At 64.4% G+C, this 138,257-nt stretch overlaps 3 protein-coding genes across 3 annotated transcripts in view; all 3 read right to left on the bottom strand.

The window, feature by feature from the left end:
* ZFPM1 (zinc finger protein, FOG family member 1) overlaps positions 1 to 50,801 on the bottom strand; it is a 64,859-nt gene extending 14,058 nt beyond the window's left edge. The window contains exons 1-4 of the mRNA XM_053906747.1: positions 50,695 to 50,801; positions 23,727 to 23,843; positions 21,285 to 21,407; positions 469 to 602 (exon numbers count right to left, since the gene is read on the bottom strand). Of these exons, the coding sequence (XP_053762722.1) occupies positions 469 to 602; positions 21,285 to 21,407; positions 23,727 to 23,843; positions 50,695 to 50,734 (414 nt within the window). The 5' untranslated portion in view covers positions 50,735 to 50,801. The remainder of the gene's footprint in view (positions 1 to 468; positions 603 to 21,284; positions 21,408 to 23,726; positions 23,844 to 50,694) is intronic.
* Positions 50,802 to 60,239: 9,438 nt separating this feature from the next.
* On the bottom strand, positions 60,240 to 106,643 carry ZNF469 (zinc finger protein 469). The gene is given in 5 exon segments (XM_053906746.1): positions 60,240 to 61,512; positions 61,514 to 68,130; positions 68,132 to 71,812; positions 74,352 to 74,418; positions 106,335 to 106,643. Coding segments are annotated over 3 exon segments (11,346 nt in total). The 5' UTR covers positions 71,730 to 71,812; positions 74,352 to 74,418; positions 106,335 to 106,643; the 3' UTR covers positions 60,240 to 60,381.
* Positions 83,584 to 109,579, bottom strand: LOC128778213 (collagen alpha-1(I) chain-like). The gene is made up of 12 exons (XM_053906824.1): positions 109,446 to 109,579; positions 105,461 to 106,536; positions 102,046 to 102,226; positions 98,083 to 98,185; positions 97,755 to 97,918; positions 96,103 to 96,333; positions 95,487 to 95,654; positions 87,591 to 87,745; positions 87,382 to 87,462; positions 87,304 to 87,322; positions 84,397 to 84,471; positions 83,584 to 83,827 (listed from the first exon to the last, which is right to left on the bottom strand). Exons 1-12 carry the CDS (start codon positions 109,577 to 109,579, stop codon positions 83,584 to 83,586), a joined length of 2,631 nt encoding a protein of 876 aa, XP_053762799.1.
* Positions 109,580 to 138,257: the final 28,678 nt, after the last annotated feature.

Genomic DNA, 138,257 nt, shown 5'->3' with positions numbered 1-138,257 from the left:
GAAAGCGCAGGGAGGCAAGGACACCGGGGCACCAGAGGCACCCTCGGCTGTCGTGGGGAGGACCCAGGGGAAAACGTGCATCGCGGCCTCTGCCGCAGGGGTCCCCCGGCTGCGGCAGAAGCGGCTCACGTGCCCCGCCCACAAAGGCCAGGCCCGGATCCCCACTCGGTTCCTTGTTGCCTCCCCAAGTTCAAACACCAGCTTCTCCCTCTGTTTTGCCAACCTCTACTCATCCATCAGGGGCCCACGCGAAGAACCCCTCCTCCAGGAAGCCTCCCCTGCGCTCCTTCCCGCCTTCCCGGTCCCAGTGTCTCAGGTCCCCATCTCCGACGCACCGCACACAGAGTGGCAGGTGTTCCGGGCTGGAACGTAGCCTAGACTCAGCTCCCGGGGCAGAAGGGGTCTGTGCCCCGGGCCGGACTCTGCCCTGCAGCTGGTGGCTGGGCTGCTGGGGCCGGGGCTCCTTACCGGTTGCACCTGCCCAGGGGACGAGGCTCTGCTCTGGATGTTCCCGCGGAAGGGGCCCCAGGACAGCCCCTCGGCCAGGCTGCGTCGAGCCCGCACACACCTCTGCCCGTCCTGTAGCACCGGCTCCAGCTCGTCTGTGGGGAGAAACACGGGGGCTGTGAGGCGGGCCCAGCGGAGGGGACCACCCGGCCCCGCCACCCAGCCAGGTGCAGTCCCGCTCTGCAGCCCCCCAGTCCCCACGAGGAGCGGCTATGGCGGCGGGGCGGTGGGTGGGGGGGGGGGGAGGGAGGAGGGGCTGCAGGGCAGAGGAGGGAGGCAGCCCTGGGGCCGGGGGCCTGAGCCCCCCGGGGGGCCGGCCAGCCTCTGCAGCAGGCCCTTGCCTGGGAGACAGCTAGGGGCAGGACGGGGTTCCTGAGCCGCACTGGAGCAGGGGACCAGGGCTGCTCCGTTAGGACACGTGTCTCACGCAGCCCAGGGCACTGCCGGCCAGCTTTCCCGGGCCGGGGACGCGATCCCTGCTGCTTCCGCCGGAGACGGTTCAGAGCAGAGGACGTGACGTCCACGAGGCTTGCCCCCGTCCCTCCGTACGGTCCTCCCAGCCCCGCCCCCATTGGATTGAGCCCCCCCAGATCCACAGAGCAAGCCTGTGCGGGCAGCTGTGGAAATGCGGGGCCTCGATTTCCACACCTCTGAGACGGGGACCCCAATACTTCCTTCTTCCTGGGGCTGCACGAGGCTTGGCCGCGTGAGTCTACCGACACCCTTAGCACAGGGTCCACAGCGGGGAAACCAAGTCAAAGCACCGAGCTCTCCCCCCAAAGGCTCAGCAAAGCCAGAATCTGCACCTGAGTGGCCCTGATGTTGGCTCCGCTCACTCCTGGCAGATCAGCAGGGACAGGGACTGGCGGGGACCCTCAAATGCTGCTGCCCCCGCGCCCCAACTTCAAACACCGGTTTCTTCCTCTGCCAACTTCTACTCATTCATCAAGGGGCCACCTGCTTTCTGGAAAGGTCTGGGCGCTGAGTCTTGCTACCTCTCTGCATGGTCTCCCTGAGCTGAGGGTGTGGACGCTCGGGGGCTGATGCCGCCCATGCCACAGGGCTGGGGGTGCAAACGCTCCGGGCTCCCGCAGCTCCCGTGGCCCCGGCGGTGGCTCCCGCGGCACTTGGTGCACGGCCCCCCGCCGGATTCTGTTACATTTATACAGACAGATGGGCCTCTGTTGTGAGCCCCTGAGACCGTCATTCTCACTCGGGCAGGACTGCGATTTGGCCCGGCCTCGCTGCACGGGCCACATGACTTTCCGTAGGGGCCGAATGTCGGCCCCCAGAAGATACATCCACCAGGAACCTGTGCACGTGCCCTTATTTGGAAAAAGGGTCTGTGCAGATGTGATCAAGTCAGGAGCTCAAGATGAGACCATCCTGGATTATCTGATGGGACCCTAAATCCAATGACAAATGTCCTTATAAATGACACACAAGAGACAGGGAAGAGGGCCCCATGAGGACAGGCAGGGACCAGAGTGATGGGTCGGGAGGAAGCTGCACCTGGGGCCCCGGGAACTGTGAGGGGCAGGAAGGACCCTCCCCTGGAGCCTCCGGAGGGAGCGTGGCCCAGGCACACCTTGGCTGGGGGCTTCTGGCCCCAGTGCTGGGAGAGAGCAGATGTCTGATGTTTTAAGGCCCCAAGGTTGTACACAATTGTCAGGGCCGCCCTGGGAGACCCACGCCTGGCACGTTACCTGCCCGCCCAGGGCCTCGGTGTCCTCCCAGGACAAGGGGCCGGGGGTGGGCGTGCCCTCGGAGTGCCGTCCCTTCCCAGATCCCGCACACTCTGCCCGGGAAGGCCGGGCTGCCTTGTGCCTCGGATGCCGTCCGGGCTGCCTGGGCCCACAGAGGCTTCACGTGGCCTGGCCTGGTCCCCAAGCGAGCGCTGCGGCCGCGGCCCCACTTCCTGGAGCCCCGATCAGGCAGGCTGTGGCCTTAATGGGCCCGATTATCAGATAACTGCCAGCCTAATGGCAGAGATAACGTGTAAATACGCCAGGAGGCCCGGCTAAAACGTTCTAAGTGGGTTCTTGTCTTCCCCGGGGCAGATAACATGGCAGGGGACCAGGATGAGGCCGAGGAGGCCGGCACCCCTTTACCAGCCCCCCAGAGAGGGGGGCAGAGGCTGGCACTGTCACTTTGCAGCTCGCCCATGAGGGGCCGTGTCCCTTGCAGACCCGCCCAGGACACCTGGGTCCCAGCCCAGGGCTCTGCCCACAGCCCACCCCCTCCCTGGCCCCGCGGGGCCCGTCCTCAGGGGCAGGGGTGTGTCTGGCCAGCACAAAGTCACCCACCCCTGCTCAAACGCTCCTACGAAGTCGGTTGTCTCCTAACATCCCCCACACGGACAAGGATGCTGGGGCCCCAAACGGCCACATGGCTGGCAGGAGGATGCCCCTGTATCCTGGGCATACTGGATCTCCGGTCCCCCCTGCTGGCCAGCCCTCAGGGGACGGCATGTGTGAGGGAGGGATGGGGAGCACAAGGCCACCTAAAGGTGAGCTCGCCGGGCACTCACTTTTCCATCCACTATTCCGTCAAGCCGTCCGATGGGTCAGAGCCCACGAGGCATGAGCCTGTGCCCCGCACCCCTGCTCCCCTACTCGTGGCAGCGGGTCAAGGGGGAATCGTCCAGAATCCCGACGCGGCCTGCCCGTATCCAGACGGCCAGAAACCGCTGGTCGGCCTGCGCGTGGGCTCTGAACCTCCATGCCTCTCTGGACCTCCCTTCTGCCGGGACCACAGACAAGACAGGGATGCCCCTGTCAGTGTCTAGAACATCTGAAACATCCTGGCCTTGTGGGGCACCGAGCTCCCCCCTCCCCCCGACGACGCCTTCCACCCGAGGCTGACGGTCCCCCTTCCCGTGGGAGGAAGAACTCGGGAACCAGCACGTGGGTGGCCGGCCTGGGGGTCCCCGAGGGCAGAGGAAGCGTGGGGGCGACCTGGCTTCCCGGGCTGTCCCTGGCTGGGCACACCTGCACAGTCCCGAGGTTTCTCCCTCGGGGCCCCGAGCCCTGGCGGCGATGGAGGAAAGGAGCAGAGCCAGGGTGCCTCCGCACCCCGCCCACCGGGCACCCACAGGCCAACAGCCATGCTCCCTAATCAGAGCCTCAGGGCCGGCAGGCCGAGCCTCCCAGATAACAGCGTGGCTGGCGTTTCCCACGGCAGCCAGTCCATCTTTGGGTATCATGCACCGCCAGAGGGTGGGCTGGCTCCCGATAAAGGGTGCCATTCTGCATGCCTGAGGGCAGAACCCACCACTCAGGGCTTGCTGGGGGCTGGTCAAGGCCTGGGAGAGGTGAGGCGGCCAGGGAATGGGGAAACCTGGGCTGGGGATAGGGCAACGGTCACCATAAAAACCCACCTCCCTGGTTCGGGGAGGCTGGTTCTGAGGGGCTGAGCATTTGCAGGGTGATGAGGAAGTGCACAACCTGTGCAACTGTACACGGTGGCCCTGGTGACGTTCAACATCCATGTGCTCAGATAACTTATTTCCAGCAAACGGTTCCTGTCCAACCCCTTGCGTAGCTGACAGAGGGCCAAGCGGTATCAGAGCCCAGTTAGCATCTGCCAGAGACCCTCTCTGAGCAGAAGTAAACCTGCATCAGAAAACATCGGGGGGAGGGGCGCCTGGGTGGCTCAGTCGGTTGTGTGGCCGACTTCGGCTCGGGTCATGATCTCGCAGTCTGTGAGTTCGAGCCCTGCGTCGGGCTCTGTGCTGACAGCTCAGAGCCTGGAGCCTGTTTCAGATTCTGCGTCTCCCTCTCTCTGACCCTCCCCCATTCATGCTCTGTCCCTCTCTGTCTCAAAAATAAATAAACGTTAAAAAAATTAAAAAAAAAAAAAACGTTTAAAAAAATTAAAAAAAAAAAAAAAACGGGGGGAGGGGTACCTATTCCTGGCCCAGAGTGAATAAAAGTATAAATGAGTGAGGGCAAGGGGCCTCAGGGGTGGGAGGCACTGAGCCGGGGGCGGGGGTGGGGTGGGGTGGGGGGAGGAGCTGGCAGGAAGATGGACAGGCAGGAAAACACGGTTATTTTTAAACAGCCTCTACGACAGCCGGAGGACCCGTGGCAGCCACGGAGGCGGCTCCCAACCACACCCACAGGGACCTGGGGCCATGAGCACCCAAGCCGCACCGCAGGCTCTGGCTGCAGGGGGCACAGAACCCTGGTCTCTGGAATCCTGGCTCAGCGCTCAGTCACGCCCGGAGCAGGCACAGCCTCTGCCCTCTGGGTCTCTCGGGAGACGCGAGCGGTGACAGCCGTGAGGGTGGGCCAGCTGGAGCGGGCTTCCAGGTGGAGGTGTCCTCCTTCCCGGCAGCCTCCTGTGATCCCTGTTTCTCCCGGGCTCCGGAGCAGCGGGGCTGAGCGGGACAGAGACACGAGCTCCAGCTAGGTCCTGGCCATGACCTTCCGGCTCTCTGTGCCTTGGCTTCCATCCCCTCGGCTAGAGACGAGGGTGATCCCAACACGGTTCCCGGCCCCCGCTCGGCGGGCCTTAGCCAAGGGCTTGGGACAGTTGGCAGGCAGTCCTTTCCGCCACACTGGAGTTCCTCCCCCCGTGTACAGAGGGGTAATCGAGGCTCAGAGGGGTTAAGCTACTGGCTCAAGGCACGGGACAGGGAGGGGAGATGTAACCCGGAGCCCCGGCCGTGCTCACGGCCAGGGCCTTGACACCCTGCTCTGGCGGGATGCAGACGGCGGGAGCTCGTGGCGGGCCAGCCCCTCCCTGTCCTGTCCTGTCCTGTGGTCGACTCTTCCCGCTGTGTCCTCAGTTTCCCCTTCTGTAACGGTCTCCCCCCGTGGGGGTCAGGCTGTCACTACAGACACAGCATCAGGACAAAGACTAATTCATCCTGGCAAACAACCCACACACGTTATTTCCAGAACAAACACGCCGCACGGGGATTCAATTTCGCCCCCCAAGCGTCTGTGAGGAACCAGAGGAGAGGATTCAGCCTCTGCATACTTATATAATTTAAGTGTCTGCTTAGGTCTCAAAGCCCTCTGACGGCATCCCCAGGGGACCAAGGAGGCCGGCTCGGGATCCGCTTCTGGGGGCCTGGCGGAGGGGGTGGCCGGGTGACAGAACTGAGGTCTGGGGCCCAGCCCTGCCTCACGCCCCAGAGCCCTCGCGGTCAGCCTCAACAGCGTGCACGGTGCACGAGGAGGCCCCGGTCTCTCCGTCCTGCGGAAGCAGCCCAGAGGGCGCGGGGTCCCACGGGGGCACAGCCACCCTGCCTGGACCCGACGTCCTTTCCGATGGGAGAGCCAGGGCTCCCGCCCAGACCGTGCGGCTTCAGGGCCTACAGGTCTCTGCCCCCCGTCCCCCCGCCCCCACCCCAGAGGCTGGCTCGTGGCTCTGACTAGGGGCAGCCCTGCGGTTCGTGGGAGTATCCGAGCTTGGGGGCTGCCCCTGCACCCCACCGGCTGGCTGTTCCTTCCAGGAGCCAAACTGTGCTCGTGCTGCCGGCTGGTGGCTTCCAGAGCGCAAAGTCCAGCGGCCCCGCGGGCCCCGCCCTGCACGGTGGGCTCTGGGGCCGCACGAGGGCCCGGGGTCACCGCCAGCGCTCACCGATCTAACCCGCCCGTCGCCGGGCCCCGCCCTGTGGCTCCCACGGGCCAGCTGGCCCCAGCTTCATCGGGAGCGGCCCTATCTCAGGGATCGCGCTGTTTGCCTTTGATAAAAGTCAAAAAAAAGGGAGAGAAAAAGAGGGAGAGGGAGCGGAAGAAAGCTCCAGGGGCCGGCTGGCCCCACCCTGTGGGGTTCTAGAAGTCTCCACGGGCGTGGGCCCAGAGCGGGGCAGGCTGGGAGGCCGTGTGTACTTCCAACACGTCCCATACAGACATGGAAACCAGGCCCAGAGAGGGCGAGGGACTCTCTCAAGGTCACACGGCAGGCCGGGGCCGACGGGGGCGAGTGGGGCGGTGCGGGGTGAGGCGAGCCGGCCTCTGTCCCCCCGGGCCTGGGCCTGGCTGGCACGGGCTGTCCCCCAGCGAGGAGCCAGGCAGGCCTCCTGCTCGCACACTCGCACAGACGTGCTCCCTGGACGCCCAGGGCCTGGAGCATCGGGCTAGCGGCCTGGGCCAAGGTCACTGGCTGTGAAGGCCAGTCCCTTCTCTGCCCTCAACTGAACCCTCCTGACTGGGAAGGCCCTGAGCTCAGAGGCTGGTGAGGTGCTAGAAAGACAGAGAGGTCGGGTGGCTCCCCCTCCTGCCTCACGGGGCCACCGCCGTCTAGGCTGTCCCCACGCGGCCACTGTCACCCTCCAGGCTCTGTCCCCACACGGCTACCACCGCCCTCCAGGCTCTGTCCCCACGTGGCCACCACCGCCTTCCAGGCTCTGCCCCACGCGGCCACCACCATCCAGACTGTCCCCACGCGGCCACTGCCCTCCAGGCTCTGTCCCCACACGGCCACCACCGCCCTCCAGGCTCTGCCCCACGCGGCCACCATCATCCAGACTGTCCCCACACGGCTACCGCCACCGTCCAGGCTGTCCCCACACGGCCACCACCATCCAGGCTCTGTCCCAACATGGCCACTGCCATCCAGGCTGTCCCCATGTGGCTACTGCTGTCCAGGCCCTGTCCCCACACGGCCACCACCGCCTTCCAGGCCCTGTCCCCACACGGCCACCACCGCCTTCCAGGCCCTGTCCCCACACGGCCACCACCGCCTTCCAGGCTCTGCCCCACGCGGCCACCATCCAGACTGTCCCCACACGGCCACCGCCGCCATCCAGGCTGTCCCCACACGGCCACCACCGCCCTCCAGGCCCTGTCCCCACATGGCCACCACCATCAAGGCTCTGTCCCAACATGGCCACTGCCATCCAGGCTGTCCCCACGTGGCTACTGCCGTCCAGGCTCTGTCCCCATGCGGCCACCGCCCTCCAGGCCCTGTCCCCACACGGCCACCACCGCCTTCCAGGCTCTGCCCCACGTGGCCACCGCCATCCAGGCTCTGTCCCCACGTGGCCACTGCCACCGTCCAGGCTCTGTCCCCACACGGCCACCGCCCTCCAGGCTCTGTCCCCTCTGCAGCTTTAGCAGCTGACCATGGACCTGCCCTTCTGGAACAGAGCTGCCTTGGGGGGGGGGGGCAGGAGACTGACCCCTATTAACCCGGCTGAGCCCCGGGGGCTTGAGAGCCTGGTTTGTATCCCACCACGGCCCCCTCCCAGCTGGACGGGTCACTTCCCTCTCAGCCCTCAGCTATTCCTTACGCGAAATGGGGGTGGGGGGAAGAGTCCCCGCCTCACAGGTCAGCACAAGGCGAGGTGCATCCAGCCAGGCCGCCAGAGTCCCACATGACGCCGGCCGGGCTCTGCCCCTCCGGGGGTCGCCACTCCTAAGACACATGCTACCAGCACCCGCTCTCAGCGGTGACAGAACCTCCAGCAGCACCACAGGGCCCCCAGTCCCTGCCTCCGAGCCCGCGTGGGACAGTGGGACCCAGCGGCAGCCACCGCCAGTGGCTCGCCGGGACACCCTCGGCCCCCGGCGCGTTGGGAGATCTGGGGCCTGTACCTGCCTGTTGGGAGGGCAGAGCCTGGTGACCCGGGAACACCAAGCAGGGGCCGCGTGGAGGGCCCCCTCCTGGACGGCCCTGCTCATGTGCAATCCTCCTGTGCTCCGGCTGGAGGAGACCAGGTCCCCATCGGCTTCTGGGAACATCTGTACCTGCTGGGGCCCACCCTGTCGGCCCGTTTTTGCTTCCTGTGTACACATGGGGCCACAAGGCCAGAGGAGGGGGACTCGGGACAGGCTGAGCTGGAGGCGAGGAAGGCACGGGGCTGTGTTCCAGCGGGTCGGCGAGGTCAAAGTACACGGTGGGCGGCCAGGGGCTCCACGGGAGGCCTGTCCCGATGCTGCCTCTCCCCAAACCCGGACACCAGCCGGAGGTGCCCACTGTCCCCTGGGACAGTGCTAAGACGCCCCCCAGGCTGCTGTCCTTCACACCATACCACCCCGCAGGCCCCGGGAAGCGTACGCACGCCCACAGAGACTGGGGCCCCAGGGCCAGGAGACCCAGAGCCGTGGGGCCAGCCAGCCAGCATGTGCCCTGGACCAAGCCATACCTGAATGCCACGTCGGGGAAAAAAGGGGAGAGCCTGATTCCAGCCCTCCCCGTCACCAGTGGCCATGGCACCTTTGGCCAGACCCCACCCCATCTGAGGCCCCAGGATCCCATCTGTGAATTATGGGGACACGGTGTTGGGGAACAACGGCGGGGTCCGTCTCCCCTTGCCAGTTGACAAAAGCAAGACTTGGAAAAGCTGAGGGACTGTCCGAGGTCACAGAGCCCAGGTCCCTCGGACCTCAACCTAGGCCGCGTGTCCTCACTCACAGTGGATCTGGAACGTCAGGTGGCCGGGACACCCCTGACGCGGGATGCTGGGATGCCCCGGCAGATCTGGAAGCACGGCCGTGGCCCCATTTCACAGGTGGGAGCAGCGAGGCTGAGCGGGGCAGAAGACGATCCCTGTGTCCAGGCAGCGGCCCCACGGCATTTAGTACGGCCACGGTGGAAGGAATCATCTGACGTGTGCTGCTGTCTGCCAGGCACGACAGGGCGAGGGGGCCACAGACACACACGCGATCACTTGAGGCCTCGACGGATTAGCGGCTCCTGGGGATCCCGGGTGAGGGTTTCCACCCTGCCTCCGGCCCCGGCGACCCCACAGAGCGTCCCCGGAAGGTGCAGACCGCTGTGGGAGGGCCAGGGTCTGGGGAGAGGCAGCCAGGAGGCCCAGGGCCTGTGAACTGAGGACGTGTATAAAAACGGGGACCAACAGCTGTCATCCTTCAGATTTCATCTACGAGCTGGGATTTCTGGCCTCACGGGGGCACCATGGCACAGCCGGACAGCTGGGCTCTGGCTCCCGCAGGGCTATGACCCCTGAGAGGGTGACCGCCTCTCCTCAGGACGACGTCCCACCCCTGCACCCGTTCCCAGGGACCTCCCTGACCCACTGCACACGGGGGCCACTCCCGGCTGCCCCCACCCCAGACCCACCACCGCTCAAGAGGGTCTCCAGCTTCTCTGCCCACGGTGGCCCCACCGGCTTCTGGGCCTGGATGCAGGTGTCCAGCCTGCAGAGGCCCTTCCTTCTCTCCCCAGCCCGAGGTTTTCAAAGGGTCTCAAGCCCAGAACCTCCCTTCCTAAGGTGGTCACAGGGGGCCAGGCTGGAGGGGGTGGGTTCCGGAGCTCGGACCCTGAGGCCTCTCTCTCCCCTTGGCACGGGGCCTACCTGCCAGGAGGCGACGGCGGCCTGCCCAGCCCACACCTGCCCGAGGTGCGTTTGCCACTGGACGTGGGCCTATGCCACTGGGCGTGGTGCCATTTGTCCCAACCCTCCTCCTGCCGCCAAGCACTGCTCAGCGGCTGGGTCACGTGGGGCTGGCCCGAGCCCTGGGGGAGCTGGCGGGCAGGCGGCGTCCCTGGGAGCCACACAGAGGGGGCTGGCGGGCCCACACCACAGCCAGCTCTGCCGCGGCACCGTGGCCGGCACCCACCACGGGGCATGACCCCGGACGCCTGGCCGGGGACCTCCGTGTGCCTGTCCCCCATGCAGGCAGTGGGGGCGATGCCATCGGCTACCGGCCCCTCCCTGCCTCTTGGCCTTGTCACACCCTGGGCTCCCGTCACCCCTAGTGCTAGGGGTGCTGACGGTTGTGTCCTGGAGGCCCTGAGAGTGCCTGCGACCCAGTGGACACCCGTGTCTGGAAGACGGTGGCTGGAAGCAGGGACCACCGTGGGTCTGCACCACCAGCCAGCAGGGGGGCAGTGGCACGGACGGCAGCCCTCAGATGCTGGAGCCCCGCTCTGCCCCCGCCCCACCCACCAGCTGGTGCCTGTGAACCTCCCTCCCTATCGCCGAAACATCGCTGGAAATTATTGATTTTTTGACACAGAACAACAGCCCATCTTTATCGGGCTGAACCCTGGCCCCAGCTAATGGTGGAGCTGGGGCCTCCTGGGAAGGCCAGCAGCCCAGGGTGGGGCCTCCAGGGGCCCTTCACCACTGGGGGGGGCGGGCAGCAGGCTCAGGGAGAGGGGTCCGGGGGGCTGGGAGGGGCAGAGCGTCCGCGGCCATCCAGACCAGTCCCCGCGTGGGTGGTAGGGGCCCCGCGGGCAGCTCAGAGCCAGGTCCGGGGGGGCGGTCACAGTGGGGGCTGCCCTGAGCTCTGATCACCCCACCTGAACCCCCAACCCGGGGCTTCTTGGGGACCTGGTTGTGCCGTCAGACACTTCCCCCTCGGGCACGGCCAAGAGCAGCTCGTCTGGCAGGAGACAGGGCGGGTGGTGGGGCCTGAGACCCCTTAGCAGTGTGCGCACTGGGCCCGACGCACCCCGCCAAGACGACCTCCGATGGACGAGGTCTCCCCTCAGCCCCGTGGGATCTCGAGGGGGTTTCCAGGAGCCTCGAAGTGGGAGAACTCGTGGTGCCTCCAGCCTTCTTGAAAAGCCAACTGGCCTGGGTCTCTGGGCCTCAGTCTTCCCGGTTATGGAGTGGGGAGAGGCAGTCCCACCAGCTCCCGGACCCGGGTACTCTGGCCTTGGGAGACCCTGAGGCCTGAGCGCTGGGGTGGGGGTCCCTGGCTCTCCCCTGCCCCGCCTCATCCTGGCAGCGGGCTGGAAGCAGGATGTGTGATAAGGTAAAGAAAATACCTCCTGTGCAAACAGCTTATCTGGCTCCTATCGGTGTCCTGGCCCCTGCCCCCTGTTTTTCCAGGGGCCGACGCCACCGGGGGCCCTTCCTTCCCGTCCAGCCTCCAGCTCACCACCTCCTGGCCTCTGGCCTGGCCACGCACCCCGTTCCCTGCCTAGGCTGGGGAGCGGCCAGGGGTCCGGGCCCGGCCTCTGCTCTGTGAACTGAAGGGTAGGCGGGTGGGCAAGTGAGGGTCTGGGCAGAGCCTGGGTGGTCGCAGGGGTGAAGGCCGACGGGACGGCCCTCCTACCGCTGCCACTGCTGGCGGCCTGGGTGCTGCCCCCAGCCTGGCAGGTGCCTACCTCCACCCCGGGGGCGTGGCAGCAGCAGGCATGGAGGTCAGAGGTCAGCCGGCACCATGGAGAATAAGACGCTGCCACCACCCGTGGCCCGGAGAGCCCTCAGGGGTTACAGAGATCCTTCCAGAAAAGGCAGCCTCCTGTCCGCCCCGCCCACAAAGGAGGCACTCGCAAGAGGAGGGCCTGGGCCTGCCCTGCGTGGAACCCCTGACACCTGCCTTCACAGCACTGATCGGCTCGCCCTCAACCCCGCCCCCCTGCAGCACAGGCGTGGTTATTCTCCTCCTCACAGACGAGACCAAGGGTCAGAGCGGACCCGGCCACACAGCGAGGCGGGTGACGGAGTTCAAACCCAGAGGTCTGACCCCATCCAGGCCTCCGTCCTTCAGGCCCCTTGAAGGGGAGGCAGGGAAGAAGGGGGCTGGGCTGGGGCAGGGGTCCAGGAAGCGGGGCGGGAGGCTCCGAGTACAGAGGGCACTGCCCCCCGCACGCAGCAGGGGCAGCTCCTTCCTACCTCGCCTCTGCCCCGGAGCCCTCGGGGCGGCCGACCGGGCCCCAGATGGGGGCCCGTGCCCGCAGCTGGGCTCCGTGGGGGTGCTCGTGCCCAGCTCCACACCTGGCATAGGGGTGGCATGTGCCCGCCCTCCAAGACCCAGCAAGGCCCCTGGGCCCTGGGGCGGGGCAGGGCAAGTCCCACAGAACCGCCTCAGGCAGTGGCAAGGGGACGGGTGGCGGTGGGGCCACCCTGACGTTACCCCCGATTGGCTGTTACTGCCGCGGCCTTCGGGGTCCGTTCAGCCCCACGGTGTGCGCAGGGAGACGCGTGCCGACAGAATGGTTAGGAATCCTCGGGGAATGTGCTTTCAGAATCGTTTCTCCCTCTGCCGGTAGAGATTTTGCGGGTCGGCAGGGCCACGACGACAGTCCTCGCCACCCTATGCCTGTCCGCACGGAGGTGACCGTGCGGGATAAATTCCTAGGAGGGGACTGCGGAGTCAGGGCCAGAGCTCGCGGCTGTGGCGTGCGGCACGGCCAGGGGCACCCGGATGTCTGTGAGCTCTCGCCAGGAGGGCAGGGACGGGCCCGGGGCCCCAGGGAGGCCACGACACCCGACGGATGCCCACACATCCGGCCCACCTGCCCGAGGCGGCCTTGCCCTCGGGGGCCGGGCCTGGCCGAGGGAGGGCTGACCCAGAGGCGGCTGCAGAGGGGCAAAGGCGGTCCTGGGCGGGGGAGGGGGCCTCCCCGCGACGACGACGACACACAAAAGCCCCAGCGATAGCATCACGCCGTGTTTCAGGCCCAGCTCGGCCCTTTCGGGCAGGATATGACCAGCCCTCGAACCAATGGCGGGCCCTTTGTCCCATCTCCGGGGACCGATCTTATCGGCCGCATCCACGGCCGCCGTAATGGAAAAACACGGTGAGGAAATCAAAAGTTACGCAGAGAGATAGACGAATAATAAATAAATAAATAAATAAACATAAAGAGCCAGTGCTGGCTGCAGGGGAGGGGTCCCCAGGGGCGGGCGGGGGTGCTGCAGGTGGGGGCCTGGCTCCCATCCCGGGGGGGGGTCTGACAGAGCCGCCGCACCTCGCCAAGCCTCGGTTTCCCTGCCTGTCAGGTGGGGCCGGGGGAGCCGGCTGGAGAAGGAACAGCCTGACGGGAGGCCCCGGCCGTGGCCGCACGGCCACAGGGAGGACCCGCACGGTGCCCAGGGACCGCTGCGCCCTGCCCGGCCCCCGTCATGTCTCCCGACGCCCCGGCCCACAGAAGGGGGCCAGCTGGAGGCCAGGTCCGCCCCGGTGCGAGCGGTGCCCCGCAGGCCCGGGGTAACGGGACGGGGACAGCGAGGCTGACGATACCGGAGTCAGGGACAGTGACCGTGTCGGTGACAGCGACGGTGACAACGTGAGCAACAGCAGGAGTCCCTCTGTCGGCCAAGGGGCTGTGCCAGTGCTGGTCCTGGGAAGAGGGCCCTGCTGGCGGGAACGGCCTGCTGTCACGCGCCAACCCCGTCAGCCCCCGGGTGTCTCCCAGGTGCGTCTGCCGCCACCTCCTCGTGGAGGCCCCAGGCCACGCGGCCAGGCTGTGCGGAGTCTGGGTTTGGGCCCCGGAGGAGGACAGCGAGGGGACCTTCTGGAAGGGGCCCCCCAGGTGCGGGCAGGCGGACCCAGACCTGCAGCCCACTGACATTTGGGAGGCGCTGGCAGAGCAAAGGCGGACGGACGCTCAGACACGGCCTGGGGCCAGGGGGCGGTCTGGCCGGGGCAGGAAGCCGGTGGGAGGGCGGAGGAGGAAGCCAGGCTCGATTAGCGCCCGCGGCCAAGATAGGCCACCCTGGCCACAGATAGCCGCTCCCGGAAGGCCGGTGAGGTCAGCGGGCGGCACGGGGCAGGCGGCCAGGCCCGGGCCCCCACCCGCCGCCGGGACGGCCGAGGACTCAGGCCCCGGCCATGCTCCCTGCCGGGTGCTGTGCCGCCCCCTCGCCCTCCGCCAGGCACAGTCTACACCCCGGGAGGCGTCGGAAAGCCCCTGGGCACCACGTGTGACAAGGCCAAGAGGGGCTGGGTGAGGGGACCTTTCCCTGGGAACCAGGGCCGTGAACTCAGTCCACTCAAGTGCCCGGTGGTGGTGGCCAGAAACGGTCACTGAACCTCTCTGGGCCTCAGTTTCCACATCTGTAAAACGGGGAGCACGGCACCTGCTGCCAAATTTCCGTCAGCTTGTCTCCCGAGTCCACCCCCTGCGGTCCCGCCACAGGGCCTTTGCTCGGCTGCGCTGTAAAGGCCGGCTTACCCAGGGAGTCTGCAGCTTGCTCCCCGGCCCAGGGCGCCGTCTGTGCACATCCCCGCGGGTCAGGGGCATCTCATCGCCCAGCGCCAGCTGCCACGCGCTCCCCTGCGTTTCTCTCGGTTAGTGTCCGAGCCCCTCACGGTGCTGTCACAGGCCCCGGCCCCCGGGTGGGGTGAGGCGGACGACGGAGCCAGCCGCGGCAGCGAGCCATCCGGCCAGGGCCCGTCTGGGTGCCGGGTGGGGAGCCACTAACCGCGGGGAGGGGCTGCCCCGGGGGCGAGGGGTCAGCAGCCCAGCCGTGGGGGACGCCACGCTGCCAGCTCCGTGCCTCAGTTTCCCCACAGAGAAGGGCAGTGAGCTCTGGCTGCGGATGCCCCCTCTCTGCGCACGGCCTTTCGGGGGTGCCGGGTGTGGCCTGGTGCCCCCCGGGGAAGCGCAAGAGGTGGCATCCGTGCGGGACAGGCGGCCACGGAGGCCACGGCCCCTACCTCAGCCGTGTCCTGGGGGTCCTGTCTACAGGGCCTCGCTCAGAGGGGTGGGCGGGCCTGAGCTGTGGCGGTGGATGCCAGCCAGGGGTTCAGGCCCCTTCTCTGGCCCAGGGACCAGCGGTCTGGGGAGCGTGTCCTGGCAAGAGCCCACGGGCGACCCTCAGCCTGTGACAGCTGAACCCCATTTCCTATGGGATGCCGCCCCCTTGATCTGAGCTTGCCTCCTCCCTCCTCACCCCTGCGCCCGCCCCAGTCCCAGCGGGGCGCCCTCTGGCCTTCCCTGTGCCCGGTGCACCGTCCCCAGCGGCTCCCCCCCTTTTCTGGCCCGTGAGCTCGGCCAGGCCTGTTCGGCATCGCTCCCTCTCTTTTTCCAGAGCCTCACCCCTCGGCCGCGTGACGTCGTCGCTTCCGGGTTATTCTGTCTCTGTCTCCCTAACTCGAACCTCAGTGCCCTGGCCACCTGGACGCTGCGGGCCCCGAGCAGGTGTTTGACATACAAGTGTTCGTGGAGTGAATAAACGACCTTCTCCTGCCGGCTCCTGGGCCGCAGAGACCAGGATGTTTTGGCCCGGAGGCCTGTGTCACCCCCACGACACAGCTCCAGGAGGGCAGGACCACCCCCCCTTGTTGCCGGGAGCAGCGGCACGGCTGGCCCCCTGCAGGTGTCTGTAAACAGCTGGGAAGGCGGGCGGGCTGGCTGACCACGGGGGCACGCAGCCCGCCCACCCCGGGCCTTCCGCCACCTCCTGGAATCTCCGTCTGCTCGGCCGGGAAAGGGGGTCTGGACAGGCACGGGGCCCGGCGGGCGGGTCTCGGGGCCCACGTCCCCCTGGGACACCCAGAAGAGGTGGCCGACTCTGGCCCCTGGCGCTGACCCCGGGCTGACCCTTGCCATCTACCATCACCCTCTCCTTCGCCCCTCCCCCATCTGTTAATCTAAGACAAATAGGCCTATCGGGTGGCAGTGCCGGGCCCCACGATAACGCAAAATAGCCGAAATGATTTTTTTCCCACCCACGCAGGCCGCGCTGCTGGGAGGGGACGTGCGGCCAGGCCGTATCGGTCCATCTCCCGGGCTGTCCATCAGGACAGGCCGTCCTGCCTCGGCAGCCCGACCGCCCGCCGCCCGATAACAGACCTTGAGGTTTGCCTAGAAACTCCGGCAGTGAGATTAGTCAGCCGAGCACAGCCCAGATAGCCGGCCCGGCGCCCTTGCTCACGCTCCAGAGGTGAAGATTCCAGCAGGCTCCCCAGGACCCCCAGGGTGGGGGGGATCGGGCTCCAGGGCTCAAGCAGGAGGCAGCTCCGCCTCTGGCCCCTCACGGCACCGTGCTCCCTGCGGGTGCTCCTTCAACCCAGCTGCTGCGTGGCAGCTGACCAGACACCTCGCTTGAAATCCCCCAGCCCTTCCTTTTATGTCGAGACCGTGGAGGCGTCTCCCTACACCCCACAGCACGGAGCCCCAACCCTGACCCACCTGCGCCCAGTCCGTCTCGTGCTCCAGCCGCACCCACCCACGCTGTTCAAACCTCAGGGCCTTTGCACTGCCCGGACACCCTCACCCCACTCCAGCTGGTCCTCTGGCCTCAGCTCAGGGATGTCTCTGCTGACCTGCAGTGCCGTGAGGACATGGCCAGCCTTCCCACCTCTGCCTCCAGGGCCCGAGATGGGGACATAAACGGTAACACCGGATGCCTGGCCAATTAGATTTTCTTTTGTGAACGGTGGTCACCAGGAAAGAGTTCCAGGCTCCGAGGCTCCTATGGGTGAAAGGAACCCCACTCTTGGGGCCCTGATCACAAAGCCAGGCCACAGGCCGTCCCCCCCACCCCGCCAAGCTGACCACCAAGTGTGCCCCTGGCCACCTCCCCCCTTCCTGGGCCCACGGAGCCCAGGCCACCCTCACGGCTACTTGATGCCCCCCTGCGGGCCCCCACCTGGCGTGGCACCTGCACTCAGCAGCGGTTGCACACTGGCCCCCATCCGGGGCACCCGGGCCTTGCCTGCCCTGTGCCAGGCTCACCAGGCAGCAAGGGAGGCCGGAGGAGGCGGCCCAGCCCCAGGCGGCCCGGCAGAGGGGCTGCTCAGGCGGGAGGGGGGGTCCCACACCATGAGGCTGGCTGCAGAGGAGGCTCCCGGACGCCCTGGGACTCCCCAGAGCCGTTCCCTTCACCCTGGTTCCTCATGACCTGGCCAGGCAGGCCGAGGGCACGCTGACGGCCACTGCACAGGGGCTCAGATGGGGCCCAGAAGGTGGGTGATGCGCCCAGGACCCCCACTCAGGATGGGACCCTCCAGGCTCAGTCCGAACGGAGGCCGGCCTTCCTGCCTGACCTGTTTCTTTTAGATGTTAGTGGGGAGACAGAGAGGAGGGAGAGGGGACGGATGAATGGCAGGAGGGCTGGGGGTCGTGGAGTGAGGGGCCGACCCCTTTCAGGCAGAAAGCTCGTGGCCAGCTGCCCTCCAGACATGCTTTGGGGATTACAGATTACAGCTCTCAGATATTTGCATATCAGAATTTTAAACAGCCAGCCCCTCCAGCAAACAAGGTCATTTCAAAGATAAAAATACTGAGCCTTCCCCCTTCCTGCCACCCACCGCCTTTCCCCTCAAAGCCCCCAGCCCAGCATCCCCACGTCCCTGAGCCCCAGTGGGTATTTCCTGACCACGGGCTGACGCGCCCTCCCTACAGACCTGGGACCAGGCTCCAGGGCCTCCTGTCTGGGCCTCGGTCTCACCCCCGGGGCCTTTGCACGGGCTCTGCACTTCTGACCCGAGGACCTCCCTGCCCTATGGGGCCCATCTGGGAGCCACCTTCCCCTCGGGGACTTCCACAGTCCCCTCACTGGTGTGGTCGGGGCTCCCAGCGTGGAGGACACCCTAGCACACGGCTCCTTGGGATGCAGGGAGGATCCATCTAATTCTGGGGGGAGGGGGGGCTCTGCCCGGGCCCTCATCCGCCCCAGGGGGCAGCTGCGGTCCCGCTGCTCAGAGGAGAGAGGGGACATCTATCCCTGAGACCTCACTGCGGGGACACCTCGGAGCCGGCCTCACCCTGGGCCACAAACCACTCGCAGGGACGCAGGAAGCGGAGGGCGGCCTCTCCCAGCCTCGGGCCCCCTGTTTGGCAGCTGAAGCGGGCAGTGCCTCTCTGCCCCGCGAGTGGCTTCTCCACATGACATCCCGGCCCAGGCCGCCGGCGAGGGGAGACAACACTGCAGCTCTCTGTGTGCTGTGGGCGTAGCCCCTTCACAGGCCCCTTAGCCCCATCGTACGGACGAGGAAACTGAGGCCCAGAGAGGTCGGCAAAGCTGGAGCCCCTCCGGGGCAGGCACGCTCGGGGGTCTGTGCCCTGACCTCCGCGCCACTGGCCGTGCTCCCGCCTGACCCGCAACAGCTGAGGCCGCTGACGGAGCTCACAACTTCTCAAAGTGGAAACGCATCCCCGAGGACCTCCCCAGCCTGGTTGTGGAGCTCTGGGGCCACCGGGTGTCGGGCGGGGGCGGCACCGGGCCCCTCACGGGTCCCGGATGCGCACTCCGGCGTCCACGAAGCCCTCGCACATCCGCGACCTCGCTCGTGTCTGCAGAGTGTGCCGAGGCCCTCCTGCCCGCTGCCCGGGGGTGCCGCCCGGGAGTGCTCGTGGCCGGCTCGCGGCCTTGCCCCCGGGGCAGAGCGGCCCCCCTGTGCCCGCTGTGCAGCTGCAGAGAGGCACCGAGGCCCCGTCTCTCCGCCGGGCTGTTGGCTGTTGTCACCGGCTCCTGGGCTCCCTGATCACGGGTCTGACCCGGGGGGGAGGTGCCTGGGAGACCCACGAGCCCTGGCCCTCGCTGGCAGATGGCAGCCAGGAAGGCGACCGGTGTGCACGGAGCTCTGTGCCTCACGCCGGCCAGATGGGAAACTGAGGCTCGGGGCCAGGCCCTTCCCCAGAGCCAGACGGTGCAAGGTGCACGTGTGGTCCAAGCTGGTCACCTTCATCCGGAGGGGAAAGGTAGCTGGTATCCCCAAGCCAGGCAGTACAGCCAGGGCTATTTTCCAGGCTTGGGGACAGACTCAGAGACACAGGGGCGGGTAGACGCTCACCCGGGATGGGCAGAGTGGCAAGAAGGGGGCAGACAAGGCGAGGGGGGAGGGGCGCGTGGGACTCGTGGGCAGGGGCCACGGCCGCACACCCCCACCCTGGGCACTGCCCTCAGGGACGCCGGCCTGGTCAGGCCCTGGCAAAGCCCTGCTGCCCCATCGCTGGCACGGGCGGCCCCTCTCAGATAAGGGCCCACTGGGCCTCTCTGGCTTCCCTGGCGGGCGATAAGTGCGGCCTGCCCGGGGTCTGATAGGGGGCAGGCACCACGGCGGTTGGCCGGCGGCCGCTTATCGGCCCATCGCTGCCCACTGCACAGAAATTGCTATCTGCGGCGACGGACGGGGAGCCCCCGGCCCCAGGGACGCACATAGCACAGGAAGCCCCCCGAGGCGCTCCAGCCCTAACCACGGCCACCCTCGGGCCGGCCGGTGCCCCGGGGTCAGCTTCCCATCTCCAGGAGGCTCTGTTCCTCCGTCTATGAAATGCGGATGATGATTGCACCGACGGGGGGATGGGGCCCCACCGGGGCAGTCACACACTCGCGGCCCCGGCTCTGGAGCCGGGGATCGGTCTGGACCCTGCTCTGCCACTTTCCAGCTGGGTGACCCTGGACAAGTCCCTCTGTCACTCTGCGCCCGAGCCTCCTGCATAAACTGGGGGGGCTACCCCCGTGCCCGCCTCAGAGCCTGGGTGACGCTGCCTGGGGCTCTTCCTCCCCAGGGCCACTCTATCCAGTGGCCGGTCCAGGTCCCTCAGGCACATGGGTGGTCCCCACTCCCCCCCCTCCCCCGCCCCTGCAGCAGGAAGTTTCCTCCTAAAGACTGGAACGTGAGGTCCATGGGGCCTGGGGCAGTGCTGACCTGGCTGCTGTGGGCGCCTTGTTGTGACCTCATCTGCAGCTGGGGAAACTGAGGCAGGTAGCGCGGTCTGACCACGGGGTCCCCGCCCAGACCGCGCAGCACCATCCTGTGTGCGGAAAGGCCCCCATGTGGACCCCAGCACCCAGCAGACAGGCGTCCGGCTCAGCTCTGAGGGCCATGAGGACCTCAAGGACACGTGGCCCTGTGGCCTGTCCCTTGCCAGGTGCTCCTTGATGGGAACAGGCCACACCGCGGGCACATTTCTGCCAGGGCACCCGGGGCCCCTCCTCTGCCGTCAACAGGTCCCCAAGAGGGGGGGTGGCGGCCAAGTCTGTTTTGAACGGCGGCAGTGTTGCTGAGCTGGGGGCAGCAGAGGGGACCCCCAGCACCGTCCTACCCAGGGTGCTCCACTCCTGGGCAACACGGTGGCCCATCCAGGTGGAAAGGACAGAGAATGAGAGGGCACGGAAAACGTGGGGTTGCCATCTTGCTGCGACCGCCAGGCCACCCCGTCCTTCCCACAGCCTCAGACTGCCCACACTGTCCCTGTGTGGGACGGGCTGTGTTAAATCACGAGGCGAACCGGGGGGCATACGTGTCCCCACATCTACGCCGGAGCCGGTGGCAGACATCACTAGTCAATCACGGCTCTCTTCTCCCGAGGCTTGGGGACACCCCCTCCCCTGCCCCCCAAGAGGTCCACATGGACTTTCAACCTGAGCCTGGAGGGAGACCATCTCTGACACCCTTCCTATCTGGGCCCCCGAGGGCCCTCAGAGGAGGGATTCGGGTCCCTTCTGCCCTGGCAGAGCCTGTCCCTACCCCACTTGGGTGCTTCCTCTCCACCGGCCACAGCCTCCTCGGGCTGCTCGTGCACCCTCCCTGAGGACTGTTTGCTCACAGCTAGAAGACGGGTACTCAGCAAGCGCTCAATGAATGCTTCCTGCATCCACGCACGCCCGGCCCAAGTGCACGGCGTCCCCTCACCGAGACCGCGCCTGCCAACCCTCGCCGACGCACAGACACGCGGCCCCACGACCCCGCCCCCGCCCCCCTGCGTTCCCCGGAACAAACAGAAACAGCAGACACGCCCAGCTCTCCCTGCACTGCTAGGAGTACAGGGAGAACCATCTGGTAGGACCTCCAAAGTCAGAATTCGGGCAGGGGGATGGGCCCTCTCCCACCCTGCACAGGCCCGAACCCCCAGCCCAGCTGGGACGCAGAGGCATCCACCTCCGTGGCTCCCAGTCCCTGCGATGCCTCTCGCTGGCCTCACCACCTTCTCCTCTCCCCCAGCCAGGCACACTGCCTCCTGGGAGCCCTCAGAGCGCGTGGGCAAGGGCTTTAGCTCTGGGCATCGGCAGGGCTTGGTGGCCTCCTCCCACGCTATCGCCGGCCCCACAGGCTGCCTGGACTTCGGAACGGGCACGGGCCCCGGCCCGGAGGGTCGCCACCAACCTCCTCGGCCGTCCCACCCCCGCTGGCAGGACAGCAGCCCCCGGCCATGGGTGTGGTTACCTGGCCCGCTCCAGGAGCTGCCCGACTCCTCCTCCAGCCTGGCCTCTGGCTCCTGCCCCTCCATCTCGGGGCCTCCTGGGGATGTGGCGGGTGGTGGCGATGGTGGGGGCGGGGGATTGGCGTCTGCGGACAGGAAAACACGGTCAGGCCCCGCCATCTCCGGGCACCGCGTCGCCCACCTCCCCACCGTGGCCAGGAGGGACACCGAGACCCAGGCGGTGAGCACGCGCCCGAGGTCCCTCCACACCGGGCTTGCGCTCATGGGGGCACAGACACCTCAGTTTTCTCCTTGGCCTTCAGAGCCCCTCATCCCCCCATAATTGCAGCAACAATTGCTCTTCCAGGGGCCGCTGATAATTAGAGGGCAGGGTGGACTCACGGGCACACCCAGGCCAGCGGGCGGCCGTGCAGGCTCCCTGGTCTCCTCCGCCGGCAGCTGGGGGCCCCTCCAGCCGGGCCCGGCACCCGGGTCCAGCCCAAAGGGCATATTTGCCTTCCCTGCTGAGCCTGATAACCACGCAGCCCCCAATCGATGAGCTCCCATAAAAGCCCCCCCTTGGTGACGTCACACGCCCGGCAGATTATTAATACCCAAGATAAGGGCTGTGATTAACATCAAATAAATCAATCACACAGTATAAAAGTCCTATTATTTTTGGCTATAAATCAACGTGGCTGGCATTCGAGCCCCAGCCATCGCGCGGGAGCCGCGCTGGGCCCGCCCGAGAGGCAGAGCTCGCTCCCAGCCGCCTTATCTCGCCCATCGCTGCGTTATCACCGCGGCCTGTGCCAGGTGCAACCCCGGCTGTTTTTTCCAGCTCTTTCCCCGGCCCCGCCCCCACCCACCCCGTGCAGCCCCAGCCAGCAGATCAGATAAGGGGCCCGGCTCCCCTGGAAAGCCACCGGGTCAAAGTCCACCAGTAACAGCCACTTGGCCTTTGGTAGATCGGGGCGCCCCCATTAGCACACAGCACCTCACAGCGGTGGTGATGGCCGTGGCGATAAGGGGGCCCCGGGCGCACTGCCACAGGCTCGGCCGCCCAGACCCAGCAACCGAGGCTCAGGCAGGGCAGGAGCACGGGCCCCGGGGACAGACATGATGCGGACGATGGTGGCAGAGATAGTAATAATGAACACGAACCAGCACCGAGGCCGGGCCCCTGACCCCGGCACCCCGGCCACTGTCTCTGGGTGGGCCGAGGGGCCACTCCTGAGGGGCCTGCCACTGGGGAGAGGGACCGAGGGGCCACCAGGTCTCAGAGCACGAGGCTTGTTGGACTCCTGGCCTGTGGCCATCCCAAGGGGGACGATGATGCTCTGATGCTCTGAGACTGGGAGATGCTGGGGGTGGGGGGGGGTCCCCGCGCTCTGCCTGGGGTCTCTGTGCCCCGGCCCCACCCCCACCCAGCAGAAGGCCGCTGTCCACTCGCCATATTCCACCTCAGGGCCTTTGCACGGGCAGGTGCTGCCGCCCGGGGACGGCCTTCTCTGCGCATCCTCCGTGTGCAAGGGCATCGAGGTGCTGAATGGGGATAAGATCACGGGCCACGGGCAGCAGGGTGGGGGCGGGGAGAGGTGCACCAGACCACACCCCCACTAGTCTCGCAACCTGAGTGTTCTCCTCAGGAAAGCAGGCCGCCCCCAGGGCCTCAGCGAGCCCCCTCCCCCTGGAGGGGGGGGGGGGCGTACAGCTCGCTAGGGAAGCCGCCCTCGCCCTGAGGCCAGAGCCGGCCTCCTGGTGGTTAGCACATGCCCAGGCACCTCACCCCCAGCACTACCTCTGGCCCACGAAACTGCCACCAGGAGGGTCCAAAGAAAGGTTCCAGGTGCCTGGGGTGGGCGGGGGTGGGGTGGGGTGGGGTGGTGTGTGTGCAGGCATTGGGCACGAAGGGGAATCAACCTGAATCCAGACCTGGGGTCAGATCGCTGCCTGGGTGCTTACAGGCTGTGTGTCCAGGGGCAAGCCTCTTAACCTCTCTGGGCTCATTCCCTCGGGTGTAAAATGGGGTACCGTACCTTACCTTACAGCCTGCTACGTACTGAGACCATGTGTGCTGAGGCCGTTGGCACAGCCAGGTAAGGACTCACCGTCCCCGTTCCACAGAGGGCAAAGTGAGGCTGGAGAGGGCACGGCTTTCTCAAGGTCACTCAGTGGCCCCTGACCTGGGCTAGACCTCCCAGCGGGGCCTCCGTCTCCCCATCGGTACCAGAAGGGGCTGGACCCGTGCCCAGTGGCGTGTGTCCCCGGGGCATCATCGCCCTGGTGGGAAACTGCGGAGCAGTCGGCCCACAGACACCGCCAAGCTTAACACCCACTTCATGGGTGAGGAAACTGAGTCCCAGAAGGACTTGGCTCCGTGAAGTCACAGGCAAGGACGCGGAGGGGGGGCGGTGCGACACAGGGGTCAGACTCGGGCCCGTGGCGGGCCCACCGCGACTCACCTGCACTGGCAGGGCTCAGGGGCTCGGGCTCTCCCGCGGCCTCGGGCCCCACGGCTCCAGCCTCCTGCTCCGGGAGGCCGGCGTCCTCTTCTGCGGTCTCCACGTCTCCGAGGGAACCTGCACAACAGCCCGAAGGGAATCCGTAAGGCTCCGTGGGGCGTCCCGACCCCTTCCCGGCACCGGCTCGGCCGCCCCGCAGGGTCAGAGGCCGTGGGGGGCCGTGGGGGGCGCCCCCAAGACTTGGCACACTTCACCCTTGCGTCAGTGACCCAGCACCTGGGGTCGTCCCGGCCGTCCCGTCAACCGCGGCCTGCCCACGGGCCCCTCTCGCCAGGACGGTGGTCCCAGCCCCTCCTTGGTCTCCCCAGCACTGGGGGCGGCGTGCTCTCCCCTGCACTCTGTTTCACGCTGTGGGAGCAGCAGCGGTGCCCCCTCTGGCCCGGGGGGGGGCCCTTTGGGGGTTGCATGAAGCACAGCCCTCGCCCGACCCATAGGTACACTCTTCTGGGGGTTCAGGGCCCCTGAGACGAGAGGGTCACCCTCTCCTGGGCCCAGGACACCTCCTGCGAGAAGCCCCCCACACTCAGGTACCGAGGTTCGGGAGCTTGAGGGTGGACCCCGCGTCCGGCGCACGCAAGTGCTCAGAAAACCTTTCTGAGCGAATAAGTGGTTGAGGGGGCACAGGTGGGGGCACAGGTGTGTGCAGCCTTTGGGGGCGGAGAGCCGCAGGCCTGGGGCACCTGACTCCAATCCCACCTTCCCCGGGAGGCTCCTGCAGGGGGGGTCCCACAGAGCCCCCCTTACAGACGACAAGGTGGGCCCACAGCCCAGAGACCTCCCAGGAGAGTGGGGAAGCCAGAGCCGCCAAGGTGCCCCCAGTCAGGGCAGCAACCGTGTCCCTGAGGTCAGACTAGTGGGTCCAGAGGGGCGGGCGGAGGGACAATTGGGAACAGGTGTCCATCCTTATTCCGCTCCCCGTCTCCCCAGGCCCCTTCCGGCTGACTCAGCCTGGGCCCCGAGGGCTGGAGACAGGTGCTGGGGCTGAGCTGCCTCCTGCCCCGCCCCCCCACCCCGTCCGTCACCGTAGAGATGACGCCCGTCCTCCGGGTGTGACGTGGAGGAGGGGCCTGACTCACAGACCCCCTGCTCCTCCTACTCAGGATGGATGGAGGGGATGCCCTTCTGGGCCCTCTTGCCGCTGAGGAAGAGGAAACCGAGCAGGAAGAAACATCTGGAAGCCACGAAGACAGCCGCAAATCCATGTGATGGGAGCGCACGATGGGGGCAGAATGGGGCTTGCTTTTGCTGGCATTGGAGGCAGAAGGCACCTGAGGCATGTGGAACGGAGCGTCCACCTCTCAGAGGCTGAGCTCCCCGTCCCTGGAGGCAAGCAAGCAGCAGCAGATGGAGATTCGCCTGGGATCTGTGCCTCTGTGGCCGGTGGTTCCTGACCTTTTGTACATCATGGCCCCCGTGGGGATGTGGTGAAAGGCAGTGCCTTCTCCCCAGAAAAACAGAGACCAAAATTTGCCATTTCAGGGGCTTCTCACCAAAGCCCTAGTGTTCTTCCTGCTGCCCTCACTCACTCCCCGCCTTTGCCATATTATCCCCGGGGTGAAACCTGTCACCAGCGTCCACCAGGGGCCACAGGAGCTGGCTCCTGGCAGCGGAGACGCGCGAGGCCACGATAGAACGAGCAGCACTGTGACCGAGGTTCCGGGCTGACTTTCCCGATCTGGCAATTTCCATGGAGCAGGGAGGTGGGCAAGCTGGTGTCCTGTCTGCGTTTCAGCTCACCTCCCCGGTCACAGGCAGATGGTGGCCCGCCACACTGACGAACGCTAAGTGTTCCTGGTGTGGCGACAGGTGGGGCAGACACCGCTCTAGGAGGCCGCGGTGCCGGGCACACCCGGACTCTGCAGGGGACTTCCGGCCCCACTGGGCCCCAAACAGAAAACAACAGCAAATGATAGATGCCGTGAGGGAGGGAGGGAGGCAAGTGAAAGAGAAAGAGAGAGCGACAACAGGGGAGGCTCCTGCCAGCAGATCTCAGAGGGGACAGACAGCTGGGGGGCTGGACAGAGGGCCTGGGGACTGGACAGAGGGCCTGGAGGCTAGACATACAGCTGGGGGACTGGACAGAGGGCCTGGGGACTGGATAGAGGGCCTGGGGACTGGACAGAGGGCCTGGAGGCTAGACATACAGCTGGGGGACTGGACAGAGGGCCTGGGGACTGGAAAGAGGGCCTGGGGACTGGACAAACAGCTGGGGGGCTGGACAGAGGGCCCGGGGACTGGACAGAGCTGGGGGACTGGACAGAGGGCCTGGGGACTGGATAGAGGGCCTGGGGACTGGACAAAGGGCCTGGGGGACTGGACAGAAGGCCTGGGGGCTGGACATACAGCTGGGGGACTGGACAGAGGGACTGGGGACTGGACAGACAGCTGGGGGACCGGACAGAGCTGGGTGTGGGAAAGGAGGAAGAGCTTGGAGGCTGGAGAGAGGCCAGGGTAGGAGTGGATGCTAATCCCAGAGGCACTGGGGAGCCTTAGAGAGTCCCAGGCAGGGGGTTTCCCACCTGCAGCTCCCTGGATTCTAGCTCGGGATCGGAGTCCCAGCCTCCTCGCCCAGACTCATTAGCGCTGTGATTACAGGAGGCAGGCAGGGGCTCAGTACGCCATGGCCAGGCTCAGACCACACAGAACCAGCCCCAGGCCAGGCCTTGCGCTCCCGTGTCAATGCACCCACGTGGGCAGGGGAGGCTCTGAGGTGGACGGGGCACAGCCCAGAGTGGCCCAACGTGCCCCGGGACAGGTGGGAGGCCTGGCCTGCCGTGGGCTCCCTTGGCGTCCGGGCAGGAAAACAGAGGCTGCGGTGGAGGCTGGCCTCTAGTCCCTCCACCTCCCTGCCCGTGGGCTTGGCCCCGGGCAGGTACTGCCGGTCACCGCGGCCATCCCAGCCTCAGCGGGCAGCGCCAAGGCCTCTGGGGCCCACCCTTTGCCGGACCCTTTTGAGAAGCGCAGGTGCCCTCTGGGCTCACCTAGAGCCGTCAGGGGAGGCCCCCCAGCTGCGCTCCCTCCTGCTCAATGGCCATCGCACTTCGGGGCCTCGGTTGCCTGCTCCAGTGAGTGGGTATGAAGCCACCTGCTGCTCTCAAGGATGGCAGGGACCAGAGCCCTGGGGCCGATGCCAGGGCAGAGCTGGCACATGCCTCCCCACACCTGCCCGACCCCGGGACAGCAGCCCCGACTCCCCACGCTCTGGCTCGCTCAGGTGGGCCTCAGCCACCCAGGGAGGCTCCAAGCTCGCGGCGGGTCCGTTTATGGGAGAACAAAGGCTCCCGTCGCACAAAGGCGTGACGATGAGCGTAAAGAAAGAGGCTGCCGGGCTGCGCCAATTTATTCCAACGCCGCTAATTCAGTTCCGGCACAATTAAAGCCGCTCTGATAATGCGGGCGACGACCGCCAGCCAGCAGATCGCTCCGAGCCCGCAGACGGGACGCGTGTTGGGAAAGGCTGCCGTGTGCCTGCTTCGGCACCCCGGGAGCGTGCCATCTCGCCCCCGGGGACAGCCCTGGGGTCATACGGGGGGATCCCGGGTCCCGCTGCCCCGGGGGCTTGGGAAGGAAGTTTCCTCCACCGGCCAGACCTCAGGGAGGCACGGCTTCCTCCCCGGGTGCCCTGCGCTAGGGATGGCCCCCGCCTGGCCCCTGGGGGACACTCTCTGGCCGGAGGCCCCAGCAGGCAGGCCAGGCCTGTCCACGGCAAGGCAGGGCAGGTGTCCGTGCTGTGTGGACCTCAGGCAAGTAGCTGTACCTGTCTGTGGTTGGGGAAACCAGCACAGCTCCTACGCCACATGAAGTGCGGTGCTCATCCACGCTGAGCTCAGCTCGGGGCCTGGCACGGAGTAAGCACGCGCCAAGTGTAGGCCGTCACCGTCATCGGTCACCATCGCTGGCTGCACAGCAGGGCCTGGGACGGGGGGAGGGGGGTGGCGTGGGGTGTGGGGCAGTCAGGATGGGCGGGTCTCCTCCTCGGACCCTCTTGACACTGCCCAGAGGTCACGCCCACTTTGCAGATGAATAAGCTGAGGTCCAGCAAGGTGAACCGACTTGCCCATGCCCCGCCAGCCCCGAGGAAGCAGTGGTGGGGACAGGCAGGACAGGACCCTCCCCAAACACGCCACCCTTGCAGACGCTGGCTCAGGCACAGGCCTCCCCTGCACCAGGGCGGCCCCGCACCTGCCTCCACTGTCCCCGGGTCCAGAGACCAGGATGGAGGGTGACACTGGCCGCAGGGCCCGGCAGGGCGGGGAGGCTGGCGCCCAAGGCCGCACACCTGTCCGGGGGCGTCCGCGGGTGACGAGGGCGGTCCCAGCGCCGCCCCCGCGGCCCGGAGCCCCTCGGTTATCACGGCGAGCAGACACCCCGCGCCGATTCGGCTCCTGCTCATTAAACCGGACGCCGGAATGGAAGTGCAAACGTAATAGCTATTTGATTGGGGTGAGATATTTTGCATATTGGCTCGGCACTGATAGCAGAATTTCATCAACTCCCTTTTTTCATGCTTTAAGACTGAATTACGGAGACAGGCTTGGTGCAGAGGGATGGTCCCCCTCTCCCTTCCGAGTCCCCGAGCTGCACGATTAACAGCCCCTCCTGGCTTTGATGGCGAGGCAGCTGATGCGGGGGGGGGGGGGGGGAGGGCCTTTTGAATGACCACCTCTAAGAAAGCCAGAGCTCATGTGCATGAAGGGGACAAAACCCCCCCGGACTCTGGCCCCCAGGTGGACCTGCCAGGCGGGGTGCAGGTGACGGTGTCACGGAGCACTGGATGGGGAGTCCGGAGGTCCTAGGCAAAGTCCCTGCTGGTCCCTGCAGACTGCACCCATATCAAACGGGGGTGATTGTGCCTGCACCCCGAGACCGCTGGAAACATGTGAAAGAACAGGGGCGGAGTCCCCACGAGCCCCTCCCCTGACTCGGGGCCTGACTACGGGTGCGAGTGTTTACCTGAGGCCCCACCACGTGGGCCTGCCCATTACGTGGGTCCTTCTTATATTCCGTTTACAGAGGATAAAACAGAGGTGGGACACCTGCCCAGGAGCCCCTCCTGCCTGAAGGCAGGCCTCCGGGCCCGGGGGCGGGGTGGACACTGCCGGGCCACGTGGCCCTCCCCCTCCCCTGCCCCCGTGTCCAGCCTCCCAGAGAGGGCAGCAGGCACAGCTGGAGTGCTGGCGGCCCTCGCCTCCCATGGCCTCGCTTACTCATTGACTCGGTCATTAACCTGTCAAACCTGGGTTCGCTGACTGCCAGGCTCCACACCAGGCCCCTGGAGACCCCACGGCAACCCAGACACCCCACCCCCGAGAAAGCAAAGTGAAAAATGCAAGCGGCCATCGCCCCGAAGGAGAGGTGCAGGTGCCAGTCAGGGAAGGCTTCCTGGAGGAGGCGACCAGTGAGTGGCGCTCTGGAAGGGGACGGGACTGCCTGCAGCTGGGCCAGGGAAAAGCATCCCTGGCAGGAGGCACAGCAGGAGTCTGAGGCTGGTGGCCTGGTGCAGGCCACACCTCCTCGAGCCTGGTTTCCGCATGGAAAGAAGGGATGTCACGTCACCGGCTGGGGTCAGGGTTCAGCAAGGTGGTGCCAGTGGGTGCTGAGCACAGACAGGTTATTATTACAAGTCTTGTTATTTGTTTCAACTCTCCAGGGGGCGCCACACCTGCCCTCTGGGGGGAGGGGGACTGGTGGACAGAGCTGGGGCCTGGCGGGGGGACAGTGCGGGCAGGAGGGAAGGACCTCCCCCCAGGTCGGCAGAAGGCCTGGCCTCCCGTCTCGCCAGCCCTGGGCAGCTGGTGGGCAGGCCCGAGGCACGGGGCGCTGGGCGGGCGGGGGCGCGGTGCTGCCCGGAGAGGGACCCTGACCTCTGGGTGGCACACGGTGGCCAGATAAGGCCCCGATAACAGAGAGAAAATAGCAACAGATTCAGACTTTCCCACCGGGGGGCAGTGGGGTGGCTCAGGCCACGGAGGGGACAGCGCCGTTCCCCTCTGGGGGCCTTGCTGTGGGAGCTCTGGGCGACTGGGAGCCGTGGCCGGCGGTCCCAGGGGCCCGGGTCCCCCAGGCAGCCGGGGTTGGGTCTGAAGCCAGGGAAGTACTCCCTCCCCGGCCCTGGCAAGCAGGACTGGATGCTCGCAGTCCCCTCCCAGCAAGGAGGGTGTCTAATCCAGCTGGTGACTGATGGAGGAGGCCAGTGAGGCCCAGGACACAGGGGCCGTGGCTGCTCTGGCCTGTTGGCTGCACCCCCCCCACCTGCAGCCCCTCGGGGCCCAGTGACTCGTGCCTTTACACACAATGCTGACAAGCAGCTGAGCCAATTCCCAGGCCCAGGTGGGTAGAGAGAAGCAAGTTGGAAGGAGGGGGTGCTGAACAGGGCTCGGAGGGGGGCACGCCCCGGAGGAGCAGAGGGGAGCCCCATGCACGGGCGCTGCCGAAGGGCAAGGGTGTCCCCACAGCACAGAGCAGCCCCGGACAGTCCAGGGCCTGTGAGGCCGGGCTCGCACGGCTGATGGGTGGCGGGGCCACAGAGGGAGATGGGTGAGCACAGTGGGGGTCAAGGGGCAGGCTTCTAGGCCCCCAGCGAACACTGCCAAGGCTTGGGGAAAGCAGTTCATTCACTGGAGACCGTCAGCTTCTCTGACGTCTAGGACAGAGGCGGTTCCCGGCCCACTGCCTCCTAGGAGCTCACAGCCCCGAAGGGGAGGGGGCTCCCCGGGAGGGACATGGAGTTCTGGGGGGGCCCGGCGCACACACTGCGTGGAGACTGGCTCTCCCCGCGGGTCCACCTCGCCCCCAGTCCACACCCGCCGCCAGCCCACGTCTGCACGCCCCTGCTGCCCCTCCGCCCGGTCAAGGCCTCCTCAGCCCTCAGCCCCAGCTCTTCCCACGCAGGCCGGGCAGGCCGGGCAGGCCCAGGGGCCACGAGGGGTTCAGGCTGGGAGGGGCCGTAGGCCCCCGCTGTGACCCGTCAGCGGCTTCTTCGACCCAGGGTCAGCCCGCTGACAGCTGGGGCGACCACAAGAGGATGTTGGCGAGATAATCTTGGCTTATTCGAGCGGGTGCCCTGGCCCACAGCGGGGAGAACAGGCATCCGAACCCTCTGCGCCCGTGGCCGCCCCCCCGACGCTGGTTCTGCCCCCCGACTCCCTGAGTGGGCCGCCTGCAGCAGGGGAGATGGGGCTGCGCAGCCTGACTCCGCTTCCCCACCAAGCGTCCGTCTGATGGTGCTTGCATGCACCCTGCAAACGGGAGGCTCACTACTCCTCTTCCAGACATCTGGATCTTAGACTGTCTGCTTCTTGGGCCTTGCCACCCACACACCTTAGCGGGGGATGGGGGACAGGCCCTCCCTGTCATCCTGTGTATAAGTGACTGTCAATTCAGCTGCTTTGCTGCCTGGGGGGTGAACCATACCCCCACCCATGCCGCCTCCCAGCCCGGCCCGCAAGCACCGGGGTCACGCATGGGGGCTGGGTGGGGACACTGGTGCTGTCCAAGGTAGGCCAGGCTGGAGGAGCCCGGACGCACCCTGGGCTGTCTCAGGGCAAGGAGACGCCCTCGGCATGAAGAGAAACCTTGCCGTGTCAGGAGAGTGCCAGGCAGGGCCCTGCACGCTCTGGGAACAGAGGCCAGACTGACGGACCAGAGCTACTGGGATCTGAGCTTTTAACACCCTGAAACTTTACTGAGAAATAATTCACATACATCAAGATTCATCCTTTCAAGGGCAATTCAGCTTTCAAAGGAATGTTTACTGAAAGATGGCTGGAACGGTCCTGCGTAACCCAAGTAAAAGCCAGGGCCCCCGTGGCCAGATCTCGTGCAGAAAAGCAGCCGCCAGCAAGGGGATCCTCACCTGCTTCTCCCCGCAAGCTCCCAGGGGCAGTCAGGGTCTGGGGGTCTTTATGGTACCCGCCACCTTTCCGCCCTCATCCCCAGCCAACCCACCGCGTGTGGCTCAGGGCTCCCTTCCCAGCCTCCCCGGGCCCTTCTCCCCACACCCGTTCCTCCCTCACGGGCGGCCTGGCAATGGCCAGAACTCACTGTCAGGTACTCCTTGGCAGATGGCAGGTGGGAGAAGGGGGTCAGGGCCAGCAAGGATGCTCATGTGGCCATCCTGTCCCTGTGTCCCCATAACCAACAGTGTCCTAGGCCCAGGGGCAGGAGGACCACCTCTGGGGCCTCACGCGCCCCTTACCCAGTGACTGCCCTCTCCTCCAGGCCTCATCCTTCCCTGGGTCCTTCCTTGGGGCCTTCAGTGTGGACTCCAAGGTCACACCCATCTCCCGAGTCACGCTTACGTCCAACACCTGCCCTCCTCTGCTCATATGCCTCCCGGGCTGGCTCTCGCTCTCGCTCTCTCTCTCTCTGTGAAAACCAAACCATTACTGGGGCTACAACCCATGCCAGCACCTGTCTGGCTCCTGGCGGTGGCCCTGCTGACCTCAGCCCTGCCCACGGGCTCACAGGGTACTCACTTGATTAGCGGGTTCACTGGCTGTGCCCAGCAGCACCCCTGCTCTGGGGCAGTGCCTGGCACACAGTAAGTGCTCAGTGAGTACTGGTGACTGTGGGCCGGGGGAGGCGGAGGGCTTGGGCAGAGGGGAGCCTTGGAGTCTGAGTCCTCTTATTGGGGTTGGGGGACCGGGGCATGCCACTTGTCCCCACAGGCAGAATATAGGCTGGGCCGGCCCTGCCTCAGGTCCCTAGGGCCTGGGTGGGTGTGGGGACTCCAGGCAGGGGACAGGGTGCTGACGCCGGAGGGGTCCTGTATATCCCGGCCCCAGCCACTGCCACTTCCTCCCGTGGCCAGCCCCATAACCGACAGGCGGAACTTGGGGGGCTTAACTGCCCCGGTCCCACAGCCACGCCCAGTGGGGGCCCAGGGTAAGCCTGGCACCCTGGAACACATGCCCTGAGAGGCCTCTCAGGGCACGAGAAACAGGCGTGGTTGTGGGGACCTGACCACAGGGGACTTCAAGGCTGCTCCATTACAGACGGGGAACAGGCACAGAGAGGTGACGACGTGCCCAAGGTCTCACAGCTAGGAGGGTGGCCAGGTGGCCCGCCTGCCCCCCTTCCTGGGCCCTGCCCTACACACGGTGTTTCCTGCTTCCCCTGGACGCCTCACCCGCCATCCCCTTGGGGGTCCCGAGCCAGGTCTATGTGGCCCTGGGGCCTGAGACCTTGTCTCTCCCCTCACCAGGCCACTGTTCCTCTTCCTGGCTCTGTAGCGCTGTGGCTCAGAGAAGACCTTTGTATTCCTACCCCGTCTGCTCCTTGGTTGCTGTGTGACCTCTGTCTGGCCCCTGTCTGTTCCCCAAGGCCAGGACCCAGGCTCCGCCAGCTTTTCACTCTGGGGGTCCGGCCAGAAGGCCCTCTCTGCCCGGGGGTGGCCATCTGCCTCCCCACTGTGAGGAAGGGACACCAGCAGGGGTGTGAAATGGGGCCCTGTCCCTTCAGGAGCTATGGTTCTCTCTGGCTCTGATCCGCGAGACACGGGTTCACAGCCCTCGGCAGCTTACGAAGCTCTACCGGGACCCTCATCAGCACCAGCCCGTAGAGAAACCGGCTCCACTGTACAGATGAGGAAACTGAGGCAGAGGACAGCCACGCCAGCCCCCACCCAGCCCCATCACGGCCTCTGGGCGCTGCTCGTGTGGCCGTTCAGAGCAAGGCAGATGGGAGGCCTCAGTGGCTCGGGGGCATGTGGCTCTGGGCCCGGGGCATCTGCCTGGGACTCGGTGTTCGCATCCGGCAAATGGGCACTGATCCACCAACCTGGCAGCGCTGCCCTGCGGGTGGGCGGGGAGGGGCTCGTCCGCAGGAGCGCCCTGATTTCCTCCACCAGCGGGGCACCCGTGAGCAAGCGGGCGCACCAGGGTGGGACACACACCTCAGGTACCACGATGGGCAAGGGCGGCTGCGGGACGGAGAGGGGCAAGGACGACAGGCCTGGGGGTGGGTGGTCGGCGAGGACTTCCCAGAGGAGGCGCTATTTAAGCTATGCTTGTAAAGAATCGGGGGCGTTTGGTGGGGTAAGGACGGGTGGGTAAGAGGCAGACGGCTCTGATTCACGCCGTGGGGAGCAAGGGGGACCTGGGGCTGCGGGAGACCGGGCCAGCCACCGCCTCCGGGCAGCCCCCAGCTCCATGCCATCTCCTGGGCCTCACTCGGGACCCTCCCCCGTCTCGGTCTCTCCCCAGGGCCGGTGGGCTGGCCCCCCGCCCCCGCCCGAGTCCCCAGGGGCAGGGGCCGGGCCAGGCAAGGCAGAGAGAAGGGGAGCGGGCCTGGGAAAGCCCGGCCCGGCTGATAGGGACAGATTGGTTTCAGCCGGAGCTGCGGGCTGCCAAGTCCACATCCTATCCGCGGCCTGCGCTCACTCAGCATTCATCACTGCTGAACCCGGAGACTTTATCGACGCTGGGGGTTGGCGCCATCTCTGGGCCTGGCCGCTCCCGGCCCTCCGATGGGCCCGATAGCCGCTGATAGATTACCCGAGATTGCCGCAGCCAGAGCCGATCACTGACACTGCTGGGCGGGGCGCGCACCACGTGGCCGGGGCAGAGACCGCGGCGCACCCGGGGGAGGCGGGCGGGAAGGCCGCCCCGGGGGCGGAGACAGGGAAGTAGGGCCCGAGAAAACGGGCGCCCAGGCCGGCTCCGCAGTGATTCTGCAGATGGGCCGATAAGGGCTGATGGATGGGAGCGGGGGCCGGGCTAATGGAGCCGTCGCCGGGCCCACGCGTCAGATGGATGGAGGCAGATTGCTTCCTGGAAGGGGACGGGGCTCCAGTGTGACAGGGCCCTGCCATGGGGGGGCGGGGGGAGCGGGGGGAGCGACGGCCTGCTAGGCCCCACACCACCCCCCTCACCTAGGGGGCTGGCTCGCCCTCCTGCACCGGCCCGCGGGATGGCCACTGCATCCCTGAGAGGTGGGGACTCCCCAGAGCCGGCTCGGGGCCCTGGGTTCAGGATTTCATTCACACCGTGGCACCGGGGCCCCTCTTCCGGGCCAGGCTGTCCTGATGCTCTTTCTGGGCGAGGAGCAGAATGCACACCCAGGCCTGGGAGACTAGCGTCCAGACTTGTGAGCCCAGCACCCCAGGCTGTGTCTCCTGCCCCTGGGGGATGCCACGCAGGGTGGAAGAAGCCAGGGCCTCTGGGCTAGGCTTTTTCCCTGTTGGGTGTGGCCAGGTCCCAAGCAGCAAATCTACTCTGTCCCCACTGCACAGATGGGGAAACCGAGGCACCAAGAGAGTGGAGGGGGCTTCCCGGTCCCACAGGAAGTCAGCGGCTCTGCAGGGTTGAGCCCGAACCTCCCCGCCCAGGGGGCACCTCGTCCCCACGGGGGCCAGAGAGAGCTGAAGAGTCCAGGAAGCTGGAGTAAGGCACATTGCAGCTCAAACCCTCCACCCACCCTAAGCTTCTTTCCTCAACTGAAAACTGGAGGCTGAAAATCAGCCTCAAATTTCTAGACAGAGTAGAACGGAGGCTGCCAGGGGCCCAGGAAGGAGATGGGGGGACAGCATGGGGGGTTAGTACTCAATGGGTACAGTTTCTATTGGGATCATTCACTACAGTACAAAAAAATAAAAAGTCTGCTGTCCAGTGCTGTGGGGCATCCAGCAGGCGCCACATAAGTGTCTGTTCCCATCATCCTAGGGGATACAGACGCATGTGTGCACAGCCCTCCACAGACACGCGACTTTCTGCTCCACTTGCTGGCCGTGGAGACTAAGGCTGGGGCCTGCAGGGGCCTGGTCCTGCATGGATGGACAGGGTGGGGGTGCTGGGGGCCGTGCTGAGGCTAGGAGGGAGGCCAGACACACTGACCTGTCCCATGAATGGTCCTGGCCAACCTTCGCTGCCTGTCAGGGCTCGGCCCTGTTGGTCTCTCACAGAAGGGCCGAGGCCTGAGGGTCTTATGTGACTGGCCCAGAAGGACCCAGTGAGTAGTGGGGCTGGGATCTGCACCCAGGCTGTGTGGCTCCAAAGCCCGTGGCCTTGACCTCTCTAAGGTGAACCATGGTGATGATGGCTGTCTAGCTGCTGACCTGAGGGTCAGGATAGAGTAAGTGGAGAGGAAAAGTCTGGTCCCTGAGGAGGAGAAGGGAGGGGAGGGGCTGTGCGTTCCCGTGTCCTACCCCACATTCGGGGCCTGCCCGCGATGTGGCTGCTAAGGGCACACAGGAAGGCGCTGCGTGTCCTGGGGGCGGCACTGGCATCTGAACTGAGCCCTGTGCAACGCACGGTGGGGGCGGTCACTTCTCCTCCCCACCACGGTAGCTCGTTCCCTGCTCGTGACTTTTGCCTCTGCCGTTCCTCTCCCTGGAATGCTCTTTTCAACACTTACCACCATCTGTCCCTCCTTAAAGTCGGCTTCAGAACGGCCACCTTGCCTGCCAGGACCCCAGTCCCCCAGCTACAGGGGGACCCTCCGTCCTTAGCCTTCATTCCTGGTATTCCTTCTCTATTCCCCCACCAGTCTGGGGCTCACCAGTCTGGGGCAGGGACCGAGCCCCTGTGAGGGTCATGGGGATCCCCGACAAAATCCCCAAAACACCAGGGACTCAGACAAGTTTGGAGGCCTGAACGCACAAGGATGTCCAGAAGTCAGCCTGCTGTCCCTGTTCCCCCGCAGTCAGCCCCCAACGAAGCAAGCCTCGGCCCTGCTGCAGGGACGGGTCCTCATTGTCTGCTGGTTATGACCCCTACTCCCTGGGCTTTGGGGCTCTGTACACGACAGTGGTCACTTGGAGGCACTGACTCCTCTTCCTTTCCTTTTGCCGTTGGTTTTGCTTTGCTTTCCTGGGCCGGGGCTGGGGGGTAGGGCACGGGGAGGTTGAAATCAATTGAGAGAGTTGATCGAGCACCTGCTGTATGCCCTGCACTGTCCTGGGGGAGACAGAGCTGCTACAGAATGGGGGCCCCTTGTGGAGAGTCTGCGGTGGGTGCCGGGGTGCCCCTCTGGGGCGATGGTTCCTATGCACTGCCTTTTCACCCTTGAGTGCTGAGTCCCTCTGACTCCTGCCCTGGGAGGCTGTGTCACCTGTCTTAAAGGGGGTGAAGGGGCTTGGCTGAGGTCACAGGGCAACAGCCTGGTTTTGGTCCGTCAGCCCCCTCCCTGTTTCCTCTCCTTAGATCTCAGCCCAAACCTGTTCCCTCCTTGCCCCTCTGCTATTTTCCACTTATGCATTTTTGAAAAACACCCACGCCTGTGACTGGGGTTTCAGGTCACGGAGTCCTGCAGGTGCTGTGGAAATGGGGGGGGGGGGGGGGGGAGGCGGCTCCAGCCAGGCTCTAGGCCAGCTGGGCCTATGCAGGCCCCGTCTTACCGACAAGACAAACTATGGGGTGCAGAGTGACTCTGAACACAGTGAGAACACCCAAAGTTTCTTGAGCACTTCCTGCAGACATCGGCTCCTGTCATGTAAATTTCTGAAGATGGAAAATCTGAAAGACCCCAAGTTTCTAGAATAAACTACAACCACAGATAAGCTAAAGAACCCCCTGAGAAAGTCTTGTCTCAGCCCTCATTGTCTGGATGGGGAAACTGAGGCCTAGGAAGCAGATGGTCCTTGTCAGAGGACACAGAGACTGCCCTGAGAGGCAGGCAGATCAGACCCTCCCATTCGACTGATAGGAAAGCAGGTTTGGCAAATGGGTTGGGACTGTCACTCATTAAAATGGTACCACGGCCCCGTCGCAGCCTGGTGCTGCCGCGAGCCTGGCAGTGTGAGGTCCTGGGTAAGAATCATAGCGGAGGGGAAGGCAGAGATGGGGGTGGGGGGGTGGGGGACAGCATTCACAGAGTCTGGAGGTGCCCCAGACACAGGCAGGCGGAGCTGGCCGGCCTGGAGCTGCCCTGCCCCATTTTTGAACTCAGTGTTCCCATCTGGGAGTCAGAGTTGGCGGAGTGATCTTGGGAACGCCCAAGTCCTGGTCCCTTAATTGGGGCTGTGGGGATCTGGGCCCTGAGGGTCAGCAGGAAGTCATCCAAGGGCCAAACTGTCTATCCCCAAGCGCCTGGGCAGACGGATGGCCCCACTAGCAAGGCCCCGGAAAGGCTGGCCCTTCCAGAGCTGGGGGGATTTCCATCAGGGGGTCAAGGTCCGGGCAAGACAGTATCCCCCACTCCATAAATTAAGGGCTCCTCCTCGAGGAGCCACGCCCCCTCTGAGGTGGCCCCGCCTCACGCGTGGAGCTCAGCCAATCCCCAGGCCTCACAAACGCTCATTTGCATCTTCGCTCCCATTGGCTGCAGGAACACAGATCCTTGGTTCCCAGGCCGCGGGGGCGGGGCCTGGGGAGGAGTTGAGTGGGGTTATGGCCTAGGGGTACGCTGGGCTCTGGGGGGCGGGACTAGGAGAGCCTGGGGGGGGGGGGACCCTGGGCTGGGGGGGCGGAGCTAGGGGAGCTCTGGGCTGGGGGATGGGGGAGCTGGGGGAGGGTGGGGGTCAGCGGGGTGCGGGGGTGGGACGCTGGGCTCTGGGAGCCAGGGGGCCAGGGGAGCTCGGGGAAGGGGGCTGGCCTGGGTGCTTGGAAGACGCTGGGCTCTGGGGGGCTCGGGCTAGGGGTGCTGGAGGGGGTTGGGCGGGACGCTGGGCGCTGGGGGGGGGGGGGGGGGACCGGGCTCTGGCCTCTGAGGGAGCAGGTTCTGGGGGTGCCAAGCTCTGGATGACCTGCCCCAGACCCAAGTCTGGGACACAAAATGGCCACTTGCCACATGGGGAGGCCTTTGGTTATATAGTACCAGCTCTTCCTTTTCCTCTAAAGCTCCGTTAAATCCTCAAACTCCCCCCTACCCCGCCCATTATGAATGACTCAGAGGGGGAAAGAGACCGACCCAGGGTCACGTGGCCAGGACGCAGCCACACAGCTGGGACCTGGCCCCTCATCCCAAGGCTGGGTTCCCTTCCTCCAGGGAGGGCTTATAGGGGGAAACTTCTTCTTTTCAGCTGCTTCTTCTCAGGGAGGGCTAAGTTTTGGCTTCCTCTGCAAACTAACGACGAGGACCCCGATGATTTTAAGAGGCCCCGAACCCCCCAGCAGATCTAGTGGCATCCTTTTTTCGGGGCGCCAGGAACTGCGGGGCGGTGGGCTCGCGGTGGGAGTGTGAATGTGCACGCGCTTTTGTTCCTGGCATTTTGGTGGGTGAGATAAGGGAACAACAGCCAGGCTCAGAGAGAGCAGGCAGATAGATAAGGTGATAGGGTTCCTCCGGCACACACGCCTATCGCCTTTATCAGAGTTCCCTTTTCTTTCTTTCTTGGGTGGGGGGGGCAGGGTGGAACACACCCCACCCCCACCCCCCACGCCGGGGAACTGAGGGGTGGGGGCCTCCCTCGCTCAGGTCCCTCCCGCTGTGTCCAGCACGCGGAGCCCTGGCCTGTGCCCTGGCCTGTGCCCGGACCGGAAGGGTGGGGGGTCCCGGGACTGCGGTCACAGCAGGGACCAGCAGCAGCTGTGCCTCTGCCCTTGCTGCTCCACGGAAGGGCCTCGGATGGGGGCGGGGAGGCCCAGAGAGGGGACAGACAAAGGGGGGGGGGCGGGGCGGTGGGGCCTGGAGGCCAGTGGTCTGGAGACTGGGTGCGGAGCCCTCTCTCCAGAAGGCCTGTGAGCCCCTGTGGGCGAGGCTGGGCAGGACCCGGAGGCCTCCCCCAACCAGGCCTACAGGGCGGACCTGAACATCTTCAGCCCCATTTTACAGATGCAGAAACCGAGTCTCAAAACAGAGCCGTGCCTGTGAGCCACAGCAAAGGGGGGCAGCCTGGACCCCCACATCCCGTCTGTATTCCCTCTGGCTCTGGGAGCCAGACTCCCAAAGACCTAACCACACACAGCACGGTGTGGCAGGGGCTCCGTGCTCTGTACCCAGAGCTATTCACCAAAAGCAGTCCAGGGAGAATTCTGGTAGGCTCCCCGTAGGGTGTATGGGCTCGGCAGCCCCAGGGACCTCAACCCTGCACATGTCCCTGGAGGGCACGCCCCGACCCTGCTACACATGGGCCTGGGACACTCTCCCACGTCTCTCCTGCCTTTGTCCTCAAAGGCTAAGGAGGCCAGAATTAAGATTATGCCCATTGCACAGGCAAGGAAACTGAGGTCCAGGGACATGAAGTCACTTGCCCAGGCTACCGACCCAGGAGGCAGAATTTGAACCCTGGTCACTGCACACTACGCTCATCCTCCTCCCCCACATATGCACCCATTTTACTGGAAATAGCTGACTTCCTTTAGAATATTGAAACAAACCAAAACCCAAAAGACACAAAGAAACCAATTTTATCACCAAAGGAGCCTATTTTCTGGGGGCAGATGATATGACCCCCCAGAGATAAGCAGGAGTAGAGGCACCTTGTCATCTGGTCATCTCAGGCAGGGCTGTGTGGTTCCAAGCACGCACTCACCCTCTCTGTGCCTGGGCCTTTCTCCCCTAAATGGAGGGAGCAGACCCTTTAGGGGAGGGGGGGCGGGACTATGGCTACAAACACCCCCCAGATCCTCAGCTGTGATGGAGATCCAGACCTTGGCCAGGAAGCTATGTCAGTCTCTACTGCTCCCTACTGTGCTGTGTGACCTTGGATGAGTTGCTCAACCTCTCTGAGACTTGAGTCCTCTTCAGAGAAGAAACGAAATCAGAGGTAAACTTTCCAGGGCTGCTGGGATGCTACAGGGTAGCAGAGGTCAAGCCCAGGCCTGGCATACAGAAAGCACTCAGTAAAGGGGGCTGCTACCTAACAAAGACCACCATGAGGATTGTTATAACTGGGGGGTCCTAGAACCACTCAGAAATGTTGCTGACTGCCCACTCACGCCTGCTGTCTCTGGGATCACAGAGAATCTCATTTCTTGGGAGTTGCTTAAAAAACAAATACAGAGATGGGGGGGGGGGGTAGTGGCCAGCAGCCCTGCACCTGCTGGGAGCCCCAGGCATGCCCCCAGGGCCTTGGTGTCCCCACTCACACAGTGGGGGGTGCGCACAGCTCCATGGGTGCCTGGCCCCCACGCGGCCGCCGCACCTGTCCCTCAGCGGGAGGATTAGCCACACGCGGGCCCTAATCGCTGCTAATCGCGCTACCATCATCGAAGGATCTCGGATCAGCTGAAGGAGGCGGCTTTATCCAGACAGACGCGGAGATGGCACCATAGTCCCATCTGGGTGCCGACCGTCACAAGTGGCAGGCGGGCTGGAGGGCTGAGGAAGGCAGGGTGGCTGAGGATGGTGGGGGGAGAGAGCCGGGAGCCCCCTGCCTCCCCAGCTGCAAGAGAAGCTCGACTTGGTCCCTCAACATTTATTGGGCACCAGCTGTATGACCAGGTACTGGTCTGGGTGCTGGGAGTCAGCAGACACCCAAACGGGCAAAATTCTTGCCCTCGGGTGCTGCGTCCTCTCGAGGAGTGCAGGCCCATTTGTCACATGCTGAAACTAAGGCCAGCGTGTCCAGAGTTGAGCCCAGGCAGCAGGTCCGGACCCCTGCTCTGGCGGAGTGCCTTAAATCTCCCCTAAAAAGGCTCACGCCCCAGGCCAGGGGTGCCCTTCCGTCCCCCAGGACGACTCCTGCTGCTTTTGTGAGTGGAGACCAGAGCCTTCCCCTCCCCGGCCGGGCCCCTGGACACTGTCGGTCCAGAGGCCTGGGGAGGCCTGGGAGGAGCAGGCGGGCCCCGGGGGCCGGGAGAGGCTGGGAGAGGCGGCCAAGGGCTCCCCTCCAGGGCCCCCACCATCCCCACCCTCCTCCCTACCTTCTTTTTCAAAAACATAATTTATCTGTGTATTATCAAGAAATCCAGACACTTTAATCAGTGAGCTATGAAGTCAGAATTTCCATTCTTATCTGCGGGAGGAGTGGAAACGGAGGAGATAGGCGGCAGGGACGGATCGCTGGTGGGGAATGTTAATGGGTGGGGAGGCTGGGCTATTGGCCACGGAGACGCCGTATCTCCCCCATTATCAAGGCCGTATCTCGCCAACCATCTCAGCGCAGTAATGGGGCCAGTTCAACTTTCCGAGTTATCACAGGAGCTGAAACCCGCGCCCGCCAGAGGCCCGGACGGGAGACAGTTCCGGGCGGACGGGGCTTCGGCCGGCACAGCCAAGAGGCAGAGGGGCACAGCTGGCCTGGCTGGGGCCCCCGGGGGCCTGGGTGCCCCTGCCCCTGACCGTCAGAGCCACCACAGTGAGCGTAGGGGTTCCCTCTGTGCTCTGGGAAAATGTCTGGTTTTGAAAGAGCCAGGCGTGAGCATACTGTACAGGAGGGGAAACCGAGGCAGGAAGGCATCTCAGGGTCACAGTGGTCCCAGGCCCGCCTGAGCTGTGCCAGGCCCATGAAGTGAAAGAGGGCTGGGGGTGTGGAGGCACGGCAGGTGGGGGTAGGAGGTGAACCCCATGCCCTCCCACCTTGTGGCCTGCAGGGTCCCCCGACCTCCCTGGGGCCTTTTCCAGGCCCTAACCCCAGCGGCAAAATCAGCAGGTGGGGACATCCTGCTGGGCTCTGTCCCTGCAGGTCCTGACCTGAGGCTTGGCTCCACAGCCCCTCGGTGGCCTGGCATATACTCAATCCACCCCTCAAATGGTAAAGGGTCTCCCCGCTGCCCTTGGGCCTCCTGCAGGACAGACCCCAGGGGGTGGGGCACCCTGGCCCCTGCGTGGAACACCCCTGTTCATCCAAAGGAAGGGACCCCAAACCCACTCATTCCCACCCCGCGAGGATTTAGTGATCCCACTTCACGAGAAGCGTCTGAGGGGTGGAGCAAGTCTCCCTGAGGACCGCCCACCGCATGGGGCCCCCATCTGACCCCCTGGGTCCGGGAACTGCCCTACCGACTGGGTCCGTTGGGGCTCTGGTCCCTCTCCCACAGCTGGAGTGCAGGGCAGCAACCGCCTGGGCCCAGAGAGGGGAAGGGACTCGCCCAAGGTCACACAGCGGTGAGAAACAGCCTGGTGACCACAGCTGGACACTGCCCGGAACCACAGGAAGGCCTCGGTTTCCTGGACCTGAGCACGGGTGCCGCCAGGCCGGCAGGGAAGCCAAGAGAGCTCAACTTGTGGAAACCCCCACTGTAACCATCCTCTTCCTCCTCCCCCAGGGTGGCGAGCTCGAGCTGCAGCCCTGGGTCTGACCTGTAAACCCCCTAGGCCTCAGTGTCCTTCTGTGCACTGGGCTAGTCACTGAGCGTCCCTCAGAAGTTACTGGAGGAAAGGCAGGAGCCAGTGTCTTTAAGTTTTGGGCCCTCGGCAGGGGCTTCCTAAGCGCTCAGGACGGCAGGATGAGCCGGTGGGGGGGGGGGGGCGGGGGGGGAGTGGTGCAGACAAGCTGGGTTTGGATGGTGGGAGGCCACTCGAGGTCCTGTGGCTGCCCAAAGCTCTGAGCTCTGAGCAGAGGCCTTGTCTTTGGTCTCAAGCGTCCAAGCACCCAAAGCCAGACTCCCCCCACCGAGCCCTCCCTGGGGGCTAAGAGTCTGCCACTGCCTGCCAGGCCCTGTCCCCAGTGGAGGGCTCACCGCAGGACAGAGGCATGACCACCTGGCCCCAGGCCCCCTTTCCTGGGTCTTACTTGCAGCACAGAGGCTTGATGGAAAAAAGGGAAATTGAGGCAGGAGAATGTGACAGGTGCGAGCGCCCAGGGCAGATGAGGAAAGCCTCAGGGCTTGAGTCAGACACCAAGAGGAACGGGCAGGAAGCAGGCCTAGGGCGACCGAGGAGGGGAGAGATGACCCTCTGTCCTCTTCACTTGAATTCTGTCACGCAACCCCAGTGACACCCCAGCTCTGGCCCAGGCGGCACCCGCTACACCACCTGCCCCCACCCCGCCCGCACCGTAGGCATCACTGTTCCATTTTACGGGGGAAACCGAGGCTCAACAGCTTGCAGGGGGCCTGGGCGCCCTCAGAGCCCAGCCTGGTATCCCCATGACATCTCCATCTTGCAAAGGTGAGGACTGAGCCTCGGGAAGGCGGGGTAACTTCTGTACACCTGCAGAGTTTAGCCCTGCAGCCCTGCAGGATTCTGGCTGTGGCAGCCCCCACTGTGGCCATCCCCTCCTTCCAGGAAGCGCTGTGCCTGCCACTTCCGGGGGTCTAGGACACAGCCCCCCCCCCCGCCCCCCGCCTGGGAGCCATGGCAGGCCTGCAGCAGACCACCCTCTCGACCCCGTCTGTATCCTTCCTGCTCGTTGCGCCGTGCACGGCCCTGCTGTAGCCACCCGCCCTTTCTGGTCCTGCATTTCTTTGTGTGTCAGATGGGTCGAGAACCCCAACCTTAGCAGGCATCGAGGAGAATCACATGTGAAACCCAGAGAAACCCAGGCTCTGAGCGTCCACACCCTCCGGTCCAGGGGAGGCAGAAAGGAGGGGGTGGAGGGGAGGGGCTTGCTTATCGGCCTAACCCAGCTCTGGCCCAAGGTCACATTCCTGACCCAGCGGGGACACTGCCTTCTCCCAAACAGGGGGCCTTGGAAGGTGGAGGAGGAGGGGGGAGCTAGGCTGGAAGGGTCCTGGAACAGGTGGCCTGGGGGAGCGGAGCAGGCACTGTCCAGAGAAGCCTCTGCCCACCCCTGGGGTCCAAAGACCCAGCTCCTGTCGTGTGGCCTCGAGGGTGTCACAGTCTCCAGGGCCTCAGTTTTCTCATCTGTAAGATCGGTGAATCGATAATGACAATGAGCCTAAGAGCAGGTAAGATGCTTGGGCAAGAGGAGGACTGAGGAGGGCCCGGGCCCCGCCCAGCCCAGGGTGTGACTGGGCCCCTCGCCCCCCCACCTCCCCTGCCCACAAGTCCCTTCAAAAACTAACACCCGAAGGCGCAGGGGGGCCGGACACAGGGCTCCGTGTGAAGCGTCCAGTCCCCAGGCTTCTCGCAAAATCTCAGTAATGCAACCAGCAGCTCCCAGGCCTGCCACATCCACTGAGGACATGACCTTGGGACAGCACTTTACAGTTTGCTTTTGAGACCTCACAGACCTCACGTAAAGGCCCGAGGAAGGAGGTACGTTCTTGAGCTCTTGCTTCAAAAGTGGGAAACTGAGGCTGAGAGAAGTCATTTGCCCACAGGGTCACGGTGAGGCCAGGACTCAAGGCCAAGCAGTGGCCTCCCACTCGGGTGATGAGGGCTGGCCTTCTGCCCGGTGCCCTGAGGCCAGCCCAGGCCTAGAGCATAAAGCCTCTGCTCCTGGTGTGGGGACACAGTGGGGACGGAAGCCCTGAGGTCCCGGAGGGAAGGGCCTCTCCACAGCCTGCCTAGTGGCCCCTGAGCAGCCAGGGGCCGGTGACGGCAACAGGTCATCCAGCAACAAACAGCCTAGGTGCCCCCCGAGTGCCGCTGTCATCAAGCACCCACGGTAGCCCAGCCCTGCTTGAGCCCGGGCACAGCCACGAGAGTGGGGACGGCGTCACACCCATTCTACAGATGAGAATCGCAGGACTGGGAACGAGAGAGACACTCGCCTAGGCCACTCAGCGGGGGAGCTGTGCGGAGGTGATGCGAGAGTGGCACCATCTCAGACGACACGAGTCTCCCCCGGATTCTCATGGATGTGCTCGGGGGCCGGCAATGTCATCATCCCCGTTTTTACAGATGGGTAGACCGAGGCTCACTCGGGCGGGCCTTGCTTACAGTCCCACTCCATTTCATGCCATGTCTCCATTAGGTCATTTATCTGACAGAGTTCTGGAAAGCCCACTATGTGGGGACAGGACAGACCCAGTCCCTCCTCCTGGGCAGCAGAGATCTGAGCTGCCCGTGCAAAGGCACCGGGGCCAGAAGCGACTGAAAGAAGCCAGCCCCTCAGCTGACACACAGGCCCTGGTGAGGGGCTGCCTTGGGAGCTGCCACCCCCAGTCCCCACGCAGAGACTCTCCTTCTCATAGGAACACACGAAGTGCAACCTGACGGTAGCTAAGCCCTTACCTATGGGCCGGGTGCCTCCCTCTGTGACGGCTGAGGACACCGAGGCCCACAGGCGGTCAGGAGGTACATGTGGAGGCCAACTCCCTCTGCAGGCACTGCCCCCCACCCCCGACTCCTGTTGAGTGGGGAGTGGTAGACAAGGCTCAGTGAGCACAGCTGGTTGTGGCCTCAGTTTCCCCCTCTGTGAAATGGGAGCGGAGGCCCTGGGGCAGCTCCAGGGGTACGGTGGCCCGGGGGCGGGGGGGGCAGGAGCCCAGGCCTGGGTCTCTGGGCCTGGCGATACCAATCAGTGGGCACCAGCTGCCTCCAGGAGGAGGCCCGTCGATGGCAGATAGGCCGGCTGGGAGTATTATTCACGAGTCCGTCAAGCCCCAGGAACGTCTGGTTGGCATAGAAACAGGAGATAAGGGGTACAATTAATGGCATCACATTCCCTCCTCCTTTCTTCCCCAACTGACCCATTTAAATCCCTGGCGGGGCTGGTGCCACGCTGGGCTCCCAGTGACCTCCAGGGAGGGGCTGGCTGGGCAGGCAGGACTCGGCCAGAGCTCAGGCCCCCAGGCAGGGCTGGCTGAAGTCTCCTCAGGGGCCACCCCTGCGCAGTAGGGTCTCAGGAAGGAAGCCCCGGGAGATGTGGCAAGGGCTAGGCTGGCGAGGGACCCCGGCGTGCCTCCCCTCCCAAAGGCCCATTTCACAGGCGTGGAGACTGAACCCGGACAAGCCTGGGGACAGCGGCAAGAGGAAAGCAGCGTGATGCTCACAGGCAGGCTGGTTTGGAGCTTGGGGCCAGGCTGCCTGCACCCCAACTCTGGCTCCGCCATTGTTTTGGGCGAGAAACTTAAGCAATCTGTGCTCAGTGTCCTCAGATGTAAAGCTGACAAGAATAGGACCTCTTTTAAGGTAACGTGTGGCCAGGCACAGAGGAAGCTAAGTATTAGCCAATATGATTATCACCGTCCAATGCAGGAATGAACTGCTCGTTTTCCCTGAGGCCCAGGACAGCAGGAAAACTAAGCCATCTGGAGCCAGGGGGAACCCAACCTCAGGGGTGATGGCTGGCCCCCAGGGACCACCAGGCCCTTTCAAGTCTGGGTTCGGGGCTGGGGGCCCATGAGCAAAGCCCTCCTGGCCGTCTCAGCCCTTCATCCCCTCGGCTCACCACAGATGGGTCCCCGTGCCCCCAGGGCTCTGAGGAGGGGGCCGAGGCCAGTGGAGGACAGGACTTACGTCCCTGTTGACAACTGGAGGGCAGGCACTGTCACACCTGTCTTTCAGAGAGGGGACATGGAGGCCGTGGAAGTGAACTGCCCACAGTGGCCGTGCACCAGGACCAGCAGGTGCCCCGCCTCCCAGGTGCCTCCCAGTGAGGTGCGGCCTTGCAGGGTGGCCCCTGCGAGCCAGGCAGGCTCCCAGGGGCCTCCCGTAGCTGGGAGGACGGTGTGCAATGTTGTGTGTGTGCCATCCTCCCATGCCGACGGAAACTCTAGGGGAGACCACCCCCTCCCCCTACTGGGCCCGAGCCAGGCCCCCCCCGGAACCGGCCCTCACCAGAAGGCACTGGCGGCCCCACAGGTGGGTGTCGAGCTGCTGGAGAGAGCGGAGGGTGAGTCTGAAGCACGGAGTGAATTAGTCATCCTGTGGCCACCAATAAAACTTTAATCAAACTCCAAGCATGTGTGAAAACACCCTCACAGGAGACAGAGTGGCCGCTGGGGCCGGGGCAGACGGGGCAAGTCCCCAGCTTCCGCTGGAGGCCCCTCACCTGGCTGGCCTGGGTTTCCACTTGGTATCTAGGACCGTGGTCCCTGAGGGCCCTCCCACTGCAGTGACATCACCAGTCGGACCTGGGGGCTTGTTCCTGTCTGTATTTTTCAAGAGAGGGGAAACCGAGGCCTGGCCCCACCCTTCTTATCTCATTCTCACCTCCTCACACAGGCATCCCTTCCCTGGGGTCCTGTGCCTCCGAGCCCTTCGCCCCCCCCCCTCCCCCCCAACAGCCAGGAATCATCCCGTTTTTCAGAGCTCAGAAACTGAGGCCAGCCCACTGTCCCTTGGAGGCACCTCTGTGGCTGGCCTATTCCTGACCTCGATGAAGGTACCCCCTTCTGGGACGTGTCTGACTGTACCTGTTACTTTACGCCCATCCCCCACCCCCCCCACCCACACCTAAGACAGGGCTGGGACCCAGTGCACACATACAGCAAGTGCTCAGTAAACCTGCTGAATCAAGGGGGGCCTGCTCAGAAAGACCGCCAGCGCACTGGCCTGCCCCCACCGCAAACAGCCTGGGCCATGGAAACCACCTCGGTGTTTTTCAATAAAACTCCAAGCAGGCTACATCTAAAACTTGCCAGGAACGCACAGCAACCCTAACGCGGTGGAGAGGAAAACACGCTCCCTCCTGGAGGTGATAAACCCCACCTCTGGCTATCTCACACCATCTGATAGGAATCGGGCGGGGTGCCCCCCCCCCCCCACCGGGCCCCGGAGCTCCGGGCCAGCGAGAGTCATTTTCCTTTCATTTTGACGGACTGTACCACCCGCAGGGGAGGATCGACTTCTTGGCAATTAAGTATGTTTGGGAAGAAAACTCGCCCAGACGACCCGCAGCAGACGCCCTCTCCCCCTGCCCCGGCTCTGGGCCGGGCCGCTCTCCCAGCCGAGACCCCCCCCCCCCTCGCGCCGTGGTTGCCTCGAACCCGGCCGGGCCTGGTGGCCATAGATAAGGCCTCTTATCGCTCTTGGCGATCGCCATCCGGCCGGCCGGCCCTGCGCTTATCGGAGCTCACATCGACCCGGGCGGGAGGACAGCTCGGCGGGCCGGGGGTCCCGAGCTGGGCTCTGCCCCTCGCTTCCAGCCAGCTCGGCCCCAGCCTATCGTCTCGGCCATCTGGCCGGCCAAGGCCGCTCTCCTGCCTCGCCCTCCCCCCGCTCCCACGTTTGAAGTTAATAACTGGAAGCGCCTATCACCGCCGCCATCGGTTGCGCGCCTTATCAGCGCGGCACATCTATCTCCTCGCGGAACAAAAGGCGCACAGAGGCGCGGGCAGCTGCGCCCCGGCTTGGTGAGGGCGCGGGGGGCGGTGGCGCGCAGCGCCCGGTCCCCTCCCCCTCCACACCCGCGGCCTGGTCTCAGGTGAGGCCAGCGCGGCGGGCGCACAGCTGCGAGGGCCGCACGCACAGCCGCGGGCAGAGGGCGAGCGGGCGGGCGGGCGCCGCCGCTTGGTGACAATCAGCGCTCGCATCTTAACTCGCCAAGATCTGCCAGAGGGAGGAGGCGCCCGGGGTGGGGGCTGCGGGGGGTCTGCAGGGAGGGTGCCCAGCCCGCCTGCTGTGCCCCCACTCCTGCACGGATCCTGGCCGCGCGGAGGGTGAGCGGCGGACGGGGAGGGGAGGGGGGCTCGCCTGCGCGCCCGATCTGGTCCCAGTCCCCAAGGCGCACCCTTGGCCGACCCAGCTGGGCCCCGGCGCTCGCCCTGCTCGAGGCCTTATCGGCGCTGTCGATCGGTTCCCAGCCTGAGATCTCCTGCCCGCGCTATCTGTATTTCTCATCACGCTGAAACACATACACACACGCACACACGAGAACAGACCCAACAGAGGCGCACAGGGGAGGAGGGGAAAAAGAAACCAGAGAATCAGCGCAGATCGGGGACCCGTGGGTGGTTTTAATACTTAAGTCGACTTGATAGAAGGCGACTTTCAGAAAACAGGTCCCGCTTGCACACTGGGGGAGTGGGTTACGGGAACCCAGATTTATGCTTGCGTGGCCCCTTTCTAGGACCTGAGGGGTGGACACTTCCCCAGGCGCGCGCACACGGGATCCAGGTGGCCGTGGTCATGTGGACAGAGTGGCATGCCTGGGCGCCTGAGGCTGGGCAGAGGGCTGGGCCCCCCTCTTCGCTTCCCATCTGGCCTGGGAGACGCGACCCCCGGAGGAAATCTCGTGCCCAGGCCCTGGCAGCGAAGGCGCGAAGTTCTTGGCGTGAGGTGGGGAGCGGCGCTTCCTGTGTGCTCACGCTCTCGCTCCTTGCGAGTGGCCCAGAGCGCGCGGCGCTGCTTTTATCACGGGGCTTTGGCAGTAAGGACTTAGACCGCGCCGTGCCCCTGGGGAGCGGACCGCGGGCAGGATGGGCGAGAAACATGGGACGCAAGCGGAGGCGACGGTGACCTGGGGCCTAGTCTCTGGAAGCCCCCCTTTCCTGACTTGGGGTAGTAGGAGAGCCCCCTCGGATGAGCGGGGTGCGTGTGTGTGTGTGTGGGGGGGGGGGGTTGCCTGCTTGCTGCACGTGCGGCATTGGCCGGGACAGAGAGTAAGGTCGGACCTCCAGGAGGCTGTCCCTGGGCAGGGAAGGGTCGAGTTCGAGACCCCAGCGACAGGGCGCGGGGGTCTGCGCGGCTGGAACCGAGCGCACGGGCTGCGGTGGCTGCACCGGCCCCCCATCCCCAGCCACGCGGCTCTAGGGCCAGCAGAAGAGGTGGTGGGAGCGGGCCGGTCTCCACCACTCAGCCATGCATTTCCACGCGGCCCGGGTGCCCCCTCTCCCTCCCAGGTCTCCCTGTTTCTCCCTCTAGATACAAAGCCTGGGAGAGTCAACCGCGCGGCGAGATAAGATCACAATTTCAGCCCGTCCCGACAGAGCGATCTTATCAGGATGGGACTTGCAGAATGGAATATTTTAAACTTTATCTGAGCCCAGATCGGGGCCGCCTTATCGCCGCACCATCTCAGGGATGCGGGGGAGGGGCAGGACGCGAGCTGGCCGCGCCCCCAGCCGCCCCGCTCGCGGCCCTCCGGGCGGACGCTCCTCCCGGCCCGACCCCCGGTCCCTGAAACGAGACGCGGGGGCCCGGCCCGCCGGCGATTAGATTACCGCGCGCGGGGCGCACAGCGCGGGGGGCGCGGCGCGGGGTGAAGGTCGCGGGCAGAGCCGGGCCGGGCGTGTGGGGGCGGGCCGGCGGGGGCCGGCGGGGGTCGGGGGCCGGCGGGCAAAGTTTGACTCACGCTTGATCTGCCGGGGGTTGCTCTGTTTCCTCCTGGACATGTCTCCGGCGCCGCGCGCCCTCCCGGCGGCCGCCTCTAGCCCCTGGCGGGCGGCGGCGGGCGGCGGGGGCGCGGCGGGGCCGCGGGGCGGCTCATGCCCCCGGCCCCCGGGCTCCGCGGCCGTCCCGGCCCGCGCCCCAGCCCGCCGCGCCCGGCCCGGAGCCGCTGCGGAGGCCGGAGGCAAGGCCCTGCGCTGCGGGCGCGCCGACCGCCGGGGGCGGCGGGCGGCGGACTGTTGCCAGCTCCTCGGCTCCCGCGCAGACGCCGCCGCCGCCGCCGCCGCCGCCGCCGCCGCTCGGCTTTTCTCAATGGAACCTGCGGGCAGCGCGCGGCGAACCGGGCGGCCTCGGCCGGGGCGCTCCCGGCGGGCGGGCGGGCCGGCGCGGCGGGGGCGGGGCCTGCGCGTCCCCGGCGCCTCGCCTCCGGCCCCGCCCCCGCCGCGCCGGCTCCGCCCCCCGCCGCGCCAGCCCCTTCCCCGGGCGGATCCAAATTCCCTGCAGCCCGGCCCCGCCCCCGCCGCCACGGCCCCGCCTCCGCCGCCACGGCCCCGCCTCCGCCCCGCCGCGCCGGCCCCTCCCCCGGGCGGATCCTGGTTCCCTGCGGTCCAGCCGGCCCCGCCCCCGCCGCGCCGGCCCCGCCCCACCTGGCCCCGCCCCCGGGTGGACCTCTGGCTTCCTTAGCTCCTCCTTCAGTCCCGCAGCTTTGTCCCCAGGCCTGGCTCTGATTCAGCGACCTTTCGGTCCCGCCGCCCCGCGGCTCCGCGTCAGGCCGAGCTTCGGGCCTCTCTGGACACGCCCCTAGGGCGTAGCTCCTCCCCCCAAGCCCGGCCCGACCCGGCTCTGCTCGCCCCCTCGCTCCGCCCCAGGTTTCCCGTGGCTCCGCCCCCAGCCCCCCGGCCCCGCCCAGGACCCCTGGGCTCGACGACTCGCCCCGCCCCCCGCCTGAGGGGTGCGGGCAGCAAGGGCCGGGTCAGGAAGCCCTAGGCCTCGACGCCCCACTGTGTCTTGAGCCACATTTGGGGTGTGGAGTCCGCTGTGGCCGGGTGGGGGCTTCCGTCCGAGCCTGCGGTGGAAGAAGCATCCCTGGGGTCCGCCGTCCAGATGAAGTGTGGGGACCTCCGGGCCCTCCTCCCCTGGGCTCCGGTCCGATTGTAAATCCGGGAGGGTGTGGAAGCCGGCCGCCTGTCCCTGCTCCCCCTGCAGCAGCCCGCTCCTCCCCAGGGCGCCCCTGCTGAGGGGCCGGGGAGGAGGCCCCTCCGTGGGCTGAGCCGGCACCTGCGTCCCCTCCCGGCCTGGGACAGAGTCAGTACTGTGTGTTCTAGCCCTGGAAATGGAGACCGACTCTCATGTCTTTGGGGATATGTTCATGGGATCCCAGAGGCCCCCACCCCCCACCCCCTTTTCCGGTGCAGCTCAAGTCCCAGAGCATTAAGAGCTGTGTCCCCAAGCTGAATTGTGTTCTTTTAATATTCTCGGCCTGCATTTGGTACCTGCTCCCTGGGCCCCTCATTCAGAAGAAATAGGGGGGAGAGCAGGGCCCAGGGGCTGACCAGAAGACCTTTGCAAAGAAGACACCTGGGTGCCTGTCCAGATGATTATCACAACGGTCACCTGCAGAGGCTGGCCTTGTGCCGTGTGCTCTGCCTGTGAGACACTCCTGTTATCTATGCCCCTGGCCCATGGAAGAGAAGGGCTGCCCCTGGGGCCTGGGCACTCTCTCTGGCACCACCACTGCTCTCCAGGGGCCTCTGGGCAGGAGAGTGGCTGCTGGGCAGCCTCGCAGTCAGGAGGCTGAGGTCCCCCCCGGGACCACATGTCCACCACTGGACAGATGGGCACACTGAGGCCAGAAGGCCAAGAGACACGGCTCACCAGCTCTTCCCGCTCCCCGCCCTGGGCCAGTGGGTGCAGCCTTCCTGCAGCGGCCTGGTGCTTGGACCCTCTCTGTGGGGGGGGGGGGCCCACGGTTGGCTCGTTCGCTCAGGGCTCCCACCGGTGCGAGCTTTCCGTGGGCCTTGCCATCATCCCCAAAGGAGGGCCTCTTTACAGGGTGGGGACCTGGGGGTGGGGCGGGAGGGGGCTTCCTCGAAGCGGGGCTGCGGGCTGGCACCAGGGCTGGCCTTGAGGCCCCAAGCCCCGGGCTGGCGCTGCTGCGATGGCTGGAGGTGTGTGTGGTGGAAGATTGCGAAGGTCAGCGGAAGAAAGAGGGTGGGACCGGTCAGTGGGATTTGGGGTGCAGGGAAGACAGGCAGTGCTTCGCTACTTGTTCCTCATATACAGTTTAAAAACCCGAGGCCCTCGAGAGGAAGGACACGTCCGAATTTCCCAGTGACTTAGAGGCAGAGGTGGGTCAGAAACAGAGCCCGCTGACTAGGACCGACTACCATTTTGGGGTATGCGTGAACACGTAGAGCTTCTCGTTTAAAAGTTAGGAATCTCAGGGCAGCCAAATTAGAGCATTAAACCAAGCGCACACGCCCATGAGGCCATGACAGTCCTGCCCCAGGCCAGAGCTGTTTCCCCAGCACCTTCCTTCTATACCTTGCTCCTTCCTGCTGTCCTGTGGGGGGGAGGGGGAGGTCATTACCCCACCGTACGGAGACGGGGAGACAGTCTGCAGCCTGCGGGGACCAGTGGCGATGCCATAGGACCTCGCCTGCGCAGGTCCCACACCCTCAGGGGAAGTCTGTCGATAATGGCCACATGCTGAGGAAAGAGGAACCAGAAATGCTGTCAGAGGAAGGCCTGTGTGAGTTCACAGTAGGAGCCTGGGGAATCCAGGGTGGCTGTCTGGAGAAGGTGACATCGACGCGCGTGGCTTTGCAGGGGTCCCTGATCAGGTGAGAGAGGAGGAGCAGTGCGGGGTTGCTGAGGGTGTCCAGGCTAAGCCCACCCGGCCGCCTCCATTCCCCACGGACTGCCCCTTGTGCACCTGTCTCCACCTGCCCCTGCAAGTCCGCACGGATGGCCAGGGCTCACGTCGCCATTGGTGGAGAAGACAGGGCTGTGTTCAGCCGGAGTGCAGGGCTGTCGATGCCCGATGTGGAGCTGGGCTGCCTGGTTGTCCCGGCTCACTGGATCTGAGCTTTCTGGCAGCTGCCTGCTGGGGTCCCAAGACTCCCTGGAGGCCTCCTGGGCATGGCTTTGACCTGGGTGCCTGCTCTAAGGGCGATGTCATCACCACCGTCCGCCCCACCTTTGTGAGCCCTACTCTTGGCTGGTTTGTATTCTCTCACGACACACTGGCGCTGTGCTCTGGAGGTTAGGACGTCAGGTCGCCCTGGCAGAAACTGGCAGGGCTGGGCCTGGAATACATAAGACCTGCTTTCAAGCACCGGGTGGGCTGTCGTGGGGGTGAGGAAGACACTGAGGGTCCGAGCGGTCCTGCGGCTCAGATGATGTAACCCCAGGCAGCCATACTCCAGAGCCCAAGTTCTTAACCCTGGCCTGGGAGCAGGGAGAACTGGGTCCAAGTCCCGCCTCTGCCATTTTGGAGGGTGTGACCCTGACCAGGTCCTTAATCAGTCGGGTCCTTGGTTTCCTCCTACGTAGGTGGGGGTGGGGGTGTGACCCCTCGGGGCTCCTCTGGCCTTGATCGCACTGTGGGCTGGCTGTCTGTGGCCATGTTCTGTGCCGCCTCCCCACGAGGAGGGCTGCCCCAGGCTGGGCAGCTGCTGGGGGTGGGGAAGGAGCTTCCACGTACCAGGCCCTGCACTGGTTTTCGGGCTATGACCAAGGGAGCCACAGAATGTTCTAGAAACTTAAGGTGGCCCTTGAAGGAGGAAGAGGATGCTCAGGAAAGAGTGATGGGAAAAGGGCTTCCTCAGCTAAGGAAAGAACAGGTGTAGAGGTTGGGGCAAGCTCGGGGCTAGAGCAGACTGGGGGTGTGTCAGGAGGCCAGGCCAGAGGGGGCCCCCTTTCTGTGTTACTGCCTCCCAGTGTCTGCGATTTCACCTCCTTACAGCTCTGAGATGCACCCCGATACAGTGCCATCACCCCACCCTGCTTCGGGCCCCTACCACCCGTCACCACTGCCATCGCTACCCCGCTGGTCCCCACGGCCACCGCTGCCCCCCCTGCAGACTGAAGCCAGCGGGACCTTCCCAGAAGCCATCTGTGATAATCTCAGGTTCTGCCCTTTCCCCGTTCTACCTTCTTTTCTGAACCTCCTTGGTGGGGGTCCAGGTGTCCTGTGGCCCCGGGGCCCTCACACAAGCTGTTCCTGCTGCCGGGGGCACCCTCCCTCAGGGAAGCCCCTAACCTCTCCCCGACAAGGTGACGCCCTCCTCTCTGTTCCAGCTGGCAGGGCCCGGCCTCTCTTCTGTGGCACCTGGAGCCCCATCGTCTGACACCAGCAGGGACAGGAGTGACACACGGGTCAGCGCACAGCCTGCTCGTGACAGCTTTCTGAAGGAGGGACCGTTAGAATTCCCATTTGCCAGAAGAGTAAACTGAGGCTCAGAGAAGTGAAGCCACTTGCCCGAGGCCGTGCAACAGGTAAGCGGCTGAGCCAGCTTCCTCCCGAGGGAACCCACACACGCTGTTCCAGAGTGGCCGCTGGTGGCTGCGTTGGAGGAAGGGGGACCCAGGCTCCATTTGTGGCCCCTGCCTGGGCCGGGCCTTGCTCGCTCCCCGCCCCCCGCCCCGCCACGGGTCCGCCAGAGGTCCTGGAGCTGCCGGCAGCCGGCGGGGCCCACGTTGACATTCATCAACACCAGCTCTGTGAAGGGTTTAATTAACTTCCTGTTGCAATGGGGGGATAATGAGTTTTAAGCACCACGTGACTCCGTAAGGAGGTCAAACGGCTTCGAGGATGTCAAAATAAATTAAGTTAGGAATCGGGAGGCCGCCCGGGGGAGGGGCGGGGGAGGGCCGGACGGCGCTGCCTGGGCCACCCTGGGGCAGGCCGCTGCCTCTGTTGCCCGCATCGTGGCAGGGTGGGGGGTGGCTCTGGCCTTGGAAACGGGACCCCATCTGATCTGCACTGCTCACCCCCTGGGATGTCTGGGGGAGAGAGAGCTGGCCGGGGTCCACGCCAGACGAGGTTTTCCTCCCGGCCTTGGTGGTCGTCTGTGAAACCAGCATCTCCGATGTCCCGGGACACGAAGGCTCTGGTCCGCGGAGGGTCCTCGAGTGCTATTGAGGGCCCCCCTTTCACGCGGCTGCCCAAGTGTGGCCCCCTGACCCGGCCAGGCAGTGCTGGGCGCCGACAGGAGACATTATCTGGATATTTCCCAATCTCCGAGAGTTGGGGTCACGTGGTCATATCATCAGCTAGGAAATGCTCATGTTCTCATCTGCCTCCTTCCTTCCTTTCTCTTTCTCCACTTCTTCCTCCCCTCCCTTCTGCCCTGCACCCTTCCTCCCTCCTTCCCACCCCAAACACGTAGGGAGCCCCTACTTGAGGCACTGCAGGTCTAAGTGTGAACAACACATGCGTGGTTGGAGTCTGGCAGGAGGGCGACCGTGGCCACGCAGGGTCGGCTACCACGGTCCACGGATGGTGGACAAAGAGGAAGTGTTATCAGGGTAAAGGGCTGAGGGAGGGGAGGGGGCAGCCGGAGGATGGCTGTGGGGAGAGGGTCCAGGCAGAGCCCGGGAGCCCCGGCTGCGTCCAGCAGGCCACAGTCCTGAGCCCTCGGAGGGAGCCTCCGAATGTTGGGGCCGGAGAAGCTTTTGGTGATTATTGTGCCCATTTGGTGGCCAGGAGAGCCGAGGTCTGGAGGGGATGCCGGCAAACCTGAGGTTTCCTGCTCCAGCCAGAGCCCTGCTGCCCCCTGGTGCTCACCCCACGTGGCAGAGCTCACTGCCCTCTTCCCTGGGGCCCCGAAACGGGGTGCAGCTTGTTCAAGCCTGGCCAAACCCCGGGCCTCGGGAAGTCCCGTCCTGCCCCCCTTCCCGCCTGGGGGCTCCAGGGAGGAGGCCAGTGGCCTTGAGCTGCTGCCCACAGGCCACACTGTGTGGTCAGTGAGGGAGGCACTGCCCTGTGGGAAAGGGGTCGTGGCCTTGGGTGCCCAGGCTCAGAGTGGCCAGGAAGGAGAGAGAGCCCAGAGGGATTACCATCCCACAGCAGCAGGCCCTGGGGCCTACTGCCTACACACTGCACCGGGTGGGGAGATGGGGGCCGGAGGGATGCGGCCTCGGGGCTGGGCCTCCACAGCCCACACGAGCACAATCGCAGGTGACAAGGCAGGGCCCAGGGGCCCCCAAGTCCCATCCCGTATGGGGGTGCCTCAGGAGCCCCAGCGCTGGTGAGCACCCCAGGGTATGAGGACTCAACTCTTCCCTGGTGGCTGTTTGCTCCTCTGAGACTGTCTCCGTGGGTCCCTCTTAACCCGGAGTCTTTCCACTGTGTGCGCGTGGCAGTCTATACTTTCCCGGGGGATGGGACTCTCTCAAGCATCTGCGGCCCCGGGAGCTTAGGAAAGCCCACGTTAAATAATATTGTCTGGGGGTTCCCCTGAGCGGATGTGCCGTGGGAAGCCTGGCCCTTTATGGGGGTCGGGGCCGGCATGCCTGCTCCTACCTCCTGCTTCCCTCCCTCCGGCCGTCCACGTGCTTGCCCGCCCTGTCCCACACCTGCACCCCTCACCCGGCCCCAGAAACCAGCAGTCCTGCCCTGTCCCTGGGCTGGTGGGGCTGAGGGGTCGGTGGGGTCAGGCTTTGGGCCCAGGGCAGAATGCAACTGAACAATGCAGCCACTTATGTGATCTTGCTGCTGACAAGGGCTCTCCCAGCCGCCCACCCTGCCTGCCTTGGGGCGGCTCCCGGAGGGACCCTGGGGTCACGGGGTGAGCAGGCACGCTGGTTTCCCAGAAGGGACGAGCCAGGCCCTCGGGGCCCAGGGCCGAAGTGGCCACTTCCCCGGGGCCTCAGGGAGCTGTGGCCCCTGAGCGGGGCCTGTGCAGGGGCTGCTCCCGCCCCAACCCTCTCCTGTGTTTGTGCGGCCCACTCCCAGGGCTCCCACAGCGCTTCGGGAAGCCTGCCCAGAGGCGTCCTGAAGGGCAGGCCCCCCACACTGGACGCAGCTGGTCGGGGTGAGGTGGGAGGAGCTGTGCAGTAAATGTGTGTCTCTGAGCCCCTCAGCGACTGCAGGGCGCTTTTTTTTGCAGGAGGAGGGCTGGCGGCTCATCCCCCCGCCAGCGGCCCAGCTGGGCCGATGCTGCCACCTGCTGGCCAGCAGGCGGCGTGCGCATCTGACTCGGAATCGGGGTTGGGGCCTGTGCTGGGGCCTACGATTTCCCTCCGGGTTCCCAGCGAGCCGGCCGCTCCTGGTCCCCGGCTGTCCCAGGTGTGAGGAGTTGAACAGGGGCCCCAGGGGTCTGGATCCCCCAATCACCAGATGGCCGTTCTCAAACATAACTCAGACTCACTCCACCCCAACCCCGTGCCCCCTTGTGTCCCCCACCTGAGGCCCTGCTACAGAGATCCCCAAGGAGACCAAAGCCCCCGACTCATGACAGAATCTGTCTAGAGGCCCCCAAAGCAGGGGCTGCATGTGGCTCATTTCCCAGCACACAGTAGGCGTGTAAATGTGAGGGGCCCCTTCCCTGAGACCCTAGAGACAGCCTGCCCGGGGCTGGGGGTGCACGGATGGGAGGGGCTTGTCCTGAGGGGGAGCCCCTGGGAAGAGTGCTCCTAGCCGAGGAAGGTGAACGTGGGTGGGTGGGGGCCCCCGTGGGCTTGGGCAGAAGCGCGGAGACCCCACTTACGGCCTCATGTGTGGGCCTCCCTCCCTGAGGCTCCCCCTCCTCTCCCTGCACACACTGTTGGGTGCTGCTCTGAGTGCCTCCTCGCGCCCCAGCCCAGACGGCCATCGGGGGCAGGACGAGGACGGGTGCTTGACTCTGGACGGCCCGGCCTGCTCTCTGGGCACTTGTCCTGGACACTGGGGTCTTTGACGGTTGTCCTCGGGACATGGTGGGCCCCGGGGTCTGAGTCTGCGGTGGGCTGGTGTCTCCGGCTTTGACCCTTTGTACTACCTTTGCTACCTTCCCGGGTCCCCTAAACTGAGCTGTGCTAATTACTTCCCGACACTTTATCTCTCCTGCTCTGATCCCCGAGGCCCCCAGCAGTGAAGCTTCGGAAACGCTGCTAAATGCCATGTTAACAAGCCGGAGAAGCTGGTGGGATCGCTGAGCTGTGTGTGTGTGTGTGTGGGGGGGGGGGGCGGCTCTGCAGGGCCACACAATCCTGGTGACAGGACAGAAGTGGCAGCTAAAGCCACCGAGGCAGGGGCTGGCGGGAGGACAGACAGCACAGCCAGAGGCTTTCCGTGAAAACAGTGAGGATATATTTAACAGCATGAGTGCAGAGGTCTGCACAGTACAACCTCAGAGTTGCCGTGTTATTCGTCAGCACTAAAGGCATTCTGAGTGGCACACAGCACCTTCTAGAAAGGCGATGTGGGCCCAATTTGGTCTCTTTCAAAATATCAAAATAAAAACTTTGACACACATTGCACCCCAGGTAAAAAAGGAAAAACAGAACACAAACCACGAACCTCAGAGATGCCCAAGAACAGAAGGAGGCCTCTCCTGCCCTCCTGCCCCCTTTGAAGACACGATTCCATAAACACGACATGCGCGCCGACCCCTGGGTCCTGTCAGTGCATGAGACGCCTCCCTGACCGGGCAGCGACACCACACCCCGGCCCTGAGCGTCCCACCCGGCTGCTCTCCGACCGTGACCGTGGGGCTGGAGCCTGGCGGCCTGGGGAGCCAGTGAAATACTTGTTGGGGCCGCTGGTGCTGGTGGGCCTTGGTGCAGTGCCCCGTGCCCCCCCCCCCCCCCCCCGCCGCCAGCCGGTGTCCCCGCCCATTCCCCCAGGTGAAACACACCAAGGAAGCCTGAATTCACATTACGACATGAAATAGCACCAGAAATTCAGAGTAACATTGCTGATACTTGCAGCGGAGAGCTCCTTGTGGGAGGAAGGCTCTAGAAAGGGCAGGCGCAGAGGCAGGGCGTTTGGGGAGGGAGAGCCGGCGGGAACTGGCTGGTGAGCAGCTTTCTCCACCTTCCAGATGGGAACCCAGTCCCCAGGGGTCAAGGCGCAGTGGAGACAGTGGCCAGCACCACTCTGTGGTCAGAGAAACCTGGCGTGCTCCGGCAGCCTGCTGGCTCACGAACAGCTCTCCCAGGGGGGAGAGCCCTGCCCTGGAATGTGGCTTCTAAGCATTTCCAGCAACAGCAGCAACGAGACTGAGGGGAGCCACCTGACCAGAGGCTGCCTCAGCTCACTTCCCTGCTGGATGGCATGCGGGAGGACCCTGTGAAAACCTTCCGACGAAGCGTCTGTGGCGTGCTGTGCCTTGACAGTGGGACACACAGGACAGGGCACTGCTTTCTCTTCAAGTTCTTGGTGCCGAGAAAAGATTGGTGTGGTCTCAAAGGGGCTGCAGCTGGCCCGGCCCTCACGCTCACCTTCTACCTAGAAAGGGACTGCTGTTCCCCCCCCCCCCCCCCCCAGGCCCTGCTCAGAGCATCACAGTCTCAGCCCTCTGAGCATCTGCATAAGTCAGGTGGATTAACACGTGGCCACCCACCCAACACCCTTCAAGCACTGAGGCTTGTCAGCATACACGGGAGCCCCCACTTGCTGGGTTGTTCCAAGCCCTGCTGCCAGGTACTCACTCGTGTCTATAAATTACTCTGGAGGGTCTTTCTTTAGAGGGATCTTGAAGCTGGTTAGTCTCTGCCCAAAGAGCTGGCTGAGGAGGTCATTCTGGGACTCGGCAGTCCGGCAGGCACGGGGGTTGGCAGGTTCAGCACCGTGGACAGCTCTGTCCCTCTTGGGGGGCCTGTGCAGGGGTCTCCCCTGGGCACAGGCCTTGCCCTGCCCCTCCTTGGGGCGCCTGCAGTCCCCGTGGGTGTGGCCGGGCCCCGCCTGCCGCTGTTGCTCTGAGGGCTGGGGTGGCATCGTGCCCTTCTGGCTACCGGGCCTGGCCTTGGTGGGGAGCACACGGCTGGGTGTCGCCTGCTTCCGGGGGGCCCGGGGGGGCTTGTCAGGGACCAAGTGGGCTCTCCCCAGGCTCCTCACACTTTCACTCCTGGCTGGCCCTGGGGCCCGGCCCTTCCTCTTCTTCTCACTGACCGTCCCATCCTCCCTGGGGCCCAGGCTCCCCCGGGGCCCCTGGTCACCGGCCTCCTTTGGCCCCTTGGGAGAGCCCTTGGCTGGGGCTCGAGGGGGATGCTTGTCTGGGGCGGGGCCCTGGCCCGGGCAGTTGGGCTTGGCTGGGGTGGTGGCTGTCTCACTCTGGAGCTGCCCGCTGGCCGGCTGGGGCCGGCTGCCCCCTGCCGTCTTGGTGCTGTGCCGTGGGCTCCCCACTCCCTGGGAACTGGGGCTCGGCTTGGCTTTGGCGGCGGTGGGCTTCGGCTTGTCCTCAGTGCCATGGGCCAGCTCTCGGGCTGTCGGACTGGCCACAGCCTTCTTTGGTTGCCCCGGGAACCTGGGAGCTTTGCTGGGGTTGGGCAAAACCGATCTGTCCTTTGACAAACTCCGGCAGCCCAAAGCCTTGATGGCACTGCCTTTGTGGGAGGGGCTCCCTGGACCTGCCTCAGGCAGCATGGGGCTTGTGGGCACCTGCTTCTCCTTTGGGAGCAGGGAGGGGGCTTCCGGGCCGTCTTCAGGGGCACATTTGCCGGAGGCACCGGGGGCCCTGCCTCTCCCTGAGAATGGGCCGGCAGCCCTCTTTTCCTCTCCATCTTGGCCTCTGGCCCCTGGCCGGGGCAAAGACCCCCCCAGAGGGAGAGCCTGCTGGAGAAGAGGCCCGGGGGCCGCCTGGAGAAGCCTCATCCTCGGAGCTCTCCGCGGCTCCGTCCGGCTTGTGGCCATCTTTGCCCTCTGCGGAGGCGGCCGGGAAAGGGGACAGGGCCGGGGGCAGGAGCTCCCGGAGGTCAGAGGGCAGATCGCCCCCTGTGACCGGGTGGCCCACAGGGTCTACAGGCCTCTCTGGGGTCCTGGGCTGCCCCCTGGTGGTGCCAGGAGCCGCCTCTGGGCAGGGCTGCGGCAGGGCTGGGAGCGACCCCTCGCTCCGGGTGGGGCGGCTGCCCCAGGACAGAGGCCTGTCGGCGCCGCCGGGCCCCGGAGGGCTGCTGGGCGGGGCCACCTTGCGCCGTTTGCTGGGCAGGGCGCCCTCGCGCGCCGGGGCCTTCTGCGTGGGGGCGCCGGGTCTCCGCACGCCGCGGAACGTAAAGGGCTGCTGCCCCTTCCGTAGGTGTTTGTCCATGTGCCGGTCGAACTGCTCCTTCTTGGCGAAGGTGTAGTTGCAGGAGCTGCAGACGAAGGACCGCTTGCTGATGTGCGTGACGTCGGCGCAGAGCTCGCAGGCGTAGAGCGGCGTGTGCTGCAGCTCCGGCTCCTCCCTCGCCCCGTGCGCCCCGGCCAGGTGCGCGCGCAGCTCGCGGGGCTCGGCGTAGACCCGCGGGCACTGGGGGCACAGGTAGACGCGCTGAGGGCTGTGCACCGCCAGGTGGCGCTGCAGCTTGAAGGGCTTGGGGAAGCGCTTCCCGCAGTGGTGGCAGTCTCGGGAGGGGTCTTTGCAGCCCTCGTGCACGTGCACGGACACGGCGCGGAGGAGGGGCTCGCTGTGGGGGCAGGGGGCAGGGGACAGGCTGGGGGACGTCTCGGCGGAGCCGCTCAGAGGGCCGCGGTCCGCCAAAGCCCCGGCTGGGGCCGCGGTGCCATCTTGGTCGGAATGGCTGGCGGGAACCTTGGGTTTCGCCCGCTCCCTCCGGAATTCTTTCCCCGCCCCGGTCGGCTGCCCCGACGCCCCCGCGGGGTCGCCCCGTGCCTTGCCAACGGAGCGCTTGCCCCCGCCGGGCCCGGACGCCTGTCCCATGATGCTGCCCAGGAAGCGGGTGACGGTGCCGTCCCCCTCCCAGTCCCCCAGAGACCTCCGCGCCTGCCCCTTGCGGGCGAACCGCAGGGCGTGCTCCCGCAGGTGCTCGTTGTACATCCAGACGTCGGCGACCTCCCTCAGGCACATGCCGCAGGCCCAGCGCCCCGCCTTGCCCTGCACGTGCTTCTCCTGCAGGTGCTGGCGCAGCAGGTCCCGCGAGCGGAACCTGCGCTCCACGCACATGTAGCAGGTGGGCGGCGGCGAGGGGCTGTGGGCCAGCTTGTGCAGGTCCAGCCCGCCCAGGCCGCGGAAGCGCTGGAAACACACCTTGCACTTGTAGGACGCCCTCCTGGCCTTGGCGTGCCGCTCCCTGCCTGGCGCCCCTCCTGCCGCAGCCGCACCCTCCGCCCTTTTGCTCTGCGGCCCCCGGGAGCCCGAGAAGCTGGTGCCGGGGTCGCCCGCGGGGTCTTCACGGGGCCCCAGGAAGCACAGATCTTGCACCTCCAGTTTGGCGCTGAGCATCTCAAGATCCAGGGCGTTCCCAGGAAGCTCGCCGTCATAGTGTTCTCGCTCCAGGTCCGGGGGCTCCGGGCTCGCGCCGCCTAGAGAAGAGGCCATCTCTTCGGCGGGGCCCCGCAGCTCCAGGTCTCGCCAAGCCGCTGGGACCATGTGCAGCTCGGGAATGTTCTCGGATGGGTGGTCCTCGGCGCGGCCGTGGGGCACGCCCTCCGCCAGGTCCGCCTTGGGGTCAGGCTCCAGGGCCCACAGGCTGGGGCTGGGGGCCCAGGGGTCAATGCCAGGCACTTTGCTGCTCAGGAAGCCCTCCAGGAGGAAGGACTCCGGCAGACCCGTGGCCTCGTCACCCCACGGGTCCTCGTGTGACAGGCAGAGCGAGCCTGAGTCGCTGAGGTCTGTGGGCGGGTGGGAGGAGGCCAGCGGGACGCCACCCCCCGCCTCGCCGCGGGGCTCCAGTGCCGGCGGGGTCTTTGGCTGTCTACAACGCTTCCCGTAGACGTGGGGGTTCTTCTTCCGAGTCAGGCGGCCGCCCAGAGGGAAGAGCCGAGAAAAGGAGGCCTCGTCATCAAACATGCTCAGAGGGTCCCCGAGGCCGGGGCTGGGGGCTGCAGGGGCAGCGCCCTCATGTTCCTGGAGCCTGGCCTGCGCTTTCGGGTTGAGCAAGGGGCCCTGGGGGCAGCTGCTGCTGGTGCCATCGGCAGGGGTACAGGTCTCAGGACGGCCTGGGGGACCCGAGGGGGGCTCACGCCCCTCCCCAACGCCTTGCCTCGCCCCGCCCTCAGCTGCTCTGCTGTCCCCTGTGGGCTCAGACCTGGCTGCCCACGATGACTCTTTGTAGAGATCTGACGTCCTGGTCTCCCTGGGTCCCCAGCACCCCCTTGCCAAGGCTGTCCTCTGTCCCCCCGACCCGTTCCCAGGAGGCCCCCCCTCCATCCCCCCTGGGCGGGCCATGCAATCCTGGGGTGACTTCCGTGCTGGCGTCTCCTCCTCTGTGCCCTCCACGCTCTCCATCACCCGGGGCCAGGGGGCGTCGGTGTCAGGTTCTTGGCTGCCCGGAAGCCCCGGGGAACTGGCAACGGCAGCGGATGGGTCCCAGCAGAATTTGTCTGTAATGACACCAGGAGAGACTGGAGGACCACTCCCCTCCCGGAACCTTCTTGCTCTGGGCTTCCTCGCCTTTTCCTGTGATGTCTTCTCTGGCTTGCTGGGGACGTCCGTGGGCACTCTGCCCCGCCTTTGGCCTCCCCCTTTCTCTGTCTGCTTGGGACAGGGTTCGTCCTTTACCGGCCAGTCCTGTTTCCTGGGCTCTGTAGGCCTCACGTGCACTCCTGGTTCGTCCAGGCCTGGGGGGTGTGGTTCCCGGCTAGGGGTGCAGCCTGGTGCTCCCAGAACGCTGAACCCCTCCCCGCCAGGTCCCTGGGACATCTGGGGACCCGATGCCTCTGCATAAGCCTCGGCACCCTGGTCAGGAGGCGGCCCGAGAACGTGGCTGGGGCCGCTCAGTGCCTGCCTCAGTTTCTCCTTCCCAGGTGCCCTGCGGCTTTTCTTCCCGGGGGGCTGGCATGCCTGGGGCTGGGGAGCAGGTGGGGCCGGGGGGGCCGGCTGGGAGGCAGCAGCCCTGCGCGGCCCGTGCTTCCTGGCTCTGTGGCGGCTCAGGCCTGGCCCGGAGCGGAAGGAGGCTGCACACACTTCACAGGTCACGGGCCGCTTGCCGGGGGCTCGGTCCTTCCAGTGGCCATTTTCTGTGGACACAGGCTTCTTTTTAAAGCCACGAGGCTTCGGTCTGGTGCCCTGGGGGCTGAGGGGGTCCCTCCGGGGTGTACGGTGAACATTTTTGAGGCTCTGGGGGGAGCTGGGTCTGGAGTCACTGGCTGTGCAGCCGGGAGATGGGATTCTGTCCTGGTGGAGCTCTGTGGAGGGGCGGGTCGCTGGGGGCCCCCCACTGCCAGCTCCAGATGCCGTCACAGCAGAGCAGCTGGCCCCCGCCTCGCCTTCCTGGCAGGCACAGGAATCTGGCCCAGTGGCCCCCCATGTGGAATGGTCAGCGGGCAGAGAGGTGACACCCTGGCCTTCGCTGTCGCCTGGGGGTTCCAAGGAGGGGGGTCCCGTGGGCATCCCATTGGGGCTGGTGTGGGGTGTGGCCCGCCTGCAGGGGCAGTCTGACCAGTCATCTGGGGCGGGAATGTCGGGAAGGGCAGTGACTTTCATGGTCACTCTCGGGGACATGGTCCTCACTGGGGGAGGAGGGGTGGCCGAGGCAGGAGATCTCCTTGGCTTCTCTTTTCTGGAATCCTCTAGAGGTCCTGACGTGCTGCCTTCAGGGTGGTCCTCCCCCTGGGCGGGAGTGAAGATACCGATGAAGCCAGGCTGGCCCAAGGGAGGGTCTTCTGGGGGGCTCTGGTCCCCCAGGAGGGGCTGGTGAGCCAGGCTTTCCTTGAAGCCACAGGGGCTTGTCCTCAAAGATGGGGGCACTGCTGGTGCTCGCCCGGCCCCAGCATCTGTGGCGGCTGGGGTGCAGGCTGTCCTTCGTGGAGGTGCCCCGGCAGGAGAAGAGGCTGGTGGGGGCCGCAGGCTGGGGGGATCCCTGCAGGATGGACGTGCCAGGAGCAGCCCCCTCTGCTTACCTGAAGGCGGGTCTTTCTGGGGCAGGTGTTCTGGGCCAGAGGGCATGGGGGTGGCTACGGGAGTGGGCAAGGGCAACTGGTCCCCTACAGGGGGTGCTGGGCTGGCTGCCTCCTCTGAGGTCCTGGCCCCCGGCCCAGTTTGGGCGTGGGCTGCTACCAAAGACTCTGCATCAGAGGAGGCGGGGCTTGGGGTGGCCCATGCCTCTTTTCCAAGGCCCAAGACCGCCCCATTTCCCTGGAGCTGTCCCCCTAGCTGGTCTGCGCCCCTGGCCGGCCTGGCCAGGGCAGCTACAGGATTGGCGTTGACTGTGGAGAGGTTGTCCGGCCCCACCAGGCTCCCCCGGTTATCTGGCTGCAGTCCGCTTGTTCTGCCTTGGCCCTCCGGCTTCTCAGCCTGGCCGAGTGAGTCCGGATGTCCATCAGCCTCGGGCCCCAACTGACATCCGGCCACTGCAGGGATGGCTGCCATCGGTACCTCCCCTGGGACGTCCTGGGTGGGGCTGCAGGCCATGTTCCCCCCCTGCACACTGTCCCCTTCCAGATCTGAGGGGTCACTGCACTGAGGGCTCTGGGTGTCAGTGGGTGGGGGCCCCTGTGAGCCCAGGGCATCCTCCTCCTTCCCAGCTGCTCTGGCCACCAGGAGCTGGAGTTGACGCAGGGGGCTTGTGGCTGGGTCCTGGGGCCTCCTGCCAGGGCTGGTGTTGGGCACACAGGCAGGACTTGGGGAGGCCCCCACGGGTACGAACTCCTCGTTAGCCTTAAGGCCTGGGTCCCCCACCCCAGGGAGGGGGAGGCCTGCTCCTTCTGGCCAGCCTGCTCTGCTTCCAGAGTATCCCTTGGGAGCGTCTCTGTGACTGTCACCACAGGATGGGGTGGCGCCCCAAAATGCTTCCAGCTTGGGGGGCTCTAGGCAGGGCCCTTGCACCTGTGTGCAGGGAAGGCACAGCAGGGTTTCGCTCTGGTGCATCCCGGTGGCCCCGTTATTTTTGGGAAGAAAAGGCTCACAGTTCGGGCTGTGCTTTGCTAAGCTCCTCCCGTCCAGTGGAGGTTTGAATGGCCCTCTAGAGCCGGACAGAGAGACTTCCGGGTGGAGCCCACAGTCCCCTTCTGCCGTTGGGGGGCCTGTGTCGGAGACTCTGGCTCTCTGCACTGCTTGGAAGCTGTGGTCGGCCCCACTGAGGCTCACAGGAGCCCCGGATGCCACGTCCGCACGCGCAGCAGGGGAAAGGGCAGCTTCTCCCGTGCGGGATGAGGGCCACTCCTCACGCTCGATCCTTAGCATCCTTTCCGCGGCGGCCGCTGCTGCTGCTGCCCCTTCTGGGCCTGCACTCGATTCCCCAAGACCGGTGAGCTCGGCCTCGGGCTTGGAGAAGGTGTCCCTGGAGGGCGAGGCGGCCCGGTGGGAGGGCAGAGGGGCCCCGGTGCCCGCGTGCGTCCTGCCCGAGTGCCCAGCCGCACACAGCAGCTCGGGGGTCTCGTGTGCACCTTTACTCTGCAGCTGACTTTCCAGCTCGGCGACCAGTCTTTTGATTTCAAGTTCGTCTTCAGACAGGTTGCCCATAAAAGTGACGCCACATTCGCTGATCTTGCCGGGCAGAGGCGGGGGGCTGGCAGCCTCTGTCCCTTCACCGGGGCACTTCCTGCTGAATGCCTTCTCCCCCAAGAGGTCAGGAAGGTGACCCATATGGCTGGCCAGCACGGGGGTCTCCTCCAGCAGGGACCAGCCCTTGTCGGGCAGAAACGGGGAGTATGGCGGCTCTAACTGGGGTTTCCTTGGTGGAGGGGTGGCACACACCAGGGAGGGGCGTGTGTGTCCACTTCCGGACAGGCTGCTGTAGATTGGAGGCTCAAATCTGTCCACAGGCAGCCCCGAGAAGAGGGGTGTGGACTCCAAGGTCAACGGCGGCGAATCGGCCCTGCCCGGGCCCACTCGGATCGTGTAGGTTGGATTCCTGGGTGGTTCTGGCTCGAGGGAACCGGTGTCCACAGCCTCCTGAGGAAGGTGCATGTCGCCGGCAGGCAGAGCGCCTGAAGCTAAGGGCTTGGAGTACAGGTCTTCTTGGAAACAGCCAGGCAGGTCTTTGGGTCCAAGGAACAATTTGCCGGGGGGGCTGCCGTAGGGCTGGGGTCTCTTTTTGGCAAATGGAACCCCCACGGAGTCTCCGTTAAAAGGAGCGGAGTCGCAGCCAAGATCGGGGGTCTTCAAAAACAGGACTCCAGGTTCAAGGTAGGCGGGGTCGGTGGTGTTAGCGACAGGCACCAGCAGTGGTCCCGGGGGGTAGGCAGGGGGGTCCTCTCTGTCCCGGGAGACGGGCGGCTCCGTGCACCGGGCAGTGCCCGGCAGACCGCCCGCACCTGCTGCTGGCGAGCTCCCACGGCACGCCCCGGGCGTCCTCTCTGCCGGGTTCCGGCCGCTCTGGGGCTGGGGGGCGGGGGCTTCCTCCCGCACAGGGGGCTGGAGACGAGCTTGCAACCTCCCCGGGACCTTTCGTGGCGTCCGGGGGCAGCCTCTCGGCGGTTTCAGGGCTCTTGGCGTCTTGGGGGATGTCCGGCGCTGGACGGGTCTCCTCTGGGGCCTTGGTGCCGGCAGGAGACTGCAGTAGGTGCCCGGGGCCTCCCTGCTCGGGGCCTGGGCTCCGGCAGCCCCTGTCCTTTGCGGCTTCCTGCCTCGCCACCTTCCTGGGTTTCTGCCGCCCTGGATCCTCCTTGGGGCCCGGGGTCCCAGCCACCTCCCTGTGCCTGGCGCCTCGGCGCCACCGCCGACAGCCGTGGCGGGGCCGGCCTCTGAAGCGGGAGCCCGGCGGCCGCGAGCCGTCCTCCTCCTCGGACTCCGAGGCGCACGCGAGCTCTTGGGGCCCGACGTGGGCGCTGCTGGGTGCCGGCCCCGAGGACGCCGGGGGGCAGTGCCCGCCCTGCCCCTGCCCCCTGGGGTGCTTGTTCTTCTGCAGGACGATCTTGTGGATGAGCTCCTTGCTCCAGGTACCGCCCCGCAGCCGCCTCCTCCTGCAGTCCTTCCCCGGGGAGCGCCGGAGGCGCTGGGAGCTCCTGGTCTCCACGGGCAGGGCCTGTCTGGCAGGATGGCCCTGGCTCTCCGCGGCCTGGGTTCTGAGGTCCCGGAGGCGGGGCAGGGACGGTTCGGCCCCGTGGCCTCTCCTCCTCGGCCTCGGGCGGGTGGCTCTGGGGCCCTTGCGGCTCTTGGTGGTGCCTGATGTGTCCAGCTCTTTCTGGAACAACTTAAACCGCTTCCCTCTCCCGTGCCGGCCGGCCGGGCCAGCTCCATCTGTGTCCGCAGGCGCTGGGCCCAGGGAGCGGGTTTGGGGCCTGCTGCGGGCCGGGTGGCTCCCGTTGCCTGGCCGGGGGCCCGGGGGCTCTGGTGGGGTGGCCCCGGCTGGGAGCGGGTTCTGGGCTTTACTCTCTGGCGTCGTCCCCACCCTGGTCCTGGGGGGGTGCCCAGCCCCGGGACCTCTGGGGCCAGAAGGCTCCTCGTCAGCAAAGACGTCGATGAAGCTGCTGTCGATCTCGGGGTTGTCCGACTGGTATCCCAGGCCGTTGAGTGCCTCGGTGATGAGGCTGTCCAGCTTGGCATCGTCCTCCGGGTCCAGGCCCACCGCAGGGAGCGGGAAGGGGGCGGCGGCCAGGCCGGGCAGGAAACTGGTCCTCAGGGGGTCATCTTTGCTGTCGGCCCGGACGTCCCCGCTGGCTAGGAAGGGGGCCGTCTTGGCGTGGCCGAGCAGGCCGGGGCTCCCGCTGGCTGGGGCTCTGGGGGTGGCGGGGGGCCCTGGGGGCTGCTGGTGGCCGTCCTTGGCCCTGGCCAGCAGCACGCTGCAGAACTGCCGGTGCCCCAGGAAGGCGGCCAGGCTGCCGTAGTTCTGGTCACACTGCCTGCAGGTGAGCAGGACGTCCAGCTGGTCCAGGCTGGCGCTGCTGAGGGGGAAGTGGTGGGCGGGGTAGGGGGGTGGCTCCCGGGGGAAGCCCTCCAGCCCCCCGCCGCCCCCCTCGGGGCCTGCGCCGGGGAACGGAGCCTCCTCCAGGCATTTGAAGGAGCCCTCGGCCCCCAGCCCCTCTGTGGGGAAGGGGAAGGCTCGGAGGGGCTCCGGCTGGTAGTGAATGGGGACGGTGTGGGGGCTGCTGGTCTCCCGGGCACGAGGGGGCGGGTGGAAGAAGGTGGGGGGCCCGAGCGGGCCCGGGAGCTGGCTCTCCTCCGGGCTGGGGTTGGCCGGGCTGCTGGGCAGCGGGGACAGCGACGAACAGGAACTGCTGCTGGCCGTGTTGGTGGCAGGCGAGGGCAGCGGGGACTGGCAGGGAGAGGCGCCCACCGCCCTGGGAGGGGGCAGGCCGGGCGTCGTGCGGGCTGAGGCCTGGGCCTGGGCCACCCCGAAGAACAGGGGCTGGGCTCCGGGCTCCTTCAGCCCATTGTAGGCGAACAGTCCGGGGGAGCCGCCACCGTGCCGGCTCGGGCTGTTTCTCAGGACTGCCAAGTTCTCCCCCGGCCCGGGCGTCTTGCCCGCAGCGGCGCCCAGGGCTCCCTGGCCGCCCCCCTGCCACTCCGGGGCCCCTGGGGGGAAAGGCAGCCGGCTCAGCACCTCCACTCGGTGGGGGCTGGGCCCGGCGGTTGGGAGCACCTGGGGCCAGGGCAGAGGGGGACTCTGGGGGAGGCCGAGGCGCTGGCCTAGGCTGGGCTGGCCTTCAAAGAATGCATTCCTGGCCGAGGCCGGGGGACCCAGGGGAGGTGCGGGGTAAGGGGCTGCAGCAGGGTCCCACAGCTGGGGCAGTCTGGTGGGCAGTGGCCCCGGGGCGGCCAGCTCCGCGTCCAGAGACCCTGGGCTGGAGCTCACTCCGCCGGCTCCGGGGCTCCCGTAGGCCTGCCCGGGAAAGTGCCTCTGTGGCAAAGAGTTTGGTGGCCCCCTGGGGCTCCCCAGCCCCTCGTGGGCCGAAGGCGGTCTCTCAGGGAGCGCTTTGGTCAGGCTCTTGTGCAAACTGTCCGGAAAGGTGGCTGTGCTCTCCGAGAAGGGGCCGGGGGCCGGGTGAGCAGCACCAGGTTGTGAGGGAGCACAGCCGAGGTCACCGGGGGCGTCGAGGCCGGGCTGGCCCGGGTAGCAGGGAGGGGGTTGGGGAGCCGGCTGGGTGGGCAGGGGGTAGGCCTTGCCCGTGCCCACTGCCTCCTCCGGCCACGCCCCCCGGGGCTGACGGAAGACGAACGCTAGAGCGCTCTCCGCGAACTCGGGCCCGGACGTGCCCTCGGGGAAGGGTTTTGGGCCGGCCCCACGCAGAGCCGGGAAGGGGTACTGGAAGGAGGCCACCCCGGGGCCGTCCCCTTCAGGAAAAGGCTCTGGCTTGGCAGAAGGGACCCCGAATCTAGCACCTGGGAAGCTGTTGTCGACAGTGGGAGGCCAGGCGTCCGCCCCGCCGGCCGGGAGCTCCGAGTAGGAGGCTGGCCTGTGGGGGCTGGTGCCGCTGCCCGGGGGGGCCCTGAGGGGCGGGGGCCCGGAGGTGGCGTTCGGTGAGGTATAGTTGGTGGAGGTAAAGCTGGAGGGGGTCTCCTGGAAGCACCTTTGGGAACTCAGCTCTTTTGTAGCAGCTGGGGCCTCTGCCTCTGGGGCCCCGGGGTCCTTGCCCAGCGGGCCCTCGGGAGTCTGGTCCGGGGTGGGTCTGGCCCGTGAGCCGGAGATGGTCCCCGTGTAGAGCTGCTGGGGGCTGCCGTCCGCCCTGCTGGCCTGTGCGCGGCTCCTCCCTGGAGGGGCCCGGGGGCCGCCGCCCTCCCCCGGGAGGCTGCCCAGGGACGGGGCTCTCGGGAGTGGGGCCTTGGGCTCCACCTCCCTGGCCTGCCACTTCTGGGTCTCTGGAGGCTCCCCAGCCTGGGCCCCGCAGCCTGTGGCCTTGGCGGTCCTGCTGGCTGGGACACCGTCCTCACCGGGGGGCCGGGAGGGGCCCTCCGTGCCACCGGCCACCGGGCAGGGCTGCAGGTCTCGGGTCATGGCTGCGGGCGGTGCTCTGCGGGGCTGCTCCCCCGGCATGGCCCCTCCGTCTGGGCACTGGGAGGACGTGGCGGTCCGAGGGGGGCCCTGGAGAAGACTGCTCTCATGGTCCTGAACGGGCCCTGCAAAGACAGCGCAGGGTGAGGGGGGGGCTTGGGGGCTCCGTGGAGGCTGTGGCAGCTGGGTGGGGGGACCCCGGCAGCTGCACAGAAACCCTTGCCCTCGGTGGGGGGGGCTCCACTCCAACGGCCCCTTCACAGGTGAGGGAACGGGTCCCCGCCAGACTGAGAGAGGGCCCCCTTTGTGGGGGAGAGGGTCTGAGAAGACCCTGGCAGCAGCGGGGGTGATGAGCACCCAGAGGCCTGAGATGAACCCAGCTGGGGCCAGGGGAGAGCCCAGGGAGGAGCGGGGGGTCACCCTCGCCTGCCCGGGGAGGGGCCTCGCAGCAGGAGCAGAGCGGCAGGAGACAGGAGGTGAGGCCCTGCTGGCCCAGGACAGCCTCAAGCCTCGTGCTCTGGGGACTCGCTGGTCTGTGTCCCGAGGGAGGGGCCGTGTCCAGGCTCCTCCCCGGGACTACCCCACCAAGGAGGGGGTGTTGTGCCTGCCTGGTCTCCCGGGTGGGCGTGGCTCCCGCGCGACACGTAGAGGACCGCGCCCACACCCCATCCCCGGCCGGGCAAGCCCCTCAGCCTCCCTGCACCGGCCGGCTGGTGCTGCTGCAGAGACGACATGGGCCGCTGCCCACATGCTGAACAGGCCCCTGGAGGAATGTGTGCTGTTGGTGTGGCCTGCCTGTCTGATTCTGCGGATCCTGGGCCCCGGGGACAGGGAGCTGGACACTCAGCCCGGCCCAGGCCTCGCACACAGAGGCACTCCTGGCTGGGGAAGGTCAGCCTCCACACCCTGACCTTGCAGGGATGGTTACCGGTGCCTCCCTCACCGGGCCGCCCACAGGCTCCAGGGTCTACGTGAGCTGGCACACGGGGGGCTCTCCCCGGCACCTGCACTTCCCTGGCCTCAGTGTCCCCCACTCCCCGCCCGCCCCCCGCCCCGTGCATGGGCTTCTGCGCTGCTGCCCCCGGGGCACCGCCTGAAGCCAGATGAGAACTGGGCTCGGTTGGCCCCTCCAGGCTGCAGCAGTACCTGGGGGCAGTGTTACCTGGGGATCCTGTGTGGGTTTTTAAGGGGCAGTGGAAGCCGCTGGCCCCCACAGCCCCACCTACCCTCGGGGGGCGCCACAGCCTCTGGGCACACTTGTGAGTCTGGACGTCAGCATCCCCCAGGTCTGCTCTGAGGGCTCCCTGTCGGGGCCTCTGGGGAGGTAGGTGGAATTATTACTCAAGATTCCACCATCCCCGTGGAGGGACTGTCCCCGACTGTCCCAGCCCGTCCCTCTGCCAGCAGGCTTGGCCGCATGGCTCGACGTGGTCGCTAGACGTGAGCAGCAGTGACTCTGTCCTGTCTCTGTGAGGGCTGAGGTCACGAGCTGTGGCCGGCTCCTTGGCCATCTTGTGGCCTCAAAGGGAGCCTTCCAGAGGGGGTGGCATTGGCTCCGGTGGCCTAGATGGCCAGCCTCGGGGCACCAGGATGGAGAGGGCACCCGGGAGAGGGACTGTGGGCACAGGCAGGTGCAGCGCAGCTTGGGGACCCTCGGAAGGGCTTCTGTGTCCTGGGAACAGACTGGGGGAGCTGGGTCAGGTCCCAGAGGACAGCGTGGCCCCTGCGGGCCGTGAAGAGGGGCCTGCGAGTGAGGAGATGGCAGGGCTGCGGCCAGGAGCTCGAGCGAGGGCGGCCCTGCCTCCCCGTGCACCCTGCCCCGGGCCAGCGCACCCCTTCAGGTGCCCCCTTGCCGTCGCCTACAGGGACGCCCGATAACCAGAGCCTGTCTGCCATTTCGAGTGTGGCGACTCAGTGTGAGTCGGGCGGCGCTGAACCCGCTGGGGGCTGGTGTCTGCCCCCACTAAGAGCGAAGAGGACTCTGGCCTGTGGGACCCCCCCCCCCCCGAACTTCGCAGGCAGCCTAAGGAGGCAGGGGCCAGGACCACCCAGACCCAGGCGGGGCATAGATGGGCAAGGGCCCCCGACCTCTCCATGGCTTCCAGAACTTTCCAGCAGGTTGCAGGTCAGGCCGGAGCGGCGTCAGACGCCACGAAGGCCCCACAGATCCGGGCTCCAAGCTGTGCCCAGTGGGTGGGGTGAGCGGGCGGTGGGGGGTTGGGGCCAGTGGCCCTGGCCTAGATCCCCTGCCCCATGGTGACATGTCGTCCGGCCTTGGGCTCTTGACCTGTGACCTGGGAATACCGGCACCGGTGCATTTTCCTGCTCAAAACCGTGACTGCCCCATCACTGGCTCGAGGGAGACGCCGTGAGGAGATCACAGAAGGAGGGCCCTGGCGTGCTGGGTGCCGCGGAGGATGTCAGCACCCAGACAGACCTGCTGTCTGCACCCCTCCCGGGCCCGGGGCTGCGGTTCGAGGCCGTGGGCCAGCCCCTGACAGCAGGCTCCAGGAGCAAGTGTCCCGGGGAGGCAGCTGGCCGCCCCAGTGACCGCAGCGCGGGGGGGCTGGAGGGAGACGCTGGGTGTGGGGGGTGGGCCGGGGCCGGGGACAGGGCATCTCCGGCCGCCTCTGGGACAGCCTCCAGCTGTCCTCAGCTACATACCTGGGGAGTGGGGCCCTCAGCTGGGTCGCCGCACAGGTCAATTTCCTGAGGAATGAGGATTTCTTGGCTGCGAGAGAAGGGAAAGAGGGTCAGAATCCGTGCGGCGCTTGGCTGGGGCCGAGAGCCCCCGGAGGAGCCGGCTGCAGGGAGCCGCTCCAGGTAGGGGCCCCCCGGTGCCGCAGGGCGTCAGGAAGCTGCCCCGGGGCCCGCAGGGAGATGGGGTGAGCTTGAGGGGGCCGTTCGGCCCGGGCCGGGGGTCCCTGCAGCGCTGGTGGGGGCGGGGAGTCGACTGCTTTCCCTACAGGTGGGATGATTATTTTACATTTCTTTCCGTTAGGAAACGTGTGCGTAGCTGACGCGTTCGTGTGGCTCCCAAACCCCAGGCAACGTGAGAAGCCTCGCGCCCTACCCCGGCCCCACGGACCCTCCGTCCCGGTCCTGCTGGGGCAGCACTCGGGGCAGATTCTGGTGTTTCTTTCCAGAGTTTCTTGATGTAAATACCAGCCACTATGGGTAAGCGTCCACATCTCCCTCCCTCCTTCAACACGAGATAGTCGGCCACCCTCACTGTTCCCTGCCTTTCTTCTGGCATTTCGCAGCGTCTCTTGGAGACCATCCCCAGGACTCCACAAAGAGATTCCTGTCTGTCTGTCTGCCGGCTCATCTCTCCACCACACTCGGCTACGGAACATTCCGCAGGATGGACGGACGGCCTCCACAAATAGCAGGGTGACACGGACACTTGCAGGTGAGGCCCGCAGGGTACTAAGAAGAGATGGGGGGGGGGGTGCAAAGGGCAAGTGCATTTGTGATTTGGAGAGGGACTGTCAAGCCAGTCCCCATGGTGGTCACAGAATTTGGCCACAGATGCTTTGAGTTCCCTCCCTCCAAGCGGTATAGCCCAATTCGCTCCCCGTCTACACGGGCTGGACTTGGTGGCTCCCTAATGGGCAGGATATGGGGGTAGGGAGGGTGTTTGGCTTTAGAAAAGGTCACACGAGGCACTGTGGCTTCTGCCTGCTCTGCCAGTCACCCACTTGGGGGCCACTGGCCGCCATGTTGCAGGAACTCAGGAGCCCTGTGGGCAGGCCCACGAGCGAGGCACCGAGGCCTCCCGTCTGCGGCCGCGGGAACAGCCACCCTGGTGGTGGTTCCTCCAGCCTCGGTCGGGCCTCCAGATGAGCCGGCAGCCCCTGCTGACCTTCGGGGCCACCAGTCGGGGAGGCCCCGAGCCAGGCCGCCCGGCTGAGATGCGCCCACATGCCTGACCCCCAGAGGCTGTGACAGGTCCCCGGATGCTGTGACAGGTGACAGACTTTTTTCCTTTCAGCTGCCATTTGTCACACAGTAACGGACAACTCATCTCCCCGCCTGCGAGTCTTGAATTCCTCCCAAGATCCCAGGCTTTGATCGGAGCCCTGCGCCCACACAGGGGTGCGCCCTTCCCCAGGGGCGGGCAGGCTGAGGCCCGCTGACTCCACCCGGAGCTCCCGCTATGCCTTCCCGCTACGCCCACGTGAATCACCACGAGCTGATTCACGGCTCCGCCTCGCGGAGTTCAGCGGGAAAGTCAACTACAGATGGGGAAACTGAGGCTCAGAAGGTGGTGGGACCTGTCCGTCATGCAGTGAGGCATGGGGTTGAGAAGCAGGCCTGCTTGAGATCGTGCTCCCGAGCTGGACACAGTGGCTGTGTCCCGTGGCCCAGCCACCCCTTCCCACCCCTGGGGATGCGGAGCCTGTGGGCAGAGCTCAGCCACCCCATCACCCTGTTTGCTTGGTCCCGGGAAGGTGGCTGTCTGCAGGACCCCATGACACTCTATGCCCACTGCACCTCCAGGGGCTGGAGGACCCGTCTCCGGGGCTTAGACTGTGGGGTGGGGGCGGGGGCGGGGCAGCGTGTGCCCAGGGTCTCGGGTTCCCGGCCCAGCCCAGGCTCTTGGCAAAGCCCCCAGTGCGCATCGGTGTGGGTTTCAGAGGGCCTGGGGCCCCTTTGAAGTCGGGAGATCCAATCCCTCGGATCCCAGGCCACCCCAGGGAACCCCCAGGAGTGTGGGTAACTCCCTTCCCCTCAGAAACACTACCTGGCCGTTCTCGCCCTGGGTAACTCAAGACTGTGGTCGTGCTGGCTGGCTCTGGCCGGGGTGTGGGACAGCAGCTCCTCGTGAGAGGTGGTCCCGCCACAGGCCTGGACCCCTACCCTCCCGGTGCCCCCCATGACCCCTCGACCCCTGCACGGCGTCTGGCCTCTGCTCCTCCTCCTTCCCCTCCCCTTTCAACCTGCCCTGTTTCGCTGTGGCCTCTCTGATCCTGAGAATCCCCGCCTGGGAGGCCCCCTACTTCTCTCCCTTCTTCCTGATTCCCACCCACTTTCAGGGAGACAGCGCAGGATGGGGTCCGCCCGAGCCTGTAATTTAGGGACTGTCAGAGTCCTGACCTCCAGGGGTCGTTGTGGAGGAGCGAAGGGAGCAGCACGCCCACCCAGACCTTTCGAGCAGACCAGCACACGGCAAGCACCTGCTGGGTGTTTGCTCTTCCCGGGTCCTCCTGTCCACCTCTTCCCAGAAGCCCTCCTGGTGGCGTGTATCTCCCCCGTGAGATATGGCAGTTACTGATGACCCCCTCAGCTGTCAGGGCGGGACGTGTGCTCCCACACTGGCCCCTCTGCTCGCGGGATGCATGCGGGAGGGACTGTGCCCCCGACCTCCATGCGTGACCCTGGGCCTCCTGGCCTGTTTCGCCAGCTGTACACGCCCACCCCCCTCCATCTTCCATGACTGGTGACACGACACCCGGGGTCCTGAGCCGGCAGCGAGGCTCCGCCCCTTGCCCTGTGGCCCAGACGTCAGTGGATTCAGCTTCTCGGAGAAAGACGGGAGACACCTGAAGAGACACGGGAGAGATGCATCTGTCCTTTTGTCCCCTCGTCCTGGCTGTCAGGGGCAGCGCGGTGGCATGGGGGTGGGGGGGTTGGGAGTGATGAGGGGGAGGGTGGGGCCGTGCCCTAGGGTGGGCCCCAAGCCCGGCCCCCACCCTGAACGTTCCAGAACCAACGCGGGTGGCGCCGCGCCCCGCGAGGGGGCAGCCATGGTTTCAAGGGCTGCTAGCTTTCCTTCCGGCTCCTGTCCTCCCCACGGAGCCCCGGGGCGCATGAGACGCTGGCCCTGCTCCTTCCCTCACGTGGTCTCCCCGGCCGCCCTACCAGGCGGTCTCCTCCCCTTACAGAGGGGAAACTGAGGCACAAGAGGGGAGCGGGTGAGGGGGGCAGGCGCGGGTGTGACACGTGCGGCAATAGTGGCAAGGGCAAGCGGCAGGAGCCGGGTCTCGTGAGGGCGGCGACACCCACGGCCAAGCGTGGCCAGGCCTGGGGATCGGGGCTCCAGGCTGGGAGGCCCCTCTGACTGCGGGTTCCCTGCTCTGCGCCTGGCTGCCCGGCCCGGCCTCTGGCCACCGGCCCTGCCTCCCCGGGTGCGCAGCACTCCTGGCCTGTGGCCTGGCCCCCTCCTCTGGCCTGCCCCGCTGGGGCGTGCTGGGCGGGGCCAGGGGTTGCTGGGCGGGGCCAGAGGGGCAGGTGCCAGCTCTGCTGGGCGGGGCTTGCGGCCCCAGGTCCTCCCGTAGGAGCGCGGCCGGGCAAAGGGAGAGGAGCACAGCCCTGCCTGCGCCCACCAGCCCCCCGCGCAGAGGCCCCTTCTGGCCAGACACCACCGCCCCAGCGCCCTCCGTGGCCACGGCGCCCCCCACGCCCTTGGTGCGCCCCCACGCCCATCCCAGCCCCCTTCCCCGCCCCCCGAGCAGCCAGGCGCGCCTCGAGGCCCGGGGGCAGCTCAGTAGAGCCGCCACAAGCCATACAGGGGCTTCCGGTCACCACCCGGGCTCTGGGCGCCGCAGTGTGGCTCCTTGTGACATTCCTTCTACAAATGCTCTCTTTTCCTTTTCCTTCAAACGCCGCCGCTTCGCTTAAAAAACTATCTGTTACCCGAGCGCTCAGATAAACCCGTGCAGGTGGAATTATATCTGCGATATGGCCCGAGGGTACGTTTAAGAATACTGCGCCAATTATCAGCTGCATTTATCTTAATTACTTTGGGGAAAGTGGAGGCAGGCGTTGCGAGGGGCCGGGAAGCTGTTTGTCTGCCCTTATCGGGTGCATATTTGAGATCCTTTAACAGGAAGGAGATAAGAGGAGCTCGTGGGGAGAAGATGATGTCTTCGAAAATGACAGGGAGGGGGCTGGTGGGGACTCCTGCTTAAGGACAGGCCCGTCTCCCCCGTCCCTTTGTTCCGCAGAGACCCTCGCTGGGGTGTGGAAACACTCCTGGAGGCAGCTCTCCACTTCCCAGACTGCAGGGGTCAGCGGCCGCAGGCCAGACAGAGCCGCCCTCCCCCACCCCCAGCCGCCTGGAGGGGACAGCACACACCGGCCTCCGGCCAGGGCAGCAGACCTGATCCCCAGCGACGTGGGCGCTGGGGGTCCCAAGCAGGGGCTGGCAGGGTCCGACCGACGCGTCACAGGGTTGTGCCGGCCAGACAGGAGGAGACGTAGCCGGCTGTCGTGTCCAGCCCTGCCCCAGGGGACGCTCCCTGAGCCTGAGCGGCCTGGTCTGGCACATCCCGATGGTCCGTGCGGTCTGGAACACGCTTGCCGGCCCAGCTAACCGCCTGGCGTTAGGAAAGCCAGCAGAAATCAAAGGCGGGAGTCCTGGCCCGGTCACCACCCCTGCCGGGGGGCTGTTCCCAGTGTGTGCACTGATTGGTGCCCTCCGGAACCCTGGGCACCAGCAGCCCGGGGCGGCACAGGCCTGGCTCTCTAGAGACCTCGGAGCCCTCCCCTGCAGGACGGGAGTGGCCACACCATCCCACACAGGCTGAGCGGGGAAGTGCCACGAAGGGAGGTCGGGGAATCGAAAGCAAGGGAGCTGCGAAGTCCTTTGGAGGACCCCAACATGCTGGGGACCCAGGCGGGAAACTCAGTGTGGCTCCTGTGCCCTCATGCTCCCAGCCCTGGGTCCAGGGGACACTGCACCGCCTGGATCTTCCTGCCCCGCCGCCCTCTGCCCTCACCCCCCGCCCTCCCTGGCACCTACTTGCCCTTTGCCAGCCTCCGCATCGCTGCACGTCGGGGAGCCCCTGCCTCGGTGCCCACGTGGCCAATCCCTTCCCTTCTCTCCTCCCCGGGGTCTAGCTCCATTGCCGACTCCTCCAGGAATCCTCCCCGACCACCAAGCTAGCACGGCCACCGTCCGAGGTCACTCTCTGGCCCTCTGGGGTTACTGCGGCACTGCCCCCACCTCCGCTGCAGGCGGCACGAGGGAGGGCCCAGCTGCCCTGCCCGGCCACGCTGGCTCAGGCCCCACTCTCCACTGCTTCCTGCCCAGGGTCCAGCACAGGCTGGAGGGAGAGGACCTGGCTGTGCCCAGCCCTGCTGCTAACCTCCCTGGGAGCCTCGGGCAAGCTCTGCAGTCCTCGGCTCATCCCTCTGTGAGATGGGCCAGATACCCCTCTCTGCACACACACGCCCACACTTGTGCACACTCACAAGCATGTACGCACATACAGGCTTATGCAAACACGCACAAACGCCCACACATGTGCACACTTACGGGCACGTACACACTTACAGGTTTATGCAAACATGCACACACGAACCCATGCACACACACGTACCCGTATGCCCTCACCAAGGCTGTGGAGGGGCCGCAGGCTCTTAGACCCTGGACCCTGTTTCTCTGGGAGGGGCTGGCAGGCAGGAGGGGCCGCGCTGGGGGGTGGGGGGCAGCATCCGGGGCCTCTCCATCTCTGCCTTGGCACCTGAGTGCAGGAATGCCTGGTGGCAAGGCCAACACTCAGTGTCGGGAGCGTGTCCTACACTCTAAACGTGAACGCTGTGCCAAGCTGAGCCCCAGCACAGGCTGGCTGCCCCGTGACCTATTCCTCGGGCAGTTCCCTGGCTAGAGGGACTAGGGACCTTTTGGGGCCCTCCCTGTCAGGGTCTGACATGCAGGGGTCACAGTGGGACTCAGCGGCCCCAGGAAACTCCCAGCCAAGTTGGGGGTGAATGAAGCAAGTGCCCACTGTCCCCAAGCGCAGAGGCAGCTCGGCCGGGGCGGGCTGGGCAGGAGGTGGAGGGCGGTGGGTTTTTGGACGTGCTAATGGCCAGCGTCAGAACTCCAGGGATCCAGGGAACCCACTTCTAAAACTAAAGCGGGCAAGGCGTCTTCGATTGGCCTGGTGAGCAACTTGGACTCGGAATTCTAGAACAAGGATGGTTGGGGGCACCTAGTTTAGTGTGCTCACTTCACAAATGGGAGCTGCAGCTCAGAGAGGGTGCTGGCTTGCTCAAGGCCACACAGCAGCAGAGCCTGGGCTCCGGGAGCCAAGGGCTTCGAGCTCCGGGCAAGGGCAGCACTCCAGCGATGCTTGAGGCAGCTGTGGGCGGGAGCAGGGAGCTGGGAGCTGGGGTCTCCACCCCCGGCCCTCCAGAGAAGGGAAGAGACACTGCTCTGAGTGCCGGTCTGGAGCAGCTGGTCTGGAGAAGGACTGGGGCCACCCAGCTTGATAAGCGTCATCCCCGCCGGCCAGGCGGGGAATAGCGAGCGGCAAGAGTGACGTGGGGAGGGACCTGGGAGGTGTAGGTGGCCGGCCTCGTCCCGGCGCCCCCAGTCCCCAGGGTGGACCCTGCCCCCAATATGCTTGCAGACCTGAGGTCTCCTTGGGCCCTGCTGGAGCAGACAGCCCCTCTCAGAGACCTGGCCCTCTGTCCTTCTCAAGACCCCCCGTCACGGCATCGGCCGGCCTCGGTCCCCTGGGCTCAGGGTCTTCCCAGAGCTTCCCATGGCTCTGATTTCTGGGGAAGGACTCCCATCATCCCTCCCCCTAGACGTCCCATTACCACGTGACCGTTCGCGATCAAAATCAGTTATTTGTCATTACTTTCGCCACCCAGCACGAAGCCCTGAGTACACTCTGTCAGGACAGCGGTGGCCCTGTCCGCAGGGGCTCTTTCAGCCGCCCTCCACGCCCTCAGGGAGGGAGGTCTCCAGACCTTTGCCGCCAAGGCTGGGCGGGGGGCCAGTGCCTGGAGGCAGAATCTGGGGCTCACCTAGACCCCCTGGCGCTGCGGCCCAGGGCACGCTTCAGGAAACTTGCAAGCTGTCACCCTGTGACCCTGACCGTGGCACGTGTCGGCGCAGAGGTCAGGTCCCGGCAACAGGGAGGGCAGAGCCAGCCACGGACCCTGGAACTCCTGCTACTCCAGACCTTGGGATGATGTGCCTGGGGCCAGTCTTCCCTGCCTCCGGGCGGCCCGGGGAAGCAGCTTTAGACCCATTTCCCAGGTAAGGAAGCCGAGAAGTGAGTTGGCAGACAGCTATAGGGCTCCCGCTCTGTGCCCCGAGACCCCCAGGGAAGGCCAGGAAACCTTCTGACTTTTGGAAACTGAGTTTATCTTGTGCTGAGCGAGGCCTCCACGTGAGTCCCCTTCCCCCCCTTGGTGGGGACGTGGGGACGGCAGGGTTTAATGAGCTGTCTCCTGAGGGACAAGGTGAATGAGCTTCCTTGGAGACCCCGTGGCTGTGCTAATCACTCCTCCGTCAGGTTCAGGATCCTATCAGCCTCCTTTTTCAATTAAAAGCGATTATAACTTCACTTCCCAAGGATGGACAGATTAGTGCAACACTGGTGGGCAGCCGGGCGGGGGCGGGGTCCTCCGCGCTCAGGGCTCTGCGGAGTCAGGACAGGCCTGCGGGAGGAGGCGGGCACTAAGGGTGGAGGGAGGGCTGACGGGCCAGGCCCTCCCCCCAGGGAGGCGCCTGTCGCATGCTGGGCTCAGGGGCCACACGTGCAGGAAGCAAGCACCCAATCCCGGTTTACAGATGAGCAAACCGAGGCTAGGAGTATAGGGGACGGGCTCGGGGTCACAGGGCTCCCGCGTGGTAGGCTGGGGCTGTATTACGCACAGGGGCCTGACCAGCTGACCACTGCAGGAGGGTCCTGGGGATGTGGCCTGGGATGGGGGGTGGGGAAAGGGGGGGAGAGGGGGTCATTTGGTTCCATACCTGCTGGACTCCCACCCCTTCCCTGCTCCCTGCCTCTGGGGCCTGGCCTGGGGCGTGTCCTGCTGAGGTCTGTGGAGGGGGCGGGGCTCTCTGGTGGTGGGTGGGCCTTGAAGGCCAAGGGCTGGGGTGGGTGGACCTGCCCTGTCTGGGCCCGGGGTGGGGGATGTGCCGAGGGGCTAACTGCCTTGTCAGCCCTCTCAGGCCTAGAGGTGGTGCTGTCATCCTCCCTGTGGCTCAGATGAGAAACAGAGGCCCTGAGAGGGAAAGTGACTGTTTCAAGGCCCCAGGGCTGGAAGCCACGGGGGGGATGGGCACTTCCTTCCTCGTCAGCAGCTTGGGGCAGTGACCTTCCTGACCTTCCAGCTAGTGATCCCTGCCAGGCTGCCTGGGGTCCCGGGCCAGCCCCCTTGCTGTCCTCTGGCCACGTGGTCTCGGCCAGTCTCCAGGCAGCTACAGAGGGCCTGGCCATGCTATCCTGGGGCCCTGAATGGCTGACCGCTCCGATCTGAGCAGCATTCCCGAGGGTGCCTTTCCCGTGGGCAGGTAACCCCCGCTCTGCAGGGGCTGAGCTGGGTGTCGGGTGAGCCTCTGGCTGCAACAGCCTGGCTCTCATGAGCCCCAGGTCCCGGGAGTGCCCTCGCTCCATGGGCCTTGTCGCAGGTCCTTTGACCCGCCACAGGGCCTTTGCCCCTGCCCCTGCCGTCTTCCGTCGGGCCGTCCCCTGCCAGCTGTCCACTATGCCGGCCCATCCTCCCTCCTAGCACGTGACGCAGAGTGGGCACTCGCGTGTGGGGGCAACACCATCCTCCCGGGGACATGCGGCCTCTCCGCCTCCGGGTGGGTTTCCGTGACCCCCGGAGGCAGCTTGCCTCCCCCAGCCACCCACGGCCCGCTCCAGCCGTGGCGAGGCCTCTTCCCCCCCTAGGACTCCCCACCTCCGCTCCGAACACACAGGCAGGGAGGGGGCAGGGCGGGCTCTGCCCAGGGGCCACGGGTCATGTGAGCCGCGAAGCCTTCTCTCCTGTCATGGCCACGGCCACGGCCCTGTTCTCAGGGCGGGAAGGGGTTCCCCAGGCGGTGTGTGTTGCCCCCCCCCCCCCCCCCCCCACCGTCTTCATGAAGGCCACCTGGGGGGGCCGGCCTCTTGCCCAAAGCCTCCCGGCCCCCTGCTGGCTGGGTTCAGGCCAGCCGCACCCTCTCACGCAAGCCCTGTTTGACTACCCTTCCCCCCGCCCCCCGCCAGGACTGAGCTTCTGAGTAGTTGTGCTGAGTCCCCAGGGCCAGGCGCTCCGCCTGGATCAGGAGGTTCAGAAGAAGTGTGGAGGCCATAACGCTGGAGCCCACGGGCGACGCAGGTTCGTGGCTGCGTGGGCAGCGGCCGCCTGCCTGTGGCCCCCGGGAAACCCTGGGCTCTCGGCCGTTTCTGGAAAAGCCAGAAATCCAGGCGTTAGGGTGAAGTCTGCCCATTTTCAAACTTGGACTACAAATTCACATAAAACAAAATACCGTTTGAACTGAAACTGCGGGGGCTGAAACTGAGCCTGTGGTTGGTCCCCTGTGACCTTTTTGTGGGCAGTTCACGCTCCAGGCTGTCCCCGCCCCGGGAGCCCTCACCCACCCTCCCGCTCACTCCCTGCCTCCCGCGCGCACTCCTTCAGCTCACTGACTGACTGACTCATTCGTTCATTCCCTCCCTCCCTCATTCCCTTGGCGAATTCCAGCCAAGCACCTCCGATGCTCCCGGCTCCCTGCCAGGAGCTGGGACGTGACTCTGGATGGGGACACAGGTGCCACCGCACAGGGCTGATATCCCAGTGGGTCCAATTTAGGGCAATCAGGCCTCCAGAACACAGCTCTCCTGATCCCACGGCTGGCGAAAATGCTGTGCCCTGGGAAGTTTTCACGATTTCCAGGAGCCCCACTGCAGAAGGAAAATCCTTCGCTGGCACAGGGGCTTGTGGGTCCCTCCACAGCAGGGCTCAGGGGGCTTACGTCACACAGGGGGCTGTGGAGACGAGCTTAGGGAGGTCTGAGGCTGGGGGCAGAGGGCTGCAAGGCCACGTGGGGCTGTGCGGACAGGAGGGGCGAGTGTGGGCCTGAGGCGGGAGCCCGGCAGGCTCCTCTGGAGGGGACGGTGTGCTGGGCCACCTAAGCGGGCCCCTCCATGTGAAGACAGACACAGGGATGGAGCCATGTGGCCACAGCCAAGGGACACCGGAGTCCCCAGGAGCTGGAAGAGGTGGGAAGGACCCTCCTTGGCACCTCTCAGGGGGTGGCCCCACCCGCTTCTCCACAAATGGCCCACTATTCCCCAGCCCTGCTCTGGCCTAAATCCTGGGACTCACTCCTGCCAACCCCATCCCCCCCCCCCCCACCCCAACCGCTAGCCCTGCCTGCTCGTGCACCTGCTCCTCCCCCATCCTGTTGGCCACCCAACCGCCAGAGCCAGCCTCGCAGACACAAATGGCAGCAGGGAACCCCCCACTCCCACCCAGGGACCCTCATGCCCACACACCTGCCTGGCCCTTCCCTCTGCTGGGAGCCCTGCTCCCAGATAGCTAGGGCCTGCGCTCATGTGACCGCCACTCCACGGTCTCGGGACCCCCACCCTGTTTGCCAGCGTTGCTGAGGGAAGCACAGAGCTGTGTCCAACCATTTCTCGGCTGGCTCTGTGGTGTCCCCTGAGGCCCTGACACTGACCTCATCCCTGCTTTGCAAGTGAGGAAACGGTCATAGTTGAGGGGGGGGGGGGAATCTCCTTTCCCTGCACACCGACCTGAGCCCAGGGCAGCAGGGGGGGGACCTCCTTGGGTAGGAGCCACTCGCTGGGGGTTCTGGCTGCATGGCCCGTGGTGTGGCCTTCACAGGCCCCGCCCAGCCCCGTCCCCAGCAGCAGAGGAGCCGGCGGCCCGCAGGGGCACGGCTACATGACTCGATATGCAGCCATCCCAGACAAGGCCTGACTCTGACTGCAGAGGGTGCATGGGCCGAGGCCCTGCAGGGTCCTCCCTCCCTGCTCTCTGCTGCTTTGCTGTCAGTTAGAGGCAAAGGAGGAGGAAAGCGGGACGTTTTGCCAGGGGCTGAAACAGGCACTGGGACCGTGATTTCCTTTGACGGCGTGTGGGGTGTGGGCACAGGCACCCCGCGCTCTGGCCTTTGAGGTGGAGGTGAGGAGAGAGGGGACCAGCTGGGGGCCAGAGAGGGTCTTCAAGGATGGGGCCCACTCAGCACTGCCACTAGCCTGAGAGGCGCATGTGGCTCAAGTCACCCAGCCCAGGCCCCCCCCCGAATCAAGTGGGGTGCTCACGGGGCTGTGGGCATGGGAACCTGCCCCACGAGGTCCTGTGATCCCAGACCACTGTGGGCCCCTGGGACCTCTAGAGATCCAGATTATTACAGGCTCTCGAGTGGGGACAGCGTCAGGTAGGGAAGGATGGGGCGGGGCACACCTTTCTGCAGGCCGGTGACCCTCTGGGCATCTCGGCCCCAGCCGAGGGTGACCCCGACTTTGGGGTGACGCTGCCCGGAGCCAAGCCCGCACATCCTGCTGCTCTGGGATGGGAGTATCAGGGCCCGTTGGGGCTGCAGGAGAGGCGCCAGCCAGATGGAGAGGAAGCGGAGGTGATGTGCTCGTCCACTCTCCCTTCCCCCTGCATTGTGTCCCCAGGGTCCCCTCTCTTCCGGGGCAGCAGGAGTGAACCCCACTCCACACACTAGAAAGTCAGACTCTGCCCTGCCCCTCCCTGTCAGCAGGGGCAGGGTGGCGTGAACCACGTCAGGCAGGTCGACCCGGAGAGAGGGGTCCTGGCCCCGCGCACCTGCTGGGGGCCACGGGCCAGTCTGCCCGTCTCAAAGTCCAGGCGCCATCATTTCCTGGCTGTGTGACCTCAGGCAGCTGATGGGGCCTCTCTGAGCCTCGTCTGCCCACCTGTAAACGGGTCTGATGGTCACCCCATGGGGTCCACAGGGCCACGTCACACGGCGTATGTAAAGCACTTAGCTCGCGACATACTCCAGCGAATGTTAGCTATTATTTCCCTACTATCGTTTTGATAACAATCCATTTCCTACTGCCCTCCGCGTGCACCACAGGCCTAGAAACAAGGCAGGGATTTAGATATTTAAAAGGCGCTGCTATAGAAACCTCTCTCTGGGACTCCTTTTTCCCATCAGAAGAAATGTCCCCCAGCCCTGCCCACACCCGGGACTCTGGCTGGGATGGCGGGGCCTCGGCTGAGCAGGTTCTCCGGGGGGGGGGGGGGGCGGAGAGGGGGGACCTGGGGTCTCAGCCAGGCTGTGGGGGCCCCGCGGCTGCAGGACTCCTGTCCCCTCAACTGTCCAGCAGGTGGCGCCCGTTACACGGTTCCTGCGAGGGAGGCCGGAGTCAGGGCGGTTTGTGTGTGCGCGCGCACGCGTCTGTACGTGAGCGTGTGCGCGCGCGTGCGTGTGCCTGCGCCTGTGTGTGCGTGCACGCGCGCGTGTGTGGGCGCGCGCGTGTGTGTGCGCGGGTGTGCGTGTGCATCTGTGTGTGTGCGGATGCTCCTGTGTGTGTGTGTGTGTGTGCGCGCGCCTGGGTGTGTGGGTGCGCGTGTGCGTGCACGTGTGTATGCGTGTGCACGCACACGCACGTGGGAGACTCTGGCGTGCGTGTGCACGCTCAGGCTGTGTATGTGCACGTGGTGGTCCCTCTGTCCTATCACCGATGACGTCCTGTCACCGTGCAGAACCCTGGGCTCTGAGCTCGGGGATGGTGACGCCACCACAGCCTCTGGCTCCTTTCAGATCTGGGGTCTATAGGTGGGGCTGGGGATGGGCTGGGAACATTCTCAAAGCACATGTAGTACTTCAGGTGTAAGTGTGGAATCCAGGCATGCGGGCAAATGACACTTCTGTCCACACCTCAGGGACTCCTTGCACACTGGGGACGACGGCGGCAGGGTCACGTGGGGGTTAAAGGAGATACCGCACGTCAAGTACCTCGCTCAGGGCCAGATACGTGGTGGGTCCTCTGTGCAACGATGACCGGCAAGGACACAAATTCATCCAGCACCGGGAACACTGGGAGGGGGCGGCAGTGAGGACAAGGGCGTGCGTAACTGCCACCCCGTGCCCCTCCTTTGTGTGCCGCGGAGCAGAGACCACCGCCCACGACCGCGACACCCTGCTCCCGGCACAGACCCGCGCACCGGCGGTCTCCGGGCGTGGCCGCCCCAGGGATGGGGCGCAAGCGCCCGCGGTGAACACGAGGCCCAAGGCAGCGCCGGGCCAGCCAAGCCCCCGCGGCCTCCGCGCCGCGCCCACCTGCCGCTTCCGGCTGCCGGCGCCGGGGCTCCGGGCCCAGCTGCGGTCCCGCGGGAGAGCACGGCCCAACGTCGCCCGCGGGCTGGCCTCGGGGGGTGTCTGGAGGGGCTGGCGGGCAGATGCCGCCACCTCCCGTGCTGTAGGCACATCTTGGTCCTCTTCCCCCAGATAAAATGTTTACACTCATTTTTAAGTAAGAACTTGGTCGGAAATAAAAGCAACCGGGCACCCCCGTAAATGGCACGGATGGGACTCGGTCACGGTGGCGCAGCCGGCGTCAACGGAGCAACAGCCCACGCGATAAAGGCCGCGGCACGCAGGAGGATCCGGAAGCTTGCAGAGGGCACGGCGCCTCCCCTTGCCCCCCAAAGGTCGGCGTCCGGCTTTCTGACCCAGCGGGGGCCACTTTCCCAACGGGAGAACCTGAGCGGGGGTCTCCTGCCGACCTCGCTGTCCTGGATCATGAAGCCCCCTCCCCGGACCCTGGCCGAGGGAGGCTGTCCAGGGCACCAGGCTTGGGGGACGGCCACTCTAGGAGCCACGGCAAGTGACCCCCGGCCCAGCAAGCCCCGACGCCCGCCCGCCTGCCGGCCCGTCCCCACGGCCACGGCCACGCGCTCGCTCCCGCCCCTCTCGGCGCGCGGAGGCCTGGCTGGACGCGGTGGCTCATGGCGGGGGGTGGCGGCGGCTAGGCGGCTCGCTCCCGAGCCCTGTGGAAAGTTGTCCCTGGCTCCTGCCACCTTCCAGCTTTTCACATCTCAGCTGCTTTTAATTAGTTTCCTTCAAAGTCCCCCAAAGCAATGGAGCCACGTTAGCGCTAGCCAGCTGCCAAGACACTCCCGTGTGTGTGTGTTTGTGTGTGTGTGTTTGGGGGGCGGAGGGATGCGGAAGCCAGCTTGCCGTCGCTGAACTGCAGGGGCTTTTCCACCTCTGGGGCCAAGAGCTGCAGGGCTGAGGGCACTTCTGGCCTGGGCCCCTGGGTGGGCCGGGCAGGACTTGCTGGGCCGGCAGTGACCCCACGGGGGCGGCTGGGAGGGGCTGGTCTTGACTGCGGGAGACTCCCAACCTCGCCTGCACTTCCTCGGGGGCCTCTGAACCCGCGGGGCCGCAGGACCCACCTAGACGCTGCTCCGCAGGGTCTTAGCCGTGCCAGCCGTGCAGGGGACCTGCGCCCAGCCTCGCCCTGCCACAGTGCCCTGCGGGCCACGAGGGGCCGGGCGGGAACGAGCGAGGCAGGAGCTGGGTGGCTGTAGGGGGTGTTCACGCCCTTCTCCTGGGGGCCTCGGCTGCTCCGCCCCACCCACCGTGTCCCGGTGGCATCGCAGCCCCAGCAGGGACATCTCTCTCAGGTCCCCAGCAGAAGCGTGGGTATTCCCGTGGACTTCTGTGATTTTAAAACAGCCCGTGGCCGAGCCAAACACACACGCTGGGTGGATTTGACCCGGGAGCTGCCAGCTCGCGATCCCCATCCTGCACGCGGCTGTGTCCCGAGGTTCAGGGCTGGAATCTTCTTGCTTTGCCCCATTTCTACCCCCGGGCCATCCTTGCAGCCGCAGAAGTTCCCTCGGTGGGGACATCTGTTTCTTGCCTGCCCAGCACCCATCTTCCTGTTTCTGGCAACGGTACCTTGGGTTCCTTTGGGGAGCCACCCTCCTCTCCACTCTGTCCACGTGGTTCTGGTGGGGCTAACCCTTCCCTTTCCATTAGACTGGACTCTGATGCCACTATTTGAACATCTGGATCCGGCTATGCCTGAAGCACGCCCCACGGAGCCCAGTTTTGTGAGCTAACGGTCTCCTCTTTGCTTAACCTATTTTGACTTACGTTCTATTCTTCTGTGGCTGGAAAGTGTCCTCACCAATACAGCCTCACGTGGGGGCCCACAGGTGACTTTGTTGGGCATTGGTCTTGTCATGGGCTGGCCACTAGCTGTCCTGAGGGGCCTGCCCTGCCCTGTGACTTGCTTTTTACCTTTCCCCTCACGTAGTCGCTTGGACTCACCTCTCTCCCAGTGGTCCATGCTTCCTGCCCGCGGCTCCCCTCTGTCCCCCCCCCGGCCGCATGGACAGACCACCCGTGAGCACGTTCATTTGTGCCCGTGGCATGAACCCTGTGCCTGCTGTGGGCCTCGAAGCAACCATTCCGCACCAGAGGTTTCCAGATTGTTCTAAGGCCTCCGGGTCTCCCTGAGGGATCTGGCATGGTTGACGTCCACACTCCAGGGACCACCGCTTCCAGGAGCTCAGCTATGACGCCGTCCCTTCCTCTCCATGCCGAGAGGGCCTCGCAGAATGTGGCTGAAAAGGGATATGGCCACAGGGAAGGCCTCAAATTCACTCTAGTTTAAATGAAAAAAAGCCAACGACTCATTCACACTGGTAACGCATTAATACACTCTTTGAAACACCCAACTGCTGACCACCGGTTCGTCCCCAAGGGCCAACTGCTTTTCTTGAAGTCTTTACAGGCAAAGTGATCTGGCATCTGGGATTCGCTTTGAAAAATGCAGCCGCAATAAGAATGGGGGCGGGGCTACCAAACCCACTCACAGTGGTCTGCACAACTATGAGGGCTCCTGTGTCAAGAAAAGAAACACCTAGGGCTGTAGGACAGCAGGGGCAAGTCTGGCAACCTGGGACACGTGGTGGCCATGCTGAATGGGCGCACCCGCTCGTGCCACCGCCCCGGCCTTGGGACTTGGGGTCCTGGGCTCCGCACTTCTCTCTTCCTCCCCCTCCAAGGGTCTGGACCTTGTAAAAGTTGAAAGTGTCCTGATCTATACACATCTCCCACATATTTGACCTCTGGTATGTGCGGCTGGGTGTTGGCATTTAGAGTTTTATCTTCCTAGGGCTGACTGGCCTTTTTATGGGGTCTTTCTGTTCTGCGCAGGCCGGTCGGATGAGAGTCAGCAGAGACCCCCGGAAAGCCTGACTGGCTGCATGACCCTGGGTTAGCCCCCAGCCACCCTCCCCGGCTTGTTTCCTGACCGGGGGATGAACTGGGTGAGGAAGACAAGTGGGGATGCGCTCAGACAGGGCCCAGGAACCAGAGGAGAGGAAGCCAGAGGCATGCACAGAGCCTGGCCCCTCTCTGTACCCCCAGGAGAGCAGTCATCGTGAGGCCCCAGGAAAGTGGGTAACGTGGAGGCCTGGGACACAGGTGTTGGCTCAGGGGAAACTGAGGTTCTCTAGGGATGTACAATCTCTGTCTCCAGAGCACCCTCAAACTTAACACACCCACGGAGCGTCCTCTTCCCACTGCAGTGTCCCTAGACTGTCTCCTTGTCATCTTCCCTCATCACATTCCTGTGACTTCATCATCCGGCAACAAGTGCAGTGCCTGCTCATGACCTCCATCCACCTGTTCGCCTGGATTAATTGGCTTCCTGTGTAAGATGGGAAGCTCCTGGGGGACAGGGCCTAGTTTGGCAGGTTCACAATGCCTGGAAAACACAGTCATCCATCCATCCTTCCACATATCCATCTACCCACCATCCACCCATCCATCTACCTATCCACCCATCAATCCATCCATCCATCCATCCATCCATCCACCCATCCACTCACCTATCCATCCATCCATCCACCTATCTATCCATCCATCCGTCCATCTGTCCATCCATCCTTCCACAATCCATCCATCCACGTATCCATCCATCCATCCATCTATCCATCCAACCATCCATCCATCCATCCATCCATCCCCCATCCACCTATCCATCCATCCATCCATCCTTCCACATATCTATCTACCCACCATCCACCAATCCATCTATCCATCCATACATCCATTTGTCCATCCATCCATCCATCCATCCACCCACCTATCCATCTATCCATCCATCCACCCATCCATCCATCCACCCATCCATCCATCCACCTATCCATCCATCCATCCATCCATCCATCCATCCACCCATCCACCTATCCATCCACCCACCCACCTATCCATCCATCCATCCATCCATCCATTTGTCCATCCATCCAACCATCCATCCATCTGTCCATCCATCCATCTGTCCATTTGTCCATCCATTCATCCATCCATCCATCCATCCATCCATCCCCCATCCACCTACCCATCCATCCATCCATCCATCGATCCATCCATCCATACACCCATCCATCCATCCATGCATCCACCCACCCACCTATCCATCCATCCACCCATCCATCCTTCCACATATCCATCTACCCACCATCCACCAATCCATCTACCTATCCACCCATCAATCCATCCATCCATCCATCCATCCATCCATCCACCCACCCACCCACCTATCCATCTATCCATCCATCCATCCATCCATCCATCCATCCATCCACCCACCTATCCATCCATCCATCCACCTATCCATCCATCCATCCACCTATCCATCCATCCATCCATCCATCCATCCATCCATCCATCCATTTGTCCATCCATCCAACCATCCATCCATCTGTCCATCCATCCATCTGTCCATTTGTCCATCCATTCATCCATCTATTCATCCATCCATCCACCCACCTATCCATCCATCCATCCATCCATACACCCATCCATCCATCCATGCATCCACCCACCCACCTATCCATCCATCCACCCATCCATCCTTCCACATATCCATCTACCCACCATCCACCAATCCATCTACCTACCCATCCACCCATCCATCCATCCATCCATCCATCCATCCATCCATCCTTCCACATATCCATCTACCCACCCATCCACCAATCCATCCACCTATACTTCCATCCATCCACCCACACACCCATTTATCATCCATCCATCCATCCATCCACCCATTCATCTGCCCTCCCACCTCACTCACCTACTCAGCCATCTATTCATTGTCAGGACTAGAATTCAGGTTTGTGGTCTCAAGTGTTGGACTTTAGCCTTGGCTCACTGCAGGGCTGAGGGAGCAAAATCTTGGGAGTAAGCAAGTGCCCCATCATGTAACCCTTAATACCCTGAAAGAAAACCTGACATGACTGGAGTTGGGTGGCCTGGGTGCCCATAGAACTACCACCAACAGCCTCTGTCCCATGGCTGGGAGAAGGGACAAGCTGTCCCCTCCCGTAGGCTCACTCCTGCTCAGCCTGAGGTCCTGTGGGAGGAGGGACCTTATGTGGCCATCTGGAGTCTGGATGACCCCTTTCTGCTTGAGCCTGTGGAGGATCTCCGGGCCTTGTAGGCCAGAGCTGAGGCTAGGGGTTGGGGAGCCAGACTTGACCCATGACGTGGCCTGTCCTTCCCCTGGAGTAGATGCTCATGCATCCCCTCGAAGGGGACAGTGGCCTGCTGTCTCTCTGCCCCTTCCTATCTCCTGTGCCGTCCCTGGTTGCCCTCTCTGGGCCTGCTCGAACGTGCCAGGGTCCTTGAAGACACTCCCATGCTACCCTGATAACAGAGCTGACTGCCGATGTCCCAAACAGGCAGAGCGACCTGCCTAGGACACCAAGAGTCACGGATGGAGCGGGGTGCAATCCCACGTGTCCTGAGTCTTGGGCTAGAGGTCCCATGCTGTGGCCGCCAGCCAGCCCATGACTGAGCCCACCCAAGGCTCCTGTCTCTGCCGCTGTTCTCACAGCCGGGTTGATCTGGAGAGACTGATCCCTCTGAGGAGGCTGCTGGGCTTGGAGGGTCTCCAAAGCAGGCACACCTGGGAGAGAGGGCTGGCTGCCTGGGGTGCTCTCGGAGCGGCCCAGCTGGCCTCTGCTCAAACTTGAGGGTCACATGCCCACGTGCCAACCAAATGCAGCCCCTGAGTGGCCTGGGCAGGGCCAGCAGCAGCACCGCCACCAGCTTGCAGAGCCATGAAGTAATACATCGTTGTCCGAAGACTCGGGGCTTGGGGCTCTTTGTTACACAGCAGTAGACAGCTGTGGTACTTGGGGGCTCTCGGCTCTAGTGTCCTCATCTGTTAACGGGGATAACATAGCCCCATGGGGTGGCTGCTCACTAAATGAGATGGCACGGGTCAGGCCGTCAGCACGGTGAGCGCTGCCCAGGGACCACTGGCTTTAATGCCATCACCTGCTTTGTCCCCAGGCTCATGAAAATGGCCCCTCTGTTGGAGGGAAGGGATGTGGATCTGATCTGGCCACGTGGTCACAGGTTCCATCCTAGGTGCTTGGGCTGAGTGAGATCTAAGTTCCTGCCTGGAAGTCCTGTCTCCCTCCTGGGGTGCCGGCCGCACTCCTGCCCCCCAGCTCCCCGGACTTCGCGTCCGTGCCCTGCGTGCGGGGCCAGCATGGGACGTGAGGGGCGGGAAGACCGGACCCGCAGGCCCCCCGCCGGTCACCGTGAAGAGGCAGACGGCACAGAGGGATCCTTCCGACTGCACGGCCAGGGGGCTGGGATCAAAGGGCCCAGCCGGGGAAGCAGAGGGATCGCTTCTTCCGGCATTTTCTTTATTTGCCCATAGAGAGCACTTTCTGAGCATTTTGTTTTGTCTTCTCTGACCGGGCTCTGTCCAGCATGCCGACGAGGCCTTGCACTGCCAGCCTGGTGGGGCGGCACCCTCTCCCACGCGTGGCCCTGCACAGCAACAGAGGTGCCTGACCTGTGCCTCAGGGTCTGGCCCCAGCGGCAGGCTGGAGGCTGGGTTCCTGTCTGCTGTCACTCCCACACACCCAGGCCCAGCCCGTCTGGGACAGGAGGGGCCCGAGGTCATCCCAGGCTGGGAATGCCAATGTTTGTGGCCACTGAGACCTCGATTCAAATGTCCAAAAGAAATCTTGCAGGGGAGAATCTATCCATTTATCATCTATCTAGCTATGTTTATATCCATTTATATCTCTATCTGTGTATTGATCTATCGTCTACTGATCTATCAATCTATCATCTATCAATCAATCATCTATCTATCGACCTATCACCTATCACTCTATTATCTCTGTCTCTATCCCTTCACTGACTACCTACATAACTACCCACCACTCTCCTCTATCTCATATATATGTACATAATACTTACATAAATGTTTGGATTCGTATTTATTTGCTGGGCAAAGATCACGAACGTAGGAAGGTGCACAGCCCTGCACTCCCAGACCTATGGGAAAATCCTGAAACTTTCCAGCTCAATATCCCTCCTTCTTTACCCTAACCTTCCCCAGTAGCTGGGGGGGGGGAGCCAGCAGACCCACATGACAAAGGGCCAAAGACTGGGGGAGAAGGAAAGAAAGGTTAGCCCATGTGACCCAGACCCGTCCCAGGGCCCTGCATCTGTCCCTGGGTCATGCAGACGGAGTGGACAGTGGGCGTAGATTCACCAACGAGAGGCTTCCCTGGGACCTCTTGCTGGGGTGGTGACAGGCGGGACAGGGGCCTGAGCCATGGGGGCCTTTTTGCCACCCTCCAGAGGGTCTCCCGAGAGTGGGGCCAACACAGAGGAAGGCAGAGCCGTGAGACGAAGAGAGGCTGACTCCTGAGGCGCTGTCTGGGAACCTGGATCCAACAGTGCCTGAAGCCCACTTGTCATTCCAAGTTATTTTCAGTCCCACCAGCCAGTAGGTCCCTTTCACGCTGTGTGACTTGTGTTTCTGTCACTTGGCAGTCACCCAAAGCGCCAGGATGTGAACATACGGCTGACGGCCAAGCTACAAGTAGGGTTACAAGGAGAAGTGACCGAGTGGCGGTGGAAGGCAGGTCGTGGAGGTGCTGAAGGGGTACAGGGCATCCCCGTGGGTGTCTGCCTGGTGCAGGTCTGACCCCTCCTAAGCCCCCCAGGAGCCGCACGTACCCGCAGGGGGGGTGACCAGCCAGGGAAGATGAGGCAGAGCTCACCTCGGATAGCTCAGGGTCGTGACCTTCAGGGACACGTGTCTAGAGGGGCGGCCGGTGGCCGTCTGAACGCAGCGAGTGCCCTGACCGATCGGGGCCACTGGGCGGGACCGACCTACAACGACCTCCCGGGGCCGGGGGCACATGTTCCGGAAGGTCGCCGGCCCCGGGCTGCAGGACGACCAAACACGGGTGACAGAGGACTTTAGATTCGCGTGTCTGGGTTCAAGCCCTTCTCCTTGCTGGGCCTGCAGCTCGAGCCTCCAATCCCAGGGCGCTCCCGTGACCCAGCCAGGGGGGTCCGTGAAAACACCAGCAATCTGGGCGTGGTCCTAGCACGGTGCCCGGAACGTGGTGCCCAGGACGGCACACACAGGCCGGGTGCGCAGTTTGCACACGCACAGCCACGGTCGTACCTTTAACACTGAGTCACGCAACATGACACGTGTGTGGCACACAGTATCACGCACAACACGCCCGGGGCCGTGTTCATATACACAAACCACCCGCGGTAACACAGGCCTGCTTGTAGCTATATCTGTACATCCACCTGTTTCCCGAGCTTCCCAACTGGCTGTCCGTGATTGGAAGAGAAACTTGCCCCTGAGGCCCCGCCTACACAGTCTGCCGCCAGGTAGAGGGGTGCGGGGCCATTTCACCCCCGGGGAACACCTGAGCCAGCAGTGAGGCAGTGTGGCCCAGGTCCCAGGGCAGGGAGGCCAGTGGGTGCAAAGCCACCACAGGGGAGCCGGGAGGGGGCACAGGGGAGCAGGAAGGGGGAGCAGGGAGTTGGGGGGGCACAGGGGAGTCTGGAGGGGGTACTGGGGAGCTTGGAGGGGATACAGGGGAGCTGGGAGGGGGAACAGAGGAGTTGGGGGGCACAGGGGAGCAAGGAGAGGGCACAGGGGAGTCGGGAGGGGGCACAGGGGAGTCAGGGATGGCACAGGGGAGTCGGGAGGGGGCTCAGGGGAGCAGGAAGGGGGCACAGGGGAGCAGGGAGGGGGTACAGGGGAGTTAGGGGGACACAGGGGAGTTGGGAGGGGGCCCAGGGGAGCCGGGAGGGGGAGCAGGGAGTTGGGGGGGCACAGGGGAGTCGGGAGGGGGTACTGGGGAGCTTGGAGGGGATACAGGGGAGCTGGGACGGGGAACAGAGGAGTTGGAGGCACAGGGGAGCAGGGAGGGGGCACAGGGGAGTTAGGGGGACACAGGGGAGTTGGGAGAGGGCCCAGGGGAGCCGGGAGGGGGAGCAGGGAGTCAGGGGGGAGGCCCAGGGGAGCCGGGAGGGGGTACTGGGGAGCTTGGAGGGGATACAGGGGAGTCGGGAGGGGGCACAGGGGAGTCAGGGATGGCACAGGGGAGTCGGGAGGGGGCTCAGGGGAGCAGGAAGGGGGCACAGGGGAGCAGGGAGGGGGTACAGGGGAGTTAGGGGGACACAGGGGAGTTGGAAGGGGGCCCAGGGGAGCCGGGAGGGGGAGCAGGGAGTCGGGGGGGCACAGGGGAGCCGGGAGGGGGTACTGGGGAGCTTGGAGGGGATATAGGGGAGCTGGGAGGGGGAACAGAGGAGTTGGGGGGCACAGGGGAGCAAGGAGGGGGCACAGGGGAGCAAGGAGAGGGCACAGGGGAACACGGAGGGGGCACAGGGGAGTCGGGAGGGGGGCACAGGGGAGCAGGGAGGGGGTACAGGGGAGTCAGGGAGGCACAGGGGAGTTGGGAGGGGGCTCAGGGGAGCAGGGAGGGGGCACAGGGGAGTCAGGGGGGCACAGGGGAGCAGGGAGGGGGTACAGGACAGGTTGAGAGGTCTGGGCGCTCTGGGATGGGCCAGGTGCCTGTGGGGACCCCGAGGACAGAGACCACACGCAAATGACCGTGCACAATCCTGAGGCCCGAGTTTCCGTGGACACCATTGCCCGTCCCCTGCCTTCCAGGGCCATGAAACGACCAGGCCCGGCTGGTTCTAGGTGCTCGCCGGCTGGCGGGGGAGATGCCCACATGGCCCGAGGGAGCGAGGGGCAGGAGCCGGCTGGTGCACCTGCTGGTGGGGCGTCCGGGCATCCTGCGGGCTGCCCCGGGTACTTGCCACGCCGTGGCGCCCCGCACATGTGCACGTGCCCGGCCTTCCACCCTGGGGGCCCCTGACAACTCTCAGAAACGGAGACTACACGTTGGGATGAGGGTATTTTGTTACGTCGGTTAAAGAAAATCTTCACGAAATTCGCGACCCCTCTTTCTTTTCCACACGAAGCCACTGAGGGATCGGAAGCGATCGGCTACCTTGCACCCTGCTTCTCTTGACGGCGCCGGTAACAGACGGCGAGCCCTTTCCTGCCGAGGCCCCATGGCTGCCCACACCTGGGGGCCTTGCCACTGTCCCGGACGGCACGGGCCTGAGACGCCCGGTGGCCAGAAAGCTGGGCAAGGGGCGTCCACGCCGCCTTCTGCGGGAACGATGCCAGTTGCCAGACAGCGGTCCTGCCGCATGGCTGGCAAAGCACTTCCCGGAAGGCAGGACTTGTGAGGCCCAGGGACGGGTGGGGGGGACCGAGGCTGGAGGAGGCGAAATGCTGGGACGAAGGCCCACGCCTGCCCGGCTGAGCCTCACCCTGAGCCCCTCCTCCAGCCCCTCCGCGATGGGGTCTCCTGGTCCCTGTGGGGCTCGGCTCAGAGCAGCCTGGGGAAAGTCCGGGTTCGCTCTTTTACTTGCTCTGGGGGGCCAGGCACAGGAGGTCCTCAGGCCTAAGCGCACAGACCCAGGTGCCCACTGCCCAACGGCGGGCCCCTCCGGGAGCTTCCGAGACGTTAATTATTCCCCAGGCACCGGCCCGGCATAAATACAGCCTAGACATCCAAGAAAAGCACGCTGCCGGGATGGGGAGTCTTTCCCAGTGCTAAATGCAGCCTCGGCAACGGGCACGTCGGCGAGCTCGCTCAGATAACAATCGGATTCCGCAGGCCCCGAGCTGACCCTGTGGCGGGCACGCTCCCACTCACCGGGAGTGACCGCCGTGGCCGGGCGCAGAGGGCCGCCGGCTGTCTTTCTTCCGCTGGGAGGGCACTCCAGGGCGGGGAGCAGGAATGCACGTGGGCCGGTCCGCGTTTAGCGTGTATTTATAAATGGGGCACAGCTGCCAGCCGAGTGGTACCCGCGAGGTCAGCTTCCTGCCAGGTCCCGCGGCCAGATGTTTACTGAGATTGCAGAGAGACCGTTCCGCCCACGCGCGCCCAGATTCATTCCACATCTACGCTCCAAGGCTGCTCCGTGGTGCCTGGGCCTGGCCGGGCTCCAGGTGCTCAGAGAGGAGAGGCACCCCGGGGACTTGAGACGTGGGACCGGCACACACGGGGTGGGTTCAGAAGGGAGCAAGGAGGGAAGGGGACTCGTGCCGCCTCGGGTGGGGGAAACCTTCTCAGAGAGGAGGCGGGGCAGGATGGGAGGTGGGTTTTGAAGGATGGATAGGAGTTTTCTGGACATCACGAGGAGGGAAAAATAGCACGGTGCCACGGGTTGGTGGTGAGTAAGGGGCGTGGTGCCAACCCGGGTGCCAGAAACACGGCATCCAGGGGAGAAAAGGTGAGAGTTTCAGCGGGTCCTGAGCCGCACGTGGGCGCGGTTTCCAGGGGAGCTTGTTAAGAGGCAGGTCCCAGGGCCACCCCATCGCACAGCTGGGCGAGGCCGGGCGTCTGATCTGGGGCCGCTGACCCCAGTCCGAGAAACCGAGGCTCAGAGAAGGAACGGAAGTCTGGAGGGGCTTCCTGGAGGCCGTGGGGGAAGAGGTGTGGGGGGATGGGCATCCAGGGGCTCCGCGGTTGAGGGACACCCGGACGCCGAGGTGCGCGGCGGCCACAGGCACACTGAGAGCCCGTGAGGGGCTGGTCGGAGCGGAGACTCCGATTAAACATAAAACACGCACCGGACTCTGCCTCGGTTTTACACTGAGCGCCGCGGGGATGCTATTTCCGATGTCACGTGTTACAGAAAACGAACTGCATCGTTGGCTTTGCGTCCTTAAATGCGGCTCCCATCGCTTTCAAAACTGCCTGTGCACCTTGGTCCCCGGCTCGCGCAGAACCGCAGACGTGCCCGCTCTCAGACACAGTGACGCTCTCACGCACACACACGCACGTGCTCAGGGCACACTCACACGTGAACACACGCAGGCACACACGTGTGCACACAGGTGCAGGCTCACACCCCCGATGCACACATGTTGAGTGGGGAGTGGTGGTGACTGTCCCAGAGCTGGCCAAGGACCCCGCGGGGGTGTCTTCCTCTCCTCGGCTGCCCCCTCATGGGGCCCTCGTGGCCTGGGGCAAAGGGGCCACGGACTTGTGCTGTGGTATGGGAGCCCTGTCAGAGTGGTGGCTGGAGGGCTCTCTCCCACAGTGGGGCCGGCCCCCCTCGGTCCTGCCCTCCTCTTTCTAGAGTCGGTGGCCCCCCACTTCCTGTGTCTCATCCTCTCTCCCGGCCCCACCAGAGGCCCCCGTCAGGCACCTGCGGACTTTCCTCTGGGTGCTAAGCACAAAGCCACTGCCCGCGTCCCCGATGGCCCCGGCCAGACTGTGAACTGTCGCAGTGGGGGTGGGGGGCACCGGACCACAGCCTGGCCCCCGAGCGGCCGTGTGCCGGTGGCCGCTACATACATGCGGGACGCACAGAGGGCGCCCAGCACTGTGGCTGTCCTGGGGGGACTCTGAGCACCGGTTACGTATGGCTGAGGAGAAGTCAGACGGCCCAGGGGGACGCTGAGCCCCCAGCACCTCTGACCCTGCTGCCGTTGTGTCCCCGCGAGATACTGCTCAGCAAGGGCCAGCCTGGCGGTGCCCCGGAGCGCCTGTCAGCCGTTGCCCGCGAGAGCCGGGGAAGGCGGGCGCCCCTTGCCCTGTGTGCCCGGCGTCAGGTTAGGTGGCCTGGCCTGAGCCCCCGAGGCCTCTGACAGCTCCCTGCTGGGTGGGTTTCGGGCAGATGTCTTCACCTCTCTGGGGTAAGAGTGGTGGATTCTGGTACTTACTGGGTATGTCCATTCTGATCGTGCATTATGGAACTCTGAAAAGAGCCACAGGACAGGCTCGGGGGTCCCTGGGTCCCGGTTGGGGCAGGCCAGAGCTAAAGCCACAGGACAGGCTCGGGGGTCCCTGGGTCCCGGTTGGAGCAGGCCAGAGCTAAAGCCCCGTTGATCACCAGACCTCGGTGAGTGATGTTTGGGTCTCCTGGGGTCAGTGCCCCATAATCATGCGATTATTCCCTCTCTGCAGTGTGCGGGGAAGGCTGGGAGAAGGAAGAGCGGTAGAAGTTTCCGGCACTGTAGCAGGTCCCTCCCTGAGGGTCTGGGCCCTTCCCTCCAGGGACGCTGTGAGGAAGAGGACGGGAAACGTGTGTGGACGGCGGGTGCCCAGGAGAAGCCTCAGGCTGGGGCAGGGGCCAGAGGGCAGAGGGTCCCGCAGGACAGTCCCTGAGACTGTGACTGCCACTCTCTCTGCCCCGACTTCCCCATCTGTGTGCCGCCACGGACCCCGGGGTCCCGCTCCCGGACCCCGTCCTGGAGAAGTACAGAGACACGCCCCACAAAGACGCGCTCACACGTGCCCCCGGCAGCGCCGTTCACGGCAGCCGAGAGCCACCGGTGGATGTGATGCACGCCACGGGGTCCGGCCACACAGCGGAGTATTACTCAGCCACAAAAAGGGACGAGGCACCGAAGCGTCCACAACGCGGACGCCCCGTGATGACGTTATGACCAGAAAACGTCAGGCGGTCGCAGAAAGAAAAACACTGTGATTTCATTCATGTGAAATGTCCTGAGCAGGCAAATCCAGAGAGGCCGAAAGTGGAGTCGTGGTTTCCAGGGCCGACGGGGGCGGGGGGGGGGGGGGGGACCGCCGCAGGGTGCACGGTTTTTTTCGGGGGGATGAAAGTGTTCTAGAAGGAGGCAGTGGTCGTGGTCGCACGGCCTCGTGAAGGCACTAAAACCACAGCACTTGCCCTTTAAAAGGGTGAGCCGGGTGCCGTGCGAGGTGTCCCCACCGTGTCGGGCTGACCGAGGACATGGGATGGCCCACCAGCAGCCGGCACACCGCCCCTGCCGAGGGCACACGTCCCCCAGCACCCGGCCCCGGTCCCGGGCCCCCTCCGCCCCGTCCAGTCAGGGGTCTCGGCACCAACCCCCCCAACACCCGCCGCCCCAGCACGAGCCCAGAGAAGCCCCGCTCTGCAGGGTCCCCAGGGGGCGGCTCCCGGCCAGCCACACGGGGGCCGGGGGGGGCGGGCGCTGTTTGCACACGGACACCTTGGCCCAGCGGCCCTGCAGGAATGTGGAAAATGCAGCGGCCGCATCTGCAGGCGGCATCTGTACCCAGGCCGTCGGAAAGCCTCAGTGGCCGCTCATGAATGTGGATTTTGTTTGGCCTGTTTGCCTGGGACACGGGCCCTGTGAGGAGCCCTGAGTCAGGACACAGGCTGGGAGCAGGCGGCCAGGGATGGAATGTCCCCGTCCTGCCCTGTCCCGCCCGCCCCGCAGCAGGGCCCGAGGGGTGAGGAGGGGGCCCGCTGTCGTGGGCGCCCCCTCACGGCCCCGCGGCCTCCGCCCCTCGCCGGCCGCCGTCCCTGGGGTCCAGCTGTGCCCGGAAGGCGGCCTCACCCGGCCCCCGTGGGGCATCGCTGCCTAGTCCTGGCCTCGCAGCCAGGGCGCGGGCGCTGGCCGGGGGCTCCGAGGGGTCCCCGCGCCCACGCTGCTCCCCCTCCAGGCCCCCTGCGAGAGGAGGCCGCCCTGGGGGAGGGGGCACGGCTCCGCGGTGGCTCCCAGAGGCTTCGAGCACTGGGTGATGGGAAACAGGGTGGCAAGGCAGCCTGGGGCCACCATCAGGGTTGGCCGGCAAAGCCCGGGGCCCCGGACGAGCCCTGCCGTCCCCCCCCCCACCCCCCACCCCGCGGTCATACGTGGAGCTTCTATTTGGGACACTCCTTCCCAAAGCTTGATCTGTGTGAACAGGGGTGTCATTCTCAGAGACCATCTCAATCCCGACAAGGGCTGGGTGAGTAGTGAGCAGAAAACCTATAGCTCGACGCCGGGGTCACGGCCCCCAAACGGCCGATGGAGTCGCTGACCTCACTCTCTGGTGGCTGGGAAGCGGGACGGGGGTCCCCTGCCTGGCCTGCCACCCCGCTTCCCAGCCCTCCCCAGAGCTGGCCTGACGCGCCGGGGCCAAGGGAGCATCTACGAGAGAGGGACGCTGACCCACAATACTGAGGGTCCCGGACGCTCGGCAGCACCGACGGGGGAGGAGGCCAGCGGTGATAGAGGTCTGCCTCTCCGGCCCCCAGAAGGGGTGGCTTCCCGCGCCCGTATGTGACAGGACGCGAGTGACGTCCTCAGGAGCAAGGACAGCGGTCTAAAGTGTGACCGCCGCTCCCGCTCTGGGTACCTTTGGGTGGCTCCCTGGGTGGACACGGCCCCACAGCGTGCAGACGCCTGCTAAGCAGAGTCTGGGCTGGGTGTCCCTGTGCAGTGAACGAGCTGCTCAACTGTACAGGCCCACTCTTCCTTCTACCCAGGGAAACGGTGGGTCCTCAGCTGACCTCACGGCGGGACTAAAGTATAAGATTGCAATCGGTCCCCGAGGACAGTATCTGTCACCCCAGCCACGGCTACGGAGACACAGTGAGGATAAACCAGCAAGGGACAGGCCAAAGAAACAGGACCTTGGCACCTGCGAGGCCGTCCGTCTCTATCCTACATCCTCCACCACGCTCCGTTCAGCCTCCAACACACAGTCGGCGGGTTCTATCAGAGAACTAGGTTGGCAACAGGACCCCAGGATCCCCCGGCCAGTGTGGGCCGAGAGCCCCTCCGTCGGGCTCGGCAGGGACAGGGCTTTGAAAGGCGGACATGTGACTGCCCGCCCCCGACGAAGGGTGGGACGCCGGAAGGGCTGATGGCGGAGCAGAGGGCAGTTCTGACGGGGCAGGGGACCGCACGCCATGGCAAGGAGGCGGCTGGCAGGTGGAGAAGGGAGACAGGATGCTGGGTGTCCGACGGGGGGGCGGGGGGTGAGGTCACAGGCAGGAGGTGGACAGGGGGAGCAGCGTCCCGAGAATGGGCCCCGGGGACTGCGGTCAGGGAGGAGAACGGGGTGGGACGGCGGCCAGCCTGGAATGCAGGTTTCCAGCTTTAGCTGTCGGCAGCGGTGGGACGGGGAGCTGGTCACACCCTTCCCGGTCTCGTCCCTTCTGCACCCATGTAGAATGAACCAAAGTGGAGGTGGGCCAGCCGGCTGGGGTGGCCCGGGGAGAAGTGGGCAAGGAGCCCCCGGCAGGGCCCCGGCTGCGCCTGCAGGGTCCTTCCCACGGGCCCCGCGGGTCTCCCCGGCCGCGTGGGGGGGGGGGAACCCACCAGAGCTAGCGTCTGCTGTGCTCTCAGCGTGTCAGGCCCGTGCTGTGGGTGCCCGGTACCTCGGCCCGCCCCTGGGCCCGGGCAGGTCTCCCCACTCTCCTGATGGAGATGTCGAGCTCAGGGACGCTGGGGGCTTGCCCACACAGCCCCGGGCAGCTGCTTCTGGAGCCTGCACCCTTCCCCACCGCACCACCTCCCCTGAACTCTGAGCCCCTCATCTTGGAGAGAAAGCAGACGGGTAACCGAATCTCAGTAAGAGTCAAAGCCAGGAGGAAGGTGGGGGTGGGGCTTGGCTAGGAAGTCTCCGGGCTCCGGAGGAATCCACAGTGTGAACTGATGTCTCTTTGGCACCATCAATGGTGGCGGGGTTCCAGAAGAAAGGAGGTGGGAACAGGTCTCTGCTTCCAGGCCACCCCGGTGTCGAGCGGACGTGAAGTCGGGGAGGAGACCCGCTGACTTTCTCCCAGGGAGGGAGGCGGGATGATGCCTGACCCGGAATGTCAAGTCAGAAAAGGCGCAGGACCCGACACGATTAGGCTTCAAGGGGACATAATCTCTCTATTAACATTCTCCAAAGCCAACCGTGTGTAAGACTTAACCCGATGTGCCGTGTGCTCCTCAGGATGACAGGACCGGAGTCGACGGAAACCACAGGTAGGAGGCTTTCCCCTCAATCTGCAGCACGGCCTTCTCATAACCTCTGGCACATTGTAGGGGTGGGACCATGGGATGGGTGGCTGTGACAGGCAGTGAGGTCCCCGGCGATGGGGGTATTCAAGCAGAGGCAGTAACCTGGAGGCAGGGTCTGGGGGAAACTGGGGCAGTGATGAGGGAGTTGTCTCTAAGTTGATCTCTGAGTTGTCTTTGACCCTGAAGTCCCGCGACTTGCCGGCTCCCACGCTGCCCCTGGCTGCAGCCGGCCCGGGCTACAGGCAGAGGGGCCACTCACCCTTCGACGGTGCCTCCCCACCCCCACCCCCCGCCCCCCGCCCAGATGCCGTGGGGGCCGCGCGCTCCCCTCGAGGTGCCCCAGCCTCCTTTCTGCCTCACACACTCCTCCCCGGGTGAGGCTCTCGACAAGCTCTGCCCTGTGCTTCTGGAAGCTGCCAGGCCGGGCACATGGCACACGAGGGCACGCCCTCCTTCCTGGGCACCTCAGGGGCTGCCCTGGCCGCCCTTCCTTCCTAAGACTGTAATCTGTCCCAGCTTCCCGCCAGCCGCCCCCCTCCCCCGCCCCAGCCCGATACCAACCTGGCATTTTACCTGCTTGTCTGGTTTGTTATCGGGGAGGCAGGGGCTTGCTGGGTTGGGGGCTCCTGGGGTGGCGTGGGGCACAGAGAGGGCTCCGTCTGCATTTGCTCAACCAACAGGCAGTAGTGAGGGCACCGGGAGAGGCACCGGCCCCTGCCGCTCTCTGGCTGTGCGGCATCGGCCCGGTTACCTAACCTCTCTGATCCTCGGTTTCCTCACCGACACTAGGGGTACCCCGGATCAGGATAGGAGCCTTCCACACAGTAACACGTGGCACAGTCCCTACCCATCCCGAGCCAGCGGCCGAAGAGCGGTCCGCAAGGAGTTAAGGGCCTCAGCCACCGCCAGAGCGCAGGAGGCCAGCCCAAGCAAAGCTGCGTCTGTCCCTCCGACCCCGCTGCCTCCGTGGCCCAGGGCGCGGGGGCAGGGTCTGGGTGACCGCGGGAAGTCCCCGCGAGCCCCGGCTGGCCTTCCCTTCCGGCCGCCGCCGCGCGGCGCCGCGTCCCCACGGGTCCCTCCGGCCCGACTCCCTAGGCGCGCCCGGCCGGCCAGGGGCGCGGGCCGGGTGTGGGCGCCGCGTGGCCTCCCCGCAAGAGCGCAGCGGCGGGGAGCCCCGGGCGCCCGAAAGACCCGCCCGGGCCCGCGCGCTGCCCCCGCTGCCGCCCCGGCCGGCTCGCGCCCGGCCGAGCGCGGGGGCGGCACGCCCCGGGGGCAGCCCGGAGGAGGCGGCAGCCGGGCTCCGGGGGTGGGGGTGGGGGTGGGGGCAGCCGCTCCGGCCCGCAATGAATGAGCCGGCCCGCGGCCGCGCGCGCGCCCCCGCCCCGGCCCCGCTCCCCGGAGGCCCGGCTTTCCGGAGGCCCCGCTCTGCGGCCCCGGCGGGCACGCAGCGGCGGGCGCTGGGCTGCACTTTGCGAAGCGCCCCGCGGGGCCGGCCCGGGCTCCGCGAGCGGCGCCGGGCAGGGCGGAGGCCGGCCTCGAAGCGCCGCGGCCCCCGCCGAGCCCCCGGCGCGCCCTGGCGTTCGCGGCGCGTAGCGTCCCGGGCCGGGCGAGCGGGGTCGGGGCGGGGGGGGGGGCCGCGGGGAGGGTCGCCCGGCCCCGCCGGAGCGGCGCGCCGCCGAGGGCGCCCGGGACGTGGCGGGTCGCGGGCGGCCAGGTGACCCGCCGCGCAAACCCCCGGTCCGCGCGCACTGCCCGGGCGCCGCGCGGCCACACTCACCTCCCGCTCCGAGGGCCCCGCTCCGTTCGCCGCGCTGGCGGACACGATCGAGCTCCCGGCACGGCCGCGGCGGCCCCGGCGCTCTGGGCGCGGAGGGCAGTCCTCATCCCGACCGCAGGCCGCCCGGGCCGCGCAGACGGGCCGCCCGCCCGCCGGGCACCGAGCCGCCCCGCCGCCGCTGCTGCTGCGCCGCGCTCTGCCCCTGCGGGCGGGGTGGGGAGAGGAGGGGAGCGGCCTCCACCCGCTTCCCAGGTCGGGCCGCGCGCGCGGGGCCAATCCTCGCGAACAAGCTCCCGGCAGCGGCTGGGTGCTCCGGGGGGCCCTCCGCCCAGCCCTGGGCAGCGCGCGCGGTCGGCCCCCAGGCACAGCCGGCTTCGGTTACAAACTTCAAACCCCTGCGTCCCACCCCCGCCCCCCCCCACCCCCCCCAGCTATTTTTAGCAGCACTCTTCCTAGGTGTCTGTTTCACGGGACGCGCTCTGGTGATCCGGGTCCCTGATGGGAAAGGTATGGAGCCACCAAGCCCGGGCCCGCACCCCTCGCCAGCCCACCCCGGCCTGGCAGCGCTGAGCCGCTCGGAGGCGCCCGACGCGCTCCGCACTATTTTCAAAACCGGGGGGCCGAAGTGTGTCCGTGTGGTTTCCGGTGGCTCCTCCACCCCCACCCCCTCCCGGCCTCCTGTCTGCACAGGTTGGGACGCCTCACATACTTGCCCCTTCCGCTTCTGCAGGGAGGATGGGGGTGGGGTGGGGTGGTCATGCCACCTGCCACCTGCCTGGAGACCTTTTGAAGTCCTCCAGGTTGGCACCTGGAAGGCACCCTGGGAGGAGGTGCTCAGGCCTCAAAGGTGGGGGTTGAGGTTCCCCGAATCCTCAGTGCCCTCACTTTGGGTGCCCTGGCCCAGCCTCAGGCCTGGTGGATTCTGGAACGCAGATGGTGGGAGCTAGAGCCGCGCGGGCCCTCCAGCGGGAGGGCCCTCACGTGCCATCTGTTCAGCGGTTTCCCTCACAGATGAGGGCATCCGGGTCCAGAGAAGGCAAAGGCACCTACCCCAGGCCACACGGCCCAGGGCGTGGGACACCGGTCGGTCCCTGGTGTGCCCGCGGGGGTCCCCTGCAAGGCCCTGGAGGCGACCACGGACAGGGGCCCCGCCCTCCTTCCTCCTTGAGACAGCCCCAGGGCAGGGACTCACAGAGCCTCCGAGAAGTGAAATTGTGTGTTGGGGTGGGGGGTGGGGTCTTCACTTTGTAGAAAGGCATACTTTCAGAATTGGTCCTTTGAACAATGTCCCCCTGAGAGCCTGCAAGCTTGCTTTAACTTACCCAAGTTCAAATTTCACACCCCCTTAGGAACACCTTTATCATGTAAAGCAAGGTATAGGTGACACACAGGGCCTTTGGCCCAGAGTCCCGCTCACTGGCTTGGGAAGGAGTGAACGGTCTGGCCCCTGGCCCCACCTGCGGTCCACGGCAGTTGGCGGGGCCCTTAGCTGTCCACGTACAATTTACAGTAAGCTAAAACGGGCCGCATAGCGAAGTCAATTTTCCCGTGGCTGTTTGTTACCGCGTCTGAAGGAGCTTCCAGAAATCCCTGTCAGTGGACTTGAAAGCCTGAACTGAACGAGGGGTGACAGAGAGTACGCGGCCCTGCCGCCCGGTCCTGCCTGGCGCTCAGAAAGCCCAAGCCTCAGCTCACATTTCCGGGGCATCGTCCCGGGCCTCTGGGTCCTGGGATCTCCCTCGCCATGGAAATCGGCACAGGAAGGGGCTGAGAACCGCCACCCCCCCCCCCCCCTCCCCCAAGGTAATCGGTATTTCAATCAAGTTGGTTTCCTAAAGTTTCTAGTGCAGGGTCCCCTGGCTCAGACAGAGTTCCCACATGGAGCTTGCTTCCTCACCCTTCCCACTGGGTCTCTTCTTGCTTCTTAGGGAGCCCACAGTGTGTGTGTGTGTGTGTGTGTGTGTGTGTGTGTGTGTGTGTGTGTGTTTGTCCAGCCTGTGGCGCACCGGAGCACCCCTGGGGTGTGACAGGAGAGACCTCACTTAGTACTGCACCCTTGACCACAGTGTGGAGAGCGGATCGGCTCTGCCCCACCTGGGCCAGGTGCTCAGCACGTGAACCTGACAGCTTAGGAGGCGGGTCTCTACACTTCCTCCTTCCCAGGGAGGTTCAGAACGTGCCTCTCCTGCCCGGGGGGCCTCGGTCCCACAGAGCTGGGAGCTTAGCCCTCCGGCTCGCAACCTGGACAGGCCCTAGGCTCCCGCCCCGACCCTCCCGGCCCACCTACTTGGTATAACCCAGCAAGGTTCAAATGGGGGCGACTACGCCCCCCACGGGACATTTGGCAACATCTGGGGACATTTTTGGGCCAGCTCTAAGGCTGCCACGGCGTTTACCAGGCGGAGACCACAGAGGCCGCTAGACCTCCTACGATGTACGGGAGGGCCTCACAAGAGAGAGGAATCTGGCCCCAAATGTCAGCAGTTCCCCAGTGACCATGGTCTCCTGGGGGTGGACCCCAGCACCCCACCCCCTGGCCTAGTGCAGGCAACACGTCCCCTCCTCCACAGTCCCCAAAGCCTGGCAGTAACTTCATCCCCCTCTCCCAGGAGGAAGCGCCCAGTCCCCGCACGGGGTGCCGTGGACAGGGGGTGGGCTGGCAGGGTCTCGACCACGGGGAGTCCCTGCTCCTTTGCTCTGAGAACAGAACTGGAAACTGCCCGGCTGTGCTGGGCCTCCCTCTGCACCCGGACACGGCCCGGCCAGGGCCCCGACTCAACTTGCCCCAAGTCACGGACATCAAGCCCCGCTCTCCCTCCCCAGCCGAGCCCCCGTGCCGCCCGGGGCCCGAGACCCACCGCTGGCCGCCCTCAAGGGGCAGAGGCTGCCTGGGCCCCCGCGCGTGCTGGGAAAGCCAGTCAGGGCTCCTGAGTCATCCCCCTTGAATTTTGCCTGATGTCAAAATGAAACCGCGTACCCAGAGCCAGAGCTGGGGTGGGAGGAGTGAGAAGCGTCCGGCAAATTCCAGGGACATAGTGTCACATGGCCGCTCCAGCTTGACACTCACAGGGCCTTGGCATCGGCCACCCATCCGTCCAGACGGCCTCGCACCTTGAAAGCAGCGTCCTGCCCCCGCCCCGTGTGCAGTCCACACCAGACCCCGTGGGACCCCCGAGGCCAAGCCCCTCGTCCTTGGGAGAACAGACGTCCGACCTGGGACCAGGCCCGGGGCTGCGATGTGGCATGTTGGATGTTTATACCCTCCCGGGGTTTCGGTGGCAAGTCTGACCTGTGACCTTGTGGGCTCCCTCAGGCCCCTTACCCCCACTTGCCAGATGGGGAAACTGAGGCTGGAGGGCCCCATCCCAAGGACCCAGGAGTTAGTAGCACAGCCCATCTGGGACCTTTGACTACCTCCTCCTATGCCTGTCGACTCCCTGCCAAACCCAGGGGGAGGGCACAGCCACGAGGGACGTGGGGCCCCTGACCTTGGGGGCATGCCTCCGCCTCACGGAGACGCCTCCCTGTGGCCCCTCGCTTCTCCCCGGGTGTCTTGGTGGGAGTGTGGGGACTTGGTGGCTCTTGTGCCTCGTCACATTAAGTGGCACTTCAGCAAACATGGAAGCACGGAACCCAAGCCCTTTCGGGGAACGAGCGACCCGGCCCTTCCGGAGGAATTACCTGTGCACCTGTACCCGCTTCCTGAAAAGCAGGCTCCAGGACCCCGCGTTGGTAACACAACCAGTGCTGGCAGAATTCGCAGAGGAGCCCAACAACTCGGAGGGCCTGGCCTCCGCCCCCCGCTCTCTGCTAGCTGTGAGTCCTTGGGTAAGTCAGCGACCTCTCTGAGTTTCTGCCCGCCCGCCGGGAGTTGGCGTTTTTGGTGCCCGCGGCTCAGGGAGGAATTGAGAGGCCAGGAGGGCGCTGCCAGCCCCCCGAGGCAAGGTGGGGCTCCTCCTGACAGCGGCCGGGGGTCCCTGGTGCTTGTCCCGCAGCAGATGCTGTCTGGCCCTCATACGCCCCCCCACCCCTGCCCCGTGCCCCCAGGCACCCAGCCCGGGGCCAGGGCGTCAGAAAGAAAACTACAGGTTCGAGAACACAGAAAGGAACATACAAATGGAAACGAGTAAACCTTTACCTCACTGGTCAGCGGCAACTCAGCTCCTACGTGGCCACATGTAAAAACCCTGTGCATTTTCGGGGGTCTGCTGTGAGGGGGGTGGGCGGACGGAGGGAGGGAGGGAGGGAGGGAGGGAGGGAGGAGGTGAGCGGGCGGGAGGGAGGCTGGGTGAGTGGCGGGCGGGTGGGGCCAGAGCCCAGCGAACCCTTCCAAGGACACATTCCAGACTGAGGGTGGCGCATGACTCAGAACCCAGCGCTGGTTTCTGTCCTGTCTTCCTGTCTTCCAAATGGCCCCACTTGTGAGCAAAAAGGGACAGGGAAGGGGTGCCTTTCCTGAGGAGGGTCTCACACGCAGACACCGGCATGCCCCCCCCCTCCCCCCGCCAACATGTGCTTTCACATGAGCGGGCCAGCGCCAGCCACGGGGACCCAAGGTCCGGCAGAGGGTCCGGGTGTGTAGAGCTTCCCGGGGCCCAAGGCCCACCTCGCCCCCCTCTCCCAGCATCGGCTCCTCCGCCTCCAGGAAGCCCTCCCTGCCCTCCGCGCTGGCCCGGGACGCCGGTGCTTCCTGAGCTCCTCCCAGCGGGGCCATCCGGCAGCCGGCGGCCCCCGGCCAGTCCCCGACTCTGCCATCTGGCAGCCACGTGACCTGAGCCTCAGTCTCCCCATCCGCCCCGGTAAGTCACACTCATGCGTGAGCGTGCCGGGACCCGTGGGCCGCGGTGAGCCTTCCGACGCTCAGCCGAGCATCCCGGGCTCAGCCTCTTGCGGGCCTTCGAGATGGGAATCCTTCTAATGAAAAGAAAACAGAGGCAGCGGGGGCCGGCCCGGCCGCGGGAACCCGAGCCAGCGGCCTGGCGCATGAATGGGCCCTTTCACGGGGCGGCTGCGGCGCGAGGGCCCGGGGTGGAGACATCCGAGCGCGGCCCGAGGAGCTGGCAGTGCCCGGGGCCTGCCCGGGGCAGGGAGGAGGAGGACGGCGGCCTTCGGCCCCAGCCTCCGGCCTCAGGGCCTCCTCCCGCTCACCCCCGCGTCCCGGCCCGGCTGCAGGGGACGAGCCAGCTGTCCTGGTCCGCGTGCCACTGTCCTTGTTTTTTCTCGTATAATTACGTCTCCGAGGGACAGCTACAGATTTACATTTTGCTCGGCTTGGTCACCGATCCGGAGCCCGTGAGGAAGGCCGCGCTGTCAAAGGCGCATTGATGTGTGTTTTCGTGTTGCTCGGGGTGACTGGCTGAGGCGTGTGGACACAACTGGCCCTTGTGGCCGGGCCGGCTCTGCGAACAGCGGGGCCCCCGGCACCTGGGCCTGTGTAAACGCCTCGCTCCCCTCGCCGTGAATGACTTCAGTGTACCCAGGGTTTCTTTTTCCGTACCTGGCCACCAAAACTTCCAACATTCTTCTAGAAAAAATGTGGCAAGCTTCCCCGGGATCGTTTTCTCTCCAAATGGCTTATCCATCCCGCTCTGGCCCCAGACTCAAGCCAGGTCTTCTTCCAGTTAGCGACATTAAAGACACCTCGCGCCTCTGCCACCTGCCGTACTGGCCCCAGGGACGCTCCCTGCGGCTCCCCGGAGACAAAGGCTGGCGGTCAGACGGCTTCGAGTCTCCGAAGGGACATCGACAGGCCGACGGCCCCGGGGTGTCCAGCCGGCGGAGGCGAGCGGGGCCCCCGTCTGGGAGCACAGACACCGGGAGACGCTCGGGCAGCCCCGGGCCTGAGCGCGGGCTGTCCTCGGTGTCCCCACCCGTCCTGGCCGGGCACCACAGACTGATGCCGCCTCCCCCGGGGGGCGGGGCCCGTCAGAACCCTCCTCCAGGAGGACACCAATGCCAGGACGGGAGGGGACGACGATGGGCAGGTGCGCGCGTGTGCACGTGTGTGTGTTCGCACGAAGTTCCTCCGGGACGCGGGGGTGTGAGCCCTGCCCTGCTCACCTTGCACCCTCAGTGCCTACAACAAGGCTGGACACAGAACAAGTCCTGTTTGTTGAATGAATGAACGGACAGAGAGCTCGGGGACGGCTGAAAGGGAGCCTTTGGGCGAGGGTGAAGCCGGGCTGTCGCCGCTGTCTCTCCTGTGGTGACGGCCCTGGCAGCCGGCAGAGGTCTGTGGCCGCAGCCCCGCAAGCCCCCCTGCTGTGCCTCCGCTCCCCAGTCCCTGTCCCTGGAGGCCCGTTGGGTGCCCGACGGTCAGCATCATGCACTCAGAGTCTAATGGATGTCAGTTCTGACCGTTACCCCTACCTTTCCCGGGCCACTGCCTTCTCCGTCACATGTCCCCACATCTCCCCGGCAACTGTGGCTCACAGTTCGTAATCAGAATCGTCCCCGGGAGAGACAACCTCTGCCCGCCCCCACGGTCTGGGCCCGTCCTGGCCAGGACGGGCATGGACGGTGTCTCCTGGCCGGGTCCCTCCTCCTGCCCCTGCCCTCATGGGCACGCGATGTGTGGTGGAACGCGGGGTCCCCGCCCCACAGACCCCTGTCACAACAGCCGGAGAAGAGCAGTTGGCCTCCTGCATCACCCGATCCCTCTCTGCTGGCCCAGCCCTCGGTCGCCCAGGGTCCTGGGGCCACCTGGGCAGATGCGCCCCCGCCCCCCCCCCCCCCCGCCTCACTCCGGGAATATCCAGTGAGCAGAATGGCACTCAGGCCCCCTCCATCCCAGCACTCGGGGCAGACGTTACCAACCAGCCAGGGCGCTCAGCCCTCCCGCCTCGCGGTGCTCGCCGGGCTCCCGGGCAGCCCCTCCCCCAGACGGGAGCCGGTCACACCCCGGCCTCCTCGTACCCACACGACGGCCCTTCCCCACCAGGCCCCAAGCCACCTTCCCGGCCTCGGGGCCCGTCCCTCCTCCGCTGTGTCCTCCCCGCCTCGACTCAGGCCTCGCTGGGCGGCCCCACGTCACCCCGGATGCCCCTCGGTCTCTCCTCAGTCTCACTAACCCTGCACTCGTTTCTCGCCTCCTGGAAAGTTCCCGTCCCTCCCGCCCGCTTTGCCAACTCATCTTCGAGGACACGCTCGGAAGTCACCTCTTCTACCAAGCGGTCTCGCAGACACTGGGATCGTGGCACACGCACATCACCCCGCACCCTACACCCGTCTGTGTGGCCGTCTCCGCGCTGGACCTCAGGATGCCGGGTCTCACTCATCCCGTCTGTCCCACACGTCAGATGGCGCCCGACCCCGCTCAGCGCTCTCTGCGTCTCTGACGGTCTCACTCTGTCCTCTCAGCTGCTCGCCACGGAGGCGCCTCCTCCTGGGACACAGGAGGCCCTTTGTCCCTTTTAAATCTGCTCAAGACGTCCGACCTCCAGGAAGCATTCTGTGCTTCACGCTATGTGACCATGGGACGCAGGCCCTTCTCAGCACCTGAGAACGTCAGCGCAGAAAGACTCTTGGGGGCAGTCCGGTCCAGACTCTTCACTCTGCAGATGAAGAGACTGAGGCCCAGAGAGGGAGAGAGAGCTTGGGGCACAACCAGGGTAGGACCAGCTCTTCTGAGGGGGCTTGGCGTTCTGCCCTGGGGCCCGGGAGCCAAGAAAACCCTGCAGCACGGCCCTCTCGTCCTGCCGACCGGTCTGACCACCGCCCCCGCCCCATCCCACCCTGCTTGCTCTCCAGAGGTCCTTGCTTGCTCCCACTCCCCCCAAAACCCCCCGACACATCCCCAGGGCCACAGCGAGACCCCCCCACCCCCAAGCCGCGCAACAGACAGCCTCCGCGCTCGGCAACGTGCGGCCGTGGGCCGCGCCTGGCAGCCGCGTGACTTTGGGCAAATCGCATTTCTGGTCTGAGCTCCGATTTGCTCCTGGGAAGCCCGGGGGTGACACAGAGAAACTACCTCACGGGGTCGTGATGAGTCAGTACAACGATGCGTGTCCAGTGTTGAAAGGGGTGTCTGGCACAGAGCCGGCGGACTTGCCACCGTGCGCGCTATGTGGCGAGGGTTACGGTGACGACGACGGTGGCGGCGATGGTGGCGGCGATGACATTTTCACTATTCCCAAGTTCTCCCCTTCCAAGAATGCTTCTGTTTCCCGCCTTCCTTGCTTAAGACATAGAACTTCATAGGGGTGCTAAGCTCTGGGCGGGTGGCAGGCACGGGAAAGTGCGTCAGGGCAGAGAGCTCAACAGCGGGAACAGGCTGGGCACCTGTGCCCTGAGTGACGTTGGCTCCACTGCCTCCCCTCCTGGGGTCTGGCTTCCCTGTCTGTGAAACTGCAGGATTGACCTGAGTAATCCCTAAAGGGTTCTTCTGGGGTGAAGGGTTTCTGACTATCAGCTTTTCTGTCACATCGAGTGGTTTTGCAGAAACCCTCCTCTCTCCTTCAGATATTTGCGTTTTTTTTGCCTTTGTTTCAGCAAAGCCTGTCCTGGTCATGCCTTCGCCCAGACCAGCAAGACATTGGATGTGACGCGTGCAGAGACACGTATGCAAGCAGAGCGGGAGCCAGGAGCACCCGATGCCCCCCGAGCCAAGCCTCCCCCAAGGGGGACGAGATGCGCGGCAGCCAGGGCACAGCTCTCCACCGCAGGGAAAATACGGATTTGCCTTCTCCTCCGGCAGCACGAGTGGACGCTGGGCAAATCGCCCCACCCCTGGGTGCTCAGGTTTCCGCACCCGTCCCGCGGGGATGCCCGGGGCTGCTGGCCTGGTTATTAGGAGGGGCAGACCACCGGATGTGCGGCAAGCCCCCGGCGGGGGACAGAAGCCCCCACAAGCGCTGCTCTCCGTGTGAGAGTCAGGTGAGGGCTGGAAGCACGGTGTGGCTGCCCCCCGGGGACGTTTGTCTTGCCGCGGCCGATGCCCCAGCTAAGCTGGCCCCGCTGCAGGGCACGTCGGCCAGAACGAGCGCGTCCAGGTGCCCGAGATCGCGCAAAGTGCATGCCAGGGCAGGACACAGGGGGCATCACTGCCGACCTGGTGACCTGGTGACCGGGCTCCAGCCCCAGGGGGTGGCATTTGTTTTGAAGCAGGGACTAGATCTCTGAATGTGAGCCGACACACATGATTGGCGGGGCCCCAGAAGCTGGGGGACCAGGCAAGCACGCAGCTTCCTGGCTGGGCCGGGCCACGCCCGGGAGACACCGGCAGGCCCTGGGTGCTCGGCGCCCCGCCGAATGCTTGCAGGGAGGGTGTGTCTCCAGTTGGAGGGAAGTGAGTTCCCGTGGGGGCTGATGTCCGGGGACGGGCTGGAGTCTTGGCTTGGAGGCTTCGTAGCCGTGTGCCTCCGGACGAGCCACTCCATCTCTAGAGAAAAAGGAACGAGCAGGGTGCAGGAGGCCCTGGGGCTCGGGGCTGCGGTGGGTCCTGTGGAACCGACAGTCTGGCCCTGGTGACCTGGGCATGCTTTGAACCCCCTTGAACCCGGTTTCCTCCTCAGGGTGACCGTCCTCGCCTCTCAAGGAGGGCTGAGGATGTGTGGGACGAGGCAGGGGAGGGCTGGGCACAGGGCCTGTGGCTCCGCAGACACCTGGGGACACTGTTCCAGGCGCTGGGACACGGCCACGAAGGGGCAGAGGCCACCACCCCTGTCCCCATGGGCTGCTCCCCCCCGGTGTCCACTACCTTCTATCCCGGAGGGAGGTGGAGACCCGGGAGGGGTGGTTCCTGCGGTCCTCAGCCTGTGGTCACCTGAGAGCTGGGGTCCCCTATTTCCTCTCTGCGCCCCTCTCAGGCCCAGCAGAGCCCGGCACCGAGCAACTCTCAAGAGATGTGTCGCCTCTATGAGGACCCTTCTCTTCCCACCCACCAGGAGACGGACACGGCGTCGTGGCTGAGCTGTGTCCCCTCTAAGACACGGTCCTAACCCCTGTACCTGTGGATGTAGCCTTATTTGGGAATAGGGTCTTTGCAGATGTCATCAGCTTCAATGAAGTCAAAGAGGACTAGGGTGGGGTCCAGGCGGAGAGGGGTGTGGACAAAGACTCAGGCAGAAAGGCCGTGGGACGTGGAGGCAGAGACGGGAGCGCAGACTGGGGTCCCCAGAGGCGGGAGGGGGAGGAAGGAGCCTCCCCAGAGCCTTCGGAGGGAGTGCGGTCCTGTGACGCCTTAATTTTGGGCTTCTGCGTTCCAGACTGGCAGAGGATGAATTTCTACTTTTCTTGACCCGCCCCGCCTGTGGTCCTTTGTTCGGCCGCCCCGGGAAACTGAGGCGCCCAGGGGTGAGAAGTGGGCACTGGAGGCAGCGGCGGGAGGCAGACCGGCGGCGCCCACATCCAGAGCACCCGCTTCGTCAAGAATTGAGGCGTCTCGGTCACATGACACGATACCACTTTCGTGAGCGAACCGTCGAGAATTTAAAACACCCAGATGCTCAGGGCTGGCCAGGGTGCGGGCCATGGAGAGCTCACGTCCTGCTATTTTCTGGAACATTCTTCCGTTTGGTGAATTCGTCCCAAGGAACAATCAGATTCGGGGAGAGGCGGCGTTCCCGCTGTGCTCCGCGGTACCCACGGCGGGAGCGGCCTGCGTGGACGCCCACTGGGGGAGTGGTGTGGCCGGAACTGCGGGAGCCGGGGAGCACCGGGGAGGTCCTGCCGCTGCTGTCCTAGGAGATAACTCCTCATGCGCAGAGTGCAAAAAGCCAGTTACAAGAGACATCTGTCCTAACAAGAAGGACACAGAAATGCAGTCCTGGGGACCGGGTGCCCACAGGAGCATCAGTAGCCGGGAGGGGTCTCCGGGCCCTAAAACCAAGGGCAATTTGAAATTTCCCTGTTTGGGGTTGCTGTATAGTTTCCAGACTTTGCATAAAGAACTGGTATTATTTTTGAAACAGGGAGACTATGCAATGACAAACAGCAGCTTTAGCCCAAGTGCACAAGGTCTCGATGCCCAGGCGGGCTGCACCTGGGGAGGTGGGGTCCTGGGCCGGGGCGGGGCAGGCAGTGTGGTCTCTGCGGGCCGGTGGGAGCAGGTTGTGGGGACCGGGTCCAAGCCTCCGGAAGCCGGACCGAGGCTCAGGCAGCCGCTTCTGTGGCTGGGCTTTACCGTGCCTCCTGCTGTCGTCCGAGACAGGGCGGCGGGGACTGTGTCGACCTGCGGAGTTGCCGTGAGAACACCCACATGCTTGGGGAGAGCTGTGAACCCGAGCTGGGACATCAGCATGCCACGAGCAGAAGAGGGGCGGGGCTCAGAGAGGCCAAGGGATTTGCCCGAGTCACACAGCGGCTGGTACGGACTGTCTGACTTCGGTTCCCAGACTCCTCCTGTGGGGCTGCTTCTGGAAGCCCCCACTGGAGCCCCCGGGCCAGCGCCGCGCTGGCCGGAGAGCCACTGGAACAGACTCAGTGTCGCCTACCTGCCAAGGGAGGCCGAGGGGCCCTGGGCAGAGACAACAGGCCTTGGTCCAAACGGGTTTGCGTGTCATTCGTCACTCACACGCCAGGCAAGGACATGATCCCCTGACGCGTGGGTGCACAGCACGGCCTGGCAGGGGGTCTGGTACGATGCAGCCAGGGAGGGGTCCCTGGGGTCAGCTGACCTGTGTGTGGGACTCATGTCACAGGCCCCGCGTGTGTTCCCGGGTCCCCGACGCCAGCCTGGAGCCGGCCCGGATGCGGCACTCTCTGGTGGAGGTGCTAAGCAGGCTCAGAAGGTCGGGCGACGTGTCTGCGGGCACCCCCGCGAGGGACGCCTGTGCTGGGTTGTCCGCCTACCTGGGGGAAAGGCTCATCCCAGGTGGGGCTGGAGGTCAGCAGTTCACTCCCTCCCTGGAGCCGGGCCACCCCCCCACATTGTCCCCCGAGAACACTGATCCTGAAGGTGTGCAAGGGCCATGCTGTCCCCTGGCCACACTCGCTAGGCCGTGCGCGCCCCCCCTCCTCCTGCCGCCCCCGGTGGAGCTCTGTCTCCCAGAGAAACACCGAGCTGTCCCGCCTTCTGTCTGGGGTGGGGGCGGGGGCCGTGTCCAGTGTCCAGAAGGGCCCTCTGAGCCTCCCACGCTGGGTCTCTGGTCTCCTCCTCTGGCTCCCGTCTGTGGTCCCATCGAGGCTGTGACTGGCTCTGTCCAGAAAGGCCCAGGACCTCGATGCCGAATCCCCCTCCTGGGGCAGAGGCTGGGCGAGCAGAGCAGGCTTGTTTGTGTTTGATATAAGTGCTGGATTGTTCTCTCTGCCCTCCTCGGCTATTATGCGGAGGCAAGTCCTAAAATAATATTGCATTTCCTCCCTCATAATTCGGAGGGAGGATGCTCATCCAGAATTGAGCCGGACGGGGGTGCTTTCGTGCGCGGGCACCGGGGACTGGTGCTCACCGCGTTCCCCAAGTCCGCCAGTGTGGGGGCTGCTCTGGGAGAGGGGCGCTTTTGTTCTTTGACAAGCGAGTCTTTCGGAGAGCTGGTTTCTTCATCGGATTGTTCAGTGTTCTGAATGGGGCCGTGAACCCCGGACCCCAGAGGCTGGAGCCAGTGACTGGCTGGTGACCAAGCGTGAGTCTGGCTCGTGAAGGCGCCCCTGGGAGACAGTGGTGCCTGGCGCATAGTGGGTGGTCAGCACACGCGCAGGGCCGATTCCTGCACAAAGAACACTCACACAGCGATCTCTTCTGTGGCCACAGGTCGCCTGCTTTGATTTCTAAATGCCTGCTCTGCTCTATCAGAGCGGCCGGGGTGCACGCTTCCTTCGGAAGTGTTCAAAGCCCTTCTGTATCTGCTGTCCTGGCAGGTGTTCCCGTGCCCTGAGCGTGAGGGGAGGGGGCGGAGGCCGTCCTTCATGGGCTTCCTGGCGGAGACGGAGCACTCAGTCCGCGCCACTGAGACCGTGTTCAAATCTCAGCTCCCCACCACTCTTCTGGAAACTTGGGCTTAGCTTGTCCTGTGCCTTGATTCCCCACCTGTAATATGGACTCAAAATCCTGACTGCCATGAGGACTGAGATGAGGGAGCATAGATCCCAGCACCTAACTCAGTACACGATGCTACTGTTATTCAAAGGAAGACCATGGTATACAGCTGGAGCTTAATATGTTAATTTCTCTCATTTACCCTACGGACGTTTGCTGAGCCCTGACGAGAAGGCAGGCCCTACGGTCGGACCCAAGGGCACACAGGAAAGACACGGAACTTGTCCTCCAGCGAAACAAGATGACGAGGGTGATGGCGATGATGGTGAATCGTACCTCTCCCCCCCAAAACACACATCTCCCGGGAACGTGTGAACGTGACCTTATCTGGAAAGGGGTCTTTGCAGATGTAATTAAGTTAGGATCTCTAGTGGTGACAACCGTGGCTATTTATGCAGGAGCCACGGGACGCTCGGGTGCTGGGTGAGGTGGTACGATGATAATGACTTGGCTTGTCATTATCTGTCATTACCTGTGCCGGGCTGTTGTGCAGCACGTGTTGTAGAATTCTGCTCGCTGACAAGAATGCTGAGGGGGGCAGTTACCCCTGCCCCACAGATACAGCAGCCCAGGAACAGTGAAGTCAGTTGCCCACAGTGATGATATGGATACAGAGCAGCCGGGACCCGAATCCAGCAGCCCAACTCTGCCCTCCTTGTGATGGCTTGCGTGGTGGCCTCCCTTCTGCCATGAAGGCTAAATGGGACCCCCAGTTCCCCTCACTTGCCCCAATCGCAGATCGTATTTGTCAAGAATTGCAAGGAGAGCGGAGGACGTTCACAACCAAGCTCAGCCCTGAAGCCAAACCAGTCCCTTGGAGTTGACCGCTCATGGCCGGGAGCCTCTGGTGACAAGCGGCACAAAACCCAGCCCAAACGGACCAAAGCTAGAAAGGGAATTTGGCTCATGTAATCGGAAAGCCCAGCGGCAACCACGGCCTCTTGCTGGCTGCTTCCTCCCCTGGTGGTGGCAAGACGGGCACCACAAGGTTTGTGCCAAGCCCTCCTGGCTCTGGCCTGTGGCGAACGGTTGTCCGATTCCCCTCCGAGCCCTGGAGTACATGGTCGCCACCTCCAAGTCGGTCACCTGCCAATGGCGGCCAGGGGGACCGATGTTCTGACTGGATGGCCTGAGCTGTAGGCCCACCCCTGGAGCTGTGGGCGTGGCCAACACCACGCTGACCTCCAGAACATAAGTGGGGCAACGTACACCAAAACAGAAGGGAGGCTGGATGCTGAGGGTTAAAAAAATCAACAAATATCCAGTACACAGGCACAGCTTCCTGTGCACTCTGCAGATAAGAAAATGCAAGTCTGGAGATCTGCCCAAGATTACTCAGCTAACACTCAGCAGGGCTGGGGCTTGAGTCAGAGATTCCCCAAGCGGTGCTATTTCACTGTCTCCAAAAACAATTGGAACATGAAATTTAAGGATCGGTGCCATTCGAAACATCAGAAAACATTAGATATATAGGAATAAACTCATAAAAGACGTGCATGACCTTTACACAGAAAACCGCGGAACACCACTGACAGAACTTAAGCAAGATCCTAATAAATGCTGGGATCTACAACATCCGTGGATTGAGGGCCACCTGCATAAAGATGTCAGTTCTTCCCACACTGACCTATGGATCCAATGCAATTCCAGTCGAAACTCTAGCAGGTGTTTTGAAATCAACAAGCTGATTCTATGATTTATGTGGAAGTGTAAAGGACCAAATATAATGGAATCTAGTTTCTAAAACAGGTCACCGATAACATCCAGGACACAATCCAAAATTACGTGACACATGAAACACACGACCCCTTCTCCGGAGAAAAGACAACCAACAGAGACCAACCCTGATGTGATCCAGGTGTTTGGAGTCCAGAGACAAGGGTTTCGAAGCAGGTATTTTGCTATGCTCGAGGATACTGAAGAAATTAGGTTTGTAATAAGTGAACGGACAGAAAATCTCAACAGAGAAATAAGAAGCTATAAAAAGAAGGCAGACAAAAATTCTACAACTAAAAAATGTGATGTCTGCAATTAAAAAATTCACTAGATTTTCAGGTGAATTCACAGAATGGAAATGACAGAGGAAAATCGATGAACTTAGACATAAACCACTAGAAACTATTTAATATGAAAGCAGAGAGGTAGAGATTGAGATTAAAATGAACAGAGCCACAGGGACCTACAAGACCATATCAAAAGGTCTGTGACGTGTGCATTCGGGGTCATAGGGGAGAGGAAGGTAAGAACAGGGCAAACAAACTATTTGGGCAAACAGCTGAAGATTTCTCCACTTTGGTCAAAGCTATAGGTCTATAGATTTAAGAAATTCATTGGATTCCAAGCAAGAGGCATACAATGGAAACTACACTTTAGTACATCATGGTGAAACTTCTGAAAACCAAGGACAAGGGGACAATCTTGAAAGCAACCACAAGTAAATGGCATCAAAAATCTAGAAAATAATGATCCAAATTACCACTGAATTTTCATGTAACACGATAAATCCAGAACACAGTAGAACATCTTCAAAGCGCTAAAATGTAGATTAAAAACTTTCAACCCCCAATTTTATACCCAGCAAAAATATCCTTCGAGATTGAAGGTAAAACAAAGACAGTTTCACTGAAGAATTCATCAGCAGCTCACCTGTGTTAGGAGAAATACTGATACGGTTCTTGAGGTTGAAAGGAAATGGATATGTGGAAATCCAGATCTTCTGGAAGGAAGGAAGAGCCTCAGAAATGGTAGATGTGCGGTGGGTCACTGTGAGGGTGGGGGCATAGCTCCCCCACAGTTCTGTGTCCTGTGGACGAGCCAGGAGCCTTAAACTGGTCCTTCCATGTACACAGTTCCGTGGATGATCCTACCGGGATGTTTTGTCGTTAGAAACCAACAAGCTGATTCTAAAATTGATTTGAGAATGTGAAGAACCAAAAATATCCAAAGCAACACTGAAATGTAAGAGCAAAGTTGAAGAACCAGTGAATTCAGGACATAGCACCCTGAGCTCCAGAAGCCAGGCGGCAGGGTCCCAACAGAGCCGTCAGTAGGCAGACAGACATAACAGAACCCACACTTCAGAGACAGACCCACACCAATGTGGTTATGTGATTTGCAACAGGTGGTGTGGGCACAGCTGGGTGTCTACACACCCCAAATTAATCCAGGACAGACTACAGGCCTGGAGACAAGAGCCAAATGCTTTTAAAATAAAATTTAGATGAATGTCTTCACAACTTGGGGAACTGGCGAAAGTTTCCTAGGACACAGAAAGCAATACAATATGCAAAAAGTATTTATAAATTAGGTTTCAGCAAAATCAAAACCAGAAGCCGTCATTAGGAAAATGAACAGGCAAGCCGCAGGCTGGGAGAAAATATTTGCAAACCGTGTATCTGGCGGAGGATTGGTATCCAGGATAGGCAAAGACGTAGAACACGCTTGTAAAAAAGGGGCACTTGAGCAGATCTCACAAAGGAACATATACTCACGGCCTATAAGCACACGAAAAGGTGCCCGCCTCAGCTGCCAACAGGTAAACGCGAAATCACTCTGATTCACCATTCTGATCTCTCCCACCGGAGATGAGTTTTGCTTGTTAGATCTTCGTGTAAGCGGAATCCTGCGGGACGCCGTCCCTCTGGATTGCCTGGGACGGGCATGGGGGCACTGCCTGGGGTTCCCTATCTTGACAGGTTTCAGCTCACGTGTGTTGGAACTCGTTAGATAGCAGCCTTGAGATCTGTGCATTTCATCGCGTGTCAAGTTTGCCCGAAGAGGGAATTAAGAGCCGTAAACAAACACTGGCCTCTAGGTAATGATGCACACGTGAAGTGTCTTGGGCAACGTGCACCTATCTCTGCGCCTTATTTCAAAATGCATTGACAAAAATACGACGGACTGATGGGTTTACAGATGGAGAGAGGTATAATGAAGCAAGTATGCTCGATGTTAATTGTAGGGTCTGGTGGAGGTATATGGGCGGTCACTACAGAATTCTGTGAAGCTTGCTGTAGGTTTGGACGTTTTCATGATCAAATGTTGGGAGGAGAAAAGAGAAACGATGCAAACCACGGAGTTCGACAGTATACTTGCAATGCTTTTTTTCCAACAGAGAGCTGGTATCCAGAGAACATTTTTAAATACCTCTGAAACCAGTAAGAGAAGACAAGGCCATCTGAGCTAACAAGGCAACATCAAGCAGGTGCTTCACAGAAGAGGAAATCTCCATGGCGGACAAGGTCCAAGAATCCTCAATGTCCTTAGTCGACAGGGAGTGCCAAGGAAAACACGACGTGTCCCTTCTCACGCAAACCGGAGGAACTACAAACAGATCAACGAGACAAAACATAAGGACGGATGACACCAAACGCTGTCTGGGGACAGAGCCACGGGAATGCCTGGGATCCGTGGGTGCACGTGTAACTGGCTGCAAATACGCCAAACACCCACGTGGGGGCACGTCTGCAGGCTGCGCGTCGGTCGCCCCGTGACCGCGGGACCCCTTGCGGGACAGTCCCTGCGGATGTGCCTGCGCGCTCACGGATACGCGCAAGGATTCCACAGCAGCGCAAGTCATAGGAGCCGGAGGCCGGGAACAACCTGACCCTCCGCCAACCGCAGGACGGATAGTAAAATGCGGTACGTTTGCACAACGGGATGCGACACACCCCAAGATGCGGGTGAGTCTCAGACACATAATGTTGGTTTAAGAAGAGCCAGACACAAAAGAGGACGTTCTTTGCTTCTTAAGTTTACTTGTTTATTTTGAGCGAGAGGGAGAGAGAATCCCAGGCAGGCAGGGAATCGCACCGTCAGGGCAGAGCCCAACTCCGGGCATGAACTCACGAGCAGTGACATCGTGACCTGGGCTGCAATCGAGGGTCAGGCGCTCAGCCACCCGGGCGCCCCCGAAACAGAACATTCTGAATGACCTTACGTATATAAAATTCAAAATTATGAGCCTGACCCCCGTGATGGAGGGCAGGCGGTGGGTACTGGTGGGCAAATGTGGGGAGTGTCCTGGCCGGGAGGGGCCGCGGGGATTGTCACGTGGGTGGGTGCGTTCACCCCACAAACGTTCGGGTCCTGCAGTTTTCCGTGTAGAAAAAGGATTCCACGATAGTCCTATCCGCACGCGTGCGGCGTGCTCGATTTGGGGTGCACTGCCTGGGAGGCCGGCGGAAGGCCAGCTTGCGCTGGTGCGTGGACCCTTCAGCTGGCGGGGGCCCCGGGGGTCAGAGGTCTGAGCCCCCGGGCACTGGGGAGTCCAGGCTGGGTCTGTTTACTCAGCTGCGCCTCCTTGCGACAGCGCTTCTGGTCTTCCCGGGCCGACGTCAGGGGTGGCTGGGCCGGCACCGGGCGGGGGGCAGGATGGAAACCCGAGAGGATCCCGCCCCGGGTCCCCGTGCGCGTGCTCCCCGCCCCGGGTCCCCGTACGTGTGACATCCCATCCCCCTGCCCTGGGTCCCCGTGCGCATGCCCCCCGCCCTGGGTCCCCGTACGTGTGACATCCCATCCCCCTGCCCTGGGTCCCCGTGCACGTGCCCCCCGCCCCGGGTGTCCGTACGTATGACCTCCCATCCCCCCGCCCTCGGTCCCCGTGACTGTGCCCTCCGCCCTGGGTCCTCGTACGTGTGACATCCCATCCCCCTGCCCTGGGTCCCCGTGCGCATGCCCCCCGCCCTGGGTCCCCGTACGTGTGACATCCCATCCCCCTGCCCTGGGTCCCCGTGCACGTGCCCCCCGCCCCGGGTGTCCGTACGTATGACTTCCCATCCCCCCGCCCTCGGTCCCCGTGACTGTGCCCTCCGCCCCGGGTCCTCGTACGTGTGACATCCCATCCCCCTGCCCTGGGTCCCCGTGCGCGTGCCCCCCGCCCCGGGTGTCCGTACGTGTGACATCCCATCCCCCTGCCCTGGGTCCCCGTGCACGTGCCCCCCGCCCCGGGTGTCCGTACGTATGACCTCCCATCCCCCCGCCCTCGGTCCCCGTGAGTGTGCCCTCCGCCCTGGGTCCCTGTACGTATGACATCCCATCCCCCCGCCGTGATTCAGTGCCCTCCGGGCAAAGGCTGCTGCCCCAGGGTGAGGAAGGCCACGGAAGAGAGAGGCTTCTTGTCCCCCCCCCCCCCCATCTGCTCCGACAGACTCTGGGTCTGCAGTTCCCGCTCCTGCCTCCCTGTCTACACCTCGCGCCTGAGTCACTCACTTAATAACTAACACAGTTTGGGAAACATTTAAAGCACGTTGCACATTTTTTCACTGCACGAGCAACAAAAGCATTAATTGAATCATGATCTCCCGCAAGTGCGGGCGGGAAGTTAAGAACTCCGCACAGCCTCAAAATAGACTTGGCGATGCTTTTCCACTGCCTTGCAGCTAACTCAGACCAAAGCCGCCGTCCCCTTACCTTCTCGGCTACTGCCTCCGCCCGAGCCGCCCCGCGCACGCCTCAGACGGGGCTCAAAGTCTCGGGTCCACCTGCACCCTCCTGCTAACGCTGCCGGGGCACCCACGGAGCTCCTGAGCTCAGGGCTGGGCTGAGAATAACCTCAGCCCGTCGTTTCCGTACTCAGGGACTGTCCCCTGCAGGTGAGGGAGGGGGTGTGTCTGCACCAGTGCAGGCGGTAGGGACAGCAGGTCCTCCCTGGTGGCGGGGAGAGCTCCTTATGACAGCCCCTGAGAAGGCCCCACTGTGTCTCTCCCTGACACCCCAGGGGGAGCACAGGGCTGGTGCCCGGGGGGACCCGCCCGGCCGTCCCCACCCCCACCTGCCAGGACAGCACAGCCCCGGGAGCGCTCATCCGACCGGGAGCGGCCCAGCCCCAGGCTCCCAGGGGCTCCGTGGGGAAGGCCGGGCGTTCGCCGTGTGCGGGAGGCCACCCCCATTTCACACTGGAGCACACGGAGCTTCCAGAAGGCTCTCTGGTACCTGCCCAAGCCTGCACAGCTATTAGCAAAACAGTGGGATTCAGCAAAGTCCCTGTCCCCTGGCCTGACGTTTCTGTCCCCATCTCCCCCGTGAGCGGGACGTGGCTCCTGCCCGGAGGAGTCCCCGGCTGACAGCAGAGATGGGGAGACTGCCCGGCTGTCTCAGGCCCGGCCCCTCACCGCACGTGGCTGGTCAGGGCCACCGGGCTATGCAGGAGGGCGGGACTCCCTTCCTCCTGCGACTTGGCCCTCCCCCGTGGCAGCTGGCGGAAAATGACAATGTTGGTGGCTTAAGAAAAAATATCTGTATATACACACACGTACATCCACGCAGGTGCACACACACATCAACACAGGTACACACACCCACGCGGAACCAAGAGCAGCTTGTTTGTGGGCAGAGGTTCGTGGATGAACCCTGACACTGGCTTCAAATAGTAAGTAAGTAAGTGAATAGTAAGTGAATGGGTTCTCTACTTATTTCCTCTTCCTTGGGAGCCCACTGAGGCTCAGAGAGCCTAGTTGCACGAGGTCACACAGGGCCGAGGGGTCTGCCCCGGGAGCCTCTGACCCCGAGCACCGCACCCCAACTTCCGACCCACTGCTCCCACATCAGCCCCCCTGCAGACGGGCAGGGTAGAGCACGGGTCCTCGGGGCGTGGGGGCCCCTGGGCCTCGGGCAGAAGCCCCCGCCTGGGGGACCCGGGCATGAGGCGTGTGCGTGAGGGAATCAAGCATGCGAATCCGGTTTTCGTGAAAACACGCAGATATACAAATGGGGCAGCTTGGGGCTTCCGGTGAAGAGGGCCGGTCTCGGCCTGCAGGGGACTGTCTCTCAGAGAGACGTTCGGGAGACGCGGCCATGCCTGGAAGGGCCGCCAGAGACCTCACGGGGCCAAAGGGTTTTCCTGAGCCCCTACTTTGCCAGCCTTTGCGGAGGACCCACGTCGCCCACGGTGACCAGGGCCCGGAGGCCGAGCCGCCAGGAAGCGGCTGGGGAGGGCATGAGCCCTGTTGTCGCCCTCCCCGGGGAATTTCCGCTCGCCCTACAGGTCCAGGAGCACCTCCTCTGTCATCCCCCCACCTGTCCCCACGGCACCTGCTCGTGTGCAGAGCCGTCATCACGCTGCAGGGGGTGTGGCCCAGGGACCTCTGTCCTCTGCCCTCTAGCCCCTCGAGGGCAGGCCCGTCCTGGTCCTCGGCGGGCCTCCCCCGTCCCGCTCAGGGGAGACTCCTGCCCGTCCCGGTGGCTGGGGCCAGCTGAGGCTTCCCCGCCTGCCGAGTGGATTTTGCAGTCGCCCCGCCTTGCAGGCCGAGTGCGGGCTGGGCAGGCTCGGTGGCAGCTACACTGGGGATGCCGGGCCCCGAGTTGCTGGCACTGTTTTCTCCCGTCGTCTCAGCCCCTCAGGCTGGGCACGGGGAGCGAGCGGTGCTGTGGAGGTCAGAGCAGAAGGTGACGTTAAGGACCTCCCCTATCCCAGTTTCCCTGTGGTGTGGCAGGGGAGACCGAGGCCCGCAAGGCCAGGGGGTTACTCAGGAGCACACTGCTGGAGCTGGAGGGAGAAGCCAGACCGCCCAGCTCTTGAGAGCTACGGGCCACGGGCTGGTCGGGGTTTGCACCGCGGGTCCCACGGAGGCGGAGAGACGCTCCCATGGCACAGGCAAGAACGCAGGCTCACGGTGGGGGGGGGGGGGTGGTCCATGGGGAGTCAGCATCCAGCTCCATTCAGCACCCCGTGCCCTGCGCCCACCCTCACGCACCTGTTCCGGGAGAACATAAGGCCCTGGGGGAGGTAAGCCGGGCTGGGACTCGGACGGCAGAGTCTTAAAGCCCCCAGCTGCCCTCGCTCGGGTCCCCGGACTTGACTCATCTCCAACGCTCAGCCGAGGACAGTGGAGCTAAGAGGCCTGCTCTGGAGCCGGCAAGGTGGTTCTAGGACCCCGAAGCCCGGCTGCGGGGAGACTGCAAATAGAGATCGGATTCACGGGGTCGGAGGCGTAGCGCTCGCTTCGCCTGTGCCGACGAGCCCGGACATACAGTCCTCTTATTTCACCCTCGAAACGTCGCTCTCAAGGACACTTGTCACCCCACTCTGCAAGGGACGCTGTGCGGCTGGTAAGGAACACAACGAGGACTTGATCCGGCTCCGTCGGGTTCCAGAGACGCGGTCGTGACCACCGTCACGCCCCCGGCCCACGTTCGCACCTGCCCCACCGGTTCAGACTCTCGTCCTGGGCTCCAGAGGACCCCAGAGAGCTGCCGGGGGGCCAGGATGAGAAGTACTGCCCCCCCCTCCCCCACCTTGTCTCCCTTCCTGTCCTCCCAGGGGAGCTGTGGGCATGAATCTGGACGTGAGCAGGCCCTTCGGTCCTCAAGGGTTCCGGATTTCCACCTGCCCGGCCCCCAGGGCTGAGTTCCTTCTGCAGAGGAGAGCTCTCTGGGGTCGGGGCTGCCCCGGCTTCCCAGGCTTTCCTTCCTTCCTTCGACAATGGAAACCCTAAGCACTTATGGAGTGCCTACTGTGTGCTAAGCCCTGTCCTAGACACACTCGGAAGGGGGAAGGGGACAACAGAGATCAGAGCAGAAACAAATGAGACGAGCAAGACAATAGAAGAGACCAACTAAACTCACAGCTGTGTTTTTGCAAAGATAAAACAACAACCTTAAGCTAGACTAAGAAAGAGAAGAGAGAAAATGCAAATAAATAAAGGCGGGAGTCACAACAGACACCAGGCATACAGGGGACGGAAGGTTCCATGCCCACGACGTGGACAGGCTGGAGCAAATGGATAAATCCCCAGAAACACACAAAATACCCAGGCCGACGCGTGAGGAAACGGAGGGTCTAAGCAGACCAGCAGCAAGTGTGGAGGTGAAACAGCAGTGGAAAACCTCTCAACACAGAAGCGCCAGACAGATGGCTCCAGCGGTGGACTCTGGCCAACACCGAAAGTAAAATTTGATACTAGGCCTTTGCGGCTCTCCCGAAACACCGGAGAGGAGGGAACACTCCCAAACTCATGTCACCAGGCCAGCATTACATTGCCCTCGTTCCCAAGCCGGACAAGGGCGCCACAAGAAGCGAGAACTGTACACCAATATCCCTGATGAGGACAGACGCAAGAATTCCCAGCCGAACAGCAGCAGACCGAATGCGACAGCACAGTGAGAGGACTGCGCACCGTGGCCAAGAGGGATCCGTCTCCGGGATGCAAGGAGGGCTCAGTATATACAAATCAATCAACGTGGCACAGCACATGAACAGCACGGAGAAGGAAAGTATACGATCCGCTCAGTAAGTGTGGAAAGAGCACCTGACAAAATGCAGCGTTCTTTTCTTTTTTTAAAAAATTGTAATTGTTTTAATGTTTATTTACTTGTGAGAGAGACAGAGACAGAACGCGAGTGGGTCGGGGCAGAGAGAGAGGGAGGCGTGGAATCCGAAGCCGGCTCCAGGCTCCGAGCCGTCAGCACAGAGCCCGACGTGGGGCTCGAACCCACGAACCGCGAGATCACGACCCGAGCCGAAGTCGGACGCCCCACCGACTGAGCCACCCAGGCTCCCCTCAATGTTCTTTTCTAAAAATACTCAACGGACTACAGGATCGTAGCTCAGTGTAACAAAGCAGAGGTATGACAAGGCCACGGCTAACATGACAGTCGACCAAGGAAGACTCTAAGATTGGGAACAAGCCAGCGGGGCCTGCTCTCACCACGTGTATGCTTCAGGGCCCCGGAGGTCCTGGCCTCAGCAACTAGGCAAGAAAGATAAATGAAAATCACCAGTATTGGAAAGGAAGAAGTGAAGTTGCTCTGTACACAGACGACATGATCTTATATGTGGACAAAATCCCAAAGACTCCACCAAATAGCTGCCAGAACTAATAAATACGTTAGTAAGGTGGCAGGATACAAATTCTACACACAAATATCCATTGCATTTCTGTTTACTAATGATGAACTCCCTGAAAAAGATACTACGGAAACATTCCCATTTATAATTGCATGACAATGAATGAAAATAGTGAGGAATGAACTTAAACAAGGAGGTGGAAAGGTACAATGAAGGCTATAAAACACGGATGACGGAAATTGAGTAAGACACAAATAAATGGAAAGATAGCCTGCGTACGTGGACCGGAAGAATTAAAGTGTCTATTTACTATGTTAAAATGTCTACACTACCCCCTCTGCAGATTCAATGCAATCCCTAGAAAAATTCCGATGGCATTTTCCACAGAAATAGAAAAAGAAATCCCCAAATTCGTATGGAACCACAAAAGACCCCAAATCCAAAGCAACCTTGAGAGAGAAGAAGAAAGCTGCAGGCATCGCATTTCCTGATTTCAAACTATATCCCAGAGTGTTAGTAATCAAAACAGTGTGGTTCTGGCATGCCACGGACTTCTGGAACAGAGTAGAGAGCCCGGAAATAAACCCACACATATACACTCAACTAGTTTTCAACAAAGGAGCCAAGAATCACAATGGAGAAAGGATAGTCTCTTCAATAAATGGTGTTGGGAGAACAGCCACATGCACAAGGATAAACCTGGGTCCTTATCTGACGCCAGCCACAAAAATCAAGTCAAAATGGATGAAAGACTTAAACGTAAGATACGAAATCAGAAGAATTCTAGAAGGAAACAGGGGGAAAGCTCCTTGACGATGGTCTTGGCAATGAGTTTCTTTGGATCTGACATCAAAAGCACAGCCAACGAGAGCAAAAATAAACTATTGGGACTGCGTCCAGCTAAAAGGCTTCTGCACGGCTCAGGAAACAACCAACAGCATGAAAAGGCCACGCTCAGAAAGGGAGAAGATACGTACAAGCCGTCTCTCTGACAGGGGACTAGTATACAAAATATACAAGGAATTCATACAGCCCAAGAGGAAAAAAACCCAAACCACAAAACCCCAAAAACAATCCAGTTAAAAAGTGAGCAGAGGACCTGGGACCTGAACAGACGTTTTCCCAGTGACATATGATCATCCACAGGCACACAGGAAGGTGCCCAACATCACTGCTCATCGGGAGGACGTAGGTCAGAACCACAGGTCCCTCCTCCCACCTGCTAGAACGGCCGTTATCGAAGACTAGAGACGACAGGTGCCGGTGAGGGTGTGGAGACCCCGTGCGCCGTTGGTGGTGAGGTCACATGCCACGCACGTAGCAGGTGCAACCACCGTGGAAAACAGGAAGAGACTCAACACAGAACCGCCCTATGATCCGGCGACCCCTCCTCTAGGCGTGTATTTGTGGAAATGAAAACAGGATCCCGAAGAGGCGTCTGTGCCCCACGCTCACCGCAGCACTGTCCACGGCAGCCGAGACGTGGGCCCTCGCCGCGTGCCCACCGCTGGGTGTGCGGGTAAGTAAGACGTGGTATTTACACAAGGGAACACTCCTCGGCCATAGAGAGGAAGGAAACCACGAGTCGGACATTTGTGACCATCATACCTCGATGATCCCGGAGGGCGCCACGCTGAGTGAAATAAGCCAGACACAGAAGGGCAAATGTTGCGTGATTCCACTTATGTGTGAAATCGAAGAAGGTCAAACTCCCAGAAGCAGAAAAATGATCCTTAACTGATCCTACTGCAAACACCCCATTTCCAAATAAGTGACGTTCACAGGTTCTGGGGGGACGCGAATTTTCGAAGGGCACTGTTCAACCCGCTACGGGTGGAAAGTGGTACGGATAGAGACGGACTGGGGGAGGCCCTGCTTTTAGACCAGCGGCGGTCCAAGAGGGCCAGAAGGCCGCTGAGGCCCGAAAGGAGAGGGAGTCCCGTGGAGGGTCCGGCCCGTGCAAAGGGCCTGAGGCAGGAATCTACTATGGGCTCTCAGCCATGTGCAGCAGGCCACTGGGGGCTGCAGGGGAGGTCAGTGGGGCTGACTCACTGACTTCCTGGCCAGGACCTCCGTGGTCACGGTCACAGAGGAACAGCATCCGTCTGTACCCTGAGCAAGGCAGGAAGATGGGAATACCTGTGGCTTCTGAGCAGAGTAGAACCCAGCAAACTTGGGTTTCAAAAGGTCAGGGTCCCCGTGGCTGCTTGTGGAACTACTGGGAGGGCGGCATCCTGAACGAGGGGACCGAGGCCCCGGAAAACTCTCTCTGCCGTCAGTCCTGGGACCTCGAGCGTGTACACGGCCGGCCTGCTGCTTGGACGCCCTGGCAGTTCCCAGCCACCCCGTCGTCTCCCTGGACCTCCGGCCGGCCCGGCAGGGCTCCCTCCTGCCTGGTGCAGTCTCAGGTCGCCTGGCCTGGAGCCTGGCTTCTGTCTCACCAGCTCCTTCGGGCCTCCTCCTTGCCACACCCCCGCCTGGGCAGCCCGCAGACCCTGAGGCCTAAACACCAGCATTCGTCTAGCTTCCCGGGCTGGGCCGGCCACCCACCCCTACGGGAGCCTGCGGTGGCCAAGAGCCAGAGGGCCCGACGCCCTTGGAAGTGCCCACGGGTCAGCTCCACACTGTGCAGCCGGTCATCAGAGCCGGAAGCCAGGGGAGGCCAGATAGGGATGTCTTCCTGTGACACCAAGCTGCTAAGGAGGGGGGAAGAAGGAGGGGAAAGGCCCTCAGGGACCCTCAGGGACATGGCTGCTGCTGGGGAGGCCAGGGGCTCGTTCCCAGGGTGGGCAACGCTCGGGGCAGCTGATGATCAACATGCCGATCGCACAACCCTTCTGACGGGCCCTGATGGTGGCTCTGTGGTCGTCCCTACATCCTGGCACAACTCAGCCCTGCCATGCACATTTGTGTCCTGGGGGAGCCACGCCTGGCCCTTGGGAGATGCTGAGGACATGTCTCCGCTTCTGTAGTGCCCTCCAAGTGATGGCAAACCTTCTGGGTTAAAAAAAAAATTTTTTTTTAAATATTTTTGAGAGAGAGAGGGAGACACAGAATCGGAAGCAGGCTCCAGGCTCGGAGCTGTCAGCACAGAGCCCGACGCGGGGCTCGAACCCACGGACCGTGAGATCGTGACCCGAGCCGAAGTTGGATGCTCCACCGACTGAGCCACCCAGGCGCCCCCCCCCTTTTTTTTAAATTAAAAATGGACTTTGTAAATCGTTCCCAGAGCTACAGAACTGTAATCTGTCACTTCTCTCTGCTTGCGCCAGCTGTCTCGTGGCTGGAAAATGCACACGCATGAACCCTCCTACCGTCGCCGGCCGTGAAGGAGCTGTGAGGCCCGTCGGCGTCACGTTTACTTATAGGTCATGTGACCTCACGTCCACCCACTTCCCGAACGCTGTCTCGTCGCCACAAGCAAACCCCGGCCCGGTAGCCGTCACCCCTAACCTCTGCGCCTCCCGCCCCGCGCCCCACGTACTCCCCGCGGGTCTGTCTGCTCCGGGCATCACGTGGGTGGAGCCGCACGGCGCGTGGCCTCTTGCCAGGGGTCGTCCCTCCTCGTGCGGGCTGTGAGGCTCGTCCGGGCCGCGGCCCCCGTCACGGCTGCGCGGCCCCACGACCCAGGTCCGAAGCCCGCTTTCGGGCGTCAAAATAGGATGCCAGAGCGAGCACCCGCACGCGGCAGGTGATGTGCCCGGGGCGGATCCAGGCCCCTGGGCGCGGAAGGCCCCTGACAGCCCCCCGTGTCCGGCCAGCCCGCTTGCATGGGGGTGGACCCCCTCCCCCGCCGAGCGCTGTCTCCAGCGCAGAGACAGCTTGCCGGCTTCTGTAAGCGCGACCGAGCATCCTCGCGCGCCCTTGACCTCCGAGGGGAAACCAGAACATCACGGTCACCGTCTGCGTGCACGCGCCCGAAGGCTCAGGGCCTTCCTGAGGCCTCGTCCTTTGATTTCAGTGTTTTGGACAACAAACCCGCAGACCAGGGTCCACGGGGGGCGACGGAGGCCTGGGGCAGGGAGGGACGGCGGTCTTTGCTCCCCCTTCTGTGGTGTTCTCTGGGCCCCACCAGACGGCCTGGTGTGAGGTCAGGGGTCACCTGTGAGGGCAAATGTCATCCTCTGAGTGCCCGGAGCGGCGGCCTCGCTGCACCCCCCACCGATGACCAGGAAACCTGGGCCCAGCAAGGTCGCGGCACTCGTCCCAGGTCACGCGGCCGGGGCAGGGGTGCTGGGGTTTCCCGTGGAGCCACGGCCGATCACCACACGGGCAGATAAAAGCATCCCGCGTGGTTCTCCGACGGTTCTGGAAGTCGGAAGTCCAAACTCAGTCTCACGGGCTTGCCGGAAGTCAGGCGTGGGTGGGAGGGGTTCTGCCTGGAGGCTCCGGGCAGAGCCACTCCTTGGCCTCCTCCAGTGCCTACAGGCGCCACATCCTTGGCTCGTGGCCTCGTGTCACTCGGCCTCCGGCCTCATCCCTCCTTCTCTCTGGCCCTGGCCTTCCTGCCTCCCCCATAAGGGCCCTGTGACGACATCAGGCCCAGCCGGTCCTCCGGGGCCACCTCAACATCATCACTCAACTCAAGTCCCTCTGCCACGAGATCTCACACATCCACAGGCCCCTGAGCAGCCATCCAACAGAGAGGGAAACTGAGGCTCGGAGGGGCCAGGCGAGCTGCCCAGGACAGCTGGTGAGTGGCTCGCCCGGGGTCTGAGTGGAGGTGGGCTGCCCGGCCCCCGGGGCAAGGCCATGTTGGCTCTACCCCCAGACCCTGGGGTGCCCGGCGAGGGGGCGGCAGGGGAGATCTGGGGGAGGCGGGCAGGGCCGGGCCGCCCTCGGGTGGGGGGCAGGGAGCTGGCAGGGAGGCCGCCCTGGGCCGCGATGGTTGTGCAGTCGGACTTAGAGGGGCCGATGCTGGCTGTGTTCTCTTTAAATGTGGAAAGTATTTTTCCTTCAGTAACTAAAGCAGCTCTGTGTTTATACCATCAGCCCCTAAGGTGGGGGCGATGGGAGGGAACCATCTGGAATACGGGGTTTGCTGTGGAGAGGCTGGCTTCTGTGATGGGGGGGTCTCCCTGGGGCACGGGGGGGAGGGGTGTGCCTGCATGCAGCCGTGTGGCCAGCGCGTGTGCTGCCGTTTTGGAAAGCTCGCGGGCCCGGCCTCTGCGTGGCTGTTTCTCTGTAGAACGCGGGCCCCGTCTCTCTCAGCCTCAGTTTCCTGATCTGCGCAGTGGGGGCGTGCACCGCTGCCTGGCTGCGTATCTGGAATCGAGATGCTGGCAAGAGTGGCTGCGCTGCTGCTTTTTCCAGATTTTGCTGGAAGCTTCCTCTGCCTTCTGGCCAGAGCCGCGCTGGCCCACAGCATCTGGGTGCCTTCAGCTCTTTCCAAGTGAGGTGATGGAAACCGGGGTCAGGGCTGACGGTCTGCCCGGGGCCCACAGCTGGGAGGCAGGACGCGGCGGGCTCACACCCTGGCCTCCACTCTGGGAGACCCCCCCCCCGCTGAAGGCCCGCGGACACACACACACACGTGCCCGCTGTGATGCCCTGAGGTGTCCCGTGTCACCTGCCCCATGGATCCGAGGGTCTGCTGGGAGGAAGGGGTCCTCGGCAGCTCCTCACCTGGAGGCTTGGGGTCCCAGGTCAGGTAGGACAGCTAACAAGGCTCCCCCACGTCTGTCCCAGGTCTTGAACCCCAAAAGGTGCCATCAGCCCGGGGCTGTCCCTCCCCCCTCTGACCTGGTCCTTTGGGACAGGATTTGCTCCTCACTCACTGTCCCAGGGCAAGGCTGCCGGTCCCCACCTTCGTGGGCCACAGCCGGGCCAAGTGTGAGGCCAAGGGTTAAGTCTCGGCCGGACGGTGGGTGGGGTGGTGCTCCCAACAGGAGCGTCCGCGTCCTAACCCCCGGCACCTGTGACTGTGACCGTACCTGGAAACAGGGTCTTTGCAGCGGTGATCAGGTTAAGATGAGGCCATGCGGGAGGAGGGTGGGCCCTGAATCCAACCACTGGTGACTGTGTAAGAGGAGGAGGTCAGGACGCAGACACAGAGGACGGGCCACGTGAAGACGCGGCAGAGACTGGAGGGATATGGCCCGAACCAAGGGACGCGGGGGGGCCCCCGGGAGCTGGACGAGGCAGGAAGGACCCTCCCCAGGAGCTCTGGAGGGAGCCTGGCCCTGCCCCACCTGGATCTCAGACTCGGGCCTCCAGGCTGGGAGGGAGGAGATTCCTGTTGTTTCAAGCCCCCAGTCTGCGCTCTTTTGGTACAGCGGCCCCGGGACACTCCTACGGCTGGTGAGGGCAGGGGAACGGCAGCCCTCCTGGGGGAGCAGAGCTGCTGATACCCGCTCCCCTCCAGGGCACCAGATCCGTGTTGCCTCTTCACCAGGCCAGGCTGCCCCAGCGGTGACCGCGCACGGCAGGCGAGTGCGGTGGGTCCACTCGGGCCTCGGGATCGGCTGTGATGTCGCCGCATCTCTCTGGGAAGCGCGAGGGGGCGTCTGAGGCCCTCCACCTGCTGCCCTGCCCTTCCTTCCAGGCTCTTCAGGGGGACAAACCTGCTGGTCCCCAGAGCCCAGGGGCGGCTGCTGTGTCCTGGGCTTCTGCAGAGGGCCCTTGACGTGGGGGAGCGTGAACCCAGGCTGGAGGTCAAGAAGGGGGAGGAACGGGGGGCGTGGAGCCCCAGCGGCGAGTCAGGGTGGGCGGGCCGGCCCTCATTTCTTCTGGAAAGTAGAGACCCTGGTGCCTGCCTCGGGGGTTCGTCCCGGCCGTGAGGTGACACTGTGGAGGGCCCAGGTCGGGTCCGGCTGGGGAGGTCCTGGCAAGCGGCCAGGGCCGGAAGCCTGTGGTCTGGAGGCCAGCAGACAGGGCAGCTGACCCCGGAGCCCCACCCGGGGTGGGGACATCATCTGGAAAAGTGCTCCTGGGACAGGGCCAAGGATCCGTCCCCAGAGACGTCAGCTGGGCACCGGCGAAGGAAGAGTAGAAATGGAATAAAAATCCCTTTTTAATGCTCTCGGCTGCTAAGTTCAGCACTTTAGCCAGAAATCAGAGCAGAGCGCTCACACTGGCTCCTTCCACACCCCACCTTTCACGCCCCCAGCCGCGCCCTGAAGCCCTGGTGGGGGGAGGGTGCCATCTTCCTCCACGTGGCCGGGGGTCCCTTCCGCGTGGCCGGGCCGGCGGGTGACACCGATCAGGGGCAGAGTGAGGCCGCGTTGGCGAGGGAAGGCGGGCCGGGCCGGTGGACGGAGGCACAGTCAGGAGGGGCGCACCAGGCCTGCGGGGCAGGGGGTGGGCGTGCCGGCAGCGGCCGCCGGAGAGCTCGCTCGCAGAATCCGCCTTCCTTCCAGGCCCCGGGGGTTGGGTCAGCACGCGAGGAACTCCAGCCAAGTCCCAGCCGAGGCTCCTGGAAAATGACCCTTCGGTGCGTGGCAGCCCCGGGGTTCTCCGTGAATCTGCATAAAACAGACGGTGTGGGGGTCCCCGCGGGCCCGCGAACTGAGCTTGAGTTTCGAAATGTGCGTCCGGAGGGGCCTTAGCACCGCTGTCCCAGCAGCCCCTCATTACGGGGGGCTTGGGACCACCAGGGGAGTCGCGTGCCCTAGTCACTGCTACGCACCCAGCTCAGGGCTCCTCGCTCCTCAGCCCCCCCAAACTAGCGCCAGCCTCGGAACGAAAGAGTGGAGCCCGTGACCCCAGCAGCGTTCGCCAGGCCGGGGGATTAGATTTCAGCAAAGATGCACTGTTTCCCCCACCAGCCTCCGGGATAGGACAGGGTGCCTGTCCTTGGCCACTCAAAGGTGGGCGCGTGAAATGATGCGTGACTTCTGAGCCCAGGACTCTAAGAAGCAGCTGTATATCCACTGGCCCTGGGCGCTTCTGACCTCGGCCGGGACAGCAGCAAGTCCCGTGCAGTCCACGGGCCACGAAGACCATGGGCGCACCGGAAGTGACCCACAGCCCAGACCCACGTTCAGCTGAGCACAGTCTAGGTCGGACGCATTTCAACAGACCCGAAGTTGAACGAGCGAGAAAAAATGATCGCTGCCGTATGTCACTGAGACTTTGTGGTTACTTGTTACACAGCCACAGCTGACTGATACAGCCTGGAATCTGGTAAAGACAGAGGGCACAGGAGGGCAGTTAAAATCTGCAG

The sequence above is a fragment of the Panthera pardus genome, unplaced genomic scaffold, assembly GCF_024362965.1.
Source record: "Panthera pardus isolate Hobbes unplaced genomic scaffold, ASM2436296v1 HiC_scaffold_19, whole genome shotgun sequence".
In the NCBI taxonomy this organism is placed as follows: Eukaryota; Metazoa; Chordata; class Mammalia; order Carnivora; family Felidae; genus Panthera; species Panthera pardus.
This window is presented reverse-complemented; position numbering and strand designations above follow the sequence as displayed.

Coding starts and splice junctions, on each gene's coding strand:
- LOC128778213 (XM_053906824.1), bottom strand. CDS start 109,579: ATGCCACATCGCAGCCCCGGGCCTGGTCCCAGGTCGGACGTCTGTTCT. Junction 87,463..87,590: donor GCCACGCCCGGAGACCGCCG/GTGCGCGGGTCT, acceptor GCCCCCTCCCAG/TGTTCCCGGTGCTGGATGAA. Junction 83,828..84,396: donor TCCACAGCCCCCTGTGTGAC/GTAAGCCCCCTG, acceptor TGGCTTTTCCAG/AAACGGCCGAGAGCCCAGGG.